Genomic DNA, 133059 nt, shown 5'->3' with positions numbered 1-133059 from the left:
AATTTGTGCTCAAATTTTACCAATACATGATCTGTCTTCCATCTACAGGATAAATCCTGAGCCAGAACAAACCTTTAACTCCCCTTATTTTCAAAAGCCTCCTACATGTGAATGCATCCGGGAGAGATAGGGCTAATAAATGACAGAGCGAGGTGTGTTTCCAGAGCCAGCGAACTAGCTCTCGGTGAGTTTCCATGATGTGATGTGGAGAGAGGCGCAGAGCACCCAGACATGTTGCCTCTCATTCCAAAGCACAGCTGAACACAAACCAGGGAGGGACATGACACTAATCTAAATATGGGCAACGGGCTGGAGCCAATCGGAGCGCGTGCGTCCGTTCACCCCACCCACTTCCAACTCACCCTAACCCATATACCAAGATTATTGTAGTCAAACATGTGACGTGGAGACCTCAAGAGCTGCTGCTGCTGCTGCTTCTTACCATTCCTAACCTGTTTGGCTCAGAGTTCTGCGTTTTTTCCTTTGTTGTATGTATTCCATGGTATTTCCTTTAAAGAGTCTGCATCGCAGCTGATACACTGAGGCTCCTACAAAGTCTACAGGTCTGACTGTCCTGGCAACTGCAGCATCTTCAAAACATGCTCAAAACGGTCAAAACCAAATTCAGCACAAACATCACACATTAGAAACTGGCTCCAAATTCATTGTCACAGTCAAAATCGTGACCAGGACGCTCAGTCTGAGATGTGACGTGGAAATGGTCTGTGCAGTTTAATGTGGGCCGGGCTGACAAGAGCTAAATCTGGATAAGTTCCTGTATTGTGGTTCTATCTTTCAAGGAGTTGCCCTGTTGGATCCGGGGGTTATCCGTCCCCTTTACTGTGAGCAGCTACCATCATCTCACAAATTTGGTTTCTCCCGATCATGGACAGAAGGTGTGTTACGGATACAGCAACCTTCAGAGCTGCTGTTAAACTCGAGTAAGCACACAATACACCTGAACGCAAGGACGCTCTAATGAAGCCTAATTGCCAGTTCAGTGCGCTCAGCATATGGAAATGCAGCCCCTACCCTCAAGATAGGCTTCATGACCAGCAGGGGGTCAGGGTTTACGCATTCACGGTTTGAATGGGAACACAGCATCTCCTGTTTAAAGATGCTTAAAACCTGCAGCCTCAACTTCATTACCAGTACCCCTCCACCTGCCGTATGCTACCCATTAGGTGAGGGGGAAGTAGGCTGCTTTATGGAGCCTTGTCACAGCTAAAGCCCAGTAGCCACAATCAGCCACTTTGGCAGTGGTGGCAAAGCCTCTAAACATTAACACACATTTAAAACCAATTGGTTTACATTCACTCCTTTGGCAGCAGGTTTGATTCAGAGATACCGACGGGCACGCTTGGGAAAGAGCTTAATACCCAATGCCATAGCCACCCTAAACAATTGACCTTAATGACTGTTTCTGCCAAGCATGTCCACCATTTTCTATGTCTAATGTCATAAATCAATGTTGATCTGAGCACTTTATTGTCCAATTTTCTGTTGTGTTGAGCCCATACAGTCAAATGGAAACACATCTTCCTTCTGGGACAAATATAGTCTAAAGTCTCACACTGGACACAGTGAATCACGATTAAAACATCTGGACGTCTGTTTAAAGGGGTGTTTAAAAAGGCATCTCATTGCTTGACGAATTGGGAGTGTTCATATGTAACTCCAGTAACGTAGCATAGAGTGTCAGGCGGGAACGCGCCAAAGTCTTCTGCTGAAAATGGGAAAAAAATAACCACTGTATCCTACCTGTCCATCACCAAACAGCAGCCTGACAAAGTCAGGAACTTGCTGGTGAATATGACAAAGCGTTGAGCTGCTGGAAAGACAAACATTTCCGACATTTCCGAAAAGAGAGCAAAAAAGGAGATTGAAAAAATCTGTGTATTGCACCAGCAGCGATTAAAAACACACTCAACGGACTGCTGTGTGAAAGAGGTGATGTTTTTGGTGGCAAACAAATGTTATGTGCACATTTCCATTAATTGCACACGAGGCACAGGAACAAAATAACCAGAGAATGATAACGTACTGACGCTGAACAGACCCATACTTATGCTAATTCCAATTCTGTTGGAACAAAAGTGGCTCAACAACACCGTCAACACCAATAAAAGAGGCCACGCTGCTCTATATTCATTTTCCACTACCATAAAAACATTACGCTGCTGCAGTGTTCCATCTTCAGTGGGGGGCTTTGAGACCCCAAGCCCCTTACTGTACATTTTGCAAGGGCCCCAAACTGGTTTCTGGCTCCCAATTAAACATCCCAAAGCACCTAAAGCTATTGTAAAACACCCAGGGGTGCTAAAGCACCCCGAATAAAAACCCCTTGATCTTCTCAGTTAGTAAATAACGAAGGCCTGTTTTTAACATGGGCTCATTTCTGTGAGGGCCCCTGTATATGAATCTCAACTTACTCTAATAAACGCTTTTATAAAAGCGTCCCTTTCCTTTCAAAGAAGCAGAAGATGGTCGTTTGGTGGAGCGTCGCGTTGGCAGAGGAAAGGCCCAAATCCATTTTTACAATAAACAACAACAGATGTGACTCAGGAGAAAAGATAACGCTGAGAAGCTGCGAACAGCACACGCTGAATATTTCACATCGGCCTTCGCTGAGGAAAATTTCCAGCAAGACACTTGTTTCAGTCTGAATATTGATCCCAGTTTTGGCTGCCTCAGTGACAATGTTCGCTCAGGTTGCAGCGGCGGCATCCAAAGACATCTGGTTTCGTTACTCTTGGACACAGTCGAGGCTCAGCCATTAAACACATCTTACTAGGATGTGACTGGAAAAGAAATTAGACGGAAGACATTGTAGAAGGGCAAAAGAACGCAGTGTTTGGAAAGGTTCGGGGAGGATTTCTCTACCTGTGTTAAACATATTGAGTGTGAGGTGGAACAAAATTCCCGTTGTCCTGACTACATGCAGGGTTGTAGCTAACTATAAACATGATAGCACTTTTTCAAATTTCTCTTTGCTATGCAAAGAGTTTTGAATCTGCAACCAGCAACCTCATTAGCTTGGTGACTAGATCCGGCACTTTATTCCAACAATGCATTTCTATCTAATAAGCTGCGTTACCTCTACTTTGGACCCCAAAAGTTTCCACCATTGAGTTTTCCAAAGTTGAACTGATCTCAAAAGTCCCGAGTGCTTAGAATTTGTTGTCCAAGTAGCTAACGATGAACATTTGTTTTCCAGAGACTTGAGCTGTTATATATACTCTACATAAGAAAATTTAGTTTCCACAAAATGGTTGCTCTTGAACCCGTACCACATGTCTACATTTATCCATTCAGACCCCGTTTGACTCCGTCCAGATCAGACAGAGGAGGGAGCACAGCCAGTCTTCTACCACCGTCCTCCCTGCCTTTGTCTATCTCCGTCTGTCTCTATGACCTTCCACTGTCTCCGTCTTCTCTCTTTTCTTCCTCCTCTCTCCGACTCTTGACTCATCCAGGCGAAAGACCAAGAATAATAGGAGACAGGGGGAAAAAAAAAGTCCACGGCAGCTGGGTGCGTGGGGCCAAGAACCAAGCCCAGTGGCCTTTTTGTTTTTTTTTTTCCTCAGCTCCATAACCCTCTAATTTTGCATTTATTTTAGGATGAAGGTTTATTGAGCTCAAGTCTCGGGGCAAAGCCAAAAGCTTGGGACTCACTGCGACACTCACTCGCTGCCCTCTCCACTCGTCTACGACCTACTCATTAGAGGATAATGGTTTTAGCTAAAGTTTAATCTATCACACCTACGATCACATTATATACTAGGAGAGTAATAAAAATCCTAACAGCTAGGCCCCGTCAGAAACCGTGGGCTCCACATGAGCGTCTGCCTCGTCTTTATTTGTCATTTTAACAGTTGCAGTTAAATGCAAAATTGCAGTGCGTTATACTTCTGTTAAAATTCCAGTCGCTACATGGCACAAAAAGAAGGAAGCTGTATGCAGATCTGCAACCGAACATCACCTGGTTTCAGAACTATCCAGGTGTTTGGGACAACGTAACAGCATACGCAGGTGCACAGCAACGGAGCAAAAAATTATAGCTGTGACTTTTAATGACAGTGCACGGCTACAGTGGGGACGGCCCAAGCCCTTACTGTCAGCGAAGGTGAATAATGGGAAGTCAGCGTTCTGTGACGGACAGAACGTCCACGTCAGTGACTGATTTGACGGCTTCCTAATTAATAATTAATACAAATTATTACTAAAGCTATTTGCCCACTACTTTTCTGCAACTTCTCAACAATGGTGATATGAAATGGATATTTGGTGCATCCTTTGCAGTTCACATGCAGGTGAACTGACAATGAAGTCTAATTTTTAATTTGCTAAAAACATGGCATTTGAACCAAAATCTTGAACCCTACTACAGTTCCTACGAGTCTCAGTTGTTTGTGTTTCGTGCTAGTTAATAAATATTAGCATGCTAACATTCTAAAGTGAAGTTTTGAAGATATTAATAAGAGAAGAAAGTTTACACCCACTGACTGTGTAAACTATGGACAAACCCACTGAGACGTCGCCCGTTGGATTCTGTACCTCGAAAATGAAGCCCAAAGTGGGCGGAGCCCGTGGTCGCCACTTTACTCTGTCCAAATATGGACACAGGTGGTCGTGTAGGACATTGAGTCCCGTCCAACTAACACTCCGCTACCTGTTAGGGGGTCTACGGGGATTTGTTCCCTTTTGGAGCCTCAAGCGACCACTTGATGAACTGCAATTTTTTGGACTTCTGCGTGAGCTTCATCGCTCAAACCCAGAGGCTGCTGCTTGTAACTGCAAATTACTTTATCGATATGTCAGTATTGTCATTTTGAGTAGCCTGCTGATGTTTTTTCGTTTAAATCACTGCTGTCCGGCCTCCTTTGACTGCAACCTCATGGCTGCAGTCGCTGTACATTTTGTCGTAGCGTTCGCTTGAGTTTAAAGATGAACAGATGATGCTTTAGCTGTCAAAGGTGAAGGCCACTCTGACCTCACAAAACCCTTTGTGTGGGCTACAACTCAACTCGAGAAAGCGAAACCTCAGGAATGCTTTTCTAACACAATATAGAGAAGACAGTTTACACCAAGACATTACACTGGTGTATCTACTTTTACCATTTCTATAGACCGGATATGACTTACGTATTAAATCTAGCAAGACATGAAGTCCACAAACAGGGCTTACTTCCAATGCTTTGCACACTGCATATTTATACAATTCAAAATACCTGCATTGATCATTAGCACAATTTGCAAAGCACAATTCAAACACCTTTCCTTTCCCGGCAACTGCAGGTCTCCATATATCCTGTCAAGCCGACATCTGAAAGCTGTTAGTCCTACATTTTCAGGGTGACACAGGAGGCAAGCATAAATCTAAACTCCTCCTCCAGGAGCGGCAGCATTTTCTAAACATGTGGCTGGCACCGGGACACCTCGCCATGGATGAAATTTCTCCTCCTGACCTCTCCATTGTAGATCTGGCGGTCTGTTTTTAAAGAATCTTATTTCAAGTTAGTTTATAATTTAGGCAAGGCATTTGTACTGAACGTCTACTTTCCCTTAAATTTTTTCACTTTTTTTTGTAAAACACTGACATGCAACAGTCACAAGGATGACTCCTACCACTGCAAGCAGAAAAGAGGGGGCTGTGAATACTAAAAGAAAGCTAAACTTATCTTAAATATGTGTGTTCTAAACATTGTAAATTTCCCCACTGTGGGATAAACAAAGGGTTATCTTATCTAATCGTAATATAACCAAATTAGGACTGAAAATATGAATAAAAACTCATACCTGAGCAAATTATACAACTCTAAAGCCACATATATATATATTTTTTATGTACAGAATAAACACATATCTGACAGGCCAGCAGCGACATTGTTTATTTTCTTAAAGATCTCGTTTGCATAGTGAGAACAATCACAAAGGGAAGGAGAGAAAGCGTTTAACGTGGCAACTTTACACACATCCTCTCCACGAAAAGAGGAGGTGAAAATAAGGGAGGAAGAAGAGTAAAGAGGGAGACGGAGGCGGCTGTGGCCGTTTAAATGGCTCAAGTCGTACTAACTGCCTCTGCTAAACAGAGGGTTAAGAGAAGTAATTTTTACCCGTGCTGGATGTTAGGGGAGGGAGAGCAGACCACACTGCATTCTTCTGCATTGAGGTCACTTTTTTCTTCTCAACCATTCTGAAGTACTCAGCAAACGTCGGGCTGGACTTCAAGCTCAAGCTATCGGAGCACAAAGGGATCTACTGCGCGTGCTCAGAAGTGACATAGCTCACTAGTGCTTCCTCTTTACAAAACAGACAGCGAATCCCAAATGTTCAATAGTGGAATAATTAACAAAAAAAAAAGCTTAACTTAGCCATAAAACTACTTCAGAGACCGATGGTGGGTGCAGCTATAGGTTTTAGATTTGTCACTTTTACAATATTTAAATAAAATACAAAGAGAAGTGAAATACTGTTTCTCCTGGTCCCACTTTGCTGCATATATGGCACCAACGTGCAAAAACAAAATTCTAAAGACAAGATGTAAAAACTGTATACTGTTATTGATAGATACAACTGTACAGGCTAATGTTAGGTGCAATTGCTCTCATATTACATGGGCTGCTCTCATAATACACAATATAATGTGAATATTTATGATACTGCATAATAATACTGCATAATGATTGCAAAAATTAAACTGAAACCCAAAAACTTAATGATCCTAAATGCAAAGCCACAAGCTTTACCAAGGTATGTCCTCGTGCCCTGGTCAAATGTACCTTTTTGTGTTATTTCCAAGTGTACATTGCTTTAAAATTACAGTTTACACAAATAAATACACCCACCGAGTGTCGTTTACCTCATGCATCATTCCTGTGGTTTCTTGCAGGGGCGCTGGAAAGACTCCAACAATGCCAAGATAAGGAGGACGTTTTTACTGCACTGAGGTGATATCAAGCCTGAAAGGACAACATTGGGAGAATATTAAGAGAGACCTCTATAACAGAAGAAAAAAAAATAGTTTGCCATATATTTAAATCCCAATTCGTTCATATAATGGTAAGAGACTGCACAAGTTTTCCTCCACATGACTTAAATTACAGTTGATACGATCACTTGTGGCAAAAAGATGCATATCAGGACAAGTCAAAATGTCTGGTGTGAATTACAGATGTGGGCCACACCTGAATCTCCAATCACCCACTTCATCAGAAGTTTGATTTTAAAGCTCCTGCTGCAAGATGCTCCACTTTTCATTATTTTTTTTTAATTCCTACAGCCACTGAAAGACAATCGTTTAATGCAGTTTAAAGATAGTTGCTCTTTGATTTGCTATATAGGTGTAGCTATCATTTAAAACAGCTAATTTTATTTTGCTACAGCTCACTATTGCTCATCGACATTGCTGTAGTTCCCGTGCCTGTCTCATTGAAAGCCATATTATCTTTGGCATAAACAAAACTGGCTGAGTGTGTTTGGTTTTAGACTAGGTTAGCTCTAAGCAGGGCTCTCAAGTCACATTTCAATAACACGCTCACATGCCACACATGACATTTTGAGAAGCTTTAAACCTTGCCGCACATTATTAACATAGAAAGTCTATAAAAGAGATTAGTAATCTATGGATGGATGGGGCTAAGGCAGTCTGCTCAACGGCGATTTATCAGCCAATCAGAAAATAGTGATTTCACGTTGCCAGGTGAAATAGCAGCACCGTAACCACGCCGTCCACAAGTGTGCACTTAACTTTTTTGTAATGAAAGTCGTAAATACAATTATTTATTATGTCCTTTATTAGATTAGTATAGTAATACATTATCTTAAAACACGTCTTGCATTGCTAAAAATAAATAAATCAAATAAAATAAAAACTTGAGAGACTAACTGTTAGAAAAGCCTGCACTTTGAAGCAAATAAATACACAAATAACATAAATATATAAATACATTATTTCTCTATGACCTACATTAGATAAGAAAAATCTAAATTATAGTAATTAGGCCTTGTAAACAACTGGCTTACGGTACTTACATGTTGTATTGCTAACGTTAGCTAAAAAGTGTGTAGCTAACTAGAAAGCTAGGAGACGTACCTGTTGCCAAACTACCTGATTCTCCCTGGCAACGATATATAAGCTCGGCTCTACTTCACTGTTGCTGTCCAGACGGATGAAAGTAATCATCTCATCTGACTTCGAATGAGAAAGAGAAAATCACTGCATAATTTTGTGAAGGTTACAGTGTCTTCACGGCGCGTCATCAACGCGTCATAAATCCGGAAGTCGCCATATTGGAAGTACTCGGCAAGGTAAACAAAGCGCACGAACTGAAGTAGATGGTGGAAAATGGTGAATTATTGCCCTGTTTTTGGCTGTGCCAATCAGATAGACCGTGAAAAAAAATGGAATTTTATAGACTTGCTGTAGATTAATGAAAAAATTCATAATTACCCTATTGGTTGATTAAATTGCCAAGGGCAGCAACATTAATATAAATGATTCTGTATATAGATAAATACAGATACAATCATCAGTGAAAGCAAAGTTTACTGCACTCCATGATGAATATTTCTATGTTTCAGTTACATGTGAAGGAGCCAAATACCATTCCTTGCTATGGACACAGATGGATGGTTGAAGTAAGCTTCTTTCTTTATTCTTTTTTCTGCAATAATACAGAACTATCGAGACAACACTTGAGCCAGATAGACTAATGCCTTTAACTTCTGCTCTTCTGTGTCAGTGGAAAACCTACAAGATCAGCCTGCGATAACAGGACAGGCTGTGTTTTAATGGCTCACAGTTGAAACTAACCTTTATTAATTAAAGAAGTTACAGTAAGGAGTGTTGGTAAGGAAATTATCAAGTATTCATCCAGTAGTTTCAGAAATATGAATATTTACAGCTCAGTTCAGAAACATTATATGTGTAATGTATATGTATAAAACACGTGCTCAGTTTAACAATAGAAACATGCCATTATCAATATATGCTAACATTTTTGTAAATATGATGCTCCAACGTGTCAGAAATCGTCCCAGAATATCATTGTCTTAGCAGTGTAAAAACTAGGACGTTGTTGAAATTTTGTTTCAGAGGCTGAGGGGAGAGTATGAGTCATCGACAGATGGGAATTTTTTCCTTGCATAGTTACAGGCTTCCCTATTTCCATTTCCAGTGTCTCATAGTTTGAGGTTACCTGCAGTGTATTCTAGCCCTTTTCTCTCTATCTGTTTTAGGAACAGCACAATGTGGATACTCTAACTCCCACTTTCCCTTTTAATCCATGCGAGATCTCAACATCTCCACCTACTCAAGTTTTCTAACACTCTGCTTCTCTTTGACTCTCTCCCCTCTGGCTTTTCCTGCTTATACTCAGCTCTACCGTCTGCTTTCCTCCCTGTTTTTCCTCACATGTGAACATCTCTGTAGGCCGCAGTATTTATGAGGGCTTGCAGAGGGGTGGCAGGCAGCTGAAGCAACGACATTTCCAGACGGGATCTCTGAGCTCATTTCCCCACAGTGATTCCATGCAAACTCGCTCCGTGACAGACACTGAATTTAAGCTCAAATCACAGTCCTTAGGCACTATTTATACGTTAAATGTTTACGACTGGATGTAAAGAGGTGAAAACAAAATGGTCAGAGTGTGTCTGTGAGTTATGCAGCGTGTAGTAAGTAGTGCAAGGGTGGCTACAAAAAGTTCAGAATACAACACGTTTTTCTACAGCAAATGAGAGCAAAACTAAGGGATAAACGGACAAGGAATGGGCAGCGTCATAAAAGCAGTGACTAACTTTCCCAGATGTTGGGATCACACCACCCTGAAGAGGCTGCAGGTCATCTGGAAAGACCTTTCAGAGAGGAATGAGGAGAGTTTTGCTCCATTGGTGAAATCTGCAGTATCAGAATGAAAAAACAAACAAACACGATTAAGACACAGATTAAATCTCGTGTCACTTTTTCCTTCTTTTTGTTTGCCTCTCCTCCACAACAGAATATTCCGCCCCAACATCGTTGTGCTAAGCCCCCTCTCTCGCTGCTCTGCAACAAGCTCTCCCTGAGTTTGAGTTATTGTGGCAGGAAATATGACACCCACATGCTCAGCGCAGCTCTTTGTTTTTTTTTTTTTTTTGTCTTGTGGCCTCTGACATTGCACCAACGTGTAGATAATCAAAGTAAGCGTCATCAGCTGAGGGGACACTTAGAGGTTTTATGAATTACTACAAATAAATAAAATAAGCGTAATATCTAAAGGCTGCCGTGGAGCTTATGCACATCACCTGTGCGACGTCTCGGCCACCTTTTGCACTGTTTGGTTGAACGGTAAATACCTTTTTAGATTTTAAAAGGATCAAAGTTTTGTTTGAAAGCACCTTTCCAAAAGACATTTTAAAAGCAGCCGTTCAGATAAACCTTTCACTGTCCGACAGGCTCTTATTCCCTCTGCCTTTCCCTGTTTTTTAGCGGTGCCACGCTCGCCAGCAGACTCGCACATTATCTGAAGTCAGGGAAGGATTCAGTCATATTTTCCATCCACTCTCGGTGTCTGACTGGGTGTCTGCGCCGGTCGGAGGGGGGGGGGGAGTGGTAGGATGGGAGAAAAGAGAGGAGGCAGGGCGAGAAAGAGGGAGGGATGGAGAGCTAGAGTTAGGATGGGGGCTGGGGCGCTCCAGAAAGAAAGACACAGGAGCCAAAAAGAAAACCAGACCCAGAAAAGACCTTTGCTGAAATGTGTGGATAGGGAAACAACAGCAGTTGATAGCAATTGAGCACATCTCGCCTTAAATCCTTAAAATAGAAAGTCTATGAAAGTCTGTGATATAGTATGCCATAGACATAAATAGGAGAAAAACAATTAAAATTTAATTTGAAAACGGCCATTTAACATTGAGACATCGTTGAGTAAGCTAATGGTGGATATAGTTTGTAGGTTGTTATTCCCCAACATATTCTCTCACGTGTCAAAAGGGACGTCGTATGTCGGGACGGGTGGAGCTCCTGCATTGATAAAACAGCTGAGCTCTTGTTTGAAAAATGGTTTTAGGGATTTAAATAACTGGGCATCTATTTACCATTCCAGTTTTGACTGTGATGCTCCAGTTTTGGACAATTACAGTACATATGAATGGATATCCAACACAGTTTACCTACAACCAGACTCTCTTTATTGCATATGCCAGCTGTGTGGTGGTGGTTGTTTTGGAGGGTTCAGGTGTAACCGTTTGGCCTAGACAAAGGCAACGTCCCAGTCTGAAAGCGTCTACGACAAGACTTATAAGTTGGTGTTCGGTTTAGACTGAATCAATAACAACTACAACGTTGTTAGCTTAGATTTTCATGAAGACTACAGGGAAATAACTAACCTACATGTTTCTGTCTGCTTCCTCTTCTTGTACTCAGCTAAACTAACTGTCACCAGGGATCCTCTCTTTTAACTTTCTGTGAGAAAGCAATACAATATAAAAGAAAGAAATCTGGACTCATCTGACCTGTATGGCTTAACACATTGACAAACGCATACTATTCTTTTATAATGAGTGAACGCGTCAGCAAGGGCTACAAAGCGGACCTTACTAAATTAAGATTATTTTGTCAAACCCCCGTTTCCACAGTCACAAATTAACTGGCTCTTGTAGTGGTGAGAGTCAGCCAGCAAGCACGAAGCAGCCTGCAGACTAAAAAGACGAGAGTCGGCCTTTATGAGATGATTGCAGTTCACGTAGGGCTCTGCTTCAAGTCGCAGTCAGAAGTGGGCTCGTGCGTTCACCCTGTAATTGAGCATTTACCCATAATGCCATGTGGAAGTCCCACTTGGTATTTTCTTCGGCTTGATACTGCTGCTTTGAATGAACTTGCACGGTCTTGGCCAGAGATGGAAGTTTGCTTCTTTTCTTTTTTTTTTTCTTCATGGAGGCGACTACCGAAGTGACACTAGTCATTTGCCCGTCTGTACACGTACACTGCAGAGTCTAGCAGTCTGTCTTTATGATTATCTCAGCTGGATGCTTGAAGCTTATGTGAGAGTTTGTAAAATGAGATCTGGTAATGCTTTTGGGTTCGATTGTGCATCAAACCCAAATTTTCCCCACTCACTGTAGTCTAGTAAACTGTACACAGTTTGATTGTCCTCTTGCGGTGTTCCCCAAATGTTGAGTGAGAAATATTAAAGTATTAAGTACGTTTTATCATCACTAACTGGAGGTAACGGTCGTCATGCATTGCACAGGAAAGGGAAGATTAAATGGTTTCCAGTTGAAAAGAATGAGTAATATGTGAAATTGCTTATTGCTATCTGATATGCTAATCCTGAACTTAGGAAAGAGATGCAAGTAAGTATACAAAACAAACTGATCATGAGTAAAACATTTTGCATGGATGTCATGAGTTAAGCTTCCACAGTCACTGGAAGATTCCTTGGTGTGTTAGACATGATTTTAACCTGTTAGACCTGTTATATCCTTTATGAAAATGTTGAACAGTATGGTTTGGTAGAGCTCTTAATAACCATTTAGAATTTAAAGATATACCGCGCAGAGACCGATTTTATTTGTGATGCTGTACAATTTCCCACATTGTACCCTGTAATTTGTCTGAAGCTGCTGGGTCTACAATGGGGCTCCAATCTAAACAAAGCATGAAATGACTGTGCAAAAACCCATAATTGAAAATAATTAAGAAACTTCATAATGACCTGGGACGCAGGTTTACCAGCAAGTAATGGTGGCCTTAGTGCAAAGTGCCAGCCAGGCTGCAAGTCAAACAAGATATTATATCATATTATTTGAGGCTGAAAAAACAATAAATAACTCTTAAAAAAAGGCGGAGGAAATGCCACCAGGGATTTGCCCTCTCCAGGTGTTTCATCTTAAAGTTGAAGATTTTCCACAGTGGATAACATAACATGAATCAACTTTCAGAGGCTTTAGAAAAGTGTGTGTGTGTAGATGGGATCACGGGTGGGATGTTAATAGCTGCACCAAATAGTCAAAGGAAGAGTCTGACAGCATCGAAAAACGCAACTCGTGTTGCACTTGAACTCCGCTAGCATGCACGTTCTGTATTTGTCATTCTAGCTGGGAACGCAGGACACACTTCATACCACTGTGCAGAGCTAGCCTCTCCTGAATCATCAGGTGGTCGTCAGCTTGTCGCGTCACATCCCTAAACGTTTTTTTGTCTTTGAGAAAAAGTCTAAGATCTGATCTGACGAACTTGCTTCATGGAAAGTATTTATTCATTACGGTGGAAACTGTTTCAACTGATAAAATGATCTGATAAGATGTATTCCCCCCCACCGAACTTTACTGACAGCAGACAAAGGCAAGACCATGACTTTAGCAGCTCCAATGCATTGATTCGTCTTTTTAAACAACGCCCGATGTTTCCATCCCTCCTGAAAACTTGTTACATCGCTTGATGTTTGCCACATATGGGTCAAAAATGTCCAGAAAGAAACGATTCATTTGACCCATAGAAGAAAATTGATCAGATAAATTGTTTATATTCTTTTAGACATTTCTGTTTTGAGTAATAGCGTCCGTGTAAACGCAGCCATTGATGCTTCTGTCATCAGTAATCTAATGATGTCACTTAAACACATGTATTAGGTTTTACTTTAATAGGATTTTAGCCAAGAGTATTTTCAGTCAAGTAAAGGCTCTGAACATTTTTCCGCTGATGACACTTAGAGACGAGTGAGAGACAGAGAGAGGAGGTTTTGCTTTGTTGGGCTTAGAGGAGCAGAGGCTCAGAGACTTACAAGTAGAAACACGTGGACAAGGCAGGCAGATGCTACGTGTTGCTGGCTATAGCTCAGAGGCTTGCTGGGGTATGCGCAGTCCGGGGCTGTTTAGCTACACTGCAAGCTCTGCGGAGACTTAATTCTGCATGTAAGCCCACTTATGCATAGTTGCCGTCTCCAGAATATGAGGTTAATTAACTGCGGATTGCCTCAAGTGGAAGCGGCACGGCGGAGTCTGTGCAGAAGCAGCATGAGCTGACCCCTCCTGAGGGTCTGCACCACTTTTAACCAACCACACGATCCTCTCCTCTCAAGCTTCCGTTCGTAAATGCGTGTCCGGGAGAGGCCTGTTATTTTTTTTATTGTGGAAATCAGTTGCTCTATGCTCATTAACAAGAAGAGGGTCCATGAAAAAGTCGCAGCCGTGGCTGTGAAGACACCTTTTTCCCACAACCTGTTACATCTTGGGCTCCCGCATCTTCACATGCTGCCAGTGACAAACGTGGAATTTCCTCCCTTGAGCCGGCGAAGCCCGATGGCTCCAGCTCAGTTATTTTTGCACTCATATTATGACACATAGACTGCCTTACACGGTTGGATTGACTACCTACGTTGGAAATGAGGGGAGTTTGAATTGGATTAGATTGTCTTGGCCAGAGAACCCGAAAGGAGTTGAAGTTTCTTAACTGAAACGCGCCATCCGTCACTCTTATGTTGCCTGCAGCTACGGCGATCGAATATTTAAAGGCAGCTAAAATGCTATAAAATCACTCTGAGCGCTTCCACCCAAACCGCCAGTCTGAGCTCTGTATATTATAGATTGCAGCAACCTGAGTCCAAGGCAAACACCAGAAAATTGCCGGTTCTATTTAAACACCGTCCTGTGAGCTTCGGCTTCATTTCACTCATGGAAAGTCACTGCGAAAGTACCGCTTACAGTAAAATCTTGATTTCTGATCCCGTGGCTGTTTTATTTTGCTGAAGTAAAACGCATTTTTAAAAGTTTAACTCACAGAGACAACCCACAGGCACAGGTCTTATCGAATGGGTTTCCTCTTGAACAAGCAGGACTCTGACACAGGACTTCCTTATTTTCATTTTACTCAGAGCAGCCTCTGATAGACCTCCATTCCTCCTCTTTATTTTGTAAATGTCACTGCAAAGGGTGTATGTTGTCTTGAAGCTTCCTCACGGTGTCCACAAAACTCGCAGCGTATATGCAACCTCTTCTTTTGTTAGCCTCAGTAGGGCAGGGAAAAGGCCTGACTTGCACTTTTCTGAAGGCGTGAAGAAAATATGAAAGTGGGCGCTGAGTGGGAGATTGACAGCTGTCTATCTGTTTGGCAGGTGTTTGAGGAGACACCCCGCTTTCATTAGAAGACGAACAGATGCTAAGCATAACTGCCCAAATCACTAGCAGACACACGTTTTCTCTGAAACTGTTAATTTTCCGCCACAGCTGAAGCAATATCATAAAAGTGACGCAGTCCTTTGCAACCTGCCGCTGACGTCTCCAAACATACACGTTTCTGTGCACGAAAAGCTTAAAAAAATACATTTGAATGAGCCTTTTTTTATATATATTTATTTACAATCAAAACTTTTCAATCATAGGCAGTAATAATTCTGAATGAAGCCGGCACCTGTTGTCTTTTATTACCTAAAGTTTTGGTTTCTCTGTTTATGAATATTTCACAGGTTTTCTTTATGATCATTTTTACTGTCAAGACTAAAGACGCTGCAAGTTTCCCATGCGGGAAAATATCTTATAAATTATTAATAATTTAGGGTGATGGTACTGTACTAGTTGCCATAACAGTTCCATAAAGGCCAGCAAACTTAGTCAAAATATCCACTGCAGGAGTCAAAAAGGAAAAGGTTTAGTTAATTTTAAAATTAACTGGAAAACACGCTCAGAAATCTGATTAACTCCGCTCCACTCAGATACGTTTCTGTGCCAGTGATAAGTTTCTAATAAATGTCTCGTGCACTCCCTTCACCTCGTCCAGCTTGTGAGGACGGGTCAGCTTCCTTGGGTTCCTTAAAAAAAAAAAAGAAGAAGACAACAGCACCAGAGAGTAAGTGAAACGTCAGACTGGGCCACACTGGAGTTGTCGAAGCTGCAACGTGTCCACAGTTCAACCAGACTGCTTTGAGGAGCTGCCACATTTTCTTCTCTCTTTTTTTTCACTCCCTCCTTCTTGATCTCTGACAGGATGAGATGGCCGTGTCTTCTCTGGATTAGGTGGATTCAACGCAGATACTTGTACATGCCCCTTAAACACTGTTCGTGTTGCTATTGCAGCACGATTATGTTTTAATGAAAACTTGAAAGCACTGTTGCTGGTGGGAGTTGCAGAAGAAGGGGTTAGATAAGGCAACGAGGCGTAAATAGTTGGGACCGCTTCATTATAATATGCAAGTTCCATCAAGACAAAATATGTGGTGGGTGCAATGTATGTATACGTGGAATATGCTTCAGTGTTTTGCAGATGCTTGACAGTCAGATGTTGTAGTGGCCCAGTTGAAAACAAGGTGCTTCAAAGTACTTGAATGTATAAATGTTTTCATTGCACAAACATTTGAGGAAACCCAAGTTATCCGGGGAAAGTTCTACTCTTGTTTGCTCTGCGTGCGTAAATTACGCACACTTAACGCATCACTCTGAACCCTTTCCTCCGTCTATTTTTTTGAGAGAAATCACATATCCCGTCACGAAATAAAGCGATTTCAACAACATAACGTCCTGAACAACTGAAATCGAACTGCTCCCCTGATCGGCAACTGATCGGTTCTATTAATAAAATCCACATGGGTTTAAAGAACCTGAGCGCCGCAGTGCCTCGGGGTGGACGCCTGAAAGACAAAACGCCTCAACCTCGCGTCCTAATTAAGAAAATCCACGGAGAGCGACAAAACACGACTGAGCGGTGGCGAGCCGGCGCGCGAGTGACGACTCTCCCCATCATCCACGTTTGAGCTGAAACGTGAACTTGTTTGACATGTTTTAAGACGGCCCCCTCTCTCTGATGAAGGAGGGACTCTGCGACTAGTACATGTACAAGTTATCTGGAGCGCACGGGACCTCCCCAAAAGTTTTGGCATATAAAAGCCAAGCTAACTCATTTGTTTAGGCAGTAGGGAGTTTCTGCTAGGGTCTGGATTGGAGTTACACACAGACCGGACCCTGCCGTGTATGAGTGGTGTCTGAGGAGAAAAAGGATTCCCCTTGCCGCAAAGAATCTACATGTCTAATATTTAGACATGTTCAGCTTTGTGGATATTCGGTTAGCGCTCTTGCTCAGCGCAGCAGTGCTTTTGGCCAGAGGTCAAGGCGAGGATGATAGTAAGTATCACTTTCAAACATTGATTTCAGTGGGTTTTCTTTCTTCTTTGGGACGGTGGCACCCTCAGGATATGGAAAGCCTGCAAGGATGCTGAGCAGTTTGCTGGAAAGTGATTGTCCTCTGCGGGATACCTGACTCCAGTGGGCAGAGCTGGTGAAAGTTGTGGCACAGTGGAGATCTGGATGCGAATAGGAATCTATAGACTGGATTTCTTTTTCTTTTTTTTTTTTCTTTATCGTTTGCTCCTGTCACTGACGTGCAGATACATGCTCAGTTGTGCGTCCCCCTGGAGTGCAAACCTGAGAGGGGCAGCTGCGCTATCTCTGATGCGCACTGACAGGACATTGGGTCCAAAGGGACATAAAGCAGAGGCGTAAAATGCTTTTGAGATAGTCAAGTCACTCAGATGAAATCTTACTCTAGGTTTTAATGAGCTCACAAGTGTGTGCCTAAATCATGTCCAGTATAAGTTTTTTTTTTCTTTTTCTTTTTTGCGCTTTTGGCGCAGACTGAAGTGTGTAGGCAAAAAAGGAGAAAAATTAGACTTTTTCTGGATGACAGATTGAGATTTTTCCTTCAATTCGCATTAAATTGGAGTTTTTTAAAGTGAAAAAAATAACAACGGAAAAATTGCTGAAGTCTGACGTCGACAGTGAAGTAGTCTAGACTTCAATTAATCACCGAACAGTCCAGGGTGCGGAAGGCCTCTGTTTGCAGGCCAACAGCGCCGCTTTGTGGCGAACACCGGAACTGCGCGTCCATCTTCAAAACCTCGGTCCTCCCACTTCCCCAACCACACATCCAGCAGCCTGAAATGTAATTAGGCCTGGTTTTTATGTTCCACTCCATAGATTCTGGTCCGGAAAAATCTCTTGAACCGCAGTCTCGACACAGTCGTATGGTACCTTAGTTCAGCAGCCCAACTGTTGCAAAGCGATTGCAAGATAGACGTCATTCCAAGTTTTTTTCCTGTTCCATTATCGAGTCACCAAACACCAGATTATCCACGATGCAGAATGATTCCAGGAAACTTTGTGTAACTTTAAAGTCGGATCGAAGTCGCACTTCTTCCTTTATTATAGATGAATATCGTGCGGTTTTGCAAGCAGACGTTGCATCTGCCTTAAAACACGTCTGTGCAGAAGAGGCAAAGTACAAACGTTTTGCTTTTACCTGCATACAGGCCTGTTTTCAAGTATGTATAGGGCAACATTTATATGTAGGAGTCCTCACGCAGTTTCACCATTAATTAATCACTGTGATTCTTTCCTTTGTCTCAGGCACAAACGGCCGCTGCACGTTAGAGGGACAGTATTACAACGACAAGGATGTATGGAAACCAGAGCCCTGCCAGATTTGCGTCTGCGACAGCGGAACCGTCATGTGCGACGATGTGATCTGCGAGGACACGACCGACTGCGCTGATCCCATCATCCCCGACGGAGAGTGCTGCCCCATCTGCGTCGATGATGGTACACACCAATTCTGAGATTTGATTAGCTTTGCGGCGCAACCTAGTTTCCTCCCACTCCACCTCTGACCATCCGTGGCTCTCTGGCCACAAATGGACCCAAGGCCCCTCAGCCTGCCTACATGCTTGCCAGCCCGCTTGAGGATTTTCGTTCAGAAAAGAATCGCTTTGGATTACATTTTGCTGATTTCACTGTCAATATGCATTTCCTTTAACGACGGATTACACCTGCTCTTTGGCAAAGTCTGGCAATTAATGTAATTATTTCACAACACGCCTGCCTGTGCAGTGCCACTGCAGGGCGCAACAAGGCTTAAACATTATACAAACAACACTTCTGTCTATTTATCTCCTCTTTTTCTACTCATTTAGCAGTTTTTCCGAGCTCACGAACGAGCTTTGATTTGCAGTTTAAGGCTGAATTATTGGCTCAATGTGTCTCTCATAAATGTGCAATGTGAGGTGTTGACGTGTGTTTTTCTCTCCTTGCTCCTGTAGGACCCACGACTCCAACGGAGGTACCTATCCTTTTCATTTTCATTTTGATGTAGAAAATTGTTTGGCACTAAAGCTCGGAGTAGAAACATACACATAATAATTTCTCTTTGGATACATGCGCCAGTTTAGCCTGTTTATGACAGAGTTTATTGTACAGTTATATGAAACAAACCAGCGTAGCCTAACTCCATCTTTCTGTCTGTCCGTAGCCAACAAAGGGAGACGTTGGCCCCAAGGGAGACAATGTAGGTTCATCATTCACACTATTCGTAAACATGTTTCCACTCTATCTTGGTTTTTGTGCTAAAAAAAAAAAATATTGATGTGTACTGTTTTAGTGTTATTACAGTACAAGTAATGCTGATTGTTACATTGGCAGCACTATGTCCCTGATTGATTATTATATTATATTATATTATTCTGGTGACGTTTCATAGAGGGTAGCTTCACCAGCTACGACCTAGAAATCTAAAAATGGACACAGCACCATTTTGCTGAGTGATGTAAATGACGTAATCGTTGCGGTTGACCTTTGATCATTAGGTCACCGGGTCAAAAGGTCACTGAAAGTTCAAAGGTGACCTAAACATAAACAAATGATTGTTAATCTTTTTATTTTTAGCATTGTCTTACTTCTAATAGTTTTGTTTTTTACTCTGGTTTATTGTGTAATTGTCATGCTGTGGATTTTAGTTCCTCTTGAAGATGAACTGAAACGTTTAGTAATAATTACAGCTGACTCACTGTGTCCATGCGACTCCTCCTACAGGGTTTCTGGCCTCCTGGTACATCCGACCTGGCTTGGCCCCGGACCCCCTGGCCTGCCTGGCGGAGCTGCTTCGGTATCAGAGAGTCAAGTACGACCAGACACTCGGAAAGTCAGAGATTAGGTTTTATGCACATCATAAGTCTAAAGAAAGAATAAAAACGTTAGTCCAGGACATGTTGCTCCAGTTCTTCACTTGAAGAGTAAAATCAGAAGGTGCGACTTTATGCTGGGGTAAAAAAAAAAAAACGACTGGGAAATTTGCTCCGTGTGTATTTCAGCACTTGGACTGTAGACAGCTCCCTCCTCCCCAGGTTTAGCTCTGAGGATAACGCTGAATGTCTAGTCCCTTTTTCTGACCTGCATAACTCAAGCTCGAACGTCACTTTGCTGTTAGAAGCTGTCCTAAAACAGAGTGCTATAGGATGTGACTGGAACATGTTTGCAACATAGTAACGGCGAAAGGAGGATAGGAAGCACTTGTCAGGTGTTTTTTGAGATGTTTTGGTGCCTCATTAACTCAATAACAGCGCTAATGAAGTCTTTATCTTCACCCCTCACAGAACTACTCTCCTCAAATGAGCTATGACCACTCCAAATCCAGCGGCCCACCTGTTCCTGGCCCAATGGTAGGAAGGCCTGTCACATCTCTTATTAGCTTCGCTGGCTAAATATGCATTGTTAAAAGAGAAATTAAAATGCATTTTTTTCTTCTTATAGGGTCCTATGGGTCCCCGTGGTCCCCCTGGACCTCCCGGCTCCTCTGTAAGTGTTCCCTTATCAATAACACCCCCCCACTCTGGCCTTGAACTGTGCATCATGTTATTATTAAGTTTAAAGAGGATATTTGTATTGATGGGTTGTTCTTGTTGTCCCTCAGGGTCCTCAGGGTTTCACTGGACCCCCTGGAGAGCCCGGTGAGCCCGGAGCTGCTGTGAGTATATATGAGTAAATCTTTTCTTCTGCTTCACGCTGCTACTATGATTAAACACTATTTACATCACAAATTAGTCCCTGTGTTCCACTTCCTGTTGAAAGCACTGACCCACTGACACACTTTCTGTCCACTCATCCTCTCTTCTTCCCCCACATCAGCACACTCTACTTTAAAAACAGTAGATATTGACATGGCACTAATGCAGCTACTTGTTGGTGTGTTTTTTAGGGTCCCATGGGCTCCCGCGGTCCTTCAGGCCCCCCTGGAAAGAACGGAGATGATGTAAGCGATTCATTCCCTTTTTAATTTCCCGTCTGCTCATTTTTTTTTATTATTGTTATTTAAATGAAAACATACTGCATACCGACTAATAATGTCCGTTTTCAACAGGGTGAGCCCGGCAAAGCTGGACGCCCCGGTGAGCGTGGAGCTGCTGGCCCTCAGGTGAGAGATTCCCCCTGAGGGCAAAGGGCACAAGATTGTCAACTGTAACGAATCTTACATTTACATTTAAACAAATGTACATTTTCAAAACTTTATTTTACCACACACGCAGGGTGCCCGCGGATTCCCCGGAACCCCTGGACTCCCCGGCATCAAGGGACACAGAGTGAGTTTGGGAAGGCTCTGAATGTCATTTTCACCTGCGCTGTGTCGTGAGCCGCTACTGAACTTTCGTGATTGTGTCCACAGGGTTTCAGCGGTCTTGATGGAGCCAAGGGAGACTCTGGACCCGCTGGCCCCAAGGTAAGGAATTGAGATCTGCTGTGGCTCAACGAAGCGGGAGTCTCATTAGAAATCGCGCCAATTGTTCGATCAACTTCCTTCTCTGTTTGTTTACAGGGAGAGCCTGGTACCTCCGGTGAGAACGGTCTGCCCGGCGCCATGGTACGTTTCATCACCATTTGTTGACATCACGTAACAGCACGTGTTACTACTGTTAAGCTAAAATCTTGTCATTTTTTAATTTTCCAGGGCGCTCGTGGTCTTCCTGGTGAGAGAGGCCGCCCTGGACCTCCTGGCCCCTCTGTAAGCCATTTTTACCGAAACACGTGACATGACGCTTTGTTTTACGCCTTGCTCTGCAGTTTTTTTTTGACGTGATCTCCTCCTCCTGCGCAGGGTGCTCGTGGTAATGATGGCAACAGTGGTCCTGCTGGTCCTCCCGTAAGTGTCCCCTCCCACGTCAGGTTATAACAGCTGCTTAAAACCATTCGTAGACTTCACCACACAATGCTACAATAGTTAAATCTCTGTTCTGTCGTTTTTAGGGACCTACCGGATCTGCTGGCCCCCCTGGATTCCCCGGTGGTGCTGGTGCTAAGGTAAGTCATCCAGTATTAGATTATTAGATTATTAGCTTTACTGTATCATGTCTAAGTTTAAATCAGGGTTGGTTTTACAACCAAAACATCACATCACATTATTTCACTCTCTCTGTAACCCACCTGACTACATGTAACTGTCCCATAATCTCCGACATGTTCCTTGTTAAGAGAAATAGTTAACATCACTTGGACTATACAAGAACGCACTCATGTATGCTCCTTAATGTCAGCCATGTGTGACAGCCATTAAGGAGCATGGTGTAAAATTCAAAACAACACATTTGGCCTAATTCTGTATGCCCCAGGTGAAACCAGCAGATGGCATCAGTAGGTCTCTTTCTGCGCATTACCCTCTCTTTGAGCCTCTCCTCCCTGATGTCACTAGCGAAGGATCTATTTTAATATCCTCTTATCTTTGACCTATACTGAAGTGGGATATTTTTAGGAAACAATAAGAGGTGGGCAGAGGAAGCAGTCAGAAACTGGGTTATGATGACAGAACAATCAAACTGTTTGAAATGACTCCCTTGGTGGATGATGAACTAATTTAAGATTAGTTTTTATCTCCATTCACACTCTTCACACGTACTACAATTCCTCCAGTATCTTGGAGCATTTAAAATGTATCTTATTTTTCGACTAATGTAATGTGTGATATACAGGTTTGGGATTAACATGCCCAGATTGAGTGTTTGTCCATGATCATTTCTTTTAGTTTCCCTCAGGCACACACAGAATTCTTACAGATTTTAAATGAATGTGGCTTCCCTCCACAGGGAGAGACTGGACCTCAGGGAGGACGTGGATCCGAGGGACCCCAGGGAGCCCGTGGTGAGCCTGGTAACCCCGGACCTGCTGGACCCGCCGGACCTGCTGTGAGTAGATCTTCTCCTTAGCTTCCCTTTTTCTGTTTACTACATGCTTTGTCAAATTTAAAATACAAAACTCTTAACGTTTAACTTTTTCTCCTTTTTCAACAGGGCAACCCTGGTACTGATGGTGCCCCTGGCGCTAAGGGTGCTCCTGTAAGTATTATCATACTCACTGATGGCCCTGGGCCCCTCGTGCTTTTTTTTTTTTTTTTTTCAACTCGAGTCCTGCGAATGAAGTGTCCTCACACCTCAATTCTCTATCCTAAAGGGTGCTGCTGGTATTGCTGGTGCTCCTGGTTTCCCCGGCTCTCGTGGTCCTGCTGGAGCTCAGGGAGCTGTTGGTGCTCCTGGTCCCAAGGGTAACAGTGTAAGCAGGCAGTCAACTGTGTGATTTTCTGGTATCTGCGCTGTTCTTTAGAGTTGTTGAAATCCAGGATGACCTGACAACCTAAATGAAAAGTGTGTGCTTCTGCAAACAGGGTGATCACGGAGCCCCCGGACCTAAGGGAGAGCCTGGTGCCAAGGGAGAGCCTGTAAGTTCATCCTCAACTTTACCTACTTGTCATTTATTTGGGACTTTTTTTTGTGATATGAGGGAATAACATATTCGATTTTCTTTTTATTTTGCAGGGCCCCGCTGGAGTGCAGGGACTTCCCGGCCCCTCTGGTGAGGAAGGCAAGAGAGGACCTCGTGGAGAGCCCGGTGGTGCTGGACCCCGTGGACCCCCTGGAGAGCGTGTATGACACTCTCTTTTTGTTTTTCTCCAAATACTCAGATAGATGCAATTTTTTTTAATTTCTTCTCAACATTTTACAGTATGTTAAATTCCCAGGGGATTCCCTACATTCCGGTTAGTGACATGGTTGGCATCTCTGTCTTCTTCCGTTAGGGTGCCCCTGGTGCTCGTGGTTTCCCTGGTGCTGATGGAGGTGCTGGTGGCAAGGTGAGTCTTCAACTAGATCACCAGTCGAACTTCAGTTCTTAACGTATTTAATCCTACCCAGGGACCAATTAGCCGAGTCAAAGCATGCGATAATTTTAAGTCATACATTTTCCTACTGTCACGAAATGATGGAGATTCTGCTTGTATGACAGGGTGCCCCTGGTGAGCGTGGTTCCCCCGGCCCAGCTGGAGCTCAGGGAGCTACTGGCGAGTCTGGAAGCTCTGGTGCTCCTGGCGCTCCCGGATCCAAGGTGAGCTCCTTCAGATGAAACGTTTCCGTGTTCATTAAACTCCACATACAATTCCTTTAACCTAAAGTGTAGTTTATCATTATATTTGATTAATCCATTAATGTGTCTCCACAGGGTGTGACTGGTAGCCCTGGAAGCCCTGGCCCCGACGGCAAAGCTGGACCTGCTGTAAGTACTGACCCTTAGATACTTTTCTGGTGGTAATTATTCCATTTTTTTGAACACCCCCACACTATGTGTTGGCCAGTTGAAAGCAACCAAATCAATATTTTCTTGTGTTCCCTGGCCATTTTTAGGGTGCTCCTGGACAAGATGGCCGCCCTGGACCTGCTGGCCCCGCTGGAGCCAGAGGACAGCCTGGAGTTATGGGATTCCCCGGACCCAAGGGAGCCGCTGTGAGTTAGAGAAACCCTCCACTCATTTCATTTTGACAGTTTTTTTTAAGAGAGTTTCAAAAACAAATAATTGAAGAGATGTAGAAATCAGTGAACTCTATGCTAGTTTTAGGAAGTGATTTGTAGTAGTTATAATACTGCTGCAGTGTCCCTTCTATAGCAGATGTAAGTGTGGATTTCTTTTTAACAGGGTGAGTCTGGCAAGCCCGGAGAGAGAGGTGCCTCTGGTCCCGCTGGCGCTGTTGTGAGTACCTTTTCTTCAAGTTACACAAATCAAATATGTTAAAATGGGTTTTGTGAAAAGAAAGGTTCAAAAGGTGAATATAACATGTGATAATTAATGTTTTGCCTCATGTTGCTGTTAACAGGGTGCCCCTGGCAAAGATGGTGATGTTGGTGCTCCTGGACCTTCTGGTGCTGCTGTACGTATCTTCACAAGCATTGCAGATGGTTCTATTGTTGTGTGTTTCGCAAGGTCAACCTCACAGTCCACATGACGTGTTTTGAAGCTTTTAGTTTTCTCTTCTCTGTTCAGGGACCTGCTGGAGAGAAGGGAGAGCAGGGACCAGCTGGTCCTCCCGGATTCCAGGTGGGTTCCATGATATTCCAGCTGCAGCCGTGATGAGCTGTATTGTGCTCTTTATTTCAGGGTCACAGTGCCACTTGTTAACAATAAAATTTAATCTTCGTGCAGGGTCTTCCCGGACCCCAAGGTTCTACTGGTGAGACTGGCAAGCCTGGTGAGCAGGTACGAAACTCTGTTCTTCTGCAGAATAAAATGTAGCCTCTATTTAGACGGTTTATATTTCTTCTTTGAGGCTGATTTATATTAATGCTCTAAATCAAACTTCATGATAACCCCCCTCCTCTCTCACTCCTCTGTTCAGGGTTCTCCTGGTGAGGCAGGACCTCCTGGCCCATCTGGACCAAGAGTGAGTAACTCCTTCATATCAGACTCAGCTTCTAATTCTGAACGATGCCTGTGTGGTGAAAAAAACGTTGTGACTGATGCGTCGCTTATTTCCTTCAGGGCGACAGAGGATTCCCCGGTGAGCGCGGTGCTCCTGGCGCTGGAGGCCCCACTGGACCCCGTGGTGCTACTGGCCCCGCTGGAAACGATGGACCTAAGGTAGGTCACACACAAAATAAAAAAAATAAAAATCTAAAACGTGAAGAAACTTATCCAGCCCATAACATTATATTTCCCCTTAAGTAAGAACAGCCCAACATACTAAACATTGTTTTACAAAAGGAGGCTAAAATAAACCAGGCTCCCCAAATATTTGAATACATACATGGTTAGTTACTTTCATTTTCCACTCTGTGAGTTCTCCTAGGATGCTGTTACCAAGGCACTACTCATATTCACACAAACCTTTAGATGAGATGGTCAGATTCTAGTAGGTATGGTTTCATTCTTAAATTTGGTTTTCCATCATCATTCTTAGTGTACGACAGCTTTACATTTGAGTAACCAGCTCCTCGGCTGGAGCTTCTCACTGGGTTTAAACTCAGTCATGTTTGCGTCAGGTGTGCATAACCCACATATGTTCCTAATAATATAAAACAAAACTATCCACCAGTCATTTAAAACTGCAGAAGTCGCTTGGATAAGTGGTGAAACATCCTCAAGAAAACACGTCCAGTTGCCTTTGTTCTTTGACTTGTTTGACCATGACCTGTAGGAACAAAAATCCTTATATCAATATTTATGATAACGTGGAAAAGAATATTTCCTCACGTTAACAGTTACAACTTTTTTCTGCTCAGTGCAGAGCTTGTTGCAGCTTTTTATGTCCTCAGCTATATGGTTTTATCCTCCTGTGATTCTATTTCAATGGGAATTACAGATTCAACTCCAGAAAACACACGTGTCAGTTGTTCATTCTTAGCACTGATCCCTGATTGTGAGAGACAAGAAGCTGCTGCAGAACAAACAATATGTGCCAAATATCTTTATTAACAAAGAAAACATTACCACCAATCCTGATTTGCACATTTCACCAATAATTTTGCCCATTGTACACACATCAGCTTAACATCCACCTGCATCTCCAGCGGATTGTTCTATTGCAGTCGATTAGATGTAACAAATGGTTGATAATGTGAGTGTTTCTGTGTGTGTGTGTGCGCAGGGAGAGCCCGGTGCCGCTGGTGCCCCTGGTGGTGTTGGAGCCCCCGGTATGCAGGGAATGCCCGGTGAGCGTGGAGCTTCTGGTCTCCCCGGTGCCAAGGGAGAGAGAGTAAGTATCACACCAGCCAATGCAACTTTGTTAGAGGCTGTTAACAATTTGTCCGCAAGGATGTGTGTGTTAATCTGGGGGGGTTCAGGTTAGCTCTCTTAAAGAGAAGGCGTTAATATGAGTGGCTAACCACTAACTTCCTGGAAAGACTGTAAACTTTAATATCTTAACTGATTATGTGATCATTAACTGTTTTCTTAATTGATGGCCTCAGTGTAAAGTAGGATCATTACATACTAGTAAGCAAGGATGTGCTCTGTTAAAAAGCATCACAGCTGACTTTTTTGTAACCTTTCTCTCTTTTTAGGGTGATGCTGGTAGCAAGGGAGGTGATGGTGCCCCTGGCAAAGATGGCGTGCGTGGTCTGACTGGTGCTATTGGAGTCCCTGGACCTCCCGGTGCTCAGGGTGAGAAGGTGAGTTCAGACAAAACAACAGATTTTACCTACGAATTTCAGGACATATCATGACTTGGACGACAACCAAGGCCTCCACTGACATTTTCTTCTTCGCCTTCTTCTTCACCTCTGGTTTTAGGGTGAGCCCGGCTCTGTTGGAGTTGCTGGACCCACTGGACCTCGTGGTGCCCCTGTAAGTTGTTCCTTAAACACCACAACCAACAAGAACCTACTTTTTAATATCCAATGAAACTATATATTGATGTATACTGTATGACCTTACACATTTCTACTCCAACAGGGTGAGCGCGGAGAGACTGGACCTTCCGGACCTGCTGGATTTGCTGGACCTCCTGTAAGTTCCTTTACATTTATCTACAGATTGAAGTGTGTGAGGTTCTGAGCTGTGAAAAGAAAGCATGTACTGATGTGTGCTTTCTTTTGTCCTCCAACCTCAGGGTGCTGATGGTCAGCCTGGTGCTAAGGGAGAGACTGGTGACACTGGACCCAAGGGAGACGCTGGTGCTCCTGGACCTTCTGGACCCGTTGGATCTTCTGGACCTCAGGTATATTGTAAATGTGAACATAAATGCTGCTTGGATGCAGTGCAGAGTGAAGAATCAGATCCAGATTCAGTCACTTACATTATTCCATTTCATTCTGTCAACAGGGACCCGCTGGTCCTCCTGGACCCAAAGGTGCTCGTGGTGGTGCTGGATCTCCTGTGAGTATCCATAATACATCTCAGATCTTACATTAGATGATAGTCTAAAGAAGAGTTTTTCTTTTTACTTTTCATTTGTCATCAATTCTGTTTTTGTGTCTTTGTAGGGTGCTACTGGTTTCCCCGGACCTGCTGGTAGAGTCGGACCCCCTGGCCCCTCCGTAAGTTTCGTCACAGACTCACAATCCTGCGCTGATCGCTGTTATTTTTTGAGTCAAAGCAGTGATCACTAATGGGTTTCGTTTTGTGTTTCCAGGGAGCCTCTGGACCTCCTGGACCCCTCGGACCTGTTGGCAAAGATGGACAGAGAGGAGCTCGTGGTGAGACTGGCCCTGCTGGTCGCCCTGGTGAGGCTGGTGCTGTTGGATCCCCCGGACCTGGTGGAGAGAAGGGATCTCCCGGCTCTGATGGTGCTCCTGTGAGTTGACTGATGGCCTAAACTGTGCTGTGCTTTCACTTGTGTGCCTGTTAAACTGACCGATGTGTTCTTTCGTGCAGGGTGCCCCAGGTATCCCCGGACCCCAGGGTATTGCTGGACAGCGTGGTATTGTAGGTCTCCCTGGACAGCGTGGAGAGCGTGGTTTTTCTGGTCTGCCCGGACCTTCTGTGAGTATTCTCTGAGTACACCATGGCCATTCCGCAAACTCTGTGGGCTAATCGTTAAAATACAAATGCATTGTCGTTTCCTGTGTGTGACTACAGGAACGTCCAGTCAGAAGACTTGGTGTTACTTCTAAAAACTGACCTGTCTTTGTTTTTCTTCAGGGTGAGCCTGGAAAGCAGGGACCCTCTGGACTTGTTGGTGAGCGTGGAGCCCCTGGACCTGCTGGACCCCCCGGACTGTCTGGTCCACCTGGAGAGGCTGGTCGTGAGGTATGAATTCTGCTGTATGCTCAGTCTGAATCTGATATTGGTAGAGGATTTGGACAGTAGGGTCTCACATATTAGAAGTATACCCACACGTTGCAAACTCATTTAATTCACGACCTTCACTGCTCTCCCACAGGGATCTGCCGGTCATGATGGTGCACCTGGTCGCGATGGATCTCCTGGCCCCAAGGTACCCCTTTTCTACAGAATAGCTTTAAACATTGGCAAAAATGTAGTTGTCTCGGACCCTCTGACTGAAGATGTACTCCTATAGGGAGACCGCGGTGAATCTGGTTTGGCTGGACCCCCTGGACCTCCTGGCACTCCTGGACATCCCGGAGCTGTTGGCCCCTCTGGCAAGACTGGTGACCGTGGAGAGACTGTAAGCCCCCCTCAAACCTCTCTTGACCTCTTTAACTTTTGAAATGGAAAAGGACCAAATCTGTGCAGATTACTTGTGAGTGACCTAATCTTAACACTATTTCTTCCCTTTAGGGCCCCGCTGGTCCTGCCGGTCCTTCTGGCCCTGCTGGTGTCCGTGGACCTGCTGTATGTTCTTCTACATAATACGTGTCATATACGCCAAAATAAGTCTCAAAGGACTGACTGCTGTCTGAACAAGAGTTAGTGTCTTGACCTCCCATTGTCTTTTTCCAGGGCCCTGCTGGCGCCAAGGGAGACAGAGGAGAGGCTGGTGAGGCTGGAGAGAGAGGACACAAGGGACACAGAGGATTCACTGGCATGCAGGGTCTGCCCGGACCTGCTGTGAGTAATTCCCAACACTTTGGCAATGAAACACAACACATTTCCTAACATGTTAACCACGGTTAATTACATTCAAATATGGACGTAATCAAAGTTTCATAACTACATCAAACGGTCTAAATACTTTTGTTTTATATTTAATCTGAATGTAGGGATCTCATGGAGAGAGAGGACCCGCCGGTGCTTCTGGACCTGCTGGACCTAGAGTGAGTACAGTACCATTTTACACATTACATAGTTGACTCATTCTCTAAAAATCTGGCATTTGTACAGTTGCTATTTAGTCCAGACTTGTTGCTTAGAGCAATAATCCAGGACATCCGACATAAAGTTGATATAAAACATGAAGCGTGACTGTACATGTAGCACAGTTGGGGTTTTTCTTCTCAACTGATCATCTGTTTTTTCTTTACAGGGACCTGCTGGATCTAGCGGCGCCCCTGGTAAGGATGGCATGAACGGTCTGCCCGGACCCATCGGACCCCCTGGACCTCGTGGTCGCAGTGGAGAGATGGGACCTGCTGTAAGTTGTACTTTTTTCTTCATTTTATTTGCCTTCACACACTTGTGAATGTTCTTGCAGTTTGTAAATCACTGGTGCCTTTACACAGGGTCCCCCTGGACCTCCCGGACCCGCTGGACCTCCCGGACCTCCCGGCAGCGGCTTTGACTTCGTCAGCCAGCCCATCCAGGAGAAGGCCCCCGATCCCCTGCGTGGAGGACACTACCGTGCTGACGACCCTAATGCCGTGCGCGATCGCGACATGGAGGTTGACACCACCCTGAAGACCCTGACCCAGAGAGTGGAGAATATCCGCAGCCCCGACGGTACCCAGAAGAGCCCCGCCCGCATGTGCCGTGACCTGAGGATGTGCCACCCTGAGTGGAAGAGCGGTGAGTAGCAGAACAGCTTACAGAACCTGTAGATAAAGTGTGCCGCGCTCAGCTTTAAACTTTGTGTGTGTCCCCTCATTACAGGCATGTACTGGGTTGACCCCAACCAGGGATCTCCTCTGGACGCCGTCAAGGTCTTCTGCAACATGGAGACTGGTGAGACTTGCATCCACCCCAGTGAGTCCAGCATTCCCATGAAGAATTGGTACCGCAGCAAGAACGTCAGAGAGAAGAAGCACGTCTGGTTCAGCGAGTCCATGACTGGTGGATTCCAGGTGAGAAGACGGAGTAAAAAAAAAAAGAAAAAAAAAAGAAGCTATATTCAAATAGAAATACTCATCCTGTTAAGACAATGACTTGATGCTTTATTTTTCCCCCCTGCAGTTCCAGTATGGCACCGATGGAGCTGATTCCGAGGATGTCAGCATCCAGATGACCTTCATGCGCCTGATGTCCAACCAGGCCTCTCAGAACGTCACATACCACTGCAAGAACAGCATCGCCTACATGGACTCCGCCACCGGCAACCTGAAGAAGGCTCTGCTTCTCCAGGGCTCCAACGACGTCGAGATCAGAGCCGAGGGCAACAGCCGCTTCACATACAGCGTCAGTGAGGATGGCTGCACGGTGAGCTTGCACTCTCCTCTCATCATATTCCTAAAATGATAGAATTCATCCTCTAAGAAGCTGATGATTTCGAACCCAGTGCCATTAAAGGTGAATACGTTTTCTTAAAGCGTTTTCTGACCTTTTCTCCTTTTTTTTCCCCACAGTCACACACTGGCACATGGGGCAAGACAGTCATCGACTACAAGACAACAAAAACATCCCGCCTGCCCATCATTGACATTGCTCCTATGGATGTTGGTGCCCCTGATCAGGAATTTGGCGTCGAAGTTGGCCCCGTTTGCTTCTTGTAAAAATGAAAGAAATATGGACATGACATTGTTGTTTTTTTTTCTAGCAGTCATCTCTAAATCTTTTTTTCTATGCATTCAAAACTCATTCGGCTGCCATTGGTCCACATGCTTAAAACCACTCTACTGAAGACGGTGTTTTTTTTTCAATCATGAGAAGTCTCTGGGACTGCTACTTCAAACCCCGAAAAACCACCCGCAAGGACACTTTAAAAAGAATCTTTTGTTTCCACTGGCAACAAGAAAATAATATATACTTGTGTAAAATTTCCCCCTGGAGATTGAGAAAAAAAAAAAAAAAGAAAGAAAGATCTGCACATGCAATGAAACACAGGTGACTTTTGCCATTTTCTACCACTGCAGAAGGACATTGAAAACAACAAGAGATATGTACCATTTTTCTGGTGTTAAATAAATTGTAAAAAGTGTGAAGTGTCTTCTTGGTCTAAATTCACACCTGAACATCGGTCAGACAGAGCAAAGACCAGCGAATGAGCAGGACAAAGAAGCTCACCTTCATTGCAATATCTAGATGGCTACCTCATAACAAGAAGTCACAACCATTTTTTTTTCTCAAATGAAAAGGGTACATTATACACAACAACAAGTCGATTGGGGGAAAATTAAAAACATTCCAAGGTGCTATTACCAACTCAATGAGGTCCTGTCATACTGTACTTATTGCCACTCATGCCTGCAGAACCTTTGGTGCTACTAAATTGACTCTTGTTGTCTGTGCAGTGCAATTGTTTTCTTCTTAAGTGTTGGTTTTGATAACAGAGGTCCTCTGAAAAGGTGATCACTGCAGATGTTAATGCATGCAATCATGTCTTTGTAGATAAAAACAAGTGACTCTGGTTTCAGTTCAGTATTGATCCTTCTGTCTGTTTGCCTCCCCTGCCCCCCTTCCCTCCTGTGGAAAACTCCTCTTCACTAAAAAAAGAAAAAGAAAGAAATAACAGCACACATCTCCCATCCTGTTGTCTATGTTGTTTTGTTGTTGAAGAGTTTCTTAAAAAAGAATTTGAAGCAGACCCACTTTCATGGTTTAAAAGAGAGATTCTGTACTTATTTTGTACATGTATAATAAATCAAGATGTTTTTAATTATTTTGGGTGCTGAAATAAAGCATGTGAAGTGGTCTACTCAGTGGCGGCGTTTTCACTGTCCTGTTTTGCAACTGTTGTGAAACTGACGGGGGTTAGGGCTCAGGAAATAGTCTGGGGGCGAGTCTCACATTTTCTGCAGAGCTAGTGTGCGTGTGCACAGAAATCAGCTGTTCCACAGCAGTTGCACCATTTACATTTCTCTTAAGCAGCAGTGAAAACAAGGCCAATGTCTAAGGTCTCAGACTTGGCTTTTATTGTTCGTCACGTGCAAATTTACCTCAAGAAATCAGACCTAAAACACAGTAAAATGTAAAAACCACCAGAGCTGTTCATCAAGCGTGTAGATATTGCAGTTTCCTTGTCAAATTTAAAAATATGCACCTGAATGAAGTTGTATCCTCAGCCCAGATTGTTAAGAGGAGTGAAGGACACTGAAAAGAAGACACATAAGCGGCCCCTTCTGGACATTTAGTGCAACTGCATCTGCTTTAAAACTAAAAGGATGAGACCAGAGCACAAAGTCTCACTGTAAAAGATAAACAGACAAAATGGAAAGATGATTCCTAATTATTCTGGATCTGCTTAATCCAAGTGATGCTTCCTCAGGTTGGTTCATCAGAGGACTGAAAAGAACTTTGTGAGGCTTCCACTCAGCTTCCATGGGGCTGTCCACTGCTCCGAGTCTGCTGGCTACCCTGAAGGGTTAAAGAACCCAGGCTAGTCCTTTAAGATGGGATATTTTTGGAAGCAACGTGAGCAGGAGGAACGGCTGCAGCGAGATTAAAAACATGACGGACACGACAATAAAAGGTTTATTTTTAACCGGCGGGAGGACAGAAGAACACAGGAAATCCTAATAACAATATGAGAAACGGCAAACTGTTAATTTATACTGGTGAAACCTAAAGAAGAAGAAAAAAACATGATGTTTATAACATGACAGCAAATGGCTGTATGAATAACACTCAGGGTATCAAAGGCATCTTTGTGCTCTCTTCCTCGCTTCTTGGCGTCCGGCAGCCCAGAACGAACGCAGCATCTTAGGAGGAAGTCCACTGAGTGGCCGTTCACCTGGGCAGCGTGTCACTGTAGGGGTCACTATGGGAACAAGAAGAGTTAATTGATTTATCTGGAGCAAAACGTGAGGCAGTATGAGGGAGAAGCAATGTCACTAGATTCACCAGCTATTCATTACATGGTCCAACCTGAAAAGTAGAAATAAACCTATGATTCGTGAAGGTTATATAGGCTAAAACAACTTAATTAATAATTAGCCAATTAATAGATCACATTGTTTTGTAATTGAACATATTTATGAACATTTCATTGTTCACAGCTTCTAAAACGGGATTTGTTGAAGCTTTTTTGCTCATATATATCATTATAAACAAAAATAATTTTAGATTTTTGTTTAATTTAGACTCAAATATGTCTAATAGTTTTTCTGCCGTCACTCCTAAAAATGAAAATGCGGGGTTCAAATACTTCATATAAGCATTTCTATAATAAAATAAACCATATAGCTGAATCTACGGCCCAGTTTGGTGGACACACTGGCCAATATTTGCTTATCGCACATATAACTGATAATAACATTGATGATGACATGTGCACTCAGAGTACAGAGCATTGCTGTGATGTTAATTTCAGACTGCCGATCTACTGGAACTCACTGCTGGGCCAGGATGAGGGGGATGCTGGGGCTGTCGGACTGCAGCGGTGAAGACCTCTCCCCGGTTCGGCTGTTGAACATGGGCAGCGTGGACAGAGGCGCGGGGACACCTCGGTTTCCAGCCATGTTCCTCAGCTCGTCGGTGTTCCCGTGAATGGTGTGGTGGTGGTACAGCTGGATTCTGCATCACACAGGGACCCACGTGAATATTTCTCCACAGGTCTCCATTAGTTAATAAAGCTCAGCGTAAAGCAGAGATTATCTGAAAATGTAAGCTGTGAGCTTTAACTACAGTGATGATGGTCTGCTTCATAAGTAATAATATGCAGTGATGGAAAGTAACACTTGTGTACTTATTTATTCCATTTTATGGCACTTTACACTTCTGCTGCAATACCTTTTAAAGCAATTAAGGAAAATATCGACTGTACTTGGCAGCTATATATATTAGGCATCTTGCAGATTCAGGTTTTACTTTGAAAGGAAATAAGATTAAAAGGAAATATGTTTTTTTTTTCTTTTTTTCAATGTTTTTCAGTTCAAGAACCCCCAAACTGTTGGAGAGATTAAGCAGGGACCCCCTACCTACTATAGGTGTTCGATATAAACTCTACTGCTGTTTATAAATATACATTATTATTATCATTTTGCATTCAATATTGAACTATTTAAATAATACACAGGTTCAAATATAATATACAAAAATAATCACGCAAGGGTTTAAAGTTTGAAAAGAATAATTATCGTTTTTAGTTTTTTTTTAAAATAAACTATTTCAGGCATCTTCCAGCTGTTAATATCCATCTGTTTATGAATCGTAAGAACGTAAGGGTCAGTGTACTTACTGGTTTGTTCTTGCATTCCTTTTCTCACTATAAAAGAAAGAAAAAAGAAAAGAGCAATGTGTCAGTTTTATGTCATGACCTCACCCATGACTTTGGTTCCTTATGCCAGTTTCACCATGCTAGTGTTTTCTTTTCAAAAAGAGAGCGGTGATGGCAAGAGGAGCTAACTCCATTTATACACTAGTGAAGTTTCCTGCTGGTTTCATTTGGAAACATTTGAGATGGGAAATATAAACGTATATGTTCATGTAGGGAGCCTGAAAGATCCGAGAAAATTTTATTTGGTGAGCTAATGACATTAACACAATGACATTTTCGAGCATCTTTTTGAAATTCAGACCAGATACATACACTCCCTCTCGTCTGCCAAACATAATGTAGGCCAGCAGCAGACACAGGATGATGGCGAGGATCAGGGGGACGATCACTGTCACGATGTAGTCTGGGAAGTAGTCCCTGTTCGGGGGAGACTCAACGGGGTTGTAGTCGTCTCCGGGCTCCAAAATCCCTGAGCCCATCGTGGGAGCAGGTGGCTCCGGCTCCTGCTTCGTCAGATCAAACTGCAGGGAGACGTAGCAGAGGTGAGAAACTGACTAACTTTCATGATTCCCTGTGCTTTCACTACTGTAAAAAGTCAACGTGCTGTGGAAAAATAAAGTATATTCCAATGTTGCAAAGTGCAGCCTCGCCACTAGATGTCACTAGATGCTACACACTGGTCCTTTAAAGGTCGTGACACATTAGGTCGATGGTGGGCAGCTTTGGAGAGCATCTAGAGCGCTCTTTTAGGTGTAACAAAGTTAAAATGACATCTAAAGACTGCCTTTCTTGTTTTTATGGCTTCATCTTATCCGGACATTTAAATAATGAATAAATAATGAGCATGATTCAGAAGAAACTAGCCCTGTATGACAAACTTTCTAGCTTAGCTGGCTGCTAGCTGTAGTCTTTGCGGTGTGTTCAAATGCACCTTTTTGGGCACAGACAATCTTAGGTGGCGTTCGCTCTTTGTTCTCGGTTCGGTGTGCCCAAACCGTAAGGCGAACCGCTGTTCAATGGAATGCCAAGTAAAGCGATAATCTTCACATTTAGAGCAAAGGAAATCTAAATTCCTTAAATGTGTGCTGTTGAATCGATGGAGGGTGGAGGGTGAGTGTCTTTTCTGGCCTCACCAGCTCCGTCTTGCACCAGGTGATGCAGTTGCTGGGAATCTTGCAGAAGTTACAGCCTTCGGGGCCCTTGTCTTTGGCCCCCGCTGCGCACTGCCTCTGGTGCTCCGGCGTCAGCACCTTCAGGAGACAGCTTGAGAAATTCTGCTCCGAGCCCACCTTCACATAGACACTGACACACGTTGCATTTTAATAAGCATAGAGTTATTTCCGCACACACACACACACACAAATGACTCTGTTCACCCTTCAAAGTGTCCCGCAATAGGGAGGGGAACTCTGCCACCACGGTCGAGGGCATTGGTGATATTGACAATTTCCAAGGCCTCTGTGTCCCACAGCTTCTGTAAATCTCGCTTTATCTCAGTCTGAACAGTAGAGGGCAGCACTTTTTCAATCTCCCTCAGCTTGATGAAGACCTCGGCCTGATAGGGCAGTATCTTCTCTGTGAGGGACACAGACGTTGTGTCATATACGCTCAGTTATAACCACGCTGCGCATTTGTCATTTAAATCTCACGTACCTGCAACCACTTTGATCACGAGGAGGTGCCTGGCCGTGTCGTAGGTGCGTTTATTGATGGCATAGATCTGTCAAATAATAGTTTATTAGCATCACACCATATTTTAACGTATATTATATGTAAGATATTTGCCCTCTGCTTAAGCCTGACTTTGTTTGGATTAGCTGTTGATTTCCTACATTTCCCAGAATGTGTTTTCAATCTTTGGAGTCTGTTTATTCACCAGAAAATACGATGTGCATCTTTTATTAACAGCCATGTAAAGTATCAAAGGCTTTGACACGGTAATATTAAATGAGTCAAATCTAAACAGGCTGTTTTCTTCATTTAATTTGTTGGATTTTCTGCTTTATTCTTGCATATAAATTTTATCAGTACTGTGCCACTTATCATTCCTGGCAACTTAAAAGTTTATAAATGAAAGTGAGCCAAAAAAAAAAAAAAAAAAAAGTGTGGGGAAAGAAAAACAAGGACGGGGGAAAGCAATGGAAAGATTCAGTATTTTGTTACAAGGGGGCGTTTTGAGCTATAATCTGTGTTTACTCCCAAAATGTTTTCCAGCTATAGTTCATTCTGTTTGATTAAGACTAAAGTGGCACTTGAAAAGTTTGTATATCGTCTTCTTTACTTCCTGAATTTTTCATGTTCAAAATAGCAACTGTAGAGAGAAGCTCAAAGAATTTGTCCGGGGAGGGTTGACAACAAATCTTGATATTTACCCCAGATGTTTCCAATCAAATAACTATGTGTTTCTCAGATTTGTCTCCACCATAGCTGCACTGCAGTGTTATATGTTGTGACAGGAACCAAAAGAGCAAAACACAATTTGCAATAAAAGGCCAAAGATGCAATGTTTGGCTAAATTAGAGCTACACACCTCTATGATGCTTTTTCCTGGAGACGTCGGTGTGCCGTACAGGAAGCCGTTATCAAAGGGGTGCCTTTGGGTGAAGCGCAGCCACTCTGGGAGGTCTGGAAAATTCTGCTTGTTGCACTTAAAAATCATGGGGTCATCGTGCCAGAGGCCGGCTTTATGACGTACAAAAAATAAGAGAAGAGGAACAGACTCTGTAAGGAGACATTTATCTCATAGTTTTTAGTGAATTTCGATGACTGCAGCTTACGGTAGAGTTTGGACAAAGGTTCAAAGTCATTCTGGAAAGTCTCTCTCATCAGCTCGTAAGTGAAAAAACTCCCCACGGGGATGGTGAATTTGCTCTCTGCATTGGCCCCAAACAAACTGGCAACACAAACTGTGTGGAAATGTATATATAAAAGAAAAAGGACGAACACAAACAGTGGAAAATGACAAATTCAGCTTTAAATTTGACATTAAATTAAGAAAACTCACAACTGCTGACAATGTAAACTAAGGCCCCAGAAGGAAAGCTAATAAAGCCAAATGTTGGCACTAAATACCACAGACCTGATAAGAACCAAGGACAAGGACCAGCCGTTGTTGTTATATGTCATGAAGTTGAATAAAATCGGGATTAAACTTGCCTGTTAAGAAGAAGACCAAGCTCCCGCAGCCTGCCATCTTGTTTTGGCCTGTGATTGACAGAGCCAAGTGGAGCGGGGCTTGGTCTCAGCCAAAGACATGTCAGAGCTATTTTTGCCTCGCTCACCTAATAACATCCGGAACAGTGTCTGTGAGTCTGTGTAGTAAATCAAACGCTAAAATATCCATCTGGTGTAAAAAAAAATTTCCCTCCACAAAGCAATCATTTGCATTTTGTCAATATTTAAGTATATGTCCCTTATTTGTGTTTATGCCTCTGCTCTGTAAATACTGGACTGTAACTCAACCAAAGATAGAACAGCAGTGTTTGCCTCTGGTCCATCAAAATTATGTTGATAAAAACATAAAAGCCAATGCCTCATTCTTCCTAATGATTTATTATTTATGAAAAAAACTTTTGCGCTTTGACTTAAGTACACTGTTGTTATTTCCCTCCCTCACAGCGGACGTAAAGGAATGAATGGCATCTATCGTGCTTTAAGGACAAAAGTCCGACGCATAGTCAAGTGTCTTTGACCAGTTTTATTAGTTTGTAGTTTATCTTCATCATCTGTTTTGTAACACCTTGTATAATTTTAACACGGCATATGTACAAAAAGTGAAAAACATGCGATTATTAAGCACAAAATTTGCAGTTAATATTTGGTGAAGTCTCTGCACACATGAGATAGTAGCAATACATTTATTTTTATTTTCCTATTGCATACTGAGGGATTTTTTCATTTACTGTGAAGATGAATTCATACGGAGAAATAAAAATGATTCAAACAGTCAGAGACTGGCCGGTAGATCATTACTTTGTTATGCTCAGCCTCAGTGGTGGGGAGAAAAAAAACTAGATGTACTCAAGTACTTTTATATTAATTACTTCACTATATTTAAGATTAAACCACTGAACTTAACTGAAAGCTTAATTGGGAATCAGATATTCTCAGATTTATTTAATGTCCCAGTATATAAAACTCTATTTAAAGTAGTTCAGACCATTACATTACTTTACCGAAGCATCATAGACCACAGATGTCAAACCTACGGCCTGCAGACCAAAACTGGCCTGCCACAGTGTCAAATCTGGGCCACAGTACAGATCTGCATAGTGTGAAAATTACGTAAAAGATGTCAATCTTTAAATTAAAATAACTGCTATTCCTAATTTGTCCACTGTTTTAATACCAGAAATTGACAGAACAACACTGAGACGCAGCTTAACAGCAGACAGTAATATGCCCTAATTGCACTTATTTATTTTTTTTTTTAAGAATTATTTTTAGGATAAGGATAGTTTGTTAAATATAAACATTCTCCTAATTCACTTCTTTTCAATAACAAATGGAAATAATCTGGATTACTTAGGCTTTATGTGAGAAATAAAATGAGTTTGAGCCCCCTGTCCCAGACACATGCCACACAGGCCAGGTGGCACTGCTGCTTTACTGAAACTTAATGTGCATCCTGCTTCGGCTGCACCAGTCATTTCAGGTAACCTTCCGTCTACTCGCGTCCTTCACACCAAGACCTTCAACTGCTCTAAAATACTGCAGCCATCATGAAAACAAGTGACAAGAAAAGTGAAGTGAACCCGAACTGCCAGTGTTGTCTATATGACACAGCTGCATGGTGGCCTTGTAGATTAAAACAAGACAGAGTGCACGGGGCAGCTTCAGAACCTTAGTGTTACTATTATCTTCTTTTTTTTTTTCTTTTTTTTTAAGGGGGGGAACACTGCGTCGTCGCTCACAGATGTTTAATGTGTCTATCGCCGCAGATGCAGAAAACACAGGAAGCAACAATGTGGCCCTGCTGCAAATAACCAATGACGTGCAACTGGCCGCGGAGGCTTGACGTGAGTGGTGGTTCACTGGGTCCTAACGCCGGTCTCATTAACTGACGTCCACGTCGGTTATTATTATTATTATTATAATAATTATTATCAGATTTTATTAATCTATCTATCTATCTATCTATCTATCTATCTATCTATCTATCTATCTATCTATCTATCTATCTATCTATCTATCTATCCTGTTGTGTGGGATTATAGTCATGAAACAATGGCTTTTTGGTTTGGAATGTTTTTTTAGGGAATTAAAAACATACCGAAATGGTCTTCTTTTAAGGACTTCTGAGGCTGACGTATCTTTATGAAAGCTGTTTCGATATATTTCTTATTGGGATCTTCAAGCAAACTGTTCTGATTTTTTAAACAGTGACTGATGTGACTGTGTGGCACCTTGGGCTTGGTGTAACTATTGCACCCCTATAGCTGGTATCTAGATGTCTGTCGGAAGCATGTACACCCATATTACCTCTTTTTTGGCAATCACTGTTCATATATACTGTGACCCTTGCCCCCTCGTTAGGGCCACCCATGAGGAGAAAAATGAAGGCAGGTAGATTTGTTTTTCATTGTGCACTTGTCCAGAAAAAAAAAAATCGAAATACAATATCGAGAAAAAAAAGCCAAAATATTGTGAAAAACGTCAGCATAATTGCTGCGTTTCCATTACCCCGATAAATGCACAAAACCTAAATATCGCAATAAAAATGGTAATGGAAACGCCTACATTTCGGAAAATCTGCTAAAACATAACGCAAAAGTGCAATGGATACGCTTTTTTCGTATTTCCCCTTACTGGCTTCACTCAATCAGTGCGTTTACATGCAGAGCTTAATCGAGCTATGCTCAAAATTCGACTTTCTCACTAAAATCCTTGTCCCAGTTTACATGCAGCGCAAGAAAATCGAATAACTGTTCTCCTCTTCCACACTAGGTGGCGATACGTGTCTTTTCAGCGGGATAATACCACGTTAATACGGCCCGATGTCCGGCTGGCCTGTTACGTGATATTATAAACAAGAGTCGCTCATGCGGCAGACCGACGTTTCAAACAACAACCAGACGGATAATACTACATTTTTAATCATGTACGTAATGTTTGCGCTACTTCTGGTGCAGGTAAGCATCTTCTTCGTCTTCTGCGACCGGCTTTCTTGGACGTTTTTGTTCCGGGGTCACACGCCAGCGCAACGGTCGTAGAGCATGCGCACACGCATTATCTGATTGAAAACTCGGATTCAGTCGCATTATCTGGGTGTCTCAATCGGATAATGAGAACTCCGGAGTAACATGTTTACATGCACTTAAATTCTCCTGTTATAGTCCGATTAAGGCAATAATTCGGTTTTTTCACGTGCATGTAAACGCACTGACTGAAGATGACGCAGGGGGTCACGTGACCAGTTCAATTGAAGTCTATATTCCTGAAAGTGAAGTGACAACAATTTCAGAGAATGTGGGATATGGCGAGACGAGACTAACAGCTCATTCGCAAAACACCTTTCAATGGAAACAGGTACCAAGCGCAATTGTACTTTATCGAAATTTCAAAAATTTTTGTTCTACGAAAAACTGTAATGGAAACAGAGCTAGTGTCTACGATAAAGACGAAATACAATGTCGAGAAAAAAAAATCGACAGGTAAAGAAAAAAGTCGAAATGTCGAGTTCAGACTTTTTCCTCTAAGTATATGACAGGGAAAAAACTATCTCCTCTCATTTTTTTTCTTATGGGTGGCCCTAATACTCTTCCGTAGGATAGAGCACCGGTGCTAAACATGATGAATTGTGACTGTAATTGCCCACAGATCAGGCGGAGCGGACGGGCTCTATGACCCAGCTGCTCCCTCTTCCATGCAGCAGCAGTCTGCCGCTAGGACCAGAAATCTGCAGCTCACAGAATGAAGAGATCAAAATGATGCTGCCTCTAAAAAGGGATTAAACGTAAGCAATCTGTCGTCAGCTGCGGTAAATCCGCAACCCATTCCTGTTCTATTTCTCTGTGCAAATACCATTTTATAAACGACCGGTCTAATGCAATTATCTCGTGTGGCTAGATTTGCATTGTTGTAACTGCAAGCGAGCTAATGACAGATGCATCGTGCTCACTTTCTCTGTTGCACTAGGCGAGCATTGCAGCGGATGCAGGCGGGCCTTTAATGCGATCTGTTGTTTTTGTTTCTCTCCATCTGCCGGGGCCAGCTCTGGGCGCCACCTCGCTAGGACCGGCGGCTGGTGGGTAACACAGATTTGCCAGCGGGGACTTGAGAAAGGAGACATGCCGTCGCCCAGCATCCGTTGCGCCGCTTGACTGACCATGATGAAGACCGAATCCACGTCCAAGAGCGCCGGCTCTGGCTCCACGCTCAGGAGCCCATCCCCGCACCGAAACGCGTACGAGGCGGGGATGCAGGCCCTGAAGCCCGTCAAAGACAATGCCGCGAACGGGGACATGCAGGAGGGCCCCCGGGGGCGAAGGTACGGCTCCAACGTGCACCGTATCAAAAACATGTTCCAGCAGATGCAGACCACATCCCCGGCCGACGCGGAGGGGGAGGAATTGGCCAGGAACGCCGACAAATCCGTGCGCCTCTCCCTCCCCAGAGCCGGCAGCCTGAACGAAAACGTGGACCACAGCGCGCTGCTCAAGCTCGGTTCCACCGTGTCCGAGCGCGTCAGCAAGTTTGACACCAAACCGGAGAACGGGCACCAGCGGGCCTCGTCGCCCAGCTACTCCAAGCTGCAGGAGACCCGCCGCATCTTCGAGCAGCAGCAGGAGAGGCAGCAGCAGGAGAAGCTGGCCACCACCAGGGTCCTGCTGAAGACAGACAAGGCCTCAGGCTTCCAGGACAGCAGGCTGGACGTGGTGGCTCGCTTCAACGGCAGCACGGAGTCCCTGGACAGCCTGGACACCAGCGAGGCAGTGTCCCCCACGGTCAGCCAGCTCAGCGCCGTGTTCGAGAGGGCGGCCGAGCTCCGGAACAACCTCCACCGCCTCTCCTCCACGCCGCCGCTCCCTTCCAGAGGGGTCAGTGCCAAGGTGGGTGTGTTAAACTCCAAGATTATCACGAAGAGGGTCAGTGCCTTTGCGTCGGGCAACCAAGAGGACGAGATAAGCAATCAGAAGGGCCAAGAGGCGTCCCCGAGAGTCTCCAGGGGAAGGGGGGCTTCTCCGTCTGAAAGCATCAACGGGGGGCAGAGCGTTGGCCAGTGCGCCCAGACTACTGAACTTTCCAGCGACGTAGGAGAGCCGAGCGGACAGAGAGGAAAGACATTTTCAGACGCAGGCGTCGAGGCCAGAGCCGAGGAGCGCTACGGGGCCAAGGAGCCCGGCGGCACGGCGACCCTGCAAGGCGACATCCGCATCTCCGTGGAGAACGGGGAGGCTGCCGCCGAGAAGCAGGGCTCCCCGAGGAGCGGCGAGGCGCTCAGGCCGGACGGGGAGAAGGACGGCGAGGAGGACGAGGGGGACAGGACGCTCAGAGACGACCTGTCGGGCCGAGACTCTGTGGATATCAGCACCTACAGCGCGGTGGGGGAGGACTTCGGAGGGAGCCAGAAGGACGAGGAGGAGGAGGAGGACGAGGAGGATGACCGCTATGAGCCCGAGTCCAGCTGCGTGGAGATCTCCGGGTTGCCCACGGAAGAGGACCCGCCCCCTTCCAGGAAGATTCGCTTCAGCACAGAGCCCATCAAGGTGAGCAAACGTGCAGGGTATTCATAAATCGTTGGAGGTAGGACATGATGATCTTTCCGACTATACACCCGGAGCCTCGTTTAATTAAGCCGTACACAGTGTGAGATGTTTCTCATCCTGTGCGTGTTTAGAGGCTCGTTGAACTCGACCTTAAAGCTTATCTGCTGTGCGACCGCCATAGCCGCTGTCAGCTCTTTTAATGAACTCGCTCAGCTCACCAGCGCCAGACTGATGCTGACATTTTGATTTTACCCTGTTTCAACACTGGGCTTTGCACACTATACTAACACCCTCCCTCCACGGTAGCTAGCCGCTAATAGAGGACCCTGCATTCCTACTGTGCGGCTGACGCGGGCCCCCAAAAGAGCCGCGGCGTAGATACTTATCTGAACAGCTTCTGTAAATAATTGCCGGGGGGAGGAGGAACAAAAGGAACCTGGGTGATTATCCCTGTTTTTGAACCGCCTCTTTACCTTCACACGAAGGGTCAGCGCACGGGGTGTGGGATCCGGACGGAGGAGTGGAGTGTTTTTTTGTGTTTGTGTGTGAGAAAGGCAGAGTAAGTGCGATGGGGAAGAGGAGACTGTGATCTCCTCTTGGACCAGTGAGATGAGAGAATGGGACAGACGAGGAGGAGTTGATTCAAAGTGTCTCTCTGTGTCTGGGGACGGTGCAATGATCCGCGCAAGAGCATCCGATTCCCCCGAAGCTCAGCCTCGCCGCACTGATCTGCCTTGAGGTCTGAGGCTTGCAGAGGCTCTCACGCACATTCCCACTCACAGAAAGCCATTTCAGTGACTAAGCGCTCCTGTCCCATATCATGACTAGTCAAGTCAAGAAGTTGCTTTCGCTCTCTCCACATTGCTCCACATCTTTCAGCAGTAATTTCTTACCATAGCTTGATGTTTCATTATTTAATAGTTTAATAGGCGATGACAAATAGGCCTGCGTCTCTGCTAAATTTAAACACTTGTGACAACAACCTCTCTGATTTGGCTGTGAAAGAGTGGTGGCGGTAATGCAGCACTACACTTTAAAGGAATAACTTAACATCATGAGGAATGTGCTTATTTTAGCAGAGATTTTATCTAAGCTAACAGCCTGGAGGCGTCTTCAACTTTCATTCAAAAGTAAACATTTAATATTAAGCTATTCAAATACTTTGCAGGTTCAAATATTCATTTTTTTTTTTTATTCAGTAGTTGGCTGATGGGAGCTAGCTGCACTGTTAGCTTCTCTTCTGCTAAGGTTCCTTCTAGTGTGGCGCACTGTCATCGTGATGTCAAGTTTTTACTATGACTGTTCAGGAAGCTCCTGTATCGCTGAATGAGAGAAGTGCTGACTGGAAGATAACGCCTTCTGCCTCCATTTATAAAATATGCTGGATTCATGTTAATGTGTATTTAAAGAAATTTAAATTTGTGGGGGAAAATGAAAAAAAAACTGTATAAAAAATGTCTAATCAACCAAAGATTTGGAGGCCCCCCCCCCCCCCGTGCAGTGCCTCCGCGGACCACCCGTTCAAGACCTATGCTTTAATACATTCTTAACTAAGATTACACAAAATCAATTTCAGTTTCTGCGTTTCTGACAACTCGTTGTTGAATTCTGATTGGTGTGTGAAAACATGATGCACACATTGAAGATATCTCACCTAAAATGGTGAACATCTGTGAAATGAAAGGGAGCCTGGGGAGTTTTTGGTGTAGAGTTTTAACGAGCTACTTCCAGCTGTCGTAGAACATGCCATCGTACATAGGTGACAGAGGAGGTGTGAGATATATACATATATGACGCGTACATAACTGTTTGTGCAAGTGGCACGCGTGACCCTTTATATGCAGCATCAAGTGCAGCACTTACCATAGAGAGCAACAAATTCCACTTTTGGAGGAGGACGAGCGCATGGTTGAGTCACTGAAATGTCTCTGTCATACCGCTACCTTCGTGCATAACTTGTTTAATGCTTTAATTTTCAGTTACTGTCTCTTTTTTTAGGTTTAGGTGAGCGAAATACCTAGAGACGAACACAGAGGAGAAGATTACTGAGTAATGCCAAAAGTAGAGGTTACAAAGTATTTCAAAACTCAGCTTTGCAGATGTTTTTATGTAGAAAGGAGGACGTTCAACATATTTCTCAAGGATACACTGAGAACCACCCAACGCTTCAGCCGTGCGGACATAAATATTACTCTTTAAATGAAACCTCTAATACCTGTAGCATGCGATGTCTGCAAATGAAAAGCGCTACGTTTTATTTTAGGAGAAGCAGCGTACGTATGTACGTGTGAGCTAGTTTTACTCACGCTGATGTCTTAATCTCTAATATAATGAGAAAATGCCGGGAAAAAAAAAATAAAATCCCATAAACCTCAAACAAATAATCATGCGTGAGCTTTGACTGCCCGTCGCGCCAGACTTCTCATTCTATCCCCGGGAGATTAAAGGTGGATGGCGGGAGGAAGCATTGTGGCGCGGCGTGATAAAAAGCCGTAACTCGTCGGCTTTGATGAAAAGCAGAAATTTGGTGGTGACCCTGCATTCGGCGCTGGAGAATAACCTCCCAGTGAGCCCTTTCACACTGTATCACTGCGGCCTTTGTTATGGAGATCGACGTAGGGGTGGATGAGAGTAAAAAGGGGGGGGGGGTGCGTGAGGTCAAATGGGAGGGGCATTCTTATGCAGCTCAAATGTCATGCGACTCTGTAACGCTGTCATTTTGGCTTCTCGTCCAAACAGGAAGTGTCCATTTTTAGGGACACATTCCCCACTGTGCGACAGTTCAGCACAATTAGGGCCTCCTCGTGTTGGTGGCGGTCGGACGTCAGGGCGCGCGCGTCTCCCTCGCTCCCTGAACGCTCCTCTCTGTCTGTCTGTCTGTACGCGCGTCTTGTCTTATTGCCCTCTCAAACCGGCAGAAAATAGCAGTTCTGCTCGGGGTGGCGTTCACACTAGACTCTTTGTTTGCTCCTCCTGACACTCTTTCCCTCGCTCCTTCTTTCCTCCCTTTCGCTCTTTGTCACCAGTCTGCTACTGTTAGTAAAAATAGCAGCATTGTTACCGTCACAGACTCGCCTCGCCTTTCAGGGCCGCCTCCTTTTTCGCGAAACACAGGAAGCTGCGTCTCGTGTCTTGTTTATTTGTTCAGCTTGATGGTTTTGGCGTCATTCTGTGTCGCTCATTATCATTGTAGTGTAGGTCATGATTTTCAGTTATTCATTATGTATGGAGAGGTTTTTTTAAAAAAAAAAACAAAAGGAAGATAATCTGTTCTGGATTTGTGCTGTTCCGTCCCAACCAGAAATAATCAGATTTATTTTTCATGCATCACCTTGCCTACTCTTACGCTCTTCGTGCCCCCCTTCTTCCACCATCGCACACACTCGCACATGCACTCTTTCTCGTGGGTTTCGGCCGCCCACGCGGCCGCGAACCGCATTCCCGCCAGCCCGCTCAGAAGAACACCTATGATTTGCTTTCACGGCGTATCATTAACGCAAACAATGACTGTACCTCTATTGTAATAAACCGAAGGTGTTGAATTTTGGCGAGCACAGGAGGAGGAGGAGGAGGAGGTTGAGGCGGAAAACGTGCGAAAAGGCCACCTTTGGCAGTTTCTGTTCACCACACAGGTCAGCTGATGAGTTATTGCCCGCGGTGCGGTAATACATCATCATATGTCAAAGTACCCTCAAACTGTCTATTACTTAGACTCGGCGGGCTTGCAGTATTTCATACGGTGCATTACTCACAGCGAGGGGAGGGGCGGGAGACCAGACAGATAATCAACAAGGTCACGCTGCCCCACTTCTCAGCCCCGCTGTGGTGGTGGGTTGCGAGCGTTTATGCGATGTGCCCACTCGCTCAGGTTACTGCGACAAGCCACATTATGCAACGTCTCGCTCATGATGTCTGAGTGCTGTTTTGTCCTGTCCAACCTGCCATCGCCTTGTCAGAGCGAATGACGCCGGCTCGAGTGATCGGCGAGGCTGCAAGTGCACCAGAACCAGCAAAAGATTTCTATTCGCCTTCTTTGGATCCTAATGATCCTGTAGTTAAGCTTACGCTTTACTGATGGAGAATGAGGGTGATTATTATTATGATTATTGGCTGTCTGTGTCGGCGGAGCGTCCATTTGTAACATTTCTGCTTATCGTACCTTTGATGGCGGCGTTCCACACGATTCAGCATGTTGAAGAGTCGAGAGAGATCACTCTGATCGGCTGTTCATCTCAGTGAACCTGTGTTTGAGAAGAAAAACGCTCCATCTACATCTAATCTGACTTAAAATACACATTGTTTGTTTCCTTATTTATCAAATTTTTTACGTACATACCATTATCAGTTTTATCAGTATTCCAGGAGGAATACTGCCTCTCTGAGAGCCGAGTTGGGTCGAACCCCGTCATCCCATGGCACACGTGTCAAACTCATGGCCAGTTGTGTTGTATCGTCTATCACGATTGGCCTGCAGATATTTTGCGTGCGCGCCATTGATACTACAAATCCCAGACTGTAATGCAACAGCTGAACTGGCATCAGTCAGGAAGGTCAATCAACTTCATCGACAAACTCATCAGTCTCATGGTTGCCTCGTATCTGCAGAGTAGGGCAGCTTGTGAAGCTCCATCGGTCCACACGGTTACGCGAGCATTGGAACACTAAATACTAAAATATGCTAACAGAGACACAAAGACTTAGTAACGCCGTACCAGTTAGACAGACAGCAGGCTAATCGGCTAGCATACTGTTCCACGGCAAACACAAAAAACTAAAACATAAATGACAGCACCAGCTAAACACTAGTCTCTTAACATACGCACTAACATACAGACACACCGAAAGAGTCCGTCAGCCAAATGTTTAACACGGCCTCAGCATGCTAGCTTAGCCGGGTGTTCACCTGTTTGTTTGGGTGTACGTCGGTGCGGAGCTTCGTCCACCGTAAAACGGAGCGCGAAGGAGACGCGGAGATACACGACCATTAAGAAAATTAAACTTTTTTTTGGTGCAGATAGCGAATATTAGAAAAAGGTGATGCATACGTTGTTTATACAGTAATATGTGAGGCAAGAACCGTGAAAAACATTGTTGCATCACTCCGTCGTGCTATTCAATCCCGGCTGACCTTATTCTCAGGCTGCTGCGTCTCTCCCACCGCTAAGCCTGAACACGACTGACGACCAGAGACTGTCCTGCCAAAACTGACAGGCTTTGCTGTCATGCATCCGTTACTATGAGGAACCCACCATATCCAGTTTATTGGCCCAAAGCGACGGCAGCCGAGGCCACATCTTTATTTTTCTTTCTTTTTTTTTTCTGCCTGCGTGTCACACATCTAGTATCTGGGTTAACCCCCAATTTTTGGAGGATTTAGAAGCCATTACCTGCCACTTGTTTAAGCCACGGAGGCTGGGGAACACATCTTAATTAGCCACCGTACATGCATCCTGACCGCAACAATATTGGATTAATTACAGCGTACGGAGGAAAAATGAGGCACCCGGGGCGGGAGCAGCCATTTATCAAATATCACATTATACGCGGTAATAATCAACATAACTCACATGGGCATTGAAGCCACTTATTGAGAGTAGCCAGTAATCTCACATGCCAGGAGCCAGTTGAAATAATAGAAGGAACTACAATGAGTAATAAAAATGACGGAAAGTTGGTTGCGGCAGAATGCAGAGAGGGTGGAAAACTATTTCTGCTGTGAGAAACCAATGGCACCACCTCCACACATCCAATTGGCGGAGCCCAAAATTAGACCTGTTTTTGGAGTCAAGAGGGAAAGAGACACAGCAGTTGACATGCTGATGTGGGCAGCGGGGATGGGCAGGGAAGGAGGGGGGGTGGGGGGGGGACTTGCTAGTTAACGCCGCAGTGTTACCCAATCACAGAGGGCCATCATGATGCAGCCACGCTGTGGCAGAGCGGAGGCATCCAGAGCAGCTCTATCATTTAGCCGTCTCTCTCTCTGTCTCCGCAACTGCAATCGTAAAATGGTAGTTGTCACTTACTGGCTGCTTTTAATACAATCCCAAGTGGGCGCTCTTCGCAGAAACAAACACAGTCTGTTGGCTGGTGAGTGGCTCTAGCTCGTAGCCCACGGAGCTTTTGTAGGACATCCCAGGCGGCTGGTAGCAGAGGGAGGGAGGAAGGGAGTTTCCTGGCCATCTGTTAGCTCCTCTGACCTACTATCTGCCACAACTGGAGCAGCGTCCTTCTCCAGCTCTGCCCCCCACCACCACCACCCCGCTGCCTTTAATCCCAATGTTTGTCTTCCAAAGATAGCCACCTCGCTGTTCAAGGAGTTCATCTACTACCCCGCATGCTAAGATGAGGCGGGGTCAGAGGTCGCCTTGTGCAGGGAGAAAATCCTCCGACTGGAAGCGAAAGTGTTAATTCCATCCGTGAGGGCAAAGACTTAAATTCGCCGTAAACTTTCCCATTGCCACTGGTCACGACACCCGTGCAGACAAAGGCCGCATTTCCAGTGCCACGTTAAATGCCGTTTGATCTTCTGCAGCGTTGTGGGCGTAAAAACGAGGGCACCGCAAGCCACCAGCTGTGGCCTCTTGATCTGTACACTCAAGGAGCCGAGGCAGTGCCACGTGAGAGTGTGACAGCGGCGTGCGGGCCAGGAGTGCACTGTTGTTGTTTTTTTCACGCTCCGCTGCTCGGGATGCAAACAGTGTATTTTCGCGTGTCTGTAATCCACATTCTGTTAATCCGTCTAAATACAAAGGTAACCTAAATCAAAAGCCATTAGCTGCTCCCATGCTACCGGCTATGAGCGCTGGGGTTGGGTTCGGCGTGATTTGACTAAAACAGCAGTTCTAGAAATGGCATCAGTTTTAACGCAGCTTATTATCTTGGGGTTATGTTGTTGTCGTCTCTTGTTTTTTGCATGAATTACTTATAAAAAGAGTAAACTCAGCATCTGAAAAACCAATTTCAGATTCTCATCTCTTCCTAGTTTGGGTTGATACCATTTTAAGATCATTTTATATTAGTAAGAAAAGCATAAAAGTAAGGGCAGAAGCTTGTACGGTGGTGAGCGATGCTTGAAAATACATTCAGTATGTTTACATGCACATGAAAAATGATTGCTTTAATCCGACTTTAACTGGATGTAAGTGCATGTAAACATAAACAACTGAAATTGGAGTTCGCCTTATCCGATTAGGACACCCAGATAATGCGATTGAAAAACGTTTTTGCCAACCATGTATACGCCTTAATTGAACTTCCTCCACAACCGCTGCGCTGGCATATGACCCCAGAACAAAAACATCTAACAAAAGCCAGTCGCAGAAGAAGAAGATAGCTCACATCTTATCTGCACCATAAGTAGCGCGAATATTACGTACAAGATTAAAAAAGCTGTACTATTATCCATCTTGTTGTTGTTTGAAATGCCGGCCTTACGTTTGTTTATTATATCACGTAATAGGTCAAACGGAAAGGGGGGCGTATTAACTCGCTGAAAAGACACATATCGCCACCTAGTGTGGAGGAGGAGGACATGTTCCCGTTGGTTACTCGTGTTTCTCCGTTGCATGTAAACTGGGACAAGGACCACATTCAGAAAGTCGAATTTCGAGCATAGCTCGATTAAGCTGTGCATGTAAGCGCACTGAATGATACTGAATACACTGGAGAGGGGAGGGGCTGTTTTCATTTCAAAGGAGCCATCAAAACTGACAGGCTCTTTGCTGTGGGGTTGCCACGGAGACGGGGCCCATACTGTACGACCGAAGAGCAGCACCCAGGCTACGGGATGCTACTTTGTAACACAGATGGACGAACTGAGCGAGCGACCGGACGACATGCGAGGGGTGGACAAAAACAAAACAAAGGCTCAAGGAGGGTGTGTGGAAAAAAAAAAAAAAATGTGGTGGAGATTGTGGCGAGAGGAGAAAATTAATGAAACAAATCAAAGAATGTGTGAAAGGAGAAGGTCCAGCGCTGAATTAGTGGAGCTACTGGAGCGTGCAAGGTGCCGCATACATAATCACCTCGGAAGACTGAAAGTGAGGCTTTTAAGGATTCAGCTTACTCCTTCCCTCTCTGTCCGTGTGTGGGGCCTGTGGGCAGCTGCAGAAGGCCTCCATTAGCATGCTGGAGGTGGTTATGTAAACTGTCATGCTGTTAGACCAGAGTGAATGTGGGAAGTTGAGCCCAGAAAACAGAGGCCTCTGTCTACTTGAGAGCAGCTTCAGTGGTTTGCGATTGATTTTCCCCGAGTGTGTTTGATACGGATTACCGCTGTGAAGCGATACAGCTCCGAGGCCTCGAGGAAATGCTGCGGCTGTCTCGGCCCAAACGGTCAATAAATCTGAATCGCATTATGTCTGCGTTAACAGTGGTGGTCGGTTATTATCAAACCATGAATCTTTGCTGGTCAGTGTCAGCTGTATCACCGTAACCTCTGAGCATTTGGTATCAGTTTAGTGATCTGAAAATAATTAATGTGTATACGGAACTTCTGCGAGTCCTTTAAAATGCGTTACTCCCTTATTGAACACACCGTACTGATTTGACCATTTGTGTGAGCTTAGGACAAACATGCACTAATAATACTCTTTTGAATTATTTATTCATAAAGTAAGCTGATATACTGGATACTGGAGTCACACGTGCACATATTCTAGATATTCTGAAGCATTCAATAGTCTCTTGGTTGCACAGGAAGTGATTTTGTTCTCAGTAGCACTTACTAATAATAATAATGAATAATACTAATAATGCATTAGTTTTCTATTGCGCTTTTCCATTTTTAGATGCTCACTATGCTCACTACTACATTTGTGGTAATGAGCAAGCAGAACCGCGTGGTTAGCTGAAAAGGTGATGAGTTGTCATAGTCACCTACAGTCACAGGGGAGTTATTTAAAGGAATATGCAAAGCTATGCTAACCGCCTGCTTAGGGTAGCTTGATATAGTCCAAAAAGCAAATAAACCTGTTTTCCAAAATGTTAAACTGTTCCTTTGAGTAAACTGGAGCAAAAACTGAAATGAACAGGGCCCTTTAACAAAGAGATTTAAAATTCCTCTGACACAGCTAGCGAAGGTGCTGTTCTTTTCTACACAATAGCGTGTTTCCTGTACGACCACGCATCCAATTCCAACCTCCTCCTCCCAAAATCCTGGTCTGATCTGATTGATCAACTCCAGTGGCTTTAGAAAGCACCATCGACGCATGTTTGAATACAAAGCTAAAGCCAGCATGGGGAGTTACACATTCATTGCCAATGTTGGTCAGATGGGGAGGGGACTGATAGATGATTGTAGCAAATTAGGCCACACGCCTATTTGGGTCAAAACAAACCACTAGCGGTAAATACAAATCATACAAAGCCATACATTTATTCGGTTTTTGTCCTTCTATCTTGAGGGGAGCATCGAAAATCTCAGAGTTTTATCTTTAAAATGGTTCGAAAAACAATACACAACACACGCTTTGTTTTCACCCATTAGGGGGCGTGGCCTTTCCAGTGACGTGGGGTTACTCTCTTCCATCAAGATGTGTCATATGAAAACACTTTCATTGTGATTCTTATCCTGACCCAGGGTCTGTCTTCTCCTACAGGTGTTTGCCACTTATCCCAACGAGGACTACGACAGACGCAATGAAGACGTGGATCCCATGGCAGCATCCGCCGAGTACGAGCTGGAGAAGAGGGTGGAGAGGCTAGACCTGTTCCCTGTGGAGCTAGAAAAGGGTACGGAACATATGTGGTATTTGAATGGCCAAACTATCACTTTTTTAAAAAATCCTACATTTTATTACTTAAAGCTCACGTGCAGAACATTTGTCTCCCCCTTATGGCAGTAGGAGTAATTGCACAATCACTGCTAATGCGAGTGACGTGCAGTGTCTCTACATTCAAAAGTCTTTTTCACCTGTTAATTAACTAGTTTTACATGGGCTTAAATGTTACAAACCTTCATCTGTATTTAAAAGTCCTGCACTGTTGCTTAAAGTTAAATTCCCGACAGTGTTCACCAGCTGCCTTCTGCCAGCCAGCTGTCTTCCTACAAGGCAAAGTATCTGCAGCGGTGCAGATTTTTGCCTTCGCTTTCTCCTCAGTTATCCATATTTCCAGCATCTCTTCAACATATTAATATATGTATAGAAGAAGACTATATTTAGAACGGTGCACACTGCAGGTTACATGGGATACCATTTGCGACCGCGTTAAATATGAATGATGTGTTCGTGTGTTCTGCCTCCATTCATCTAGTCATGGAATAAAGTAGAAACTGTAGTGTGAAAGAAGCTGCTCGCAGGATTCACGTGTTACTCTTACACTTCAGACATCTAGACGACATGGTAATCGGATTATTATTGAGATTTCGAAGTCATGTCAAATGTTTTTTAAAAAATTGCATTTTATTATTCCAGACCATACAAAGGTTGGATCTTGTTTTGCTTGTGAGATAAGCTTGCTTTTATTACCACTGTAATTCCATTAGTTTTCAGTATTAAAATGTACAAAGAAAAAAAGACACCACTCCAGGTCCTTACATGGTCTCTAGTTAGTGTTTTGATTGATTTCAGATTGCACTACTTCTTTTTATGGACTGTCTCCGTACTGTGGTAGATTTGCTGCAAAGATTTCCTACATATCCACTGAAGACCCTCTCATTTTCTCACACTGCTGCTCACTGTACCAAAAAGAAAAAAAAAAAAAATCAAAGAGATTCTTCAACTGAATCAGAAAAGCCATTTTATCTTGGGTTTTAATGAGATCCTGCTGTCAGCTATGGATACTTCTGCCATATAAAAATAAACCGTTTTTAACTTTATTCCCTTTTTAAAACACCTTGAGCTGCAGGCATGACATATCTATGCTGTATAAAGATTGTAGGCTGCTACACGGGTTTATTAAAGCTTATTAAATTATATGGTGAATCACTTAAAGCTACACTATCAGTGCTAGTAGTGTTAACAGGCTGTATTTCTAAGAGTGTTGCTTTGGTTCGTTTGTGTCATGCATGAGGACTCCCATAAAGGAAGCATGAAGGAAGTACTCATTGCTGCTGCTGCTTTCATGCTTTTCTGCACACTCAGAGCTGATGGCTGCAGTAATATGGAAACAAAAGCAGCAAAAATGAAGAGCGTTAGCAAGCGAATGTCAATGCAAACGACACACAATTTAAAATATTGTCAATGAATGTTTTTTAATGAATTTAATGTTTTTCTGGGTTTTGGTGATTTTGAATTTAAACATAGCCCTGATAACATGGAGTGAAAAAACACCCTTTTCCCTGCAACACTGCTTTATGCTTGACTCAATATGATGCAGACCATATAACCAAACTCAACCCAACCTGTTTAACGGCTTAAAACTTGTCTGGTGTGTCTGGTGTTTCTGGTGTTTCTCTCAGATGGCGATGGGCTGGGCATCAGTATCATCGGGATGGGCGCCGGGGCTGACATGGGCCTGGAGAAACTGGGCATCTTTGTCAAAACAGTCACAGAAGGAGGAGCAGCACACAGGGATGGCAGGTATGTCCGTTTATGCTTCACCGTGATTCTTGAAGAAATACTTCAGCTTTGTAAATTATATTTAATCCTAAGGTTAGCTCAGGAGTTGTATTACCAGGAATGGATGCAATTGTCCCACTTGCCTGTATTGATTCCTGGCAACTCCACATGCTGCCAAGAATAAGGACTTGTAAATGGAGTGCTGCTGGAGTGTGGGCTTAGGAATAAAGAGGATGTACAAAGGCCACTGCTGAGCTATTTGTGTAAACCCTTAAACTGTCTCCCTCAGGATCCAGGTGAATGATCTGATTGTGGAGGTGGATGGGACCAGTTTGGTGGGAGTCACCCAGAGCTTTGCCGCCTCCGTGCTCAGGAACACCTCAGGAACCGTCAAGTAAGAGTCAATCTGGAGGGTAACATTTCTGTTGTTTTGACTCGTCTCGAAAAACAAATCATCTGGTTTTATCAGCCACCCAGTTATTCAAATGTTGGTCTGTTGGTTATGTGCGGTACTTTGACTTGTTGCTAAATGCTAACAGCTAACCTGCAAAAATAAAGACATTCAGATTCAGCCTCAGCTTTACATTGTCTTTAGTATTAAACAATCTAATGTAGGACTAAAGATGTTACCTGCTACTTCATGAGTTAATACCATTAGCCTTAGCTTCACCACGATTGTAGTGCTATTTAGCAAAAACAACGCTAACATGCTAAACTAGCACTTAAAATCTTGCTGAATTTAAGACATCCCCATCAGCCTCCACCTCACTGTGTGTTTACTGCTAGTAAATGTTAAAATGCCTCCATGCTAATAATAGCTCTAAAAGTGTAACTTGATGAATTCTATACATCCCCATTAGCCCCAGCTTCCCTTTGTGATTAGTGCTAATTGGCAAATGTTGACACAAACATGCTAAATTAAAACTAAAAATTTAACCATTAACATTTCCATTAGCTCAGCTCTACTTGGTGTGCAGTGCTAATCAGCAGATGTTAACATGCTAATTTGCTGAGCTACCACTAAAGACGTAGCCTGCTAAACTTGAACCATTCCCATCAGCCTTGACTTTACTGATCTAAAAATGTAACTTGATGAGTTTTACACTTTCCCATTAGCCTCAGCTTCCCTTTGTGACAAAAAAATTGAACCATTATCATGTCAGACATTTCCATCAGGTCAGCTCTACCTAACATACTAATCTGCTGAGCTAACACTGAAAATCTAGCCTGCAAAACTTAAGCCATCCCCATCTGGCCTTGACTTTACTGTGTGTTAACCATGCTATATTGTCAACGTGCTAAACCAGGAACAAAATGTAACCAGCTAACTTCCACACACTCCCATCAGCCTCAGCTTAACTTTGTGATAGGTGTCAATTAGCAAATGTTAACATGCAAAACTAGAATGGTGAAAATGGAAAACCTGCAAAGCAAGCAGCATCAAAGTGTTAGCATCGCCAATGTGAGCTTATTGACGTGCAAATGTTACCATTTCGTGATTTTCTAAGCGCCTTAGCTGTGACCAGGACATGTGTTTTATTTAACTTCTAGTTGGTATAACTTGCTGTGACATCTAGCATTCTTCCTTCGAGAAACGGTTTCCTTTTTATATACAGTATACCCACAGCCACACAGGACCGACTTCTACCACATCCTGCCCATTCATTTCACCAGACGTTAGATTTGTATCTCAAGTCTCACAGGGTCATGATTATACCCTTCAGCATTGAAAAGCTCCTTTTTAGAGACATTCTGAATAAGGGTCCAAGGTTTCCACGCTGGAGCCACAGAACACACGTTATCAGTAACAAATACGGCCGGCATCAAAATTATCTTTTAGAAATGCCAGGGAGCTATTCGTAGCCTTTGCTCTTTGGAGTTTTTGGTGGTGCTGACGGTTCCTGTGAGCTCCTTTTGTCGTCTGATCTCATTCATAATTCAGGGTTTTCGTGGTCAGCGCTGTTGGGATAATTCTCCGTGTTGTGTGACTTGGTGAAGATCAGAGACCTCCATAGACAGCTCATACATTATGGATCTGCTGCAGTAGTGACGACGAAGAGCAACAGAGCTCCGACCTATTCATAAAAAAAAAAAAAAAAACGCCAGGCAGACAAATAGACTGGGACAGGAAGTGTGTTTGTGAGCATTTAATTACCCGTTAGTGCTGCAGAAATTGAAAGGCAGCAGTGGCTGGCTTAATAACCGTTTGTGGCTTTGTCGGGATTCGCTGTACAGTACTTTTCCCTGTTTACGGTCCGCTTTAATTGGACAGAGATTTGAGAGCCTCAGTCAGGAAACATAGATCAGCCCGTATAACCAACTGTACAACGAGCTAAAAGCAACGCAGAGTTGAGGGTATGATTTTAGTCTGTAGAGAAGGGCTGTAAACAGGAAGCCATTTTCTGCCATCAGAGCCAGCTACGTAATGTGCATTAATACATTACACCAACTCAAGAAGGCTGCATTCAATGTATTACACTTTCAAAGGAAGCATAAAGTGATCAGCGGCAAAAAAACAAAAAACAAAACTCGCCAAATTTTTAATACAATAACAAATAAAGCACTACTTGAGTCCTGACTGAGCTAATGGATGTCTTAATGCAGGTTTGTGATTGGGCGAGAGAAGCCGGGTGAACAGAGCGAAGTGGCCCAGCTCATCCAGCAGACCTTGGAGCAAGAGCGCTGGCAGAGGGAGATGATGGAGCAGCGCTACAACCAATACATGGACGAACAAGAGGTCAGTCAGAAAAAAACACTACTGGTCTAAAACAGTAGTGGGGGTTGCCAGTGTTAAATCAGTTGCGCGGACTGTAGCATTCCTCAATAATCAATCAATAAGAACAGAGGGACCCAAGCAGAAGAACTTGTCAATCAGATTGAGAGGGGTGGGGTTAACGTCCAGTTGGTGAAACTCATTGACTGTGTATAACCCATTGTGGGGTCACCCACTGGATCCAGAAGGTCAAAACTTAAGCCTGAAGTGGGCGGAGCCCAGGTCGCCATGTTGGATGAGCTTTACTCCGCCCACACTCGGATATCCCACATATGGATTGGGTTGTGTCGGACGTTGAGTCCCACCAACCCAACTCTCCGCTATCTCCTTCACTGCAGAAAACATGAAGGTAGCAAAACTACATTTTTAAATGTTGAAACCATGGATCCATCTTCTTATATCGAACAAACTTTTCTCAATGAAGTTGGGGGGAAAAAAACACCCCCCACAGAGCACAGAACTGCTTTCTACATGTCAAAAAAAGCTGAATTTTGATTAAAGTTTTAGGGCACCTAAACACATGCTGCGGATTATTTTATTAAGCGACCATGTAAACTGTTAATGTGGAGCTCGGTCGGTTCGAATAAACACTGTCCACGTAAACGTGGCCACAGATGGCGTAATGTGTGTGCACACACACACTGTGGAGAAGTCAGGGTGCAGAGCCTACTAATCCAGCTTCCTCCCTCCCCTCCCCCTCTTTTATTTGCATGCATGCACACACAACACTGCAATCAAATTAACAGATTCTTATTTTCATGTAGGTGGTCAGTTCATTACAGCAGTCTTATATTTTACCAGTATTCACTTAAATTGAGATTGGAATACAAAAAAAGAGACGTAAGATATATTTAACTATTGCAGCTGAAACACAGTCCTTGCACAAACACAAGCACTACCCTAAAATGAAAATGGGCTTTTTTTTTTTGTTTTTGAAATCCTCTGTTGGCCTGTATGTCTCTTAGGATTATGAAATGTATCTATCACGAACCCTCTTCATTGTGGCGCGTGTTGCGTGTGCCTTCCGACACACAGCAAAAGCCACACAGCGATACGCATCCAGTACTATCGTCATGATCAAATGGTAAACCGAGCCCCAAAAACAGGCACGAATCAGGATGACTCAGAATTTGTGTCCTCGCGTGCCCTTTCGCTTTGTTAGTCGCGCCTGACGTTTGGTTTGGTTTGGTTTGGTTTGGTTTGAGTTTACATGAATGGAAGACGACGTCTTTGAAAAAAAAACTGCCTCCGGCTTCATTATAATAAGGGAGAGGATGTTGCCCCATCAGTAAACACTGCAAGGGGTGGGTGTTTCTTGAAAAGCAGTAGGTAGGTAGGTTGTGTAAGAGAAAGTGTGGTGTGGCACTTGAGTTTTATGCCATCTAGTGTTCATTTGGTGTCACAGCACAGAGGTAAGTCAATTATTTTGAGTTATTATTATTGTTTAAACTCAATTTGAACATTAAATTCACATTTATCTGTATAAGAAATATCAGATTTTGTGACTTCAAGAGGTTAGTTCATTACAAAAAGAAGGAAAGATTAATACTTTCATTACATACAAGGGTTTGTAATTCTCTATTGGGCACATATCTCATAAATAGTGGAGCCTGTTTTTCCACAACATAATTTTTTGGAGAATGGCTTCCTAACCTTGACTTCATCCCCGCAGGGCGGAGAATATGGCACAGACGAGGAAGAGGATGACGACGAGGAGGCCAGTCCGCCGTATCCCAGCGCCATCGAGGTGTTCGACTTGGCAGAGAACGAGGACATGTCCCCTCTGGAGACGGACCCTGAGAAGCTGGCCCATAAATACAAAGAGGTGAATCCCTTAAGCGGAGCATTTCCTCTGTAATCACAGCTTGTCGTCACCGATGTACCCGATATTAACACGTGTATTTAAAACGTTCTCGCTTCAAGCTCCAGATAAAGCACGCGGTGACGCAGGCCGAGATCCAGCAGCTCAAAAGAAAGGTAACGTTCAATGATCGCGCTAGTTCATTCCGTAAGGAAGAAGAAGCGTGTCGTTATTGATTGGTACTGAAACGGATTCGCGTTTTCCAGCTGCATCACGCGGAGCAGGACAAGCAGCGCTGGCGCATGGACAAGGCCCAGCTGGAGCAGACCCTCCAGGACAACAAGGAGCGGATGGAGAAGCTGGAGGGCTACTGGATGGAGGCTCAGAGCCTGTGCCAGGCGGTGGACGAGCACCTGAAGGAGACGCAGGCCCAGTATCAGGCCCTGGAGCGCAAGTACAGCAAAGCCAAACGCCTGATTAAAGAGTATCAGCAAAAGTAAGAACGGTCTTAACTCCACAGACGACCAGAGTTGTGCGTTAGCGTTGCGTTCGAGCTAAATGCTGTGATTCTTTTAACAGGGAGATTGAGTATCTGAAGAAGGAGACCCAGCGTTGTGCACAAGTCGGGGCGGAGGCCTCTCTTCTGAAAGAGGAGTCGGGACAACTCCAGGAGCAGGTGTGTAGCTTTTGTCTTCAAACACGTGCAGATGAAGTTAAAGCTTTGAATGTAGATTCCCCGCACGTCCTGATGCTAAATTAAAAACTACATCTCTCTCTTTTCTAGGTGGCCGACCTGGAGTGCAGGGTGGAGGAGCTGAAATCCGAACCTTTATAAACGCCTTTTTTTTTTTTTTTTTTTCCCCATCACGTACAGAACTTCACCAGATGAAGGAGTGTTGTTGCACTCGACTGCAACGAACCGCAGGGTATCTCTCTCGTCTCCAACTCGGGCTTGGTTTTCCGGTCGCATACTGTTACGTGTCCTCAGGCTCTCCGTCGTTTCAGCCACTTAACCCTTCTGACCGCGTTTTTTTCCGTTCACGGCGACATGGAGAGCAGGTTTATCATCAGGGACTCTGTGGAGCTCTACACGTGCTGTTCCTTTTTAATTCAGTATTTAATCCCTTCATTTTGTGGTTTTGTGACAGGCCAGACTGTTGCGTTTAATTGCCAAAAAAAAAAAAAAAAAAAAAAAAACGACTACAAAAACAACCCCAACTAAATCGTTTCTTTTTTCCGCCTCGTTTTGTGACCTTTTTTTGTACAGATGTGACTGTGTGGTTTAACAATCAGTTTGGTTTGTAAAAAAAAAAGCAACAAAAAAAACCTTTTAATGTGTATAACATTTAACATAATATAAACTAATGAGACAGAGGGTTGATGTATATTTTATGTGATGAATGCGTCGAATGGAGATTGCACTGAAGAGGACGTGAACGCGGGTGCTTCACTGGAACGGAGGAACAAACGGGAACGAGTCTGAGGCGTCTTCACAAACTGTACAAACAGTAACCCAAACCTTTGTAGGGGTCTTGTCACATAACCTTGAGAGCCACCTGCTGCCTACCTTTCAGAAGTGTTTGTGTATTTTCTACACACCGAGACTCTGCAACGAGCGAACGATCCTCTAATTTCAACCCCTCGCTTCTTTCCAAAAAAAAAAAAAAAAAGGAAAAATAATAATAAAAAAAAAGGACCAAGGAAACAAGCCTCCTCCACAACTGCTGTGCCACAAATGACAATGGACCTTTCTGTCCCCTCTCAAATGGATGTCGTCAAGGACTTGTGTAACTAGTTAGGACTACTGATGTAAGAACCGTTACTGGACTGGGGTGTTAAAAAGAAGCCGTTACCAGCAGCAAAGTTTTAGATTTAACCAGCAGCTGCACTTGACACCGCTGTGTGTAGCACATGGAAAACACTGCCAGGTTTTTACCTGTTTCAGTTTTACGCACAGTTTAAAAAAAGTCTACTTGTGTCAACTGTCATACCAGTATGTTTGTATAGTTCGGGTCAGACTGAAATATTTTAATTTTACTTAATATTTATAATAACATAGTCAAGGTGGAAATATGAGCTAACACGAACAAAAAGCTGACAAAAATCAATGCAAAAAGTCCGATAGACAAAGTAATACTGTGTCATGTAAAACATGTAGTAGATCTGGATGACTACAAAATTTAAGGTTACTTTAATTGAAGAAGAAGAAAAAAAAAAAACAGGCATGAGTATTTTCATAATCTTAAGGCTTGTACAGTGCACATGCTTTGCATTGTATGTTTTGTGGAATAAATGGTCAACAGTGACGACGGTGGAATTGGGCGTTTTTATTTTAAAGCCGACAGACAAGAAGCATTTCTTCGCGTGTTGTGTCTCGCTACAATCACACTTAATTATCAACACAAAAACCTCTTCTGGATACGATTGTTAAATAATATTATGTACAAGACATTCACAATGTGTTTAGCACAACTTAGTTCACACTGGGAGCCATTTCCACGGTATTCGGCAGCTCCTGAAGACGGCCGGGCTACATGTGCATCTTCTGATGGTGTCTCCTGAGGTGATAGTTCCGGGAAAAGCTCTTCCCGCACTGAGTGCACTTGAACATCCTCTGTCCCTGGTGGAGCATTTGGTGCGCTTTGAGGCTCTGCAGGCGGCTGAAGCCTTTGCTGCACTCCGGGCAGCTGTACGGCCTCACTCCCGTGTGCTTCCTCTCGTGCCTCTTCAGGTCCCCCGACTGCCGGAAGCTCTCGCCGCAGTGCGTGCACAGGTACGGTTTCTCCCCCGTGTGAGTCCTGAGGTGCACGTTGAGCTGGCCGATGTACGAGAAGCTCTTGCTGCAGTGGGGGCAGCTGTACGGCTTCTCGCCCGTGTGGATGCGCTGGTGCTGCTTCAGGCCGTAGTGGTTGGTGAAGCCCTTCCCGCAGTCCGTGCACAGGTACATGACCTTCAGCTTCCTGAAGCACGTGTGAGATTTCAGATCTTTGGTGCTCGCGCAGCTCTTCCCGCACACGGGGCATTCTTTTTGGCCTTTGTCTTCCTCCTCCTCCTCCTCCAGCTGATCCGCCAGACTTGTCGAATCGGGCTGTGACACGTACTCGACGTGGTGGTGCCTCTTGATGTGTTTGATAAGGTAGCTCTTCAGCGTGAAGGAGAACTGACAGAAGGAGCACGGGAAGAGCTCAGACGTGCAGTGGTACTTCATGCAAGTGTTGCTCTTCTGATGCTGTTTGAGGTTTCCGCACGTCGTGAACACTTTGCCGCAGCGGTCGCAGCTGTAAGATTTCACCTTGGCGTGTGCCGTCACCTCGTGTCTTTTCAGAAAGCCGGTCTTGCTGAAGGTCGCCCCGCACTGTCCGCACTTGTGCTGCCTCAAAGTGCACTTGTGCGCTTTCAGATCGTCCGGGTTCCCATAGGTTTGTTTGCAGCGGTTGCAGCAGAACCATTTGTATTTTCCCAGCTTTCCGTTTCGGGCGGCAGCAGCGGGAGGCTCGGGTTCGGCGGAGTTACTCTCGGCTCGAGCGGGACTGGCCGCTCTCCGCTTAGGCGCTATGAGTTTGGTTATGGCGGAAACTTTGGATCTAGCTCCAAGTCGCTGAGGCCTCCGAGGGGGAAGATTCTGGACGGACTCAACCGTTTCGGGATCAACTCCGTGCCGTGCGGCGGCGTTTGAGCGATGCTCGCTTATGTGCTGCTGCAGGGCGTCCACGGAAGAAAAGGTCAGCGAACACTCGGCGCAGCTGAAGGGCAGAGCGGCATTTATTTTCCCCGGGCTTTTGCTTTGCTTGTGATGAGACTGCAGGTGCCGGTCCAGGTCGTTGTACTGACCGAAGCATTTCTGACAAACGGCGCAGACGTACGGACGTATCCTCTCGTGGATAGTCATCTTGTGTTTCTTGAGGGATGTTTCATTTATAAAGCTCTTACCACAGTCTGAGCAATTAAACTGGGATGTTTCTGCTTTACCTTTAGAAGTGTTTGCAGTTTCCTTCATATCTATAAATTCTTCTTCCACGTTCTCTTTTTCATTTATTTTCTCCGATACAGATTCTGACACGGGTGTCGAGCTTTCTTTTTCTTCAAGGGTTGCGCTCTGATCAGGGTCGACTTCTTGCTTCCTGTGAACCAGCTGGTGCCTGATCAGGCCGGACGCCTGACTGAAGCTTCGCCTGCAGTGCGGGCAGCAGTAGGGCCGCTTGTTCGAGTGCACGCAAAGCTTGTGCCTCCTGAGGTGAGGGATCTGCTTGAAAGTCTTCCCGCAATCGCCGCACGTTTTGGACGCCGCCGAATTGACAGACAACAGGGCCAAGGAGGCCGCGGCCTGATCCGAGTCGGCCGAGGACGCGCGATTTTCATCATCGGCTGCCGCCTCGGGCCGGGAGTGACGGGACTCTGCGTGACGCTGGAGGAAGGACTCTGTGGTGAAGGAGAGCCGACAGTCGGCGCACTGGAAGATCTGAGATGCCGCAGATATGTTGTTCTCTGATGAGAAAGAGGAAGTAATAAATTGATTTGAGCAGAAAAACTGAACTGCAAGAGAACTGCAACTGTGTCGCTCAATAATATGATATCATTTAAATCCAGGAAACTAAAGGTACCTGCTGCTTTCAGCTTCATACGCCACATCTGGGTCCAAGCTCCACTGAACTGGGTGAGAAGTTTGCTGCTGGGCCACACCATGAGCTCGTCTCCAGCGTGGATGGTGCGGCAGCAGTGATACAGGATGCTGCCTTTGTACTGGACCGCCAACAGATTTGTCTCGTCTTTATTGCGAGCATAGTTGATGTACCTGTGTTAAAAAAATGAATAAAAACAATAAAATGAATGGAACAACACAGCTGGAATATCGAAATAATGCAACATTTGTTTTATACTTCTACAGAGAATTTCAATCTGATTGAAACGGTCTTTAAAACAGAGTTCAATACCTCATCCAGTTAGAGTGTGATTCTTTGGCAGCGTCAATGTACTCGTACTGATCCTTGCCTTTGAAAATCTGCAGAAATTAGAATATTTAGACAAGATTCACAGCTCAGACTCATGAACTACGCTCACATGGACATTTGTACTATGTATCACTAATGATGTGAATTATGAAAGGCCTCAATAATCCATTCTATATATATTTCTCTTAGTTTAAATAAACACATTCTTTCATGACTGTCACAGATAAACCAGATAAACATCTGCTAATGTGACAAGTATCCAAAAACCTCAGAAGCACGGCCATCAGCTGATATGTAGCGTCCATGTAAACAGGAATGATTTCAATCCGAGTAATTCAAACAATATCGTCCATGTAAACACAGCCAATGTCGTTTTACTGATTTTAGTTGAACGTATCCGAGCTAACCTCCCAGGAGTAGTCACTCGCTAAAGCATCTTCCATTATTTTCCCTTCCCCCTCGTATGGTCCAAAATGCATTCCAGGGGACATTGTTGGCCCGTGATTTATGACGCCAACTCCCGCACTGGGAATACTGGATCGGCCTATCATCAGGCCAAAAGGCAGAGTGAGGAGGGCCCTCTCGGGGACGCCCACACTCGTTGGGAAGTCGAGAACAAAAGAGGGGCCATTAATGCCATCGGGATCACTCTGGTCCTGGAAGAGAGTCAGACACTCTTCACAATCTAGAAAAGATAGGAAAACAGAATAATTCGGTGAAAATAAACGTAAATCAACATAAATACTATACTACACATCCTCCCAGAACACAACTCTGGTGTAAACCATATAAATAAAGGCAGATGGAGACTATAAAAAGATTTTTAACTTATAAACTCCACACATAGTCATATATGTAGTGCATAATTAAAACATATTTCAATCAACATTTATATCCCTTATTTTAAACAATGGAACTAGGTTTTTATGCAAAACTATTATATAAATGAATTAAAGTTATTATTTTGGTCACACAACACCACCATCAAAATCAACTGTTTTGTGTGGACAGTTTAGCCAGAACATCTGTCCATAATTGCAACCACACATTTCCGACCACACAGAAAAAGAAAACTCATACAGTGACCGAAAAAGGAATAGGCTGAAGGCCAAGGCTTATATTTGCCTGTCCTATACACCTATCAATTACCCAGAATAACAGTAGTACAAAAATAATCACAGCTGTAATTTATGATTACTATAATTATGTTATTTAACATTTTAAGGCTTTCTAAAAAAGTGTATTCCATATTTTTATTTCCATTATAAAGAACAGAACATCTAAATAGTCATATAATACGTCATATATCGCAATATTAGAGAATAATGCAGAACATGCAGACATTTCTTATTCAGTAAGTCCCTTGTTTTATAAAGAATAGCTATGTAAGGGCGTTTGTTTTCATTAGTGTACTTAATGAACTGGCAAAGAGTGCATCTTACTGATGAAAAGTAGCATTGCATGGACTGGAGTCAAAGACAGATGTGCAACACGGTTTTTAGGTCGTGGGATCCGTCAGATTTTTTTTTAGTTTTTAACATGTATTGCAGGACTGCAGTAGTTTGAGCTTAAAGCATGTAATACACAAACAAACAGAGTGTGACATGATGAAGAAACTGTGTTTAGCTTACAAAATCCACTCCCACTCTCTGCGTTTTCTCCTTGTCCCACAGCGTCCAGTAACTTCTGGATTGGCGTTTCTGCTGACTCCAAAACTTTTATCACTACAAAAACAAGGACACTTGCGTGAAAACGTGTAATGTCACCGGTTTAAAAGCTAAATGTTCTTTAGGAAGGTTATCATGCTGTACCTGTCGGGGTGTTGCACTCCTCTATCACAACAACCTCCTCGGTTGTTTCAACCCACTGCGCTCCGTCACTTCTTCCAGACATGAGGAACAACTCTGTGGATAGTTTGTGTCAAATAATTATCCGTCAGTCTTTAAGTCAACTGCTAAACTCAAACACAAACCCAGCACTAAACACCAGATAGGCAGCTACAGCTAACGTTAGCATGCTAACCTAGCGGGCTAAACCTTGCCTTGCCAAAAAAATAGCTTGCTAACATTTAAGCATTTCACATATTGTCCGAAACCCCTCTAATTGTGATAAATTTTAATTTAAACTTTGCTCTTAGGTTGGTTTAATATGCCTATAACTTAACAGCTTCATCAAATATTGCTCTCACAGCACACTCAGCACCATAATATAAATTGGTATTATAACACTAAACAATGCATTTCTAGGAGTACGTCCTACATTCAAGTATATTCTTTGTACCTATTCGACTCAAAACGGCCTTATGTTTTTGGACTGCAGTCCCAAACTAAGAGCATTTAGCTGTTAGCACATGGAGCTCAGCTCAAACTGCCCCGACACCAAACGACGTTTCCCCGGAAGTAAATAAAGTCCCCTTTCGCTATAAATGTGTACAGTTTAGTTTTTATACCAAACAAAGCCATTAACGTTTCGGTAACGTTTCGTAAACTTACACTTTTTTTCTTTTCGTGTTTATGTTCACATCGTTACCACACACAAAAACCGGCAAACATTACAACTAAACAGTGTCATATGTCGGCAGCGGTCATGTCGTTCCTGGCTATATAAACATCGACGGGGAGGTGCTTCCCATCGGCGCCGCTGGTGTAGTGGTATCATGCAAGATTCCCATTCTTGCGACCCGGGTTCGATTCCCGGGCGGCGCACGGATTTTTTTGAAGACTTTTCAAATAATTTGTGGAAATTGAGCACCCTTTACTCCGTGAACAATCGCATACGCTCTCATTAGATACAACATTGTAAACGACTTAATTTTGATTCAGATATGTATATCTTGCTGAACATACATGTGGATTAATCACAGGACATATGCTAACATAAGGCAAGCTTCACGCCAAAGACAGACTCAGGAATACGTCTGAATGATTACAGTGAAATATAAATAATAACAAGAAGAAGAAGAGGAAAAGTGCATCCATTCCCTGGAAGCTGTTGCCTGGCAACCTGTTGAATGAGGTTAGTGTGTTTGTGTTGAAAAGAAAAAAAAAAAACACATCAACAACTGTTGCCTGGCAACGACCCAGCCAAAATAAAGCGCCACTGTCTTCTTTCAGCATCGACATGAAGTCTGTCACAGTTAGCAAAGTTGCCTCAGACTGCGAATTCAACTTTAAAAGTGCGGATGGGTGTCTCAGCATGTGCGGGATGTGCCCTTCTTGCGTCTTTGGCCCGACACCGCCGAGTTCCACCCAGCGGCTGTGGCGGATGGCGGACAAATTCAAGAGGAGATTCGTGGTGGCGCTGATTTTACGCTGCAGGAAAGTCCAAGTGCTCGAAAGCATCCAGAGCGTCCTGGGTGTCACGTCGTGGACGTGGTTCACTTACGCCAGATCGAGAAGCCCCACTTCACCCGAGGACTATCCCTCCCGCACTCCTCCCCACCAGGCCCTGGACGGAAAGCCACTTGGCATGGATTTGAATGAAATCTGGAGGTGGTTCAGCAGCAGTCCGGACTGGATTAAAATCAGATATCTTTGCCGTATTTTCTCACTGTGTGACTCTGAACTTTTACGAACGGCCCTTAATTTAACCAGCGTGCTTCTGGTCCGACAAAAACAAGGGTTTCTAGAATTTAATGGTAAGTCCGCGCAAGAAAATTGTGTTAAAAGAAGTTAATTTGCCATTTTAAATGCTGTGCAATTCCCACCTTTTGCCACTAGATGTCGCGAGATAACACAAATTCAGTGGGACAGTGGTCTGGTTTTAGCGGTGGATTTTAAAGCAGTTACAGCAGTTTTCAATGCTGACTTTTAACTTCTGACTGTAATCATATTCTCCTCTTTAGGGAGTAGCCACAGAATCAAACAACATGTTTCGGACTCGGAAGACCCTGCTCTTATGGTGGTGCCCGGATCCTCAAAATCTGTGTCTGGAGTCACACAGTACCGAGACATCATTGGCAGTCTACCTGTTGATCTCTCCAAAAGGATATTAGGCAAGTTTATATATAAGCAAACAATTATTTGTGTGAAGGTTAAAGACATATTAAAGGTATCCAGGTAAAGTTAAGCAATTTTTACTGGACGAATAAAAGTTATGGCCAGATGACAGCCTTTATATTTGGTATTAAAATAACTGTCACATTGTCAGAATATTATTTTTAGTCGACACCGTAACGTCACAGTGTACATATGTGTGTCCTCTACCAGGTCTGTTAGAGGAGCACACTTTGAGACGCTGCAAGAAGGTCTGTCGATACTGGCAGCACCTGGCACAGGAGACCATGGAGGAAATGAAGTTCAGAAGAAAGTTTCAGGATCAAATTAGCAACATGATGCAGGTTGAGAATTTGGATGATTGTGTTATCTATGAGTATACACCGATCAGCCACAACATTAAAACCACTGACAGGAGAAGAAAATAACATTGGCCAACAATTCAATGGCCCATGTCCATTCTCTGATGAGTCACAACTGTTTTGGAGGCACAAGGGAGACCTACACAATATTAGGAAGGTGGTCATCAGTGTAAATATTTACAGCAGTTTTAATTCAGATTTTTTTTTTAATCTGTCACAATTATATTTTTTGTCCTGTTCTAGAGGTGCAGTCGTGTCAACACAATCAGTCCTATTTATGCCAACTTCGTTGATGTCCTTGTACCAGTAAAGGACGATGAGAATGGGGATTTTAATTCTAACGTCCAAAAGGTGAAGAGATGAATAAAAATTCACTTTTCAAATTGTATTCATGGCAACCAGATACGTTTGTCGATTAACTTTTCGTGGATTGGTTTCACAGGTCAAACAGTTTGACGGTGCTTACGCCAAAATGAAAACTAAGACGGTGCGAATGGAGGAGCGCAACATTTACTGTGGTGCACATTTCATCAAAGTTCTGCTGGACAAGTTAGTGCGTTCAGTTTCAGGATCATGAACGTACATCGTGTGCCACGGCCGGTGTAATCCAGGTGTGCCCGTGTTTGGCAGGGAAGACCCACATCGGGTGCTGGACTACAAGGGCGGCCCGTTGATGGCCCTGGCCTCCAAGGACCGCGTGGCGCATCTGCTTTACGTGGCGTCAGAGACCAGAAACGTGGCGGTGATGAAAGGCCACGTCGGCAGCATCCGGGCCGTGCTGCTCTGCGAGGACAGAGGCCTGCTGATAACGGCGAGCTGTGACGCAAGCATCAGGTGAGGAGGAGGAGTGTGTCTGTTAAACGCTTAGATTGTGAAAGTCCATCCTTGTGAATCGGCGGGACTGAATAGGTTTATTTGCCATTATACCTGCAGGTGTTGGAATCTGAAGACGGACAGGTGCGAGATGGCGCTGTATGGTCACACTGGTACCATCAACTGCCTGGATGTGCATGGAGATAGACTCGTGTCAGGAGCTAAGGATTGTCTAGTGAAAGGTAAGCAGCCTCTAACCTCTAAAACAGCTGGTCAGTATGGAGAGTTTAACGAAACAGCCCTCTACTAAATCCTCTCTAAATTCTTTGTCCTGTTATGGTCTTCTACCTTAATTTGCTCCGACCCAGCAGCACATAGCTCAGTTGGTGCAGGAAACGTTGACGTGTTGCCTTTAATATGAGACAATAATTATTCAAATAAACTCTGTACTGGCTCAGATATACCCCATTTACTTTGAGGTTTTCGAGCATTAGTCTTCAAAACATCAGTTTACAGGCATTCAATTAAATTAAATTATTACCAAAAAAAAAATCATATTGTGTTGTTAATATTCCAACACTACCATCACATTTTTCTGTTCAGTAATAGTTAGTTGTGGTCTGTTCTCTGGATAATATTACTTTGAACTTGGAACAACCTGTTTTGGATTTTACACAGCGAAATTATTAAAACTCAACTATACAGATTCTTAAACCTTATCCATTTCTAAAAGCTGAATCTGAACTTGTTTGAGTTTTCCTGAAGACTCTAGTTTTGTTTTTTGAAACATCTCTGGGTGGTGCACACTTGAAACTCACATGGCTGCAGGTGTGTATCCACTCAGTACTCACCTGAATTCAAGGACGTTGTTCAGTTCAGTTAACCTGTGATGTATCCTCTTGTTTTTCATGATTATTTATTCTCCAATCACCCTTTAATGGTCAGAAACTCTCCATACCCACATATGTTCCAAAGGAAAACGTGCCACTTAGAACTGTATTTTTAGACATAAAAAAAAAAAAGAATCTGTAATTTATAAACCATTGCGTTGCCAGTGTGGAGTCTACAGACAGGGAAGCATTTTGAGGATTGTAATTTCAAGCACCCCAGCCGTGTCCACTGTGTAAAGATCAACGAAACTACGGTCTACAGCAGCTGCGATCGGGGCCTGATCAAAATATGGAGCCTGGAGAAAGCGTCGCTGCTCAGGGTGAGTGTAAATCACTGCCGAGGAACAAATATATATTTATATTACATTGTATGCCATGTGCAGTTGCTAAAATATTTACATTTGTTCATACATTTTTAAGTTGTCGCTGCTGTCCCTCAGGTGATTGATGCCCACAAGAGCTCGGTGAAGTGCCTGTTCTGTGATGAATGGCACCTTTTATCAGGCGACGCCAACGGCAAGGTTCTGGCATGGAGCACCAACTGCGATGCCAAACAGTGCCTGATGACCTTTAACCACCCGAAGTGAGTTCAAAACTTTTCGAAAAGCGCTTGAAAATGTTACACGCGGATGTCTTGCAATGCGGCGTTTTCCGATTTTTCTGCAGGGAGGTAAAATCTCTGACTCTCGTCTACCTCCGTGTCGTCACCGGCTGCTTGGACGGGAAGATTCGCGTGTTTCATTTCCTCACTGGGGACTGTTTGAAAGAGATCACGGCCGAGACCGAAGCAGGCCGTATGCTGTCCCTGCACTTTCATGAACACAGGTGAGTAAGATGCATGTTTCTTTTTGTTTCCATTCATTTTTTCTTATTGTGGTTTAAATTGCATTGCCCCGTCAGCATATTAGTGAACACGGCGACGGGCGTGAAGCTCTACAAGTTTGCCCAAGTGTTCTGGGATTACGCGGACTCAAAAAAGGGGGGCCGGGAAGATGTAGCCGCTCAGGATTGTTCCGTTTCTATCGGGGCAGAGGAAGCGGCGCAGGTCCCTTCACCAACTCGAAAGATTCATAACACAATGAACCCAGAGGGAGAGAAGCTGTTTCACCAGATCCGCTCCTTATCTACACCGACTAAATGTCAAACGCGAGGTAAGCATGCTCAAGTCGAAAGTAGCGATGCGTTTCAAGAATCCTTGTTGTCAGTGAAACTTTTCCTCCGCAGCCAGAGCACGCCGTGACAACGCCGACCAGTCGCTCATTCTGAGCGAGAAGGCGGCAACTAAACGGATGAGGGAGAGGGGTCTCCACCGTCCCCTCACGCGGGACTCCATCCTCCTCAGGGTCAACGCCATCCAGAAAGCGCAGTGCATGGACGAGGTCGGCATCAACATGGAGAGCAACGCCAGGCTGCGAGACTCGTGGGGCCCTCGCGCGGGTCAGGATCCGCAGCCGTGCCCTCGAGGGGCCCGGAGGGTAACGACCTGCGTGCCCGCTCTGAAGCGGGTTGGCGGTCAAAATGCGCAGAACACGTCACATTGCAGGGACGTTTCCACAGCCCCTGCCGCACACAGGCCAATCAAGGAGCTCGGAAGTGCCGCGGCGGGGCGGCAGGCTGAGAAGTGCTTGCCCGTGAGGTCGCTGCGTAATCAAGGATGTTGCATGGAAGCTAGAACCAGTTTACCCAGGATTAATTTGGACACATTCAGAAAGTAGGAAGCATTCAAGCAGCTGCTTGAAGACGTTCGTTAAAGCCAAGAGGGAGCCCATGCCGAGCTCTGAGCCAAAACTGAGATGCATACAGTGATAATGGGAGGAAGGTTAAAGGTGCATTCGTAGACGATCAGTTAGTGGTGTCATACAATTCAGTGTCAAATACTTTAATGAACTCTATCACAGTGGCACAATCCCTGTTTTGGACATAAGCCCTTATCCAAGGCGCATTACCTTTAATTGTGTTGTTGCATTAAGATTACACTAGGGGTCAGTATTGTACCATCTGATTGATAGGCAGACCAAGGCACAGACCTGTTAAAATAGTTGATCTGTTTTTTTAAAGGACTGTAATCATTTTTTTTCATACATTTTATGTGTTGTAAATAAATGTTCTTTTTATTGTTAAGATTTGTTTATATTATTCTGGTTTCCCCCTTAAGATTGTATGCTTAGTTCCCATTTGTGTATAGAGTTACACCCATGTGGACTTTAATTCGAAAACATGGGCAGCAAAATATTTTTTTCCACATTTGTTTTATTCTACACTTGAGTTTTTAATTAGGTGATCTTCAGTCACAGTTTCCTGCCACTTACTGTAACTTTTTTGTTAGTTTTTTTTTTTTAAAAGCACATTTTCAAGTAGTAATTTTCCTTCTTAAGTAATCAGTCTGTAAAACCCTCTTGTCTACTTCAATCAAGCACCAAACCTTTATGGATTTTAGCTCCTGTGGTACTTCAGACGAGATGTCATCAGAGCGAGCCGAGTTAGTCCTACCCACGGAGACCTTTCACCTTGCCTCCTGCTCTCTGGGCCCCGGTGCCCCGAGGGCATCATTAGGAGTGATGAGGTTGAAGATCAGGGAGAGAAGGTCTTCTGCTTTGACAGCGGCGGCACAACAGCTGGGCACCCGCGGATAACAAAGAGTTTATGGGGAGGACTGACTGGGTAGGACGTCTTCTTTCACAAGCGCTCTGCAGCTAATTTGATTTGGTCTGCAGAAAACTGAGAAGAATGGCGTCTTCCATCCTTTTTTTCTCCCGTGGTGGTGTGAAGTAGGAAGACAATACAGTCAACTCCCGCCTCCCCCCCAGCTCAGTTTGGCTTCATCAGGCAGCACAGCACCCCCCATTGTTTGGTCAGGTATGGAGTCTCTTGTTCAGGACGGGCTGAGCTGCGGGAGGGATAACGAGCGTAAAATCAAAGCAAAGTTAGAAAAGGGAAAGTCTTCATGGAGGAATGCTCCAAGACCTTCTGCTCCCTTGAGTAGGCCCAAGGGTTGTCTGGGGAGACAAGGGTACAGGTTTATTTATGCATGAGGAGAAGCTTCAGAGAAATGACAGTTAACCCCCGCGCACTGAAAGAAGGTTTCAAGGGTTGGAGGTGGGGGAGAAGGCAACAAAAGACGGTTCGGTTTTTACCACAGCTGACCTTCAATCTGCATCGATCTCCATCTCCAAAGGCGTGCATTTGCATCATAGTCTATTTGTCAAATTAATTTTTCAATTTTTGTCATGCTGTGTCAGCAGCAGATTCGAGCCCCGTCTTGACTAGTACCCTGCCTCCAGACCAGGTCAGTCACGGTGAAGAATTGAAGAATGAGATTAACCAGATCTTGATCCGCACCGCTTTTGTATTTGCATGTAGCTCAGACGGGTGGCTGGCGCGCCCCGGAGCCATTCACATATCTCACCGTTGCCAGGTCTAACGATGCGGGCGTCAGATGCACGGGCTCAATGAATATGCAAATTACACCATTCTCATGGGGAACTGAGTCATGATAAAAATGGTTACAGAGTAGTGCCTTTGTGGGAATCGTGCAGTTGGGGAACTGAATCCAGGGTTGAATGAGGATCCTTAAGGAACACATTCAAGGCCCGACGGAGCAGTGACATCAACACATGGGTGTAACGACAGGGGCCTTGATCTTAAGGCAGCTTTAGATGCCAGGCCGCACAGCCAACACTCTTTCCAGCCGTCCTGTTAGGAGTCAGCAAAGCCAGCGTAGAAACGAGATCCATATGCCTTTCTGACCTCATTTGCAGATAGACATCATAAGCGAAAGGGAATACAGTCACAATGAAAGGAGGCAATTAACAGGAACACCATTACCGAGATGTGGGACTGATTAACATCCACAAGCAGCCAAGCCAAATAGATAAGAGGGGAACCTGATTGCTCATTGACTGGGTCTCAGTGGTGCCTCTGCAGCAGGCGGGTTCTTCTTTTGTGGAGTTGGACCTCTTGGAGATCAAGGATCTTTGATTGAGCCAAAAAGAGGAGAGCGAAACCACAGCGACCACACATCAGGGAGATGATCAAAGAGGCTACTGCTGGCTTCTGGTTCCCTATGTATGAGGCTAAACCCCAAAAGATAATTTTTCAAAGTTGTTCCTTGATGGCTCAGTGCTAACATATGTCATGGAGCACCAATATCAGCTGGGAGGTGACACCTGGATATTACCGGAGGCGGACGCAAAACATAAAGGAGTCATTGTGAATTCAGACCGTAAAGGACATTTTCCCCTTCCACTCTCAATTTTGTTTGCGTTTATTTAATGAAACTTTCTCTTTCACTTATGAATTGAGTGATTGTACGGCGAGACCATCTGTTTTTTTTAGCGTGACATCTGGAGTGCATTTTGATAATTGCACAGAGATTATTTCCTATCTACACGACCTGTTTTATACAAAAGCCCGATAGAAAAACAAACAAATACAAAATGAAACACGCCGCTGGCGAATGTTGCATTTAAGGTCGGATGTTTCTGTGCCATTATTCACAGGCAGCGCTGATTTATGGCTCTCGTCCTCTGGAGGGCCAACTATCACCGCTCATGGAAATGTTCACACTCAACCAATTATCGGCGCTTCTGCAAGTCTCAGCTCCTCAGTGAGTTTTTGACTTGAAACGACAAGGAACAGCATGTAAAACTGCACTGAATCCTAAACGACTGTCGAATAAACACGAGTCTGAAACTATTGTATGGGCTTTACAATCCCTTTTTGAATACGGTAGGTGTTTCTCGAATGTGTTTCAGCTCGGCTATTAATCTGTTGAGACGGGTGTCAGGAATTGACCTGCGCTCTCAATGGCCCCCCAGTCTTCACAGAGCTGTCCCAGACGCACGCAGGCGACAGTGTTAAGTGTCATAATTTCACTATTTTCCCAGACATAAATACAGAGACGTAAATGGCAGAGGTCAGCTGCATAAAACTTCCCTATTTAGAGGTCACGCCGTCGGAGGCGGGCGGGGAGTGGCACCTCGGAACAAGAGGGCAATTCACGGAGGAAAAGTCAGGAAAAATGGCATCTGACTCTACTTCCTGCCACAAAGTGAACAGAAAATTTATTGTAATAGAGGACTACAAAGGTCTTCGTGCACCACAGAAGAAGAGTTAAACACTTAAGTATGCTCAGAGTAGGGGATAAGTGTTGGATGCACTTACACTTAAATGGATATTGCACCGACGAAGCGAAATTTAAAAATAGCATCCTGCCATTATTCTACCAACAATACCAACTGCCACATACAGTAAATGTCTACAATAAGTGTTTCTATTCAAAGCTTTACGCTGGTGCAGAGTGAAAGAAAGTTTCTGATGGCTAATGGACATCGCTATCGGTGCTTTCCTCCTAGTTCGACGCACTCCATCAATGTCTGACGAACAATTAGCCACTCACTCATGTCGAGCACAGATGTTTGCTCTCCTCTCAGTCCTGATAGCGCCAAGGCTCTCGCTGTTTGGAGAGGTCATGGTGTGTGATAAGGAGGAGTCAACCGGTGAAGGAGGTTTTACATGTCAGTTTTTCTATTTTCGCGGCGACATGGATTATTTATTTATTTTTTGTTCTTTAATTTGCATTAATCAAGCCAGCCAATGGAATTCTGCTGCTGCCCTTGCTTAATGATCAATGAACACCGTGATGGATATGGATGGCCCTGCTGGTATAGGGTTATAATGTCCCCATAGGAGATTATAATTAAACAAAAACAGATTTCTACCGCTCATTAATGTTTAAACCTAAAGGACTCATCAAACTCAAATCAAAGGACAAAAGGTGCTGTCGCTGTGTCTAGAACAAAAAGTTTCACTTAAAAACATCCATAAAAAACGCTACAGCCAACACCCAACTGGTACCGATGTAGAGTAAGTACACCCCCATACCAGCATGTGGCAGTAGTCTGTTTTTATAATTCGAAAGGGGAAACCAAAAAGATGCAGATAGAGCTTGGAAGGTGGCAACAAACTAGTGATGATTCTTTTTACTGACTCACCTAATTTCACTGCGAAAAAAATAGTTACCGGTCAGCAGTTCTCAAATGAAATGAAATATTTGTTTTTCACACATAATTAAATTAACCAATCACAAATGGTATAGAGGGTATGCACTGACGTCACTGTTATCCGGGGCCACGCCCTCTGAGTGTCAAAAAACGTGACCAAACGTATCAGAACAGCGGGACCGATTTAAGACAATTAAGGACACCTGGACTCGACGGTGATCCTACGAACTATTATGGATTTGGGAAAAGTGGATTAGCCCCAGTTTCAGTTAATTTAAGTTGGTTTTAGGTCGTTTCACTTCAATGATAAATATAGGTAACTAAAAGATGCTAAAGCTAAGAGCTGTACTGAGAAGTAACGTTACTATTACAATACCTTAGTGTGTGACCGGACGTTAAAAGGATGACGAGGAGTGATCGCAAATATTCCGTTTATTGTTTTTATTGTTATTTATTGTTGGAACTGGAATAGTTACTGTCGACCGTAACTACGCCAAAACAACAACGTGGACAAATTTACCTGACAGCCCTCCAGAAGGTAAGTTGTGACTCAAAAAATAAATAAAAATACAGCATAAATTCATATTACCTGACATTATATGTGAACCACAACACCAGGTTTCTGTGCCAGTATAATGCAGCGATCCATTTATTTCTCTTTTCATTGTCAGTCGGATATATTTGGAAAAACATATCTCCGACTGCTTTTCTAATCTGTTGTTACAGTCAACCGCACAACATTTTTTAATAAAATTAATTTTACAATTTAGACGCTATTAAAGTTTGTGACGTCATGCGCATACCCTCCATAATATGCTTACCTTCTATTGTACCACAATTTAATTATAAACGTTTTAAACATTTAAACAAAAAAATCCCATATTAAAATAATATCCATATTGAAATAATATGTGCAAGAAAATATATATTTAAATAAGATTTTTTGTTCTTTTTTCACACAGGAAATTCTATTTCCTAATGTGATCAATTGTGAGTGGAACTCACTAGCGAGGTCACTGCACAACGAGTCACACACTAGAGAAGTTAAGTTTATGTTCAGAACAGAACCGGCTAAATATTTCTTATTTATTTAGCAGAGCTGCAGACTTTGAACTCAGGTAATTCACGGGGAGCGCTGGGCGTTGATTCGTTCACATTGTAAGTGGGGCCAGGCTATTGTGACCGACTGAGTGATTAGTTCGTTCACAGCTCAAAGCAGGAAAAGAGGGAGTCGAAACAAGAAACCAGGGCTGTTTCTTTTCTTTTCCGACACGACTAATACATAGATTAACTTGATGTATTTGTCAGCGAACGAGTTAATAGAGATGAGGAATTATGACTCACAAGTCAGTAAAATAAACCAACCAGTTTTGAACGGTCCATTCAAGACTCGCACATCACTACAACAAACTGTGGAAAGAGCTGGCCTCTCCTAAATCACACTTGGGCTACATATTAGTCCGATGACCATGTTGCCGCCACCTGAGGGTCGATTAGTTTCAACGCTCAGCGATTGCCCAACACCGGTAGGTAGGTAGGTACAGGCCTAGCACGTTCATTGGTATTTACCAAAGAGCTAAAATCGACTTTCAGCCTTCTTTCGAAAATCACCAAATAGAAGACACAACAAATACCACCACCCAGACATGATAACTCGACTGCTGTTTGTACTGTAAATACTCCGTGCGCTTCTTACTCTCTCCTCTCTTGACCCTGGTCCAGGAAGAGCCTTTTTTGGTGCTGAGGAGAACCAACGGGGGGTCCTAGTTTAGATATTTCACAGCTCAGCGGGCGCCTCAGCCTGTTGATACAAGTGCTGGGAAAAAAACACGCGGCCCCATTGATTCATGCCATTTGTGTTTTTCATTTAGTTGTCATGTGTAGGACCTGGGGATAAAACTGACCCATATTAGCAGCAGATGTTTTGGGTCACTGAGTAGAGCCTCTTATGTGTTTTTCCCCAGGGGTCCGCGGGGCGAGGAGGAGAGGAGTATCGAGGTCGACCAGAGGGGTGGCTGTTTGACGAGGAAGAGGAGCACAGGTTTGAACTCTTGGGCCAGAGAAAATGTGAGTAAAGAGATTCCCTTACGAGCAGCTGTCATCCTGCAGGCTAACGTTTGTGCCTGAAACGTGCTGCAGACCCCGAGCCAAAACGTCAAGAGCAAACTTGAGCTAATCAGCGTCCTCAAAGGTTAATTAGACATCTACATAAATAATCGTTTCACTGCCAAGGTTCTGATTAAAAGATTGATGCTTCTCCCATGTTTATGGTAAACATGAGGCTGGAGCTAGCACGCGATTGTGTTAACTTAGCATAAAGGTTGGAAGTACAGAACAGTGGCGCAGATTAGGGGGGAAAATCAGGGCCCCTGACTCTCAGGTGCGCCAAAAGAAAGGGGAAAAAAGAGAGAAAATTGTTAAACTATCATCATAAAAATATCATTTTGTAATATCATAGTCAAATATAGTAGTAAAATAAGTGATCTTTTTGGCAGGGAAAGTTCAATATCTGCATATCAAAAGGTAAATATTGACCAACCGCACCCGTGATACTGCATTAGCGCATCAGTTGCAGGCAGCATAATAAATTATTATTAATTATTATTACTATGGCTACATCAGTCACAATGCTGCCCAGTAGAAAAAGAAATCAGGGTTTAATAAAAGGACAGAGGGAAAAGAGAGAGGGAAGAGACAAAAAAGGGGTGCCAGAATGTGAGCCAGATCGTCTGTAAGAAAGGTGTGTACACTCTGTAGTTTAAATAAAGTTTAAACAGAAATTAACGTGTTCCCAGCGCAATAAGCTAGCTTGCTGCGGGCTAGAGTTAGGGTCCGTGAACACTTCATTTATTTGATTTTCATCTTTTCAACAGTTATTTCATTATTAGTTTTTCAATGTCAAACTTTGTTCTCTATTTATAATATTCAATTGTCTACATTGAAATCGCTTTTCTGTATATTATGTGGTACTCAGGTCCGGAGTACCTCATGAAATGCAGTAAAGCGACAAGTGTTAAATAGCATATATGGTCCCCTCGTTGACCTTGATTTTCTTCATGAAAATGAAAAGTTCTGAGAAATTTCACAACAGTAAAAAAGTAATTATTCCGCTCTGAATTGACAAATAAACGAATGGTCCACAGAGCGACCCTTCAGCCTTTACAATGAGCGAGTGAGGCCCTCACCAAGAGAAATAATAATGTTAAAACTCCTTTAGATCATGAATTGTATTACTGTAAAAAATTTCGATCGCTTCTTCTCATAATGCCTTGTGCTCAAATATCGACCTTTGACCTTCTAGAGGAACTCAAAAGCTCTATAAAATACTTTATAGACACATAAAAACTATTCATGAAGACGACTCATTTTGATATTGTTGCGCCAAATATGTGTCACGTCTGAGGATGAAACAACGCGGCTGCTAACGTTTAGCGAAATCCTCCGGTCTACCGCTGAAATATGCCTTTTTATGCGAGCACAGAGATAGGTCTCGCCTCTCTCTTGTCATTCCTCGATCCGACGTGTCCCGCAGCCTCTCCCCCTGCCCTCCCCCGGCCTACAGCTGTTAAAACACCCCGCATTATTCCCGTAATTGTTTCAGCGTGTGGGCTGTTATTTTAATGTGCCAAGCTGGATGAGTCAGGGATCGAAAAGCGGCGCGGCGTAAACGGCGAGTATTTTCTGACTACTGACATTCCTCTGCTGAGTCCTGTCGCTTAGGATGCTTCATTATCGGGCGATTGCCAGTGTTACAGGAGAAAACAAACACGGCCCCGACGCGAGAAGGAGCGCGACGATTAATATCGGCGGCCTGCTCGGGCGCCCCGTCACATTTCGACCCGCTAACGTTTCTGTAATGTGTTTTCCCTTCCAATTGCAACAGGGCGCACTGTGACACATCTGTTTGCTATTGGCTGACGTGTCCGATTTGCATTTTATAAAGTGTGAAAAGGACACGGGGAGGGAAAAACTTGAACGCAGGGCAACGTTCCTCAGAAATGATGGCGATTTTATGGACTGCCGCGAATTAGCAGCACGTCCAAGATACACACACGGTGCATCGACAGGTTTTTTTTTTTGTTTTTTTTTTCTAATGTCAGCCACAGACATTCGAAGCAATTTGCGTTTTAATTTTTCTCCCCTTAAATGATCTACTTGACGATATAATTTTAGCAGCAATCAACAGCAAATCTTTCTTTTTAACCGTCTTTTAAAGGTGTTTATGTCACTTAACGGCTAAACGAGATTTAGCGATTTCACCAGAAAGTTCTTGGCCGTTTCTCGCAAACGAGCCTGCCAGCAATCCCCTTCTCTCTTTCCTTTCTCCGGAGCGCAACGACTCCACGGTTTTGGCCGCCTCCTCCGTTCGTTGGTGTTTTATGTAACCTCCCTCTGTAGACCTGTAATAATTACAATCCCCCTCCTTTTTCCTTTTTTCTTTCTTCCCCCCCACTTTCAACATCTGTTAACAGCTGCGAGGAAATTAATTTGAAGCCAAAGTGCAGAAAAGGGCAGACGAAAAAGGTCCTGAGATTCACAAACAGCCTCTCCCGAGTCGCGCAAGTCTGAAAATTTATAGCCCCCCGCTCGGAAACTCTCTATAAGGTGAGATAAGGAATGTAATTGATCCTCGTGCAGCTGCAGCTTTTAACGGTTACGAGCGTGTAAAAGGTGCCGTGCAGAGGCGTCCGGGTTAGTGCGCTGCTTTTCCTCAACAATAAAAGCGTGAAGTAAGAATGACATCGCCGGAGTTGTCTTTCCCACACACCCCGCGCACAGGCAGCATCTCGCATTTTTTCGCGGGGCATAAAGAGCGTGTGTTGCGCAGGATTGTCATATTTACCGCTCTTGTCTAGGGATGTGAAAATTTCATGTTCCCTGGCCCCCACTGATTATCTAAATGACGCTGAAGGTCGAAGGCAGGGAGAGGTGGAGAAAAGTTACGGGGGGGAACGAAGGACATCAGATGTGATCTTTAGGCCGTGACAGCTTCAGCGAGCTCTTTTCAAACTGAGCCGCTCTGCCCGTTCACGCGGAGGCAACCCGATAGCCCGGCGGCGCGCTAAGTCGGACATGTCAGGCCGCACTTTTCCCTCTCGTAAGTGTCCGCGTTCGTGCACCGCTCCGGCGCGCTCATGTGGCGACATCAAAAGCCGACTTCGCTGCACTTTTGAGGCGGGGGCTTAGTATCTCGAAAACGCGGCTCATGTGTTTCGAATGAACTAGGTTTACTTGAAACGCACTGCTGCAGGAGGAGGAGGAGGAGGTGGAGGCGGCGGTGGAAAGGAGCTGCCAGTGTTTTTTTACAGGGCAGAACGCACTTCCCAATTGATTTTTAGCGCAAATGTTTGGGTTTTCTCTGCGCCCGTCGTAAAACGCCGTGATATTTTTGAGCTTGAATTTAATTTAAAATCTTTTGTTTCCCAAAAAGCAAGTGTTTTAGGAAAACAAGAAAAGCCCTGGAAAATGTAGACGTCCTACTGCTGTTAGGAAACTAGATTTGGTTTGTGATGGTCTATTGGTCTATTAAGGTTTGAGGCTGTTTCCACATATTAAGGCAAGTATTTATATTATTTTTGCCTCAGAATAATAAAAAAAAAAAAGTTGGATTGAATTTTAAGACAATGTGAATTCATCTGAAAACAACTCGCAGCGTTCCAACACAACTGTCTGACTTTGGCTAAAGCGTCTCTCGGAAATAAAGAGAAAAACGGATCTGACATTATGACAGCAGTTTTTGTTTGCACACGATAATGACAAAAAGTCAGAAGTGGCCACGACACAACAAACGTCGTTTCAACACGATAATTGAGTTCTGAATTCGAGTCGGAGCGGTCGCGGCGATGCCGCGGAGACAGCTTAATGATAACTTGTTTACGGGGAGGACACAATCACGAGCGCGGAAAAACGCCGCGGAGCCATGTCATCTGCCAAAACCGAACGCGGGCTGGCGTACACGCCCGCTTTTGTTCGTGTCATGAGACGGTAAAACAGACGTGACACAGCTGGTTTGTTTTTAGTCCTGTGTGAACGCCTGACAGCTTGACGGCCGGGAGGGGGGGGGCAGACACGCACTCAGAAAGTCTGGCGCAATATCGCAACTTCTAGGATTTCAATGTATTTAAATTAATTCTATTCTGAACAGTAGAGTATTTTCTCCTGTGAGTAGAGGCATCTGAGGATTGGGAATTATTTGAAATGTCGAATCATTTCTCCTGTCGGCAAATCGACTAAGAACTTTTTGATTCCGTATGGAAAAGATTACGGGTTCAGATTAGAGCAAATTTTTTTTAGACTTGGACTTAGATAGATGATCTTGAAACTGCTTGGTCGCAGTAGCTCAGTTGCAATATAAAAATAAAGAAATAAAATAAGAACAGTTGTAAAAAAAGAAAAATAAGCAAAAATAAGTCATAAAAATAAAATAATAACAATAAAGCAACCAAAAAAAGACTCGATTTGATCCATATAATACGCATAAAGCGTCACTGACAGCCCTGCCTTTTTACTGATCCGAAATGAAACTTCAAATCTCAAAGGCCGACAGTGGGCCTTTTTTGAGAGCAGTGTTTTTTTAAAAAAAAGGGGGTGAGTCACACTAAAATCTGACGGAACTGCTCTCCACGGCTAATTAAAATAAACCAGCGCCCTGCAATCACGGATTCTGTTGGCGCGGGTCTATAAACAGCCCGTTGCCTTAAAAGGGGGAATCCACGGTTCTTAGTACCCAAGACCCAGTGGCGAGCGTCCCGGGCGGGTTACAGCGAGAGTGCCTGGCTGGACGGCGACTCAAAGGCCTACATCTGGGATCACTGTGTCGCGAAAAAGAAAGCAAAAAAAAAAAAAAAAAAAAAACTGAGGAGATGTCTAGATATCCACGCAAACAGGCGGGCCTGGAACAATCCTCCAAACATCCATGTGAATATTCCTTACTTGACTGGCTTCCACTGTTTACCTCTTCACAAGTGGCACGAAAGACGTGACAGCGGATCCTGGCGTCGCGACTGATCCGTCCCTAATGGGCTCGCCGTCGACGTGACAGTAGATGGAAACGGATACCCTTCAGATCTCATGCGAGTTTACATTTTTTTTTTTTTTTTTCCCCACGAAGGAAAGAGGGAAGTTCTGAGGACCGCTGGCGTGGGCTAAACCATCAAACCTGAGATTCGGGGTGGTGATACTGTATTTTGGCAAAAGCATCGCCCCCTCCTATCTCCTCCTCCTCCTCCTCCCGCCGCTGGATAGAGTGCGCGCTGAGCGTGCCATGAGCTTAATCGTCCACAGTCTGGCTTTTGTAGAAACGCGCATAAATTACCGCCGCCCGTTTTGTCTGTCCACAGCTCGTTCGTTTGTTCCCATTCTGCACGCGTACCTGCAAATAGTCATACAAGCGCACGGCACATACGCGGGCAGAAAACAAACGTTCAAGGGCATTCCCACACAGGGTGTTGGCTCGGTCTCAACCGTTCGGGTTCGATCTGTTGTTTTTGGTCAGGGCTTTATTGAGCTAGCGCAGCGTACCTGGCTCACACCCTCCCCGTCCTCCGCAGCAATAACACCGCCGTGCCAGGAACTTCCTGTTCTCACCGTTCACGCTCCCCCGCCGTCGTGGGGGAACAATGCGAGGCCTCGAGGCCTTTTCCGTGCGCGCGGGGCGATGTGGTGCTTGTGGGTTTTCCTCTTATTTTGAAAAAAAGGAACAGCGCCACATCCACTTCACGCTCAATCCCCAACACGACGCTCTTTCTCCGAAGCCCGGCGGCGAGATGTTAGTTTTGAGGAGAAGTGTTTATCGGTTTGGCGTGCCACACATGCCATTCATTTCCATAATGCCCTGCGAATAATATGACCTTGCTGGGAGCCAACAGAAATAAAACCCAGGGTTTTTAATTATTTTTTTCCTCTGTCTTATCATTTTTAATTTATTTTACCGCTGCCCGCTGGCATTTCATCGTCCGCGTGGTTCAAACACTCAGGCAAAGAATAACACATATCAAACCACACTGAGCAACAGACTGAAGGGCAGGAATCACTTATCATTCCCATTCTGATATGTAAACATTCTGCTGTAGGTCAGTGGCTACAGCACTTGCGCCGTTACAGCACGTATAAACACGGCTTGGATGATGAAAAAGGTGCTAACAGCGCCCAGGGCATGAAAAGAGAATAGATAGATGTGTTTTTTTATTTTTTGAGAGTGCAGATCGTAGATGGACCTTTTTACAGTAAGAAAACCTGAAAACTAAACAGCAATCAAGTGGTCTTTATCCGTTTCAAGTAACATTTTGGACACATAAATACTACCAGAGCCACACAACAACCTATTTGAGGAATAGTTAAGTTATTTGCCGTTTTTGCCGATAGTTAGACGAGAAGATCGATACCGCACTCATGACTGTAAAGACTGTTGGCAAACCGCTTGGCCAGCTATGTCAAAAGGGAACAAAATCCATTTTATTCTGACATTTAGAGCGCGCTTGTTTATTTGACGCATACAAATAACCATGCTTTGACGTTTTAGCTTCACGGAGCTTATGTGCAGGACTGTTTCGGACAGTCTCCGTAGAGGACTTGAGGGGAAGTGAGTGGTTCATTTAACCTAAGCTATTTGGCTCACTGACAATACAGTGCACACCAGAGAGTGGCAATGATCTCCTCATTCAAGGCTACGGTGTTGATGAATCTCCAGATGTTCACGGACCTTGAGGTAAAATTACTTTTCTCCCCATGTTTTCATGTGTTATGTCTTTCACTGTAAGTCCTGCTCGCCAGCATCTCGCCCAAATGCTTTTAACGGTATTTTATAGTTCCTCGTTTCTTGGAAAATAAATATTTGAAATGCTGACGAATCATCCTGCGCGCGGGGGCGCAGACTAATTGTGCATCCAATTGAACGTTTTCATGTGCCTTTTCTACCGCCGCTGCCACCTTTGGCTGTAGTTACATAATCTGTGAAAAGTGCGATTTGTTGGTGCTCCTAAGGCCGCAAGAACAAGAAAATAGTTCGTTCTGGCCACGTAAACATGAAATTCACGAGAAACTGAAGGCCCCTCCCACTGCGGCATACGTCACACGCGCTAAGCATTGTGGGAGATGCGGGAGATGGATGGAAGAAGCTCTTTTCTTATTATTTCCGGATATCGGCCAGCCGTTTTGACGATTAACAGCCACACTGCGAATATTAGCATCCGGGAGCTCATAGAGTAGCCGCCCTGTTAGCATTTCTACTTATCCCCATTGACCACACCCTCTTCCAATTTCTGCCCAATCACAGAATAGTAACCAGACACCATTTTGTTTGCTAGTTTATGGGGACTCTCTTTGCTTTGAATTGGTTCTAATTCATTCACAAGCATGGTCGGTCATGGATATTTTGCACAGGTGACTAATGTGTTACACTGTGTAAAGGTACATAAAGCGATCACTGCTTGGTTTGTTTTACTTGAACCTACGATTATACAGGTTAGCTGTGTGGTATTCTGTATATAAAGCACGCAGACACGAGTTGGAAAGCACGGAAATTTACTTCGCGTGTTTTGTGACAGCAAGTGAGTTCTTTGTTGCGTGGGAGGGATTCGAGAACACACACTAATGCGATGGAAAGGGGCTGCGGCGCTATTATGCTTCAGACAAAGTGCTTGTCGGACGGCTGAACATCCGCCCAAACCCCCTGCCACACCTTTCCGACTTCGCCAACCGGGAGGACTGTGTCTGACAATTTCTGTAACTTTCCAAAACAGTCAGCCCCTCGTTCTTTCATGCCCACTTTGAGACGAATTGGCCAGGTGGGCAACAATGAGAAAGTTCCAACTTCCTTCTCAATTTTCCCTTTTTTTCTTTTTTTTTTTATTCTCCTTGCAACTGCACACCGCTGAGTGCAGTGCGGGGCAATAAAGGCCTTCCAGGAGTCTGTCTGAAAATGTCCTATTATCTCCATCGGTACTGGTACAAAGTGGCCATTTTGACTTCACATTCACATTTCGAGCACGCTGAGGCCTTTGCGGTGCTTACACTCCTGTTTAGTTTGGTTCAAGCACTCTTCAGTGCCGATGTTTAGACTGTTGGCAAATCTGTTAGACAAACGCTGGTGTAGACCAAACAAAAAAAAGCTGTGCTGCTGTGTGTACCGCGTATGTCCCAAAACTGTTCTAGCGAGCACACTTTGTCCCGTGTTCTTCGTCCTTTATGCGATTCTGTTCAAGTGTTTCCTTAGTGAGTTCTTTTTATAACATGGAATCGTCTTTTATAGTCTGTTTTATGTTGCAGGCTCCATTTTAAACATGAACCAGAGTCGAACTACACCAAACAGCCACAACATTATAACCAGTGAGTAAAAGACATTGACCGTCTTGTGACACTTCAACGTTCTGCGTTTTGCGACACTTCAGGATTCATGTGGATGTTATTTAAACATGTACCACCCACCTAGACCAGACCAGTCACCCCCACCCCATAGCAATGACACACACAAACACAAAATTGTGTTACCAGACACCACAGGACACCCTCAGAAGAGTCATTTCTCTGATGACCCAGATCTGTTTTGAATACACAAGGGAGGCCTACACAGGTGGTCATAATGTTATGCCTGATCGGTCTATATGTTAATTTTTTTATTTTATTTTTTTCCTGAAAAACTGAACACATCCTTAAACAAACATATATACTCTATGTAGGAATACTAGTTACTTGGATCACCATTTTCAAAGATCACCTACACTACATACAATGTTTTAACTTTTCCCATTTCCAAGTGCCAACTATCCAGCCCTGCTCATTTCCTTCAGAGATATCAAGCTTACAAACAGAATCACAATCACTTTCTAAAGGGAACAACCCCTCTGGGTGAAGGCAACAGCAAAGCCAAGCATAAAATTGACTGTATGAAAGGAAATTATATCTGCAGACCCACAAAGTGGGGAACGGCCACACGATAAAGCGCCAAATGAAAAATGCAGATAGGTGCCATGGCAACGTGGCCCTCGGAGCGGCACAAACAAACAGCGGGAGCGGAAATGGAGAGGTTGAGAGTGAATGCCAATTAAATGATTTTCTAATGCACTTCCTTACAGTGACAATAGGCAGACACGCTCCTTCGGCTGCCTTTGTTAGGAGCACTGTGAGGGCTGACTTGATAATGAGCACATCTTTTTGTTTGGGAGGCTAAAAAGTGATGTGGAGGAGGAAAAGTATGAGCCAAAAAGAAGTGAGACATCCTGTTGCCAGCTGTGCTTCAGACTCGAGCGAAGCATCTGAACCTGCAGGAGTATGACTGATGAGGATATAGAGCTAGCACGTTCACATGAAGACGATCGGTTACCTCACGCAAACCCAGACCCTCCGTTACCCATATGCATTTGTTTACCCTGCGAGATACTTTAAAGTCACATAATCATCATTTCTTACACGCGATTGAATTCAATTTTGGGTTTCATACTGAGTTCTGGAGATTTTGTATGTAAATACGGCGTTGAGCCTTTGAAGTACAAACAGAACTCTGGAGAAAATCCATGAAAGAGCCAGAGTTAATGTCCTTTAACGCGACTCACTTCATTTGTCACTTGCTTATCGGCGACTACCAGCTGACAAGGAAAAAAATTAAATGATCTCTTTTTGGTCAAGAGTGTTAGTAAAAAGTTTTCTAAGTTCCTTTATTCTGAGAAAGAAACCTGTCGCTTTCAACATCTGGAAATCTTTTCTCGTCATGTTCCTCCACTCGCTTGGTAAACATACGGTTCTTGAAATCACATCAACGTGGTTTCTGATGAATGTTTCTCAGTTGTTGAAGAGAGGTTGTGTTTTCACACTAGTCTCTTTGTTTGCAAGGTATTTAAAAAATAATTAAAACGGGAATGTGGCTGGTTGGAATCAAGCGGGCGCTAAGTCCTTGGCTTAAAAGATCAGACAATTAAGAGTAACTGATGATTTAGATCTAGGTCTTTAATTATTTGGCTGCATTCAAGTCCCAAGGTAAAAATCAGACGCACTGGAGTCCTGAACAGCATGACACTATCTTAAAAAGGCCTTCAGCCTTGATGAAACAAAAGCAAACACACTTAAACCTTCGAATGGGCTACAGCTTTAAAACCTCTCGGTGTTAGAGTGAGTTTACGCAACACAGGGTCCCAATTATGGCTCATTCTCGCTGATTCTCTGATTTTAAAGGATCGGGACAAAACAACATCGTTTCAGATGCTTATTTAATTTCTTGCACAGACTGATGAAAATATAAATACCATTTTGAAGTCTGTATAGAAATACGAAACTATACGGCCGTTAGCCAGTTAGCTTAGCTTAATTTAAAAAACAGTCTGGTTCTGTCTAAAGCTCACCACGCTAATTAAAACGTTATATCTCGCCTCCTAATTAGCATTTGCATCAACATGATAAGTAGTAGGGATGGGTGCCGATACTCCATAATGGTACCGTAATGACACCGGTGCTGACGCAAACGGTAGTAACCAGACCGAAAAGAGACGCAAATTTGGGTGCTTCATTTCGGCACCACTGAATTTTTAAAGAGCGTCCGCAAAGCTCTGTTGCTGTGCCAATGCTACACATGACATCACTTCAGTTTTTCACCTGCACGGATGGAAGTGATCCTGCAAAATGCATTTTTTAATTGCTGTGATCGACTGTGGAGCCACGACTGCGCCAAGTGCGCACTGCAGGCCAGCCCGGTGGAAATCTGTGGTAAGGCAAAACGGTCAAAAGTTTGCCTGTATTTCACCTCAAAGGATGCATACTCTGCAACCTGCAACAAGTGCTTTTAAGGCAATATTGCGCAAGAGAGGTAACAACTCGAATTCGATTAAACATTTGATGTCGCACAGCATTTTTGTTTAAAAGCCAAGAAATGTAGCATCTCTGATAGCCTGCGAGACCCCACGTCACTGTTTTTACGTGATAATTATGACAGTTTGTTGTGAATTTTATTTTATATTGGTTAATTTATTTCTTAGTCTTAGTTGTATTTATATTATAAATAAAAAGGCACCGTTTTTGGACCAAGTTCGCATGTTTTTTGCTCTTTAAGCACTGGTTCGGGCACTGTTTAAGCACCAGCACTGTTTCAGAAGTGCCAGTTTGGCACCGGCATGGGATAAAACCTTAATGATACCCATCCCTAATTACTAGTGACCTGCTCAACTATGCCCTGCAAATGTGGCAATCTCAAACATTTCAGCCCTGGCTGATTTGGTGACATCAGTAATAAGTGACGGAAACAACAAATGCAGTTTAAGTCTTTTTCCAGGATTCCGTGACCACCTGTCATCTGATTTTATGCTGCACACTGCATGAGTCTGTAAACAGATTTGGGACCATAAGGTTCCATGCTTGCATCCCACTATCTCGACGTCTGAGGCGCCTTGAGCAAAGCACCTTACCAACCAGCTCGCTCCCTGGGTGCGGGTGGGTGCCGCACGATTGTCCACGCGCTGCTTTGATTTTACACATTGCTGCGTGAATAAGTTAAAAACAGAGAAACAACCAAATGCTCTTAATGTGAAGCTGCAGTTGTAGTAAATGTTTGGCATCTCAACACAGCATGGACAAATTGTTTGCAATACTACAAATATTTAAACTCTGTGAGTGTGTTAGTTTGCAAGCTACATCCCCTGCTGGAGCCACCTGTGCATATGAAGGACAAGTGTGATCGTAATGACCGAGATTCTACACCAGAACAAGCTGGAATGGGACTTGAATGGGACTCTGTGTGCCTCTCAGGCCTTGAAACTGGATGCTTGGCAATAGCCGAGGGTCTGTTTGCTATCGTGTACCCCCACAAAGGTTTATCCCCCTACTTATCATTCCTCAGCCATCAGCAGCTCCGCAGTGGTGCGACACTAGAGCCCGTTGCCTCATACAGTACACACATGGCGATGACAACAACCAGCTGACGAATAGCATTGCCAGCTCGGGAGATTAATGGACAACCCATTAAGACTGCAATTCATTTCCGATGTGTTTGTTTTGACTGTTTTTTGAGCGGTACAACAAATAACACGGCCTGATTCATTTGAAAGACGCGTTGTAAAGTTCTTAAACTAGGGCTACAAAGAGCATTAGAGCGTTGAAGACATGCTGGCCCTGGAAATAAAACAAGATGTAAACACTTTTTTTCTCTGAGTGTATTTCGGTCGCTGTATCACTCTGTAAAAGTCTCAGTGAGCGTGGAGCCCGTTGTACTTCTCGCACTGTGGCAGCGATCCAGAGGGACTGCTGTGACCATAAACTACTCCGGCCCAACCAAAAGGATAGATAACCCTGCCTTTTTATAGCATGCAGAAAACATACCGAAGACAAAGTGAGGCTGAGGAGAGACAAATGGTTCAAAGTGGTGGACAGAGGAAAAAGTGGTACGCTTTGCACATGAATGTCAGAGAAACATTTAGTTAAAAAGGTTTAGTATTTAACAGGACTTTTGTTTGGCAAGGGGTAATAGGTGCTGAGCAGCTTTGTAACGCTCGTAATATTTCAATTTGTGACCCCTACGGGGCAATTTCCAGGCGTGCCTATAAAAGTCGCTGTAAAACCCAAAATATGCTTTTCTTTTCTTTTTTTTTTTTTTTGGTGAAACTTGGCATCTCCGCCAGTCAACGGATCAAAGAATGTGCAGTGAATAATGCTCAACAGGCACACGTCAGCGGCAACGAGATTAGCAAGGGAGGGTTTGTTCTATATTAATTTCAAGTCAGGCTCGCTCATGCCATCTCCTCTTGAAGTGGCACCAGTCCACGTCACGTACAGATGGATCTTTGAAAACAGCTTCTATTTCCAACACCGTGGACTCAAACTGTTTCAGAAAGGGGTAAGCTCCTGTGTCGCTGTCCCACATGAATTACAGCAACGGTCAAAGGACTATTGGGGTGTCCGTATTTCAAAAGGTCGCCTTTGAAAACGACATTATTTATGATGAAAACGTAATGAAGAAAGAAATGAGAAATAGCTTGGAGACTTTCTTTTTCCCCCAGAATGCAGTGTGATCACAACCAGCTTCAGCATCGCTCTCAGATTTGTTTGGCTTGTCGTATTTAAGCTAGAAACTGCTGAAGGGCACACTGCACCGGGTGCGGGTGCACCTGGGGTCATGGGGGTCAAAATCCCAGCAATGTACACAACCTAATGTGACTTTTTACTAATGCATACCAATACGCTGACATGCACCGTCACAACCACACACCCTACCCCCATCCTTCCTCTCTCGTGTTTAATTTAATTTCTTTTACAACTCAGATCACATTTTCCTTTGTTTTTATAGTTGGCTGTTGTTGTCCTCGGTTATTAAAACTCACCAAATTAACCGCTGTGATTGTGCAACTGCAGCTTTTGTAATCAAATAATTTAAAAAAGCCATAGTGATATTAACACACAATCCAGTTCTCGCTAGCTCGGCTTAAGTCATTGACTTTATATACCTGCGGCTAATGGGAGCTAATTCACGCTTCATTCATTAATTGCATGTTCAATGGAGTTGACTACCTGGCTAGTGTGCAGTTTTGGACTTTACCACCCGAGCAGAAATTGGAGACAAGATGTTTGGGACCACATCAACCAGAGGATTTAATCATTTCTTAAGAGGGAAAAGACAGAACTAGGTCATTCAACCAGGAGTGGTTTAAGCAGAAATCTTGGTTAACCGGGAGCTTGTCAAAAAGGGCTTGGTGAGTCTAATTTATTTTTAATTTAAATGGAATTGATAATCTAGTTCACATATTGTTTGGATTATAATGGAATTTGTTAAAGTCCTAACTGGCGATTCATGTGTGGGTGTGTGTGGGGGACACAACCTCATGGAGCGGTTGACCTGTCTGTGGAGCTTTTCTTATTTTTTATTTTTTTTTATTGTTGCCGCATTATTGTTTCGATCTTGAGTATTTGATATAGTGAGATCATGAACACCGCCATTTGGTGGTTCTCTTGATGTGAAGATGTCGTCATTGGCACAGTGGCGTGGTGGTTAGCACTGATGCCTTCCAGCGAGAACGTCCCCACTGATCCTCTTTTCTTTTCTTCACACTGCATGCGTATTTTTTAACCTTGTTTCCAGAGATCCAAACAGACACATAAGAGGCGTTTGTTTGGATCTAATCTAGCCCCTTTGATTGTCGGATTGATAACCCTGCCTTTCCCCTCTTTCCCTTTCCTGCAGGATGTCAAGTTCGTGCATGTGCATTTTTTTTGTCCTTGTTCCCAGAGATTCACTCATATATTAATAATACATTGGCTCTGCCTACTGTCAGGGAACTGTTGGGTGTTTGCTCTAAATTACTCACTTTCCCTTGCTCCCATCTCCAGCTCTGGCAAGCAATCAGTGCTACCAGTGCAAAATACAGAGATTTACCTGGCACTTACAAGCTTAATCAGCACTGTGTGGACTTTGCAATTCCTTGAGTGTACATTTACTTATGCTTAATACTGATCAATAGGAAAAAGATAACTCATATCTTTGGCTTGTCACATGGATGTTTCCCCACACTGTGTGTTTGTGTTTTTAATTTTATTTACAGTGCTTTATTTTAGTGAAGCATTTATATGTTCAATACATGAACTCAAAATCGCTTTATAATAGAGATCTTAGACACATCGGTGGATGCTACGCTCTGTATTGATCCAGCCTTTCTGAGTATAACTGCGGGACAAATCGGGCGGTCACATTTTACAGCAGCAGACTTGTGAGGTCCCGACAAAGCATTGAGACAAAAGAATGTCCCTGGCACCGACAGCGGTTTGTAAGGAGGACCAGACTTCTCCCTTCGCAGCATGACTCCCCTGGTCTGCCAGTGACACATGAGATGAATGGCAGCGTTGGCTGACCAGCGCCAGGGTGCCAGAGACAAATGAGAGCAAAGCCCACCAATCAGAGAAAAGACGCCCCTACCGTCCGTCGGGGCGGTGGGGGAGTGAGTAATTTGTTACAGGTTTGAATATATCACCAGGATTGACGTGAACCTAAGAGAGAGAGATTGAGGTTTATATGGAGTCCAATGAGCTTATTGTGTATGTTTGACTCTTTGTGGGGAGGAATGAGAACCATCCATGTTTAGTTGTAGATAGAAATAAAAAAAAAAATATCAAGCCCCCTTTCAAAGAGCTGTCTAAGAATAGATATATGTGTTCGTATAGGGATTTCCATGCCAAATAAAATGCACAGCGTGATGCCACGCGGAGATTAAAAACCTCATAAGACAACCTCGGCTTTACTCTCACAAACTGATACAAAGTCCTCATAAAAGCTCGGCTTATGGGCACATAAATGTGGACGAGTCTTTGCAGGAGTACGGTCGCATCCCACTCTGCGATGATGTGTATATTCCTGAGGACATTTATGACTCTCTGTAATGGATTGTGGGCCCGTTAAAGATTCCCTAACTGTTCCGCTTTACTGCCAAGCAGATTTGCGTTTGGCACAGACATCCCCTCTTGAGAACAGTACGGTTTCAATTAACTGCTACTACCAGTTTCGAGTGCCTCACTAACCTCAACATTTATTTTTATTTTTTTTTAGTATTATTCATTTGTGACTTTATTTTTTTTTCACATTTGATGAGTAATAGTAATCCCTCCTCCTCTGCCTTTTCTAATAATAGTTTTGGTTCGGAATTATAATTATTTAAGGACTTGATTTGGAGGCAGAAAAGCTCCTAAATCCACACCTCATTACTCAGAATTTCTCAAACAAAGGCCTGCTCTCTTCAATCATTTGCTCACTCACTTAAGGTCAAGCATCTGCTTAAATCTTAAAAAACAAACCTTCACGTACAAACATGCTAATACTGTACTACACACACACACGTCAGACGAAATGCGCACATACGCGATTAGTGCAGAGGCCATACGTCAGTTTGTTTATTTCAATAATTTCACATAATTACAACTCTGTTTTGTCAGGCTCTGTGGACTTGCAGAGTAAACGCTTGCTCTTGGCTGAGAGTTATATTTCTCATTCCAGGAGGGCGACGGGGTGGATGGGTTGGTGGGTGGCTGGGGGGGTGTGAGAAATGGAGGGATCATGAATAATGCCTCTTGCCTTTGGCGCAACAAGGACAAGATTAATCCCCGCGCACAAACACCAAGCCCCTTTTCTGATTAATTTCACATTTATAATTTAGTAATTGCACGACTCGGACAGTTGGATATACAGCTAATGAGATTTACGCGCGCTCTCTGGACCCCGGTCTGGCTCGGCTATAGATATTCTTTGCATTGTGCATAAGTGAGTGAGCCTCGATTCAGGAGGAAAAAAAAAAAAAAGGTTAATTCCCTATAAATATGCAACATGACTCCCACTGTGCTACCACTACTGCTTATTAATTAAAGATACAGATCAAAACCAAACGCGAACTGATGTGAAGTACTGTCTATGCTATACTTGATATATCTGATGTACAACGATCAGGCATAACATTATGACCACTAACAGGCGAAGTAAGTAACTTTGACCATCTTGAGACAATACATGGGAAAGTTTTAGACCTGGCAATCATGTGGATGTTACTTAGACATGTACCACCCACCTAGACCAGACAAGACACCCCCACCCCATAGCAATCAGTACGTTTACATGCACATGAAAAAAAAAAAAGAATTATTGGCTTAATCCGACTTAAACTGGCCATGTAAACTCTGTTACTCCAACTAAAATCAGAGTTCTCCGTATCTGATTAAGACACCCAGATAATGCGATTGGAAATCGTTTTTCTCCAGCATGTAAACGCTTAATCGGACTCTTAAGTGGATAGCATGTGTGCGCATGCGCCACAACCCACATAAACTTTTAATTAATTTGCCACTGAAAGTGTTTTCCTGTCAGAACTATTTTTTAACTATTTTTATTTTTTATTTATTAACTTTTTTTTTTCAAGTGAACTATATATTTTTTATGTTTTCTTCGTTTCGCAGCACCACAGACAGAATAGAAAAGGCTGTTGTTGACAGGCGGGGGAGTAAATTGCTCTTTTAAGTCCTGATTTTAGCGAACCATCTTTGCTATCCTCCCAAAACGCCTGAAAAAACTACGAAGGACTACGAGGTGATGACAGAAAACAACATCCATACATCTAAGGCAGCGAGGCGTTCGAGCGCCAACTCTTTTGGCGCTGATTAGTCCCACATTCTTGTCAAAGTAGACGTGGTGTTTTTATTTTCACGCTCCGGCGGAGGACGGGGAAACGAGGGGACGGACGGTTAAAACGTCCATGACCAGAACCATACGCCGTAGCTGTGACTTTCACTGCCTCGCATAACATTTCAGATCTGTCCAAAAAGCACTTCTCTCTGGACACTTGAACCAGTCGAGCGGGCTTTCATCTCCAGCTCTTGCCAGACAGCCCTCGTTGGTTCAGTCCAATCTGGATTTCATTCCACCCCTTTATGTCTCTCATTGTGAATAATGTCTTTGTAGTCACTCCCTTCCTACCACACACACACACACACTTCATGGACAACATTTAATATGTACCAAGTGACAAGCCAAGGAAGTAACCAAGAGTGTAACACACTAGTTATTGGCCCTGAGAACCAATCCACAGGTCAAAGGATCGGACACTTTTCCGAGATGTGACCACACTCATGAGAAGTAATCGCGTCTTTAATGGGACGCAATAATGTGAAGAATGTCATTGTCAAATTCACAAGACGCTAACAAGAAACTCGCTTTCATCTATTATCCCAGCGGGACCCCGTCGGTGCCAGAGTGCGTTCATACCAGCGCCGAAGCCAAACCTACTGACTCACAAATAGACTGTGAAGCAGAAAATGTGAAGTACGTCACCTCATTGCCGGAGCCTCGGCGTGCCGGGGGCTTACGGGTGAGCGGCATTAATGGTGGCGTGTTCCCATCTCGCACATCTGGTTCACATGATCAAACAGGCCATCAATTCTACTGTTTCCAAAAGAAGGAGCGAGATGGCTTAACTCGAAGCACTCGGAGGTTAAAGGGACAATCTGTCATCTGAATGTAAACAAGAGTGTCGCCCCAGCACCAAAACCCAAAACACGCGATTATAAACCGTCATTACTCTCAATGTGACGCCCTGGCCTTTAGGTTCAGGCGCTCACAATTAAATCTCATTCATTACTGTTGACAATGTTGATATTTGTTAACACAAAATCAACAGTACAAAAAAATATATTTATTATATTAACTCCTAGGAATAAGGTTCCCAGAGCTAATTTAGTACAATATATGTTTAAAAAAAATCAGTCTTTGGAAAGACTGATGGAAATTGTTGCATTGATTTTCTTTGCTGAGTCAAAAGGTTTCTTTTATAGAGTGGCACTGAGACTTGGGGAATTAAAATACTGAGTCGTCAGGTCAGTTTTATGAAGTTACCAGACCTTGAAACCAGTTCAATGCCGAGTGACGCAGAAATATCAGTTTAGACTACGTACAATATTAAGTTGATTGTAGTACCACAAATATTGAGTCAACTGAGTGCATCAAATATTGTCTGTAACTTAAAAGTTTAATGTAAATCAATAAAAAAAAAATTGTATTGCAATAATGCATTTCACTCATTCAGCTCCTATATCACTGAATGAAAGAAATGTGAAATGCTGACTGAAAGATAACGGCTTCTGCCTCCATTTATCCCTTTACTAAAATATGTTGGATTCATGTTAATGTGTATTTAAAGGAATTTAATTTTGTGGGGAAATGATAATATATATAAATGTCAAATCAACCAAAGATTTGTCATGGACTCCTGGTTGAAGACCTATGCTTGAAATGATTTGATCGTATACAACGTTAACGTCTTAACTTTGTAGCTTTAACCAGTTCTATAACTTCGGTCAGTGTTCCGTCGTTCCGTTGTCCTTCATACCAGATGGTTCTAGAGAGGCCTGACACGTTCTGATCTGTCTGATGGACCACTATGGGACAAAATACGTACAAGAGTCAATAACAATGAGTGGCAAATATTTGGTTTATCCATTATAGTTATTGTTAGTTGAAAATAATTTTTTAAATCTGTAAAGTAGCAGTATTTTTTACATCTGGAAGCAGCAAATATTTAAATCCGATTGAACGGAATACATTCGTGTGAGAGTAAAGCAGAAGAGAAACGAGTGACGCAGGGATAGAGAGAAAGACAGCAGAGGAGACAGAGAGATTAGCTTTTTCCAGGAAACCCAGTCTCTAACTCACTTATATTCATAAACACATCTGCGGACATCTCTTTCCTGCTCTGGACTGTGTGCATGAGGGGAAAAAAAAAATACCACATTTAATTGGTGATGCGGAGTATGGTGGGAGGTGGGAGTGGTTTCGAGGAAGTGGCCTATGATCGCTTGTCCTCATTGACTTCTTCTGTGACTCAGTCCCCCTTGCTGAACGAGAGCACTTTTTTTTTTTTTAGCTTTTTTTTTTTAGGGGCAGACACATCATTAGCGTAAATGTGGGGATGGCTGCACGCCAATGCATTGGACGGGAATATGTCAAGGCATGATGGACCACACATGTTGCTCCTGACCTACAGCGCGCAGCATGTAGAGCAGCGGCGGCCCTTTTTGTTTTTGCATTCTCACTTCCCTCTGCATCTCCCAATGCCCTTCCTCAATGCCCTTTGCAGCAGACAAAAACTAATGGGATTCAGGGGACAACTGCAGCAGCCGTGATAGACAGAGATTTATATAGAGGGATGAGCCGGGAGAGTGATGGAGTTGTCTGCTGCAGATCCAGTCCCCACATCTGTCCGGTTCTACTTGGCAGCACTTCTGAGCAATTCAGCTGGGGGAGAGATATGCAGGTGCTTTTTTTTTTTTTTTTTTCTGTCTCTCTCTCTCTCTCTCTCTCCTCCACAAACAGATGCATCATGCTAAGCTAAGCCAAGCAGCAGACGGACGGCAGCGTCAGATGCATGAAAAGAAAAATGTTTTGTTCGGGCCCAAGCTGTGCATTCGGGAGAGACGTGCTTTTCGACAAAGTGTTTAAACAAAGTAGCTGCTTTGCATTTTTTTGCCAAAAAAACCCCAAAAAAAACAGCCCGCCCCCTTTGTTTTTTTTCCTCCACAGTGGCACCGAGTCACCTGAAACTCCTGGGTAGCGAGAACAAATAGACAAAGAAAAAAAAATGAATTTTTCTTCGATCAATCCTCCAACAGAATCACAGGAGTTGGATTTGCAGCTCCTCTGTAGTGAAAACTATAAGCTTAAGATGAGCAATCTGGGTCTGGACTGTCGAAACCTTTTATAGGCTCAAGCTTCTCACAGTTATGCAATTAATCACACAAATATCAAGGTTTGGAGTTTTGAATCTTTTCTCTAACCTTTCTGGTGTCTTTTATTTTCTGTCTTTTAATCAGTTTTCTCGTACAATTTAAGTTTCACTTCCTGTCTGTCTTTCCTGCCTCTGTGATACCAGATTTAAAAAACTGGTATATATATATTTTTTTTTTTTTTTTTGATAGATTAGGACACACCAGCACATCCGCTGACTCCAGATGGTTAAGTTGGAGTTTGACAGTCGACATTTGTTTTCTCTTTCTGGCAAACAGGTTGTCAATCAACCACTGTCCACACTTTATATTGGTGCTGTTGTACTGTTGTTAACTTTGTCCTCTGGTCTGCTGTGTTTGCTCACTCATTCTTACATGTGTTCCTATTTTTTAGAGTGGAGTTTTTGTATACCCTACCTTCCCTGCAGCACCTTGCCTTCTCTCCCTGTCCAGTATTTGGGTCGTACTGCGCCAGAGTCATGACGACAAACCCAGCCTCATCAGCCCCTGAAAGTGTGGCTTTGGCTCGATAAATGACACAAGACAAGGACTTGGCAGGCATCCAGTTCTTTCCGTTAATAGACAGCCGGAGTACTGATGTCGTGTCCAGGTTAGCCTCTGTCCCCACTAGCATTTCTAACTTACTGCTGTTCCTAACTGGAGTTTTTCTTGGTCCAAAAACTCTTTTCCTGGGAGGCTCTCTCATTCAAATTTCAACTGCCAGATTTTTTGTTGTCACGCTACTAGCAAAAAAAAAAAACAACAGGCTGCAAGTCTTTTTTAAATGAAGCAGGCAACATGACGCTACACACCCCACACTGGCACTTGCCACTGAATGACAGGCGTGACACTACAAATCAAAGTTGAGCTGACAGGTTTTTTTTTTTGTGTCCACCAAGCACTTTTTGAACAGATGTCAACAAGGACTTGAGCAACACATCAGCAGCAACTTGGCGGAAACTTAACTGGCTAAAGAGTTGCATTTTTTGTCACATTTGTGACGGCTCTCATGATGATAATTTAGCAGCTTTGCAGCACAGTCATACACTGGATAAATACGGAAAAACGTGTTTCCTTGCACTGGCCAAACTGAGAGAGTCTGCACAGTACGGTCCAAGAGTGGAGCCATGCAAAGCCGTGATATTGATGGCCAGACTTCGCCAGACTCGCTCACGTTTTCACTTAATCAATACTACGCTCAGTTTTATCTCCACCAGCGACAAGGAAATATTGGATTATACACTGTAGCACTGTAGTTATTGTTCTTTTTTTTTTTTTTTTTTAATTTGATTTAATTAATTTAATTTATCAACTGGTAGTCGCCATTATGTCACATCCTGCTTCTGTAATGTCAAATAACTTAATAAATCAAAACTAATCCAAGAATTGAAACTCTAACATGCATCAGTTTCATATTTACCACCTGAAATGACAGAAACCATCGCTGAATTAAAAAAAAATAGTAATAATAATAATTTGATGTGTATTTTAGTATTTTAGGTGGAGCTTATGACCTATACTGCAGTCAGCCACCAGGGGGAGCTCTACTTGCTTTGGCCTCACTTTAGAGGAGCATTTCTTTATACAGTCTGTGGTACAGATACATAATGCCCTATTTTCTCACTTTATTACAACTGTGCCATTTTTAACCTGTATTGAGGATCAAGGTTGTGCATGATTTGCATTTATGTTGTTGAGAAAATCTGAAACAAATATAGAAACACAGTGTAGAAAATAATGTTTTTGCATCGGCAGTTTACTGAATCCACTTATTTAAAAAAAAAACAACCTTCCAGCCCATTCCACCCTCGCTGCGCACGGTTCTTGTTGCTCCAAAACACGGAGTGGCTTTGTTCTTTAACAATGCTTCCTGCCCGCTAAATCTGGAGGCTACAACCCAGCGAGATGCTCTTCTCCTTTCCCTGCGCTCCAGCTGGGTTACAGTGGGAAGTCGTGTAACTGCCTCGTACCTGGCTGTGCTGCAGGAGAGGAAGCAGGAAATGCTCGCCATAGCAGGGCCGCTTTGTACCCTATGGGAGATAATGGGCGCCGTGCGGAGAGGCAGGGATGTGCCCCCGGGGCATGTTCCACACCGGCACATCCACACTGTCTGGACAGGAAGCAGCCTTTTTCCTGACATGCCCTTCATCACTTCACATCCCTGCCCTTTATAATCGCAGAAACTGTATCCGCGTGAAAGTGGGCACCGTTCGGCGCGTGATGCGGCAAAAGTAACAAAACATGGTATGTTAACAAGCGGGAGGTAGATGCGGAGCACAATGAACCAATATAAGAGGTCGGGGTTTCATCATCTAGCGCCCGGGTCTCAGACGAAAACACAGACGTGTAATGAAACGCAAATTCAGCCTGTGTTCCCGCAGAGCGCACCTTGACCTGAACCCGTTCGCTCAGAGCTGTCGCACGAGCGCAATCCATGCGCCGATCTCATCAGCGTTGCACAACAAACAAATCAAATCAAGAAAACAGCTGCATCCCGGAAGGCTTTTGGCAAACTGACAGGGAGAGACTGCATTTTGTCCCATTAGTGGCGAGCGTAAACAAACACAGGTGATATCATTTTGAATTCCCGTCACACCGCAAGATCTGGATCTCTCTGAAAGACGTACAACACTGGCTCCCTCGGTGTGTGTGTGCATGTTCCCCACGCACATGATTATCCCTCAAAATCTTTACTGGGTAATTTTTTATTTTTTTTTTGTCATTGTGGGTAATTTGATTTTTAAATTGTTGACAGTTTAATTCTCAAATGGCTTGATAAATGTAATGTCAGCCATATGCTGTTCTTGTCTAAACAAGGCTGCTGGGTAATTGCTCATTTACTGCTTCTCTGCTGCTTGGCGTTTTTTCATGACCTAGAAGTTAAGAGATAGAACAGATTAATAGCACGTCCTTTTATCTCACGCAGCAGTAAAGATTCAGCCCCGAGGCTCTTAACGGCACAACCGCAACAGCTTTTAAATCAATGATGTTGTGAAAACCATTCGTTCACACAAACACATTCTCTCTGCCTGTCTGTTTTCGAGCCTGAGTCAGTGAGTGCGCTTTCAGATTATCAAGTCAACATTTTCTGGAAGTGTTTCTTCCTGCAATAAATTTTGAGGGTGTCAGGAGAAATGGAGCACATTTACAGAGCTCCGCCCGTCCGGGCCGGAGTTAAGACGCAGAGTCCAAAAACACTAATAAAACAATGTCTACCAAAAGGGATTATGGGATTGTTCTTTGATGAAAGGTTCATGCTGTCTGTTAAACCTGCAATAACTTTGACCACTTGGGAGCAGTCGAACCAGCAGTGGAAACTGTTCCCTTTTCACATCCAGCGGACAAAGAGAAACACGTGCAGAGCCTCATCTGGAGCCGCAGCCGTAGTGAAGTGTTATCCAGGGTCCTGGTTAAATATCACTGTCTGTTTAGCCATATTGTACAATTTACTGCACTACATTTATGTATCTGCTTCGGTTTCTTCGCATATTGATTTGTTTTTGCACAGTATAAGCTTGTAATATGCACGGACACAAAATGTTTGGTTGATTACACATTTTATATATATATATATATTTCTTTAAATACTTTCAATTTAACGTTGTGGTGTCAGTACACGCACAAAACTGAACTTTAACCTGTCTTTAAAGTTCTGCCGTCATATTTAAATATATGCACACAGATTTTCAGTTGCTACACCTTTTGCAAGTGAAGCTCAGAAATACTTAAACATCCCCATCACCTAACTACCTATATCTACTTTTACATGTCTGCACCTATAATAACTCATCCTACTTTACTGCTTTATTACAAATTGGTATTATAAACTTACTGCAACAAAATAAAATCCTTATGCTTTAAAGTCCAAGTTTAACAGAAGCTCTTGGGATCCTCTGGTCCACTGATGATCTGTTTCCTATTGGTTGTTTCCTGTAAAATCAAATACAAAAATAGTCGGGATGAATAGCTTCATTTATAAGAATTTGTGGCATCACTCGAGGGCTTGTCTGTGACACCTTACTTCTGCTCTCATACTACGATAGCAAACACCTCCGGGGTCCATTTATCACATCTGGCTACCAGAGAAAAGAAAGCTATTGACAGCTTTATGTTGAATAATCGAGAAAACACAGGCACCATCCAAGGAGACAAAGAGACTCGTAGACATTCTGGTTCACCAGGACAAAAAAAAAAAAAAGCAGTTGAAGGGACTTCATTTTAATTAGCACCCCAGAGTCTCTGAGCTGTAATAAAAACTCCCAGGGACGGTGGAAAATGATATTGTGCCATTTACACAGATAAGTACTTTTCCAGTCTTCGGCTGACACAAAAGGAGGTTGTGTGTGTTGGGGCTCCAGTTAATGTTTACCTGGCCCGCCACCATGGATTTACTATTCTATTTTGTCTAGACTTAGGCATTTCAACACACATGTTTACAGTCTTTGACCTGCGCCTGATCTTCCTTGGGGTTAACCAGCAGAGGATAATGAACACCTTCGTTTGAAAGTTTTAGAGGTTGTTTTCCTCTTGCTTCAGACCCCCTCTCCTCCCCTTTTTTTTTGCTTTTAGCCGAATCTTTGTCGACATCTCGGAACATTCAGAAACGGCGGCGTTGGTGCATCCTGATGCCAGCGCCGAGGATCCTCCGAATGCGAGGCGGATGCGCTGAGAGCGCCTCACCACGCCACGGAGGGACGTTAGCCGTGATGTATTGCTCCGGCGTCGCATTGAAATTCTTCTGCCAGCGTCCTGCTGCCACAGACTGAGGAGGAATGTGATGAATGCCCCTTCATGTCACAGACATAAGTGCTCCCATAGATTACTGCAACACATCGTACACGGCCTGACACAAATGTGTTTCGATGACGGCTCATCTTTCTTCCCAGTCATCTCTTTTTTTTTTTTCTTTGCTCAATATGCCAAGGACCTTTGGACAAACAGGTTAAAAATATCATCCAATCACAGTCTTGTTAGCGGAGAGACAAGATTGAGCGAGTGATGCAGGAGTGGATGCCTCATTGGTAGCACTGAAGGACAGCCAGGGTGTAAAGATCTACCAGGGTATTAAAAAAAAAAACCACCCACCTTGTATTAACAAAGATGTCCCATTGGGAATGCCTGGTTTCTTGGCGCGCCCCGTGGCATCGCGAGCCAAGCCAATCGGAGCTCTTCCCCACCACATCAAAACCGAAAGGCGCACGCCGAGAATGCGCGATTCACGCTATCTATGCCTTGGCTTGTCAGCGCAGAGTCATTGGAAGAAGATTTGTTCACAGTCATCTGGTGAAAATATATAAATAAATAGATACACCCTTCGTGAGTTTGGAACGGATCCGTGAGAAGCGTGACAAGCATCTTGTGCATGTCTTGGCTACCGGAGCATGTCACAACCCTTCCCTCTGCCACGACATGACCCGGAGTTGCATCCACATACCTCCCTTCAGATGGAAGCTATTTAGCTGCCAACAGACATGTGATGGACTAACAAGGGTACGGCAAGAGCCTGACACCCACTGACCTCGGATACCTCTGAGACATGACCACAATCTTTTAAAAAATTTAAAAAAAAATGGAGAGGCTTCTAGTCAATGCTAGGTCAAACTCTTCCTTCAGTTTTTCAGATTGTAACCTGCAAAATAAATATCATAATGCATGTGCAGAAATCTGACCAAGTATTGTCAGCCTTGATTTGTGTATTTACTGACTGCATTTAGATTACATTACTATTAAGCTAAAAATCTAAATGATAGCCAGTCAGAATAAAAATACCCTCAGTCAGAAGAGTTCGACCCCGTCCGACCTGTCAGTGGTGGAGCAAACCTTTTATAATCCGTTCAATGGGAAAATGTTAGCATCTAATAATGGTGTCAACGATTGATCCGACTGCTTTTTGTCTAGTTGCCTTATGTCCACTCTTTCTGCACATGTTTGACCAACATGGGCCTGGGATAGATTGTAACTTGGAGGAAGCGAAACAATCAGTTCTTCAAACAAGCAGCTCGCCGCGATTGATGTGGTCCATACCCTTGAAAACGTCGGTCCGTCTGAGCCGTCTTCTGTTGAATAAATTCACTGTTAATGATGAACAAATTCATCTTCTGCTATATTTGAATAGACGATGTATTATTTAGCCACTGTCTAATCAAAATCTCAATCCGAATGTTCCCCATAATGTTACCCAATAACCAATTTCTTCCATCACATTTGAGCTCCTGCGATATTGGTGTTTTCGTGAGAGCCTCGTCGTGTGTGGTTTTAATTAGTCCACCGAGCTTTGATTTCACGATGGCTCCAAAATTAGAACTGTTGTGTCAAAAAGACCTATGTTTTAATACTGCAGCGGCATTAAGTGTGGCCCACCCAGCATCAGCCGCGGTCCAGAGACATATCAGCCTGACAAAGCGGGAGGCTGAGCTGCAGCACACTTCCCATTGCTGTTAATTACAGTGGGAGGCGGAGGAGGTTCTGTTCTAATTACAAAGAAGGGCTGACAAAGCCAACGCAGCCCAGGGAGAACAGGAGAGAACGAGGCCTCCCTCCTCCTCGCGCTGCGGTTTGGCTTTAATGAAGACCCACTGACTTCTCCCCAACCTGACAGCGTACGTTGTGGCTGCCGCTGCTACTGTTTTCCAGTAAGCCAGGAACACGTTGGCCAATTTAAAAGCCCCATTATAACCCAACTTTAGCCTAGGGCAGCTGTTTGTCAAGACTGTGGTCTACACTATTGTGTACATCCTACATCCAGGTCACTGTGGGCAATCAAATCGGAGAAGTGGCTCTCTAAATCTGCAATTTGTGAGTCAGTCAGTTTTTAACACTTGGTGAAAATAATAAACATCTTTCTGCGTCTTGGCTTTATATCTATACAGCAAGAACAGCAATTCTTAGTGGTAATGTTATTTGTGCAGGCTTAAGCTAAATCTATACTTAAACTAGATTTATGTGCATACTACTGAATAACTATTGCTGAATACTGAGTAACTACAAAAGACGTGTACTCACTTTGTTTTTTTTTTTCAAGCAACTTCCCAATTCTGAACCAATGCCACCACTTTATAAGTAAACAGTCAGTATGTCAATGATGGTTGGTTGCTGTCATCAACTTATAAAGGCAGACAAGCCCTAAAGGATTCCTGAAGAGCAGTTTTGAAATGCAGTGTGGTGGCTCCGGCTACTACCACGTTGGCAGTGCCTATCGTCCATCATAAAAGGAGCAGAGAAGTCGAGCTGAGATGGACTAACCAACTTAACACAATTGAATTAAGTGACTTGAGTCCTGGCTGTGAACATGTGTATTTCTGCTCTACTATTGGTCCTCTTAATGTATTGGTCTATGAGGACCGACCATATACAGTATAAATGTGGACACAGAACTGTTCCCCAAAAATGAAGCCACAGCAAGTAGAGCTCCCCCTGGTGACTGGCTGCTCACCTCCTCTATGTTAGGGGATGGGACAGGGGTCAAATTAAAACATGAATGCACACGTAAAATGTAGTTTTTTTTTTCAAGTATGGTTTCTTTCATTTTAGGTAGTTAAAGGTGAAAGGTAGGGTATGTAAAATCTGCGCTGCCCCCCACTTCTTGTTTACAGCCAGTTCCACTCCCTCCTCCTTCCTGTGAACCTGCTTAAACCCAGGCTCTTTTTCAGTGTGACATTTTTCTGGACATTTTTTTTGTTGATCAGACCAGTACGGAGTGTGGCTGACTTCGGCACTAACATCTCCAGTCGCTGTAACATGCATAAAATGTATCAGAATGTAGCAGTCTTCCATTGAGCCTTCACTAGCAATGGGACATAAATGTGCGTTGACTTAAGTTGAGTAACCAATAGGAATGCTCAAAACAGCAAGACACTGTAAAATGGCCTGTGATTGGTGGAAAAATGCCATCACAAAGTGATTTTTATAGCATCAATTTGGCCGGTGCAAGGAAGTGGGGACACGTCCATATTTATATACAGTTAATGGAATTGACTAATTTTTGGAGTAAGCCTCAAGTGGCCAGCTGTGGAACTGCAGTTGTTTTTCTTTTTTCTTACACCTTTGTTTCTGAAAGGTTGCAGTTTGGAGACTACGGTCACTGAGTGGTCAGCTTGGGTCGCTAACATGTCATCCTACAAGTTTTTGATCATACCACATAAGGAAAGCTAAACAAAATAGAGGAAAATCCTTTCAGTCATGTAAACACGATAATTATCTTTAAGCTACTCCAATAGTTTTTTAATTAAAGAAGAACCCTCTCATATTATTTCCCCAGTGTTGCTACAGTGAACAGATGGTTACATCCAGGTGTGTATGCATGTAAACACGAATTCTTATTCTTGACCACGATTAACAAAATAATCTAAACTCAAATGTATGTTGTTATTTTGCTAATTCTCACAATTGTCATCATCTAGTGTTATGTGAGCAAAGACAAGTGGTGCAAGAGAATTTTTCTTCTTTTTTGCACTGTGGCAGCTTAATTTTTTACCCACATCTCTTACAGTCAGTTAGTGTTTTTCCCTCAATCCCCCGAGTTTCACCTCTTTTTTTTTTTTTCCAACACCCCTCCCATCCCTTACTTTGCTCCGTCGTTTTCTGTCTATCAGCGAGAGATCAGTGTATTCCATCTTCAGAGTGGGAGCTTTGTGATAGGGGTTAATGGATTGGGCAGGATGAAGCATTGTGTCCCGCTGTCAGAGACTGCCATTTGTTTTGTGTGGGATCAATGAGGAGATTCAGGGCTGGTGCCTGCTGGAGATGATGGACTAACGTCTAACCACGAAGCCATAAGAAACTGTCGGTGGGAAAAAAAACAAAAACAAAAAACACATCCCAACACAGCGTCGGTCCTGCTTTAATTTTACATTTTCCTGGGCAAAATATTTACATCTTTGTGCTTCGGGTGGGCCCTTCAAAATTTTATGACACTTTTATGTCAGGAGCAAATTGAAGTAAAACAACAACAGATGTTAATTTGATTCTTAGTGGATCTGGTGATGGAATGAGTGGGATGGAATTCATATTCCTTAATGGTGTTTGCACCCTCGGGGACCCGGTGAAGGAACATTTCGCTGTGCCTGTAAGTCGACAATGTTCACTTGTGGGCGAACTGATGCACGTCATGGCTGCAGTCAACATGAATTTAAAACACCGGCCTGGAGGTTAGGCAGATGTATGACACAAAACGTACAAATTAATTGCATTTGTTGAAGTGGAATATCCAGTTGTTAACATGTCCCTTGAGGGATGCGGGTCGGAATATTCCACTTAGCTCCAGGGACACTTGGCCAACCTGATATTATTATTCTTTTTATTTATTTAGATTTCTGTCTATATTCATGCCATTTGGAATCATGCAGGCGCAAACCATCTTCTTCAACCCCAACCAAACCAATGCATGGTTGTCTGTGATTCTATCATCTCTCCTTTATGGCCTGGGCTAATTTTTTCCCGGCTTACTCATACAATCACCCCTTCAATTCTCTGGCATCACTTCTAAGATTCCCGAGCAGACAAATTCATAGTGTAGACATTGTGATTTATGCTTCTCTTCATGCTGTCTCATGTCAAAAGTGCTCTGCGCTCACAAACACGTATTAGCTTGCAGCCGTTACCTAACTATTGCTCTGCAGATAAAATTGTGATCGCATAAACCTAGGCTAACAAACTGTCTATGTGCTGTATCTGATGGTGACAATATAAAAAAACACAGGTGATTTATTGAGCCCTGTCCTGCATTGGATTTGCTATTCCATGCATTTGTTCAGGGGACAATTTTTTGACCTTCCTGTAAAGTTGCTCCACTTGGGAGTGGCACATCACAGTCTTAGCCAACACTTGCCTGTACACTGAGTTCACATGTTTGTTTTCTTTTTGATAACCAGATTAATATCTCCTTGGAATTACCTCGCTTTGTTCTACATTTTATTTCTGATTCTCCAGCTGCACCGATTTCCTTTCCGATCCGATACTGAGTAAAATTCAGGCTGGTATCGGCGATACCGATCCGATACCGATACTTTGTGTAAATACACCATAATGTATCTGGTAAACCTAAACAAAGAAAAAAGAATACAAGAAATCTGAGTTATTTATTCATTTTAAACTGGAAGGTATTTTGAGGTACTTGCCTCATTTACTAGCAGATCTAATACAACAACTGAAAAACTAAACGGAGCTTATGAGGTCATTCAGGTCCACTCAGATTCTCCCTTTATCCCGAGTGTAAATCAAACGATTGGCTCCTCAGCTGCAGTGTGCTCATGAGAACACTTCCTCTAATGTCCCACAAACACAGATATACAGTAGCTACTGATCCCGAACCTCTTCCCCCCCACCTGTTCCCTCGTCTAGATGGCTTGCCCCAGCTGTCCGACAGAGGTCTGCGAACTTATCTGGTCATGTGAGAACCGTGTCTTATAAAACAAAAATCAAAGAATCTTCGGCCCTGTGCTCTTCACTCCTCTAGGGTCTTCCGTGTTGGATTTGACAACCCCCGAGACAGATGGATTTCCTAAAGCTGCCATGCAGAATCAGGATCTGCGCGGGTCATTTGAGTTGGAGACCGGGGCTCTGCCGGTTTGTTTATATTATTTTGTCTTGAATCATTATATCGTGGAAGGAAGAGGCTTTGGTTCGATTTGACGTGCGGTGTTGTTCTGCCTCGCACGCAATCAGCTGCTCATAGCCTCAAACGTCAGCTATCAATGGAGGGATGCTTCTCCTGTTTCACCTCCGGGGGTTTAGAAGCCAGGCAGCCACTATCAGTCCTATTTATCAATTTGGAACATTTCATACTAGTTATGAAATTGGGCATCCCGCCATCACCTTGTAGATGATTGAATAAAACCTCACCCCAGCCTGCCCCTTGTTAGGTAAAGTGAATTTTACTAATTCCTGCTGTGGGCTAATGCCGTCTTTTACAAGCCTAATAAGAATAATGGCTCGTCATAAATTTTGAGTCGTCCTGATCTTATGAGACAGGCTGTAAATGAGTTATGAATTATATCTCAGCTCTCCGCGCACTTAGCTGTATGATGGTAGAGGGTGGGAAAACACTTTAAAAAGAAAGTTGCTGTGTTCACTGGTCTAAAGGTACAAGCGTTTGTTGCTCCACCCAGACAGCATGCCGTGCAAAAAGAACAAAAACAAAAATGACAGTAGGCTTTGGTAAAGTAAACATGCACATCTTCTAATTATGCCGCGTGGTGAATAACTTCAGCCAGGGCTGAATGAGACAAATGAGAGCTGAAGAAAATAAATATTATCGTAATTGTGAAGGCATGCGGCTTTCACTACTGAGAGATGTTGTAATAACATGAAATGAGTCTGACTGTGGTTTGGTCTGCAGACGTAAGCCAAGTGGATTAAGGGCTCAAAGAGAACAGATGAACAATCTGATTGTACAGAAGTCACAAGGAGCATCACTTTTGTTTTCAATTAGCTTCTGGTCTTTACTGTGGGTAAGAGGTATTTGTTTATTTGATCGGCTTGTTCAGTGATTTTAACAGCAGTGTTGCTACAGTAATCTGATTATTAAACCGACACCTTGAAATAATTTGTTACGGCACAGGAGGATGAGACATTGTTTGACATTTTTTAGCTATTTCAACATGGCTAATGCTGAGTGTAGTTTTTGCTGTTTGACTTGGCTGTCACTGTTACCTCAAAATGGCAGCACTCCTAGACATGGGATATTAGGGCTCAACACCTACTCTTTTATTCATTGCCTCGGTGGATGATTCTGCCATCTGCAGCCGACCAGAGGTGGGAATTGTCAGCGCTGCTTAAAGGCCTCGATCTCACGAAGGGCACGACAATCCAATTCAAATACTGTAACCGTTTTTGTGCATGTCTGTCACCCATAATTTAACACCGGCTGCCGCCTTTAAATGTCAGGCGTGAAGATTTCAATATGAGAACAACATCCCCAAAATAATTACATGGTAATTCCTCCTCTCATCCCTCATTCTGCTAAGAAAACAGGTACGTGAGTGAGATTTGGAAAGAAAAGTGACGCTGTCTCCCAACAATGTAGAGCAATGTGGGTGTGAAACCAATGGAGAATGTTGTGCTCGGTGGGCGACAAGATACAGTTGTGGAGTCGGGGTGTTGATGATCGACTGTGACACAGCACTCTGGGTGACAGGAGGCGATAATGATTGCCCCGACGTTCTACCCAATCTAACCTGATTTGGGTTAATTCTCACACTTCTATACCATGTTCAGGGTAGTATTCTCGAGTAGTCATAAATCATTGGCCAATTAAGCCACTGAATTACTAACTAGCCTTGCCAGAGAATGGACTTGGACCTTTTGAGGGTGTCCTGTGGTGTCTGGCAACAGAATAATGTTAGTGGAGGTCTTTGGGTCCTATGGGTTGAGGGGAGGGGTCCAGTGAATAGTAAATTTGGAGGCCAGGTCAACGTCTTTTTTTAGTTGTTCCTACACCATTTTTGGGGATGACTGCTGCCATCAAGGAGTGTTATTGCTATGGTTATGCCAGGTCCCAGCAGAACATTGCATTGTCACAAGATGGTCAGATGTTGTAGCTGATCAATATATTTTCAAATGATATTATTGTGGTGGATATTTGTCGTCACATAAACCTGAAGAGTTCCATGAGTTGAACATTTGCCAGATGTAAAGTCCTAAGCTTTGTCCCATTCACTAAGATGGTGCACAAGTAATTCAGCATTCTGTAGGTACAAGTCTAAGAAGATAAAACTCTGCACCCTTGAATTATTTATTGTACAGACAAGTGTGAGTAGGCATGAGTTTGCTCTTTCTCAAATAACTTAAATACTATACACAGCTCTTTGGCTGTTTATGGGGAATTCCCACACAAGAAGCAACCGGGACAGCGAGACAACAAAGGCCAACTCCTAACAGGCATGTAATGAAATCAAGGTTCTTTAGGGTCCGTCCAGCTCCAGGGCTACCCGTCCCTGGAGGTCTCGATAAGAGGCTAAGCTGCCCTTCCATCCGTCCTCACGGTTCAGAGGGTAAACTAGCGGAGAAATTGGACACTGGCTCGTTGCGAGTTTCCAGGCTCTTGAGAGACGGACAGGCGAGGGTTAAATTCAGGCCACTCTTCCCTTATGTTGAAGAGTGCCCTTTGATTGCCCCCCATCCATGTGTAGTGCGCCGCCGAAGGGGAACCCGACACTGACGTTGTTATTGAAGTGCTGCAGGAGGGGCTGATAACTGGTCTCATCGGCACAGATCCAGTGTTGGAGCTGCCTCTCAGCCCCTATAAAAGACAGTGGCAGGTGTGTGACAGATCTGGGACCCCCCAGAGATGACAGCCTCTTGGCCTGTCTCAAGAACTGATTAGAGGGCCTGGTTGTTGGGGGTGTCGTCCACCACAGTTTATCCGTTTGGTACCGGTGGAGAAACTGTTTAATTTCTTCATTTTGGTTTTAAAATAAATCAAGAAGCCTTTTGGCGTGCAGAAAACAAAGGGTAAGAATAAAATCCACCGACAGATCTTCAGGCAGAGGTATATTATTTGTTCCAGAGTCTGATTTCAAAACTTGAAGAGAAACTTCAAGGCTCCGATAAAAGCCAGTTTCATCTTCAGAAACAGAACAGGAATATTGTTTCACTGTCGAATCAAAAGAAGGTTTAATAAAGGTTCATTTTGCTTTCTTGGAAATGTTAGATGAGGATACTGAGATGACTTACAGGTCTATAATGCAAAACACTTGGGAGAAAAACCACTAATTAACCCGTGTGACGGGTAACTGCTGACCCTGGTTAAAAAGTAGTTTTGTACACTACTAATAAACACTATATAGCTTCTGTTTTGTGCTAAAATAATATTCATTAATAACAGAGCTTTAGTAATGTTAACTGGAAATTTTCTATCAGAGCCATATGTTTACCATTAGAGGATGCCAGGTTGAAGTGAGTGTAATGTTGTTTTGAGGCGTGTAGTCTTGATCAATGGCATCCTACGTCTTCATTTATTCTACATGATATGTTATTTTTATTTATGCGCTCTTCCACGATATCACACTGGCTGCTTACAATCTCTACGCTAAGCTAAGTTTACCCCCTTGCTTTTAGCTTCATGTTCCTAACACGTAAGAGTGGTGTTGATCTTCTCATCTGACCTTCAGAAAGAAAACAAGCACCTAGTTATTTTATTCACATTCACGCTATAACCTTTGTCCTGCTCATTATTACGACTGCCTTTTTTTTTTTCAGGCACTTTGTACCTTTGATTTTTATTATTCCCGGCATTACAATGTCAAGGAGTACGTGCCATGAGGAGGTTAAAGAGGGGAGGTGGAGATTGGAGGGGCGACTGAAATACGAGGGGAATGAATCCTTAAGTCTCCAACTCGACCACAAGTGGCATCATTGTCATCACCTTGTTCTGATTTCATTTCATCTCTCGGCGCCACCACTGCAGGCAATATCTGGGTATTGAGTTACAGGAGGCCCACCTCTTATTATTTTCATGGGAACTCAAGGACAGACAGTCTTGTGCAGAGATGAGAGGATATTTATATGAATGCATATAATGTTGTGTTCTCAGTACTCAGGGACATTTAGCGCCTATCTCCGAATAGCATCAGAGGCTTTCAGCTCGACAGAGTCATTAATATCAGAAGGGTTTATGTGTTTCATATTGCCTCCACACCAGCTGGGGCCGCATGCCTGATGAGCTGGCTAGTATACTAGAGGATGCACCACTCTTTTTCATGGCCTCATTCACAACGTGAACTCGTACACATACTGCTGTCCAGAGATTATCACTTTGTCTTCATAAAGGTCAAGCCAGTGGCCAAAAGCCGCCCTAACTTGATAATTTGGTTTGATCCTGTGGATGTGACAGAAAATAGTTTAAAAGCTGTGTTGTGGTTTAAGGGCTCTGAAAAGAAACGTTGTTGGAGCGAGTGTTGAAAAGTTGGCAGGTTTGCAGGAAGTAGAAGACGTGGCTAGAAAACTCTCGTAAAACCAGAAAGGTAAAGGAAACAAAAAACTGGCAGATACACTAATCAACCTGTTAAATGTGAACCATCAACCCTTCGAACAAATCAGCGCTGACACCCTGCTTCAAACAGACTGCTCTACATGGGTAATACAACACCTTCCCATCATTCCCGCACTGACTCATTTCAGAGGGAAGGCTGAACAGGAATGAGACATGAGACCGCGCAGGATCCAAATGTTTCTTCATACCGGGAGGTGAGTGATGTGACAAGCTCAGCATCTGTAATCCTTGGCTGTTTTTATTTAAAAATCCACACGTAGCGTGTCCATCACGGACTCCTGGAACCCCAGAGCTGCAGTCGAAGCGAAATTTGAATTCTCCTCAGTGTTGCTCACATTTCTGCCGAATACCGTTATGCAGATATTAAGATTTGAGCACACAGAGATAAACTGATGGCGGTGCCGGCTCTCTGGTGCGGTGCCATTAAACCATCGTAAAAGACGGCACTATAAAATGAGGCGATTAAGGGGAGCCACTGAAACCCAAAAGCTTTTTTTTTTTCCTGTTAATTCATGTTTTATTCTCATATTAGCATATATTTATTTTGAAGGTCTACACACCTTATTTGAAAATGTTCCACACTAATGCCATGCCTCCAATAAAGTTCCAACATACTTATGTAGGACTTCAGCCTGAAGTATCTTCAACAGGGGGTCGCAAAATCTTAGATTGATCAGGAATTTTTAATATATCCTTTTAAAATTGAATGCATATGTGCGTTCACACTGACATTTTCAGTGTACGGTGTAGTGAACTTGGATGCTGTGCTTCTTCACCTCAAACGGTCATCTTGGCAATTTAGCCAAAGGGTAGGAACCGATAATCGACCAAGGATTATTAGGTTAATGTAGAAGTCTGTCAGGACTCAATACCACAAAAATTGCAGTGAAGGCAACACCCCCTGCTAATATGTATGCGCGATACAACTAAGTACACAGTATACTAAGTGATAAATCAAGCTAGCTGTAGCTGGTCAGGGTTAGGGTTAGGGTTAGGTGATCAGTTCTCCACCAATCACTCCATTACTCTGTGATTCAGTTCTCAACAAACTTGAAATCCCAAGATGAAGCATTTTATAAGTCCTCCATTTGAATACAGATGTAGAATTAAGACGCAGGTGCTGAACAACGTCCTACAGGGGCCTGACCAGAACTAATGCCCCATAGGCTGGTAACTATGCAGAGCTGGAGCAGCTGCCAGTGTACCCTAGCAACGCGTACCGTCAACCCTCAAGGTCCGCGAGCGCCGGTGGGAGAGTGACTCACAGTCCATGTATCCCAGCATGCTTTGCCACCGTGGTGCCCTTCACCCAGTGACCTGCCATAATGGCAGCATGGAGAGATGAAAAGAACCATGTGACACGAGCGGACACAGTCGCTCCGGCCTCCCGCTGCTCGCTGCCTTTTCAAACACAGCACACATGGAGAGAGCGAAGACACGGGGCAGCTTGGCCGACAAGAGTCAACACAATCATCCAGAACGGAAGTCGTGTTCTGTTTTTTTTTTTTTTTTTTTTCCAAACCACAAAGAGCCTGTGCAAGTTGATGACATACCTGCATTTTGAAGGCCGCTCAGTAATGTATTAATTTTAATGGTTGTTTTCATTTTCCAGTCCAGTGGTGCAGAATATTGCAGCTTTGGTTCCGTTTTCAGGAACAACTCATCAACAGATTCCTGGAGAAGTTTACTGACCAGACGGAGCGTAATGAGAAAAGTAAAACCGCCAATCTGTCGCGACAAACTTTCACCTTTTATTGTCCCACAGTCTCAGCACAGTTTACCCAGTATCGTTTAACGTGCGGAAAAAAAGCGCCATCTGTGCTCGGAGCCAGCGAATCCGCCGCACCACAGTCATCGTTCCGACAGTCCCTCGACATTGTGACGGTAATGGGACTTTAAATCAGTGCCTCGCACTCTCAGGGTTCATTATAAGGTGACAGCCCATTGTGGCCGCTCGGTGACGACAACAAGTGGCAGTGGAAGGGTGGGGGGGAGGTGGAGAGAGTGAGGCAGATGGTACAGAGGGATGACAATGGTGCCATTTCGCGGCGTATCCTCCACCTGTGGCGTGACGGAGGGCCTTTTGATGCCTGCTGAGATGAATGCAATGGATGAACATATCTCTTACTGACAGCCTCCATATCAATGCTGATTGAGACGTCTAGACAGAGGACTCTGAAGACAGACTTTGAGAGGCGTTGCTCAACTTTGTGTGAAATACAGATTAAGTTGAGAAGCTTGAAAAGTTAAAATGAATTTAGGGTTGGCTTAAAAAAATTAAATTAGAAATGAAAAAAAGAATGACTTTGTTATGCGGCTGATACATTTAAAACATTGTTTTTGACACCAAAAATACTTAAATATGCAGGCAATTCGTACAGTAACAGTTCCCCCATCTCCTGGGGGAATCTTATTTCACTATGCTTGTTTTAGTTACAACTATTACTGCAGGACTTCTATTCATTTGCTTAAATGCAGTTCCCTAGGAGTATCTCAATTACACAGCAAATTTGATGAGATATTTCACACGTCAGAACTTCACAGAGAACATGACCACATGATCAACAAAATTCCTCTCCGGCGGCACTTAAAAAATGTTTTCTCCGTGTGAGCATGTGTCGTGAGCAGCGAAATAATAAAAAGCCAGACAAGTTGTTTTAAGAGAGAGCAGGTGGTTCCTAGTTCAAAGAGCGCAGGGATGAGGTTGTGTTTTCCTTTCTCCGGCGGTACAACCACCCCCTACCTCCTCCTCCTCCCGCCCTCTTCCCCAAAGGATCCCTTCCTGCGGGTCCTCCTCCCAAGTCTGCCAACTTAAGAGTTGCGTTATTATCAGCAAAGTGCTTTTAAATCCGGTCCCGCTCAACACCAGGATGTCTTCTGCATGCTAATCCCCTGGGATACGGATCCGTCACTCCTCCGTCGTTCCCTCATGCCTGGCGTGCCTGAGACAGCTGGGAAAACAGTCTCTGCCCAACGGTCTGCACATACAATGGGGATCTCAGGCCACCACAGCACTGCCCGGCCACAGAGCGTTTTACAGTAGTGCTAGAAAAACAACATGGGCTTTCCTGAAAAGCCAAGGTTTGGATGCTCGGGTAGAAATAGTTATGATGGAAATGTGGTTGTTCAGACCACAAAATAGTGAAAATATATGCAGAAAATATAAAATGGAATCAGCCCCGCTAAAGCAGCTTTTATCTTGCAATGTAAAACATGCAATTTAATCAATGGCATGACACGGATTGTAATTATTTTAGTTTATCCCTCAGGCGTCTGTTTAATTTACCACCCTTTTGCAACCGGACGCAAACATCCATGTCCAAAAACTGCTATAAAAACTTGTGTGTTTTTTGTGTGTGTGCATAAACCTCTTAAACTACTTAAACATGTTACAAAAAATAACTAAAATTCAATCATTTTGAGGAATTTTAACCCTTTAAATGCCAGTTTGATGTTGTTTCGATGTTGTTTTCATGAAAAAAATAAAAAGAAAATCAGCTATTTTCCATAAAACTAATATTGGCTGGGGCATTTTTTTCAGATCAGGTATGACAAAGATTGTCTAAAATATTGGCATTGTTGTGTAGCATCAGATGTAAATTTACTACCCTCTTGTAACCTTAGCAGACAAAAATGTCCCATTGACTTCCATTATAACTACATTTTTTGATCTCTCAGCCACAGCACAATAAAGTCATTCATTCTGCAATATTAAGGTTAAATTTATGAGAAAAAATTAACCTTGTGTTATTGTACTTGAAGCATAGTTTAGCTCCTATAGTTTTGTAAAGTGCTGAAGTGGTTTAAGATATTTAAGCTGAAAAAAAAAAATCTCAAATAATAATTAGTTAAGTTTTTATAGCAGTTTTTGGATGTGGACTTTTTTTTTTTAATTTCAAAATTTTTGTAGAGACAGACTTTCTTACTTAAATGAAACAAATTGGGAAATTTTGCCCAAATGGACAAAACTGTCCCTAAGGTTGCCTGAGGATTAAAGTGAGGGTAAATTTTTGCATCCCAGAAACCTACTGTACAATTATTTCGTAAAAGTTGCAGTCTCAATCTCTCGTTGCCTGGGCTACAATTACTGGTGATAACAGCATTTTCGTAGCACTTGGCCATTCTACATTCATATCATTACATCCCTCTGTACCACACCCGGCTGTTTGGAGCCTCTTTTTAAGCTTCTTCAGGCGCTAATGTGAAACCGTGTTCAGTACACCACCAACAATGCGTCTCGTTGGAGTAAAATAGAGTCCGAGCTTTCCTCTCTTTCATCTGTCTTTTTGATGAAGTAAGACGCGCATTCCCTATTAGAACGTACAGGATTTACAACGTGTTAGCTTTAGCCGAGGTCGTTCTGGAGCAGCGGTGGCCGTTACCTTGGGCATCTCCTCCACGGCCTCACTTCTTCTAATGTCATCCGTCCAGCTGTTTAGCTGTAATTGCTTGCGGCAAATGCTGTTGTTGCAACCGTGCCCAGACTAGTAACTCGGCTTACCTCTTTTCTATCAAGACGACGGCAGCATTTGTAGGAAATTGGGTTCGGCTGACATTTTGTGAAACACGCTTTATCTGCCCAAAGGTCTCCTAAAGCACTCCAGAGTTAAACTACCCTCACTAGAACCTTGGGGTTTCACAAACCTACCTCTTAAAAGTGGCACATCTCAGCCTCTTGTCATTTGGGCTGAACTTGTAGTTACTGGTGGTGACAGCGTCTTTGGTTGGTGTGTGGGCTTAAATACCCGAATCAGATAAACGCATGGTCACCGGTCTCTCATTCTTTTGTGAACTTCATTCGTCATTTTATGTAATTTATAGAAATAAACCATTCATTTTGTCACTTTAATGCCTGATCTTCACTTTTAAATTGCAGGATTTGATCCAGGTTGTAACAATATTCAGGTATTTGTTTACGGGGATGAAATTAACAATTAAATAAATTCTTGGATTGTTACCTCAGACTTCCAGTCCATCATGTTAAGTCATTTGGCAAAAGGAATCGACTTAACGGACATTTATATCAATTAAAATCTTAGAGATTGCCACACCTGGGTAAAACAAACATAAGTATGATTACAGAGATCTTTTTTTGTCTGAGGAAATTTAAGTTTACGGCTCAGATTCAAGTGTGCAGGAGCTTTCTGATTATTGCTTCTTCTTTATTTTTTTTTTTGGTGTGTGCCATCTGTCCTCCTGAGCAACACAACTACACTCGCCCATTAAAGTTTAGCAACAGCGTCTAGACAAGTGGAATAAACCACAAGCATCCTGTTGAGCAGGTTTACGTTCCAGGCCTGGATTTAATCCTCACTGTGATTTTGATCGCATTCGGGTTTTTCCTCAGTGGCTTAAACAAGAGTCTCTCCCCTCTTTGAAGCAAACCTTTGTGTCATCTGATGTACTTTACCTTTTAGGAGTTAAGAAAGTTTATGAAATGGAGCAAGTTCAAAGTGCTAATCTCTTCAGGACTTTGGAGGAGCGAACGGCACAGGCTGAGACTGAGGCTTATTTTCCTACGGGGTGCAGAGGGGATGAGAAAGAGATAGATAGAGGAGCTACAAGCTGCAGAGAGGAAGAGAGCGTGTGGGGGGGATAAATATAGAGAACAGTGATAAAGAGGTAATCATCTCCTCTCAAAGCATATTTTATCCAGTGGGGTTATTAGGAGGATGGAGATGAGTGAAATCCACACAGACGTCTCTCCCTCTCCCTCTGCCTCTCTCTGTATTTACCCACTCTTGATCCTCTCTCCTCCCCATCTCTGAGCCCGACCTGCCTTGGCACGCTGCCCGGCTCCCTCATTCTCAACCATTCACTGGCAAATTTTGATGTTCCACCGGTTCGCGCTAATAGCCGACGAGTGGGCAATGTGCAATACACGCAAAACGAGGCGATGGCTTTTAATTAAAAGTTTCACTTAAAGCTTTGCCTCCCGTCTGTCATCTATCACATTTTTGCTCTGCTGGTTTCTTCTTTTTTTTTTTTTTGAGGCAGCAGAGGATGTGTTGCTGTATAGTTTTCAAAGATAGGGGGCGGTGTTCTCAAAGACAAAAGGCCACTGGGACACAGCTGAGATCTATTATGAAGCTGACTTGAAAATGTGAATTTAGAATAAGTGTTAAAATAAGGGCAGCCAGGATGAGTTTTATTTATGTAACACAATCAAAAATGGGGGGAAAAAAGGTTTTATTTTACTGCACAGATTTGATTCCAAATAATACAGTGAGCACAACATTAACAACCTACACAATAATAAGTTTATTAGCTTTCCACTGCCAAATGTTACGTTTTTTTTTTTTGAATATATCCTCGCGGCCTCGGTCAGCGACATGAGAAATTTCCCCCTCAGTTTGCTTCACACCCATGAATCCACTTTTGTCTTCCCCTGGTTTGTTTATTGCTGCTTTAGTCAGACCAGTCCCTCGTAATTCAGCGCCATCCCGAGGACGAATCCGTTCGCCTTCTGCATCCAGACAGAAATAGCTCTTAATAATGAAAGATTGATGCGAAGTAAGCTTGTCATTACATGCTGCAGTAGACAATTAGGTGCCTCCCAACATGCGGCCCTCTCTGATTTCCTCCTCCTCTCTCCTACGCTCCTCTCTCCTGCTCCCAGTGCTTAAACTTGAGAGTCTAAAGCGACGGTGCAACAAGCCGAGGATTCATTCGGCATGCTGATGGTCAAATACTTCATGTCTCCCTGCAGGGGAGGTGGTGGGTTTCAAACTATTTTCAGACTGCTCATCAAAATAAATATTGTTTTATCTGGTTTTGTTGTCGTGCACGAGATGGAGGACTATCTGAGAGTTTTTCGGAACACGGAAGTCAAGTGAAACCTTCACGATAGGAACAGATAGACGCGTTAAAGCAATAGTTTGACATATGTGGCAATAACAGAGTTCTATTTTTGCAGAAAAACGGATGAGAAAATATATCTCTGTGTGTTAAATGACGGTCTGTTTAAATGGAAGTAGTAGCAAAATGCAAAGCTTTCAGTGCATCCTAGAGGTTAGAGATGCAGCTCCGGTACAGTGACGTGATGCACGCCTGCCCACTGGTCCTAGAGTGCTCACTGGGTTGAATCTAAAGAACAAATCCCCCAATGACTGATTTTCTTACCGTGTATGTAAAGACGTTGTCTCTTTTTTTGGATTTATGGATTAAATAAAAAACATATACGAAAGGCTTGCATTCCTACGCTACAATCTTCTCGTCAACCTCTCACCTAATCTGTACATTTCTTAATTAAGTATTTCTTTTACGGGAGGACATAAAGAAAGCAAACTAAAAATACACACCTCAGATTCTCTCAATGAGCGTTCGACAAACACGTTTCCTAACAGATACCAGGTGTAACACTGTCCGACGCGTTCTCTCGCACGCTTACAAACCTTCCACTGTTTAACCCGGTCCACTTCTCCAGGTGCTCCTATTAAAAGCCGCAGCTACCTCCCCTCACTCCGTCGGCTCACATGCTGCCGGGGCTGCACCCGTGACAGAGCCTGAATGCATGCATAAACACTGGGAGGACTGACATCTCAATAGGCTCCCTATTCCCCCCACTATCAGCTTACAGCCTATAATTATGGCCAATCATCTTGGATCAAGCATGTCTGCGTGAACAGGGCAACGTAACATCTGCTGCCTCGGCAAGCGGGCCAAGGAGGACTCTTACACTGAAAGGTGAGCTAATTGTGGCCGGGGACGGGAGGAGGGAGCGAACAGGTACGGGAGGCTTTTCAGAAACCTGCACACAGGAGAGTTTTATTTCCCCGAGAGCAGGTGCCCTGAGGTATTTCTTATCTCCCTTATGCCAGTGAAGAATTCTTATCTGCGCTAGGAAAAGCTCAAGGGCATTGCGATAAATCTCCAAGGAGTTATATTTGAGTGCAATAAAGGGAATACAGAAACTCAGCTGTTTTAAAACCCCATCGAGGTACCGTGTCGCCGTAAAGGTCGCTATAAATAGACGAATGTTGCAACCGGGCTGTTTGGAAGTTGTAAAAATAAAAACATATATTAAAAAAAAAAAAGGAATGTACTAATGTCACCGCAGCGTGCTATAACTTTGAGGGATCTGGTCATACAATAGTCTCCTGTTAATGGGTTGCCGCGTTCCCATCAGTGTTGTGTTTATTGTAAGAGGAATGGCTCCCGCCGTTCGCCGCTGCTCCCATTTTAATAAGTTTAATTTGGTTTGCAAATCGTCTGGAAAATGAGAGGAGAAGAAGATCTGCATCACTCTGATGGAAAAATGTGATTGGTAGCTTTGAAGCCTTCTTTGCGGGCCGTGTCGGAGGCTTTGGTTTATCTCATGTGCAAACCCCAAACCACAAGACAATGCTTTGTATAGAGGTTGTCTACAAAATAGCCAACAGCAAAAGCTAAATGCCACCATTAGGGCTTGATGTTTGACATCAGTTGACCACATCATATGTAACTGTCCGCTTTATTGCTCCCTTCACATTGTAGATCCCGTCATGGGAATCCGGTGGCAGTGAAACAAGACAGATATCAAAGAAGTGTTTAAAAAAGGCAACTGGATTTGTAGATGTCGGCCGCTTTTTGGATTTAACATGACCTCAATAACTGGGGACCTTCACAGACAAGATGGTTAGACTTTCACTTTTCAAACATTGTCCCTACAACTGGACACTTTCTGTCCATCTTTTCCTCCGTCCGAACTTCGTGTCTCTCCACCCGCCCACTCCCATTCCCGTTATGTCTGCGTAAACAAGTTAATCAGGCTCAGAAGCCTGTGGGCTGCTAAACAAGCCGCAGCCCTGCACTGGGCCTTCACACCCATTAATCATTTCATTTGGACTTTGGTGGAAAACCAAGCAAACACATACAAAAATCACACCCAGCTCTGGGCTCAGTTAGCTCTTCTCTCTGCTGAACTCAGCACCACAGAGCTGGCAACGGCACAGCCGGCAGTCACACACACCAGACTCAAGGAATAAACTGACACTATTGGAGACTGATTTAGACAGCGGCAACCAAATTCCTCCGCACCGCAGGCAATAAGACAGCAGGAGCAACATGAGCGTTCATGTCTATGGTTTTCATGGATAATTATCAAGCTCCTGTGAGAAGCCTGATCCAGGGTAAATTATCCTGTCCATACTATTTATTATGATTGAAAAGGCAACAAACATTTCAGTCCACTCGTCCCAAAAAAATGGGATTCTTAGTAGAGAGTGAAGCCTTGGTGTTAGCCTCTTAGTCTTCATCTGCGTGGCTTTCACTCTGAATTCCAATAGTCGTCCTGACACTAAGTGCTAACAGCCAATCCTCACAATAGCTGAAAAACTGTTTTCTGCAAAACATATAAAATCTGACAAAAAATTTGCCTTCCACTGCAGATTTCTAAGTTAAAATAATCTCAACTAACGACAACCAAGGCCAATGCTGCCTCACATCATCTGTGTCTGGACCAAAAACTTCTACCCAACACAAAGACTTGGAGTTTACGGCCAGCTGGCAGGTACCTTCAGACACCAGCAGGAAAGGAAATAACACTCCAAACCAGCAGGTGGCAGTAGTCTTTATTTGTCATTCAAAAGTGGAAAAAGTGGAAACCAGAAGGGCGAGTAGGTAGGTAGCAATGGTCAGCAGCAAATTTAAAATGCTGGATTGGCTGAAAATATGGCGTCAGAGGTTATTCCGGTGGTAACCTAGTTTCCGTTTCTTATTGCTAAGCTAAGCTAACTGGCCACAGGATGCAGCCATTGACGGGAGAAGTGAATAACATTGACCATCTTCTGACAATACAACGTTCTGGACCTTTCGGACCTGGCATTCACGTCAGTGTACCACCCACCTAGACCAGACCAGGCAACCCCATCCCACAGAAATGACACTCCTTGATGGCAGCCCCAGCAGGATGCAGCCTGACACAGGCACCCACACAAAAATGGTTTAGGAACGACTCAAAAAACATGAAGAACAGCAGAAGGTTTTGACCTGGCCTATAAATTAATTAGATCCCAAACTGATCCGGTATCTGTGGGATGATCCACAGAGACCCCTCCCTGAACCCATAAGACCCAAAGGACCCCACTGAAAACATTCTGTTGTAAGACACCACAGGTCCCTGTCTATTCTCTAATGAATCGCAACTGTTTTGGAAGCACAATGGAGACCTACACGATGTAAGGAAGGTGGTCAAAATATTGTTATTCCTGCATTGCATCAGTAAGTACTGTGTGGCATCCTGAACAGACAAATATGTAGAGAAAGTCTTTTTTTTTTTTTTTTTTTTTTTTTTTATCAGGCAGGTTCGGGCTTTTGTTTTGGAGGATCATTTTTCTCAGGTCCGGCAGCGGTTACCGGTATAAGTCAACGGTGCCTGGATCTTCTCCGTGGGCGCTGGTGTCATTCATTGTTTTAAGCCTTGAATATTACAAGTATTCTTCTGCTTAGAAATTAGTTATTTACACACACCTTACAGTAAAGACACTTGATCTCTGCATCTTGGAAATTTAATGTCGAGCCAATTTTGTTAACAGAGCAGAGCAGAGCTTTAAGGAGGGCGAAGCACATCCCCAGTCGCCTCTCCTGCTCTTTGTCCGGGCAACACCCTGTTTGACCTCGTGTTTAGTCTTGGAAGGGGGTCATTAAGGGCTTAAGCTGCAATGTAATGAAAATGTTGTGACAACAGCAAAGGGGTGAAGTAAAAACAGGCTTCGGGAGACAGCTGAGCCTCCACTCGGGGGACCGACAGGAGGGTTTAGAGGGAGGAAAATGATGGTTATCTGCACACCCCTGAGACGGTGATATTAGCCTTGAGACTGCTGGATGGACTTGATGATAACCCTGAGCGCCGCTGAAAGCCTGTCATAGTCCAGGGTGTTGGCCCTCGTCACAGGGAGGGGGTCAAGTCGGCGGGAGGGGGGGGGAGGGTAGCTGTCAGCGTTGTTAACATTCGCCTTCTACTGGAATAACATGTAAAATCTGATTCTGGCTAGACACGCGGTGACACTAAGGAGGTTGCAGGGAAATCTCGGAGGAAATTTGATTAATCTGGAGCGGTAATTTAATCTCACGTGAATGCTGTCTTGAATGAAACAAAATTTAAGGATTGTGCGAGCACGCTTTGTTTGCCGGTTAGCGCCCGCTTCCCCTATTTTGACTGCATTCATCATAATTCTGGGGCTCGTTCTTTTTTCGCCGTATGGCTGCTGGCAAGTTGGATGTGACAAAAATGAAGAGTAATGTGCCTTGTGTCTGCTCCTTTATCTGCGCACAGAGGCTGCTTTCGCCACTTTTTTATTTCATTACTTTTTTGTCCTCCTCCTCCTCCTCCTTCTTCTTCTTCTTCTCTTCTTCTGTTGCCTTTTAACAGCTCGATCTCCTCCAAGCCAAAAGCACTTCCACATGCTGTACTAGAAATCCAGAGCTCGGCGCCAGGGTGAGTGTTAGCCCAGGTTTTGGACCGCGGCCCGCTCCAGACCTCTCTTGTTTTTCGTAGCAGCTGCGCCACCCTGTACTTTTCAGCGAGAAGAAACACCACAGGTATGCGCTGTACTCTGGCCACTCTGCAGAGCTGCACACACCCAGAGCGAAACTTGCGTCAGCGCTGGAGGACACCGGCGAAACGCACAATCTTACATAAGTCGCCCTGAATAAGCAAAAGCTGTGCTTAAAGCGTCTTTAATGACAAATTGATTGCGCGCTATTACGACACAGAGATGATGCATAGGGATGGTCGTGATGAGCTTGTCTCTATTTTTTTTTACGAAAAACTAGCAAATCAGGCGTCGACCCGCTGCCATTTTAGCTCCCCAGTTTCTTCGTCAAACGTCTGCCAATCTGCCCGTTTTAGCAGCAGCTCACGTCGGTGCGCTTTTCCCCACGCTAAATCACATTAAGTCGGTTTCTCCCGGCCTTATTTTTCATTTTTACGACCGAAGCGCCGGCCGCAACGACCTGAGGCCGAAGGGGCCGAGAGGTGAGCCGCGATGAAGCAGACATGTTGGTTTATAATTGGCCCGACCGAGAGCGACTGCAACCGCGGGCGCACGCACACACACACGCACACACACACACACGTGATCAACACACCACAGGTCGACACACCACTTCGACTACCTCCGCCGCAAAACAAGGCATGAAATACCGCCTCCCGACTGCCAGCACATGAATCAAAGCGGCGTGACATTGTTCGGTGCCCAAGGCCAGAATCTCAGCGGCACCCTTTCCAATCTTTTCATCCACTCCGCCACCGAGTCAGCCCCCCCACTCCACCCCTTCCCACTCCTGTCTCATAAATGGGCCAGTCTGCTTTACCAGAAGCACACAGGAAGCCTGGAGGAGGGACAAAACTATTATCTCCCTCGCAGCAGCAGCTCATGCAGGAACTCCGGGAGCAGATAGGGATTCTCAGACAAGCTGCTGTCCTCTCTCAGATTGTTACCCAGTCTGTCCCCGGTCTGCCGCCGTCAAACACGTCCCTCTATAGTGGCTGTCGGAGGGTTTCCTACCGGGTACGGGCAAACTGATTTTCCAGGCTACTGCATCAGCATGCCTGGCGAACTTAGCCAGAACAGAAGGAATTAAGAAACGAGGCGTCGTGTTGATATTTTTTGGTAATTTCCAGCAGATCTGCTGATGTGTTTCAACACGACGAGTTCCTCAGAGAATATCAGGTCTCTTGATTGAATGACAGCGCAAACAGTCGTCATCCGGCGGGGAAATAATCAGGATCGTCAAAAAGGCTCAATATAATTACAAATAGGAGGCAAAACAATGAAGAAATTAAAAAAAAAAATTCCCTTGAACCTGCAGCTGTTTTCTACTTGACATCCAAACCGAAGGGTTTGGACATGTACCATCACCACAATATCTCTCAGATGACTAAATACGACTCACATCTACTTCATTAAGCTCTCTCATATCTTTGAATTTGTCCAGACAGACAAACAGAGTCCTGATTTCAACTTGCCGAGTTTGAACTTGCACCGCAGGGAGTCAGTTTACCCTTCAGAAAGACGTACCGCGTCAACTCAGATCGGAAAAGTTTTCAGGGGCGGTGTAAACCGTGAAAATTATATTGCTTGATCATTTTTCTCCGGTTGAAGTAAATCCATTGCACATGGGGTCAACATGGGCGCGACTTGGCGATGTTTAGCAGGAAACTTGGGAACATGGAGTGTACGAAAAGGTGAGTAAAGGGAAAATCAACATGAGCAGCGGTTTCCTCAAACACGGCTCTACCTTCAGTCAGTCCAGTGCTGTCAGCGTCAAAGTTTGGAGCAAACTGAGACGTGCCGGAAAAACTCAAATCTTTCCCTTCTCTCCAGTCGTCCAGTTCTGGTGATCACGCGCCCGCCTCGTTCTCTTATTGTTAGCTGACAGATGGCACGGTTTCCCTACGCAGCCGCTGGACTGCCTCGGGGTTTGATGAGCTGCGTGCATGGAGAGACACACACCTGCAAATCACTTCCGCACTCAGCCGTCATTTCCATGGATTTGTCCGGCCTTCGGGGGTGTTTCGCGTGGACGGCTGCTGCTCTTTGGCCAATTGTAGGAACTCTATAATCAAACCACACTTGGTGACTGAAGTGGATGCACAGAAGAGCTATCTTGCAAACAAACCAAAAAACACGACAACTGCATTAACATTAGTTGGATCACCACACCTCGTCTGAAATGTCACCTTTCTGGATATTTACCGTGTAGACCAACTCCACAGAAATATGATGTTATGACACAGCTGTTTCTATTTGTACATTAGTCTTCATTTAAGCTCTGTCAAAACCTTTGACATTCACCTAATTGTCCCATTAATAAAGAGTGTGGCAGCTTGTGTTTCTGAGCCCCGGTGCTGCTGCTGTGTGTCGTCATCCCTGAGTGCAACGGCAGTGACTTTATATTAAGTTATTACAACCTAAGTTCAGGAACAAGACCCTGTCACTGCATTTCACAAATCCTCTTTTTCTGTTTCATCCTGTCTTTTCTTCACTTCCTCTTCACTATTTCATCACTTAACTCCCAGCATACAGAGTGTCCCTCTGTGGGTTACTCCGCACCATATTTCAGCTCCATGTTCTCATCCACAATATCCTTTCAGTATTAGTTTCTGTCACAATGTGAATCTGGTATCAGTCGATGTGGAGAAAAAAACATAACATTCCTAGGACCAATTAGGGCCATTTTGTTGTAAACAAATTTAACTCCACAGTGCTCAAAGGACTAAGTCTTTGTCGTTCTTCTGTCCTTCAGTGCATAAAACCCAGCCAAAAGATGTGATAGACCCAGTAGGTCTTTAACCTCCCGAGACCTGAGCTAATACTATTTGCATTTTTAATTTCTCCATCTGTCTTTATTTGGGATTAGTAGGACCTAGGAAGTATAAAAGCTAAAAGCTTTGTACAGGAAGTACTTTTTGGAAAATATTCTGTCCTCATGTGTGGACACTGGGATTATTTCACTCATTATTATAAAGTCACCAATATGTAACAAAATATAAAACTTAATTTTCATGTCTGAACAGTGCTGTGCAAAAGCACAGTTGCAAATAATGAATTCCCAACGTCCTCAACCGAGTACTTGCTATTAAACACGAAAAGAAATAATTAAATTTCAAGTGTAAAATTTGATGGAGTTTTGTACCTTGTCCGCTTTTGTTACATGATGGGCTATCATGTTTTTACACCAACTAGCATCTAGTTAAGAGGATAAAAGTTTAAATCAAGCGGAATAAGCTGCCACAAACCTAAAACTTAGCATCCCCATATGAGGACGCAGGATCTCAGGATGCTGAAGGAGCATACTCAGTTTTCAACGGCGGGGTTCCACGCCAACTATACTGCACAAGAAAATGAGGACGGAAGAAGTTTGTGTGGCTCCCAGGCTAAGGCCACTGCAGAAGGCAATGGTATTATTATTCAACAACACTACATACAATGCTTCAACTACTTTTAATGCAAATTCAACCATTTGCCTATTATTGAGATTTTACCTACAGGACAGTCTTTCATTTTCAGCGTAATTAATTCCCCACCTCAGCCCTAATTACCGGACTACAGCCAGTAGACTTGGGGGACTTGGGCCTTGAGGTTGCCTCCTGGCTTCCTCTCCAGCAACCGCAGATCAAATTGGATCAACAAAAGCAAACAACGTGCAGAAAAAGTCCCAGAATTTCACTGTGTGTGTGTGGTTTTTTTTTATGGATGGACTTTTAATCTGAAACAAATAAACACTGTCTTGCTTGTGGAAGCACAGGTGGCGAATGTGCAACGCATCCATCATGATTCCGCTCTCACGCAACACATAGTATTACAAATGAGTAAAAGTTCCCAGCGACAGCGCTATCACACAAACAGGGCGTCTTTTCCGGCAGGCTCCGAAGAATTGGAAACTAGATGTCTGGATCGTAATTTTCTTTTCACTAGAGAATCAATAGATTCCGCAGCGTTCTTGACTGAACCTGCCGAAGCGTGCTCCTCAGCCTAATGGACCCGCAAGTTCCCATCTGTTAGTGAAAGAGATCTCAGCGGGTCTTCTCCTTTTCTGCCCAAACACAGGATACTGAGCACAGACAAGAAAAGAAAAAAAAAAAAATGTAATGACTTTTATTGGAATTCCAAGAGCCGCCTGGAAAACAACTGCAGGACGAGCATGTGGCCGTTAACCTTCGACAACAGGGAGCAGAAAAACTGTTTTACAAGCAGAATGTTGCAAGACGCTGTGTCGCTGTGAGGCCTGGTTTTGCTCCTTATGACCTTGTGTCTCTTTCCGATGTCTGACTCATACCTGTCTCCTGTGACATTTCTTATTTGATATACCGCCATCTCCAGACACCCCCACCCCATAGCAATGACACAGCACAAGGGAGGTGGTTTTAATGTTGTGGCTGATTGATGTACACATGGACGAGGCTTTATGTGACGTGAGCGGTGCGTGAGCGGCTAGTTTGAAAAAGCACAAAACTGTGTCCATGACCTAATTTTGAGCAGAGGTGAGCTGCCTTCATGTGACATGAATCCATTCCTCCAATCCAATCATTAAAATCATAGGTCTTCAACGGGGGCTCCGCGACCCCTAGAGTGTCCGCAGAGGCACTGCGGGGTGGTCGCAGAATCTTTGGTTGATTAGACATTTTTTTTTTTTTTTTAATTTTCCCACCACAAATTGAAATTTCTTTAAATTCACATTAATATGAATACACTATATTTCATAAGGGATAGCTTAATATTGAATGCAAAATGCAAAAATAATTGCTGTGTTGTAACTCTGAGCTGTGTGGCGGTTTCCCTGAAAGTCTGCCACGTTTATTTCCCTTGCATCTTCTTCCTTCTTGCAAACAATTCCTGATACATTGTCCTCTGAGCTGCATTAAAACATCCCACCGTGGCGCATTATGAAACTCTGCTTCTCAACAAGATGGAATATCCCTCTGCGATCGGACTAATGTGTTGTTGTCTGCCACTCCCTCCCTCCCTCCCTCCCTCCCTCCTCTACAGCCTCTACCCGAGCCTCTTCTCTGTGTAAATAATAAATGCCGTCTCCTTAAGAGCAAGTGCCATAACCAGAGTATGAGTATTTAACTGAACGTTTAAAACATTAGCCAGACACTCGGACCTTTATTCCCGCCAGCGCCACGGAGGAGGAGGAGGAGGAGGAGGAGGAGGATAGGCCGGGAGAAGGGAAACAGGAAAAAGGAGGACGGGATTGGACATGGGAAATGCGCTGCGGTCACTCATAAAACGGTGAAAGCAGGAAAGAAAACATGTTCCCTCTGACCGCACAAGGCTTTGATGGGACTGGATGAACTTGGGCGTGTAGGCGTGGGACGGAGACAGAGAGGTGGGCACCACAGTGACTTTGGCCAAATTCATCACTCACATGGATTAATCCAGTGTGATGCTTGGCGGCCGCTTTCATTCTTCACTCAGCTCTGAACCGTGCTGACTAACATGGTCCTTCAGGGGCCGTAGCCAGCATAGAGACAGTCAGATTGGTTTGCATTTTCTTTCCACCCTTTGCACATTCCTAACGGCTTTCAACCACTACCAGAGTTCTCTGAGATTCTTAGCCGTATGCCATTAGCCTCTATATCAGGGGTCCCCAAACGTTTGTCAACGTGGGCCACATCAACTTTCCTTTCTGTGATGGAGCTGGGGTAACAGAAAATTATACGGGCCAGGGTAGCATACAGGTCTCATAGTGTCGACGAAAATGAAATTCTGTGAACACCGACACTTGGTGAAAACGACCAATTATTGCCTTAATCGGACTATAACTGGACAACTTCAGTGCATGTAAACACATTACTCCAACTAAAATCAGAGTTGTCTTTATCCAATTAAGAAACCCAGATAATGCAATTGAAATTTGGTTTTCTCCGGCATGTATAAGCTTAAACAGACAACCAACAGGATAATCATGCTCCACAACCTCTGCGCTGGTGTGTGACCCCGGAACAAAAACACCCAAGAAAGCCGGACGCAGAAGAAGAATAAGGTAAATAGAGCCGGTAGAAGAACCATCTGAGGGATAGCATGCATCTTATCTGCACCAGAAGTAGTGCTCACATTATGCACGAGATTAAAAAAAAAAGTACTATTGTTTGAAATTTTGGTATGCCGCATGAATGACTCTTGTATATTATATGACGTAATAGGTCAAACGGAAAGCAGGCCTTATTAACATGGTATTAACCCGCTGAAAAGACACATATCGCCATCTGATATGGAGGAGGAGGACATGTTCCCGTCAGTTATTCGATTTTCTCCACTGCATGTAAACTGGGACAAGGTCCAGATTCAGAAAGTCGAATTTTGCTTATAGCCCGATTAAGCTGTGCATGTAAACGCACTGTATTTTTGCAGATTTGACGCACACAAGCCTCAAGTGGCCACTCGATGAACTGCAGCTTTTTGCACTACTGCATGGGCTTTGTCACTCAGACCCAGATGTTGACGCCTGGGAGGAAGGGAGGGGGGGAGGCTGTGTCCGAACTCACGCCCTAGCCCCCATATAGGGCCCTATAGAGGGGATTTTGTAGTGGTGTCCGAAACCTTAGTGATGCAAGCATTGCGTCTCTAGCGGCACAACTGTTAATGGCCGTTCGTGACTGTTAGTGAGACACATTTTTAAAACATTTAAAAAAAAAAACAAAACAAAACATAATTTTATTTTGTATTCATCACACATATTGTTTACAAAATCAGCACGTTTTAGTAATGTGTAAATTATAATGGGATAACCAGTGGAGCTGCGGTAGTCTGACACGTAATGATGCGACAGCAGTGACGTCATTAACTGCGCGTCAAACGATGATATGCGTGGTAGAGTCCGAAAGGTGTTGGGATTTCGGACCACAGGGAGTAAGGGACAGCCTGCCCGCAGCTCGTTGAGAAAGGTAAGAAGAGCGATACGTGCTTTCACCGGTTTCACATCTGAGTCGGCAAAAGTCTCCAAGACAAACGGAAAAAGTCGCTAGAGGGCTCTGAATACTCGCTAAATCGACTCGGTCACGAGCAAAGACACGTCAGAATATACCATTGTGAGGGGTGAAGATGACACACTTTTATACATACAATTAAAATATTATATTTATAATGATATTATATTTTTGTATATATTAAAATGTAATTAGAATGCCAACCTTTAAATGCGGATATGTGATAAGAAATTTTAATTAAAAAAAAAATGTAGAATAATTATCGAAGATCGTTGCCCAGGCCAGAGTCTGGAGTTCCACAGGGGTCCTCAAGGGGACATCCACATCTTGCTCCCGTCAAAACTGACAATATGTATTTATAGAGAGGGTTCCTCAAACTTATGTCTTCAACAGACACATGTGAGAGTTACATATAGTAATATGAGACGGACAAATATTGATTAGTGCAGCTTTAAGACATTTAAAGAGACCCAACGACGGCCAAGACTCCTCCACTAGCCTGAGGCGCGACAGCTCCCTCCTCACCCTCACCTCTGCTCTGGAACGTAACTGGACACAAAGCACAGTTTATTTGAGCTCAGCTCTGCAAACAGGAAGGCCTATGAATCAGC

At 43.8% G+C, this 133059-nt stretch overlaps 6 protein-coding genes and 1 non-coding gene across 8 annotated transcripts; 5 read left to right on the top strand and 2 right to left on the bottom strand.

Annotated features, from left to right (window-relative positions):
* Nucleotides 1–16858: 16858 nt before the first annotated feature.
* LOC125022809 (collagen alpha-1(I) chain-like) lies at nt 16859–20027 on the top strand. The gene is made up of 5 exons (XM_047609750.1): nt 16859–17091; nt 18373–18564; nt 19062–19081; nt 19271–19361; nt 19831–20027. Exons 1-5 carry the CDS (start codon nt 17010–17012, stop codon nt 20025–20027), a joined length of 582 nt encoding a protein of 193 aa, XP_047465706.1. The 5' UTR covers nt 16859–17009.
* Nucleotides 20028–20382: 355 nt separating this feature from the next.
* col1a1b (collagen, type I, alpha 1b) lies at nt 20383–32513 on the top strand. The gene is made up of 46 exons (XM_047610090.1): nt 20383–20456; nt 20548–20592; nt 20708–20761; nt 20993–21046; nt 21155–21208; nt 21321–21374; nt 21458–21511; nt 21608–21652; nt 21740–21793; nt 21887–21931; nt 22036–22089; nt 22869–22967; nt 23073–23117; nt 23233–23331; nt 23444–23497; nt 23595–23702; nt 23855–23908; nt 24061–24159; nt 24274–24327; nt 24456–24554; nt 24745–24798; nt 24923–24976; nt 25090–25143; nt 25249–25302; nt 25442–25486; nt 25585–25683; nt 26690–26797; nt 27105–27212; nt 27334–27387; nt 27496–27549; nt 27653–27760; nt 27865–27918; nt 28026–28079; nt 28175–28336; nt 28417–28524; nt 28684–28791; nt 28925–28978; nt 29063–29170; nt 29284–29337; nt 29446–29553; nt 29706–29759; nt 29969–30076; nt 30165–30447; nt 30532–30722; nt 30832–31074; nt 31221–32513. Exons 1-46 carry the CDS (start codon nt 20406–20408, stop codon nt 31365–31367), a joined length of 3903 nt encoding a protein of 1300 aa, XP_047466046.1. The 5' UTR covers nt 20383–20405; the 3' UTR covers nt 31368–32513.
* On the bottom strand, nt 31938–38282 carry sgca (sarcoglycan, alpha). The gene is made up of 10 exons (XM_047610091.1): nt 38186–38282; nt 37807–37935; nt 37560–37711; nt 36683–36749; nt 36406–36604; nt 36163–36331; nt 35342–35550; nt 34991–35017; nt 34147–34326; nt 31938–33571 (listed from the first exon to the last, which is right to left on the bottom strand). The coding sequence occupies exons 1-10, from the start codon at nt 38220–38222 to the stop codon at nt 33541–33543; spliced, it is 1200 nt and encodes a 399-aa protein (XP_047466047.1). The 5' UTR covers nt 38223–38282; the 3' UTR covers nt 31938–33540.
* Nucleotides 38283–41853: 3571 nt separating this feature from the next.
* ppp1r9bb (protein phosphatase 1, regulatory subunit 9Bb) lies at nt 41854–60983 on the top strand. The gene is made up of 11 exons (XM_047608643.1): nt 41854–41984; nt 42243–43737; nt 53337–53469; nt 55139–55259; nt 55528–55632; nt 57843–57975; nt 59684–59836; nt 59935–59988; nt 60079–60308; nt 60392–60488; nt 60597–60983. The coding sequence occupies exons 2-11, from the start codon at nt 42358–42360 to the stop codon at nt 60645–60647; spliced, it is 2457 nt and encodes an 818-aa protein (XP_047464599.1). The 5' UTR covers nt 41854–41984; nt 42243–42357; the 3' UTR covers nt 60648–60983.
* A 1209-nt stretch (nt 60984–62192) lies between these two features.
* On the bottom strand, nt 62193–67354 carry LOC125022205 (histone-lysine N-methyltransferase PRDM9-like). 2 transcript variants are annotated; one of them, XM_047608641.1, is made up of 7 exons: nt 67254–67354; nt 66573–66665; nt 66393–66485; nt 65169–65446; nt 64744–64811; nt 64414–64604; nt 62193–64297 (listed from the first exon to the last, which is right to left on the bottom strand). In XM_047608641.1, exons 2-7 carry the CDS (start codon nt 66652–66654, stop codon nt 62343–62345), a joined length of 2667 nt encoding a protein of 888 aa, XP_047464597.1. In that variant the 5' UTR covers nt 66655–66665; nt 67254–67354; the 3' UTR covers nt 62193–62342. The 2 variants fall into 2 exon arrangements, with proteins under 2 accessions (XP_047464597.1, XP_047464596.1); XM_047608640.1 differs by lacking the exon at nt 67254–67354 and adding an exon at nt 67042–67185.
* Nucleotides 67355–67395: 41 nt separating this feature from the next.
* On the top strand, nt 67396–67466 carry trnag-ccc. Its single transcript has one exon. It is a non-coding gene; the product is annotated as a tRNA-Gly (tRNA).
* Nucleotides 67467–67818: 352 nt separating this feature from the next.
* Nucleotides 67819–72942, top strand: fbxw10 (F-box and WD repeat domain containing 10). The gene is made up of 12 exons (XM_047608642.1): nt 67819–68398; nt 68606–68755; nt 68970–69100; nt 69362–69469; nt 69561–69667; nt 69749–69952; nt 70052–70173; nt 70987–71141; nt 71262–71404; nt 71488–71646; nt 71722–71972; nt 72046–72942. Exons 1-12 carry the CDS (start codon nt 67882–67884, stop codon nt 72534–72536), a joined length of 2538 nt encoding a protein of 845 aa, XP_047464598.1. The 5' UTR covers nt 67819–67881; the 3' UTR covers nt 72537–72942.
* Nucleotides 72943–133059: the final 60117 nt, after the last annotated feature.

The sequence above is a fragment of the Mugil cephalus genome, chromosome 16 (genome assembly GCF_022458985.1).
Source record: "Mugil cephalus isolate CIBA_MC_2020 chromosome 16, CIBA_Mcephalus_1.1, whole genome shotgun sequence".
In the NCBI taxonomy this organism is placed as follows: Eukaryota; Metazoa; Chordata; class Actinopteri; order Mugiliformes; family Mugilidae; genus Mugil; species Mugil cephalus.
Note: the sequence above shows the minus strand (reverse complement) of the source record. Positions and strands in the feature narration are given on the sequence as shown.

What these genes read in the sequence shown, in the direction of transcription:
- LOC125022809 (XM_047609750.1), top strand. Translation starts at nt 17,010, where the DNA reads ATGTTCAGCTTTGTGGATATTCGGTTAGCGCTCTTGCTCAGCGCAGCA. An exon ending in AGGTCAAGGCGAGGATGATA is followed by an intron (nt 17,092 to 18,372) that starts GTAAGTATCACT and finishes CCTTTGTCTCAG; the next exon opens with GCACAAACGGCCGCTGCACG. An exon ending in TCCACTCTATCTTGGTTTTT is followed by an intron (nt 19,362 to 19,830) that starts GTGCTAAAAAAA and finishes CTCCTCCTACAG; the next exon opens with GGTTTCTGGCCTCCTGGTAC.
- col1a1b (XM_047610090.1), top strand. Translation starts at nt 20,406, where the DNA reads ATGAGCTATGACCACTCCAAATCCAGCGGCCCACCTGTTCCTGGCCCA. An exon ending in CCACCCTGAGTGGAAGAGCG is followed by an intron (nt 30,448 to 30,531) that starts GTGAGTAGCAGA and finishes CCCTCATTACAG; the next exon opens with GCATGTACTGGGTTGACCCC. An exon ending in CCATGACTGGTGGATTCCAG is followed by an intron (nt 30,723 to 30,831) that starts GTGAGAAGACGG and finishes TCCCCCCTGCAG; the next exon opens with TTCCAGTATGGCACCGATGG.
- sgca (XM_047610091.1), bottom strand. Translation starts at nt 38,222, where the DNA reads ATGGCAGGCTGCGGGAGCTTGGTCTTCTTCTTAACAG. An exon ending in CTTGGTCTTCTTCTTAACAG is followed by an intron (nt 37,936 to 38,185) that starts GCAAGTTTAATC and finishes ATTTCCACACAG; the next exon opens with TTTGTGTTGCCAGTTTGTTT. An exon ending in ATTGCGGGACACTTTGAAGG is followed by an intron (nt 36,332 to 36,405) that starts GTGAACAGAGTC and finishes AACGTGTGTCAG; the next exon opens with TGTCTATGTGAAGGTGGGCT.
- ppp1r9bb (XM_047608643.1), top strand. Translation starts at nt 42,358, where the DNA reads ATGATGAAGACCGAATCCACGTCCAAGAGCGCCGGCTCTGGCTCCACG. An exon ending in GCAGCACACAGGGATGGCAG is followed by an intron (nt 55,260 to 55,527) that starts GTATGTCCGTTT and finishes TGTCTCCCTCAG; the next exon opens with GATCCAGGTGAATGATCTGA. An exon ending in TCCAGCAGCTCAAAAGAAAG is followed by an intron (nt 59,989 to 60,078) that starts GTAACGTTCAAT and finishes CGCGTTTTCCAG; the next exon opens with CTGCATCACGCGGAGCAGGA.
- LOC125022205 (XM_047608641.1), bottom strand. Translation starts at nt 66,654, where the DNA reads ATGTCTGGAAGAAGTGACGGAGCGCAGTGGGTTGAAACAACCGAGGAG. An exon ending in CGAGTGACTACTCCTGGGAG is followed by an intron (nt 64,812 to 65,168) that starts GTTAGCTCGGAT and finishes TAATTTCTGCAG; the next exon opens with ATTTTCAAAGGCAAGGATCA. An exon ending in TCACACTCTAACTGGATGAG is followed by an intron (nt 64,605 to 64,743) that starts GTATTGAACTCT and finishes TTTTTAACACAG; the next exon opens with GTACATCAACTATGCTCGCA.
- fbxw10 (XM_047608642.1), top strand. Translation starts at nt 67,882, where the DNA reads ATGAAGTCTGTCACAGTTAGCAAAGTTGCCTCAGACTGCGAATTCAAC. An exon ending in AGCTGTGACGCAAGCATCAG is followed by an intron (nt 69,953 to 70,051) that starts GTGAGGAGGAGG and finishes TTATACCTGCAG; the next exon opens with GTGTTGGAATCTGAAGACGG. An exon ending in CTGCACTTTCATGAACACAG is followed by an intron (nt 71,647 to 71,721) that starts GTGAGTAAGATG and finishes TTGCCCCGTCAG; the next exon opens with CATATTAGTGAACACGGCGA.